The 115755-nt window shown below is 45.0% G+C and overlaps 1 protein-coding gene and 1 pseudogene across 34 annotated transcripts; one reads left to right on the top strand and one right to left on the bottom strand.

The window, feature by feature from the left end:
• Window positions 1-5052: 5052 nt before the first annotated feature.
• On the bottom strand, window positions 5053-68619 carry LOC103635819 (DNA mismatch repair protein MSH5). Of its 34 annotated transcripts, XM_035961763.1 has the most exons (46): window positions 68549-68619; window positions 68139-68233; window positions 67874-68026; window positions 64957-67805; window positions 57215-57352; window positions 51254-51387; window positions 51144-51171; window positions 50732-50763; window positions 50597-50654; window positions 50423-50509; window positions 49877-49933; window positions 47813-47914; window positions 47655-47699; window positions 43409-43440; window positions 42999-43093; window positions 42734-42814; window positions 42593-42665; window positions 39814-39877; window positions 31867-32004; window positions 25894-26027; window positions 25784-25811; window positions 25372-25403; window positions 25237-25294; window positions 25063-25149; window positions 24517-24573; window positions 23715-23816; window positions 23557-23601; window positions 15614-15691; window positions 9895-9945; window positions 9724-9805; window positions 9062-9135; window positions 8899-8995; window positions 8415-8511; window positions 8233-8322; window positions 8061-8125; window positions 7914-7972; window positions 7754-7830; window positions 7513-7599; window positions 7377-7438; window positions 7219-7280; window positions 6375-6428; window positions 6179-6261; window positions 6054-6085; window positions 5957-5980; window positions 5555-5670; window positions 5053-5436 (listed from the first exon to the last, which is right to left on the bottom strand). In XM_035961763.1, exons 4-46 carry the CDS (start codon window positions 64993-64995, stop codon window positions 5350-5352), a joined length of 3123 nt encoding a protein of 1040 aa, XP_035817656.1. In that variant the 5' UTR covers window positions 64996-67805; window positions 67874-68026; window positions 68139-68233; window positions 68549-68619; the 3' UTR covers window positions 5053-5349. The 34 variants fall into 34 exon arrangements, with proteins under 34 accessions (XP_035817656.1, XP_035817654.1, XP_035817653.1 ...); XM_035961761.1 differs by lacking the exons at window positions 67874-68026; window positions 68139-68233; window positions 68549-68619 and having other exon boundaries at window positions 51254-51355; window positions 57201-57352; window positions 64957-65020; window positions 65177-67432; XM_035961760.1 differs by lacking the exons at window positions 67874-68026; window positions 68139-68233; window positions 68549-68619 and having other exon boundaries at window positions 25894-25995; window positions 31853-32004; window positions 64957-65020; window positions 65177-67432.
• LOC109941552 (uncharacterized) lies at window positions 48311-49080 on the top strand (annotated as a pseudogene).
• Window positions 68620-115755: the final 47136 nt, after the last annotated feature.

The following is a 115755-nucleotide window of genomic DNA, read 5'->3' as shown; positions in this document are numbered from 1 at the left end:
CAACGCTGTCTTCCCAGATTTCTAACACAAAAAGTTGGCGTGTATCTGAATCATAGTATGCCACTCCAACTCTGAATCGCAATAAGTAAAAAAAACAATAATTTAACTAAGCGATTCACAAAACAAACTTTAGCACTGAATATTGTGGTGCAATATAAATGATGGTGTTTGTTTAACAATATTCACAGGACTATTTAGATTGATGTCTAGTATTCACGTTCTTGAGGAAGTCTATGAAGCAGGATCTTGTAACGAAATTAAAATAGAATAGCAAGAAAACATTCAACTGAGATGGTGTACATTAAGTAAAGAAACATGTCTTATAAAAATAGTGAAAAGAACGATAGCTGATGGAAAATGAAATTAAAGCATGCATCTAGATTTACCTACGCCCTTGCATTACACAGGCCATATGAACCTGAAATGTAATCAGAAAGCCATTCAGTGAGTACAGAATAAAAAAAAAGTCAGCTAGAACATAAATTGACAGCCCCACAGAAAACAAATTTCGGGTTACAGTCTGACATATGAAACAACTAGCATTTACATATAAAAAAAGAGTCAGCTACAACAACAAAAATTGACCCAAAATGTATGGGTGTTACTAAGGAGTGCGTTGTTTCTGGGTCTTTTTAGACACTTGTTTCTCTCTTATTAATATATATCTGAAACGCAGTTCTGCGTTTTTCGAGAAAAAAACAAAGAAAAATGACATTGCGAATGTTGTTGGTATGCAAAATATCACTTATACTATAAAGTCATAATGTAGTTATGTTCTTGAAAGTGCAGGTTTAAGCTGAAACTGAAAGACAGGGGCGGGCCCAGTAAAGGACATGGGTGTACATATGTACACCCGAATTTTATTTTATTTTATTTTATTGCAAAATAAATCGAAGTTAGTAGGCATAATTCATGTATACACTTGCAATTAGATCACATCCGTTGTCCGATTACAAATAGCCAGGTAGCTTAGGTCAGGCTTCGAGTGCTGCTCGGTTTCGCACAACAGGAAGGGAAGAGAAGGTAGGTTAGACTTCGAGTGATGTTCGGTTTCGCACAGAAGGGCAGGCATACCTGTTGGGTGCTCATTTCCGGGGAAAGGTCCGGCGAAGACATGGGCATCTGGCGACTGGCGTAGAGCGGCGACCGGCGGTGGTAGCCTACTCCTCGCCCTGATACGGAGAAAGAGAGGTGTTGTGTGGTGTTAAAAGAGAAGGGTTTTTTTTTCTTTCCTAGTCCCTCTGCATTACTACTCGCTAAAATACGTCACAATAGCGTGTTTAGTTGGAGGAAGCTTATCTTTCCGCTCCTTAATTTTTTGTTTGGTTTATAGAATAGAATAAATTAATTCATTATTATTTTATTTCTTATAAACTAATACTAATCGGTTGCTCATGTGTTACGACGGCTTACAACAATATTCACGTAAACTATTCAAAAAAAATCAAGATTTTTTATTGATTGTCTCCACTCTCCGTATAATATTTTTTTATTTGGTTAATTGATGTTATTGTTTACTTCATCCAATATGTCTTGGTACAACACGACCAATGAAGTGAGCGATTAAAAGAGAGTTCACAACGACTGACTGAACAAACAAAGATTATAGAATAACATAATTCTACCATAAAAAGACCAAATAAGAGAAGTTTGTGAGCTTAAGTTTTTAAAATAAGCCATATGAACTCAAACTTATAAAAAGATAGATCAAAATATAGAGTGATTGCTAAAGTCAGGCATCAATAAAAACTGGATGTGCTCCATATAAATTATGCTACTTCGTAGTAATTACTAACGTTTAAAACCAACAAATAACATTTCATTTTACTGTTAGTGTGACAAATCATTGTTGCTCCATCCAATTCAGCAACCTCAAACACCATGAAGTCCATTGCGCAAATGTGATATCAGAAATGACCTAATGCTTGCAAGAACCAAGAACGTCGTGTCGTGCTTGGGCTATATCCTCGGCCCGTAGTGCTGGTCCGGCCCGACACAATTAGATTTTTTATTTTACAAAAAACATATATATATATATATACAATTTATATTCAATATTAAAAACATCTGAGCATGATGTTATACTGGTTAGATAGCTTTTTTAACATTTTACGCTGATTTAATCAAAAAGGCCGACGGGCTAACGGGCCAGGTTGGCACAGCCAGCAGTCCGGCATGACGTGCCTAGGCCAGAGCTGTGGCCCGCGGACGTCTGACCCGTGCCGGACCGCCGTTTGGCATCTATAGGCGTGCACCATGTTAATTTGAAATAGTTGTGAGGAGTCTATGGATACTAAGCTAAATTTCAGCTCAGCTTGTCATCCACAAACAGATGGACAAATGGAAAGAACAAATCAAGTGTTAGAAGATATGTTAAGAGCTTGTGCTTTAGAGCATGGTAGAAGTTGGGATAAGAGTTTGCCTTATGCAGAATTCTTGTATAACAATAGTTAGCAGGCAAGTCTAAAGATGGTACCATTTGAAGCACTCTATGGACGGAAATGTAGAACACCACTATATTGGAATCAAACTGGAGAAAGTCAAGTATTTGGTCCAGAAATTCTCCAAGAAGCACAAAAGCATGTGCGGATTGTTAGAGAGAATTTGAAAACAGCAGAGTCAAGGCAGAAAAGTTGTGCTGACAATATAAGAAGAGAATTGACCTTTGAAGTTGGAGACTTTGTATATCTTAAAGTTTCTCCAATGAGAGGAATGAAAAGATTTAAGGCTAAAGGTAAATTATCTCCCCGTTATATTGGTCCGTTCAAAATTTTGTAAAGAAAAGGAGAAGTAGCATATCATTTGGAGCTACCCGACAGTTTATCGAACGTGCATGATGTATTTTATGTTTCACAACTTAAGAAATGTTTAAGAGTACCGGAGGAACAGTTACCCATGGAAGAACTCAACGTTAATGAGGATTTGACTTATTCGGAGTATCTTATTAGAATTTTGGAAACATCTCGCATAATTACTCGGTGTATAGTTATCAACATGTGCAAAATTCAGTGTAGTCATCATTCGGAAGATGAGGCCACTTGGGAAAGAGAAGATGAACTTAGAGTAGAATTCCCTTAGCTATTTTCAGAAGTTCCTTAATCTTCAGGACGAGATTCTTTTTAGGGGGTTGGTTTGTAACACCTTAAAACCATCAACTAAAAATAATGTATTTAAATTATAGTAGTGAGTATAATAAGGATTTTTTAAAAATCAAGTGTTTGGTCTTATTTATCTTTAGAATAATTTTTGTTTGCTCATAATTGATTGATGATTTTTTATAAAATTCCTTATATATGAAAATCCAATTAATTAATATGAGAATTGGTCCAAAAATAAATACTTTAATGGTAATATTTTTGGTATAATTATTATGAATTTTTAGAAATATTTAAAAATATATTTATTTATATTTTGGGAAATAAGGATAAAAGATATATATTATAACGAAACCCTAATCGGTCGGCTGGCCATTTCGGTCCAGTCAGGCCCATCAGGGCGGCCTTCCGCACCCCGCCTCATGCTGCTAGGTGGGCCCCACTTGCGCCTCCTCCCCTTCTAGCCGCCGCTCGGGCGCCGGCATGCACAGGCACGCGCGAGCGCGCTGCTCAACGCTGTCGTTCGTTGTTGTATGTGGACTGTCCGTCGCAGTATGTGGATGGTCCGACTAGGTGGTTTTGGGTTTGCACAGTATGCGGCGGCTCGAGTGCATCTCTCGGTCTTGGTAATTCATTTCGAAAAATAGGACGGGTCATCGCTGGTCCGGATGGTCCGCACTCACGTGCGGACGGTCCGGACATGCGCCGATTGGCGGTTTTACCGCCGATGTGCGTAGGAGGCTGTGGTTGTCGAGGGTACGTGTCTATCGGCATCCCATACAGTGGTTGTGACTGGTCATGACAACTCGTAGCCGATGAATCATGTGTGTTTTCCCCCAATTCAACCTCATGCGAAGAAAAATTTGCGATAGTAGATTTATCAAAAACACGCACTAGCCTTCTATAATCATTTTGTATACCCCTACGATATGTTGCATATGTTCTCGCTGCTCATCTATGTAAGCCTTAAGAGATTGGAGTTCGTTTGCGTCGCTTACCTTCGGGTAGCTGTAATGGCTCGGAGCGAGGCCAGATCGATCGCCCGTTGTCGAACGTCCTTATTAGTCCTGTCCACTTTGCAGTTGGCCAGGAATTTTGCTTTTGCTTTCTGGATCAGCTGCTCCTTGTGCTCCTCGAATTGAAGTTGTTCTTCAGCCGATAAGGTTTCCTAAGTCGGCTCTATGATACTGCTGGTGGAAACGTCATAGCTATCTTTTAAATCGGCCACTGAAGGCCGATTTGATAGGTCTATATGCAAATTGCTCAGAGGAGTCGCCAAAAAAGTGTGTTGGTGCCAATCCGGATGCCAATCACTGCGGTGAGAACCGGCAGCGATGCTCTCTGCGGAGGCACGAACGGTCCACGGCCAAGGGCCGAACGGTCCGCAACGTGACGTAGGGCTCAAGTTCCTGCCTAACGAGCTGGACGGTCCGCACCTGGTGACCGAATGGTCCATGCGTGCACAGGGACGGCAGAGTTCACCGGCAGAGCCTGAATCTCGCTCCCAGGAGGGACCTCGTCAAGGAGAGACCCTAGACTTTGTCCTAGGATCAACGAGCCGCCCAAAACGCCTCTAGTCGACGTAGAACCGAAGAGAGATAAATATTTGAGGTAGAGAAAGGCTAAACTAGAACCACTCCTAATACATAAGGTAAAAATAAAATGTAATGGATTATTGACTCAAATTCTACAAGAAACTCGAAACTCTAACTGATTCTACGCGCGTGGACCGTCTGACCTAACAAATACTACAAGAAACTTGAAACCCTAATTGATTCTACGCGCACGGACCGTGCACGCGGAACGTCTGGCCTCACGCGGACCGTCTGTTTTGGTGCCCAACAGCAAGTTGCGTGCATTGCATTTCTGTGACATCCGCGAGTCATCAAATTAACTGGGATCCACGCATAGTTGAACCTGTAGTCCAAGGCAACCTGTAGTCCTATACTGTACATGGTGAAGGAAGAAGGTATTGAAACGTTATACTGTAACCTCGGCATCTCGCTCCATTGTGTCATACGTAAATCCAAGCGGCAAGCCACGAGAGTTCAGATACATCAATACGGAGTATGCGCTAAAACTACAAACCGATCTGACCGTTCCATTCACGCGATAGCTTGACAGGATGGGCATCCGAACAACACTGAAACAAGCACGATAAGTAGACATGTAAAGCTGCTAACGGCGCTACATGGAATTCACTCTTTTTCCTCTACTAGGTTCCAGTGCTGGCGACAAGTCTTGATTTCCAGAGCTACAAGTCGACGGGAAATAGTTCCTGGAAGAAGCTGTTCAGGTCACCTTTCTGTGTATCGAAGGCCATCAGTTTAGTCACTGCATCCTGAAATTCAACAAATATTATCACATTCGGTTAAAACATCTTTTCACCCCCAGTTTATATGTAACAGCAGAATAGATGTTCTTTGTCGTAAAATGTCATTGTGCACCAAGTCATGCACCTGGTACTGCTTGTCTGTTGCTGTTAATTTCTCACTGGTCACGCGCCTCGTAGGTTTCTTGGAATGCATGTCCTCCAAAACAATGCCAGCTCTCTGGACGACTTCATTTGGAACACCTGATAACAGGCAAACAGGAGGACCATATTTAAATCGCAGTTTAGAGTAACATGATATCCTGTTTCCTTGTACCATCTCTGGAGACCATCCACGTGACAGTGCGACTTGTAGGTAAATTTTAGATCGCATGCCAAATTAACATGTCAATCACTTCAATACGAATCACAACTTTTAATTGAAGCAAAACAATGATTGGCAACACCAATCTGAACAAAATAGTACAGTAGTTTATAGTTTTACTGAAAAAGTAGCCGTGGTGATTAGAAGTTCGTCCAAAGTACGTACCAGCAAGCTGTGCACAATGCAGACCTGCAAGGCAAATAAAAAAATTGTTACCTTGTAACTGATCCAAAAGGATCCATAGAAAAGTATGTAAGCTTACCAAAGCTTAAGAGAGCTTGCCCAGGTACCAGTCTTCATCATGTGCATTACAAATTAAAAAAATAATACATAAGGAAAACAAAACAGGAACAAGAATAAAGCATCGCTGGTTTCTTGTGTAGTTACCGATAAAGGAATGTGATATCTTCATTGCTCGTCTGTCCATCAGGATTCAGAACACTCATGGCATAACATTTGATATGTTCACACTGCAAATGTCTCAGATTTCTTCATGTTATGACTTATGAACAGGACTAGACAAGACTGACTGAAAAAGAAAACAATTGTTTCTAAGCATCACAAATGGACATTGACTATTAACCTGTGGTAGGTAATTCTCGGTGAAGATCTCTGTCAGATGTGTTGACAAAAGGACCTGCAGTAATTAGACAATAACACAACATACTGAACTGGTAAATTTTGATGCTAGGCTAGCTAGTTTTAACCATCATCGAATATATTGGCCATCCATGTATGGGTAAACCATTTACGAGATCTACAAGAGTCAATCAGCAATTCACCAATTTATTTTGTCCCCATTCAGCATGGCAAACGACATAGAAAACAAGTTATTATATAGTTAATATGTTACAGGATGTAGGGCCAGAGGTGTGACACAAAACCACATAATTCCTTCCATAATACAGAAGATATTCAAGGCGTCAAGGAGCCAACAATGTCTAATTGATGTATTTTTTACTCATTGATCAAATTAATGTCACATTTACTATGGCAAGCATTTGCATGTGCAAGGGCAATAATTTTACTCATGCCTGAGAAATGTAATATGCTTTTTTGTGTAAAAGCATCGTGAATGAAATGAACATGAAGGAATGCGGAGAAATGATATGATTTCAGAAACTGGCCTGATAACTTTTTCCTATTCATACACATTACAGTCAATCTGCCTTTCTAGTCTAAGCTGTTTTTTTACATTCGCAGCTCAATTCTCCACTTAAGCAGAAAAACAACATCGATTTACTAAATGAACTGAAACGAATCAGGAGGAAAATATAAGAAAATTAGACTGCTGAAACTTTGAGCTAAGCATATCCTGCAATGAAGTTCACAAATTCAAAGTGATTGAAAGGAAGCCCACAAGACCAGACTGGCAAACCTATCAGATTGAATTTCTAAAACAACATTTCCCAAGATAGCTATCTAACCTTTGGGGGGGAACCATAGTTTGCAAAATGACTGATAGTACCTCCAAGCAGACCAATGCCATCTACAAATAATCAGGAAAAAAAAAACATGAATGTTATCTTGAGCCATGTTGAGGATGAAGAGAAAGGAGTTAGATTTCCTGTGGTCCTACTCTCACCTTCCGTTAGGGTGCCCTTACCGAATTCATCCAACAAACAAAGTGACCTCGATGTTGCATGTCTGAAAAACAAATTAAGCATCAAACCTACAACTGAAAGATGAGATCATAAGCTTCAGGGTCACTACCACGATACCTGAGCATTGTTCCAACTTGATGTAAATCAATCATAAAAGTTGACTGTTCGGTTGTCATGGATTTGCTTCCCATTGCACAGAATATCCTGCAAAAGATTACTGAGTGTGTCAAGATTCGGTCCAAACCCATGTGTGTACATACTACATACATACATATGCTTTTTGGTCTACAATAATAATACATAATCTTTTATAACATATAAACCATGTGACATACAAGTGCTTATATGTTAGACCAACCTATCTGTCAATCCAACAATAGCAGAATCAGCAGGAACAAAGCTTCCGATATGAGCAAGAAAGACTATCAAGGCCACCTGAAAGGAGATATCCAATGCAACTTGATCTTTCCTATAATTTGTTTTTTTATAAGAGAGGAAGTATTATAAAAGTCAATTACCTGCTTAATGTAAATGCTTTTTCCTGAGTAGTTGGGCCCAGTTATTATGTTTATTCTTCCTAAACAAAATATCTTATATCAGAAGTTTTGCAATAATTATAGGTGCCACAAGAATGAAGGTTCGTAAATCTCGCAGGCACTATTCACCTGCATCACGAATTTTGGTATCATTTGGAATAAAGGTATCAACAGTCATTTCCTGCAAAGCATGTCTAAATGCTACTGGAGTAAGTTTAGGTTGTATACATTGTATGATTGTAAAACTAAAGACCACAGCTAACTATCATGCAATTTGTAAGTCAACAAAATAAATACTAACCTGCCATTATGTATCTCGAGTATTGAATCTTCAGTTAAGATGGGCCTCACATAATTGTTTTGGTGGGCAACAGTTGCTAATGATAAAATACTGATGTAACAGTATCAAGAAGAGCACATTAACCGATTTACTGTCCGTAAGATGTTCTACACTATATGTATTCCCAGTAAAAACATACATACCAATCAAGTTCTGCGGCAAAGTTCACTGCTTTTGTCAGTTGAGGTATAAATTGAAGGACGCGACACACTAAATCCCTTATGATAGCTCTCTCCATGTCTGTATGAAATATGAACAGCTATGAGACAATATGTTTGTGAGTTTTCAGTACATTTTCAAAAGCATAAAAAGGCCCACCATGCATGGGCCCAAACAAGATTAATAGTCCAGAAAGCAGAAAATAGAAATAAACTTGACTTCGACAAAGAAAATGGATCAAATTGAAATAAACTTAAATTATACAAACTCCAGCTATTTTTGTTTTACGTCTAGCCCTAAATCGTGCAGATAACCTTACATGCATACATATATGACTTGTACAGAGACTATAGATTCCAGGACTTTTACTTGAATAAAATAAACTGCAATCATGTGTGGAATTTCTTGAAGAAATTACAATAGTATGACAAGATTAAAAAAAAGAAGTAAAAGGAGCGCAGAAGCTACCAAGAATTTTATGATAAATATCTCCAAGAAGGTTGTCCAGTTCTCTAGTCTTTTGAGTATGATAGTAGAACCTTCTCTCCTCACCTTCCTCTGAAAACTGATGCACACAAATTTATTGCCTAGCAACAAATTAAACTAGAAAAGGGATAAAGACACTGCATACCGCAAATTCGTAATCTGGAAGTCCTGCCAACAAGGCATCACTAATCTTCTCGTCGAAAAAGCACATTAGGTATCCTGGAAGTAGCAAATGTGATGACATAGAAATCATGACACACAAATTATACCAGGATTAAGTAATAACTATGTTAATTGTTTAAAATTTGAATTTCTCCGCAGAAGAAACCAAGCCATTGTCTCCTTAAAGCAAAAAATGACATCAAATATTTGAACATAATACGGATGCTAGTATAAAACATCATCAGCTTAACCATGACCCCAACCTATCACAAAGATATATAAACATCCCTCAAATCAAGGTCAGAAGATATGTACATTGATCTTAAGTATAGAACTATAGAACAAGCTTAATTTAAGTAATGTCTCATGCATCAAAAATAAAAATCAACAACTAGAGCATTATTCAAGTTCTTAATATAGATAGACATTTTGGAAATAGGGTTTAGTCGAAGTTCAAGGGATTTAGTTAGAATCCCTGTTATACACATAGATGAAAAAGAATACTTCTATAAGAAATAAAAACGAATCAGGCGAAGTTTGATCACATAGTAGTAATTCAAAACAATTCACATAACAGAAGGCTAGGTAATAGGAAATCAAAGAAAAAAAGGAGTACACTCTAATTAAAAATAAAGGAAGCCCTACCTATTTGGTGTACATAGACTATTAGTGGAGGTATTCTGCATCCAAATGAGAAAGGTAAAGAAGCGTTTTCATTATCTGACACCTAGACGCAATTGAACTGTCAGAAATTACTGAATAAATACTTAAAGACTTGATGTTTCCAACTCAATCTGAGTTTGAAAGACCTGTCACCTGCTCCAGAAAGTCAGGTAAACCTTCATACACCATCCTCAGCTCATCCAGCTGTTCCATATAAAGAGACGGTATTGAATTATACAAGTGTGTCCATAACTTCAATAACAACTACATGACAGCCTAGAAATGCATGTTTTGTGATACATGTAGAAAAAGCAAATGAATAGGTCAGACCCACTGCCGGAGGATCCCACATGAGTGGGGTCTGAGAAAGGAATAAACCGAGGCAAGCCTTCCCTCCACAAATGCGGGGAGGCCACTACAAATACGTGACCTGTTGACTGAGTGAGACAGCTCTTACCATTGATATAAAAACAAATGAATAACAACATATAAATATTTCAAGCAAATAGTGCTCCTTTAGCAGTTCAGATTCAAAAATACAAAGCCTTGGCCATTGAAGAGCCATAAAATTTCATCCTTCATTTGACACTTAGATCTAACATGGCATGTGGAGCAAACAGCCAGCATGGCATGAAATATGCAATTAGCCCCTCCTCCCTCTCTTCTTGCTCTGTTCCCTTAGTGGCAGCATGTAGCGCGTGTCCCATGAGTTATTTCTTTCATCTTTCTTTCCCCAAATCAACATAGGCATATGGCGGGGAGGAGCAGGATTCAGCAAAGGGAGCCTTCGTCAACAACAATGGATGGGAGTGCGAGCTTCACCCGTTCACCCGGGTACCCAAAGGTGGTTTTAAGTTGCCCGATGGAGGCTAGCAGCGGGTCGGTCATGAGTGTGCATGTCCAGCGGTCAACGGCAGGCAGAAGGTAGAAGACAACATGGTATCAAGCCTAAAATCATGTCTCCTTCCTGTTAGAGAGATATGCCACGAAATTGAATGATTGATTGATATGCAGGAGGGGTTACATATATAGAGGACACAACCCCATTCACAAGGAAAGGGAGAACCCTAGCAACCCTAACCGCCAGAGGAGGCTGCTGCAGCCCCTAGGGAGGACGCAAGCCCCTAGGAGCCAGGTGGCCTTAAGGCCCAAACCAGTCCATTCTAACACCCCCTCGCACTCGCAGTCGAACTCTAGTCGCAACAGATGTTGAGACTGAACCGAAACTCCGAAAACACCGTGGAGGGGAGGCCCTTCGTGAAGATGTCATCGAACTACGACGTTGTCGCACCGTGGAGGACGCGGACGTGTCCGATGTCAACCTTTTCGCGGACGAAATGGAGATCAATCTCAATATGCTTCGTTTACTGATGCTGAATTGGGTTGTTGGAGAGGTAGACAACGTCGATGTTGTTGCAGTAGACAATGGTGCTCAGTGTGATAGCTGTGTGAAGCTCCTGGAGAAGCTAGCGCAACCAGCAGGCCTCGCCCATGCCATTTGCAACAGCGCGATACTCTGCTTCGACACTCGAGCGAGAGACCGTGTTCTGATGCTTGGATGGCCATGAGACCAGACTATCACCGAGGAACACTGCATAGCCTGAAGTAGAGCGACGAATGTCAGGACAGCCAGCCCAGTCGGCATCAGTGTAGATGACGAGCTCTGCGATGATCGGCAAAGAAGACCATGACATTGAGTGCCCTGAAGATAGCGCAAGACCCACTTGAGAGGCGTCAAGTGGGGCTCCCGGAGATCATGCATATGAAGGTAGAACTGTTGAATGACATAAGCAATGCCAGGTCTAGTGAAGGTCAGGTAATGCAGAACACCAGCGAGGCTCCCGAAGTGAGTAGCACCGTCCACCGGAGGGTAGGTGATGGAATAAGTCTTGAGCATTGTGGGTCTATTGTGGAGGACTGCAGTTCTTGTTGCAGCTCCTTTTTTACTGCGAGGACAACGTGCATCTCAGGGACAGCAGCAACAACATCTCCTTTAGCATCTACAGGACAGAAGGAGCTTTTTGACTGTCCTCCTTTAGCATCTAGAGGACAGCAGGGACAACAGCATCTCTTTTAGCATCTAGAGGATAGCAAGGACAACATCATCTCTAGTGTTGCAGACTAGAGAACAACACCTTTTGTGTAGTGTGTAGTATAGTGCAGCCCCTAGGGCTATAAATATGTCCCCAACCCTTAGATGGGTATGGCATTTGAGTAGTGTATGAGAAATAAACGAAAAATTACACCAACTCGTAGTGTCATCCTCTCGATGAGAGTAAGAGTCTTGTTGCTTCCAGTCGGAGTCAACCGCGAGCTTGGCCTGGAGATCGACAGGCGTATCACGCAGCTTACAACCTGCCATGCCGGCGCGCTCAATAATATCAGTCGTGTATGTGCGCTGGTGGAGAAAAAGGTCGCCCTAGCGTCGCTCGACGGAGATCCCTAAGAAGTGGTGTAACGGTCCAGGATCCTCCATGGCAAAACTCGTGCTAAAGAGCCACGATCGTTTGCTGAAGAAGCGATGTACTGGAGGTGGTTAGGACGATGTTGTCCATGTAGAGCAGCAAGTAGATGGTCCCTGTCTGATGGTGAAGGATGAACGGCGACGTGTCGGACTTGGCCTCAGTGAACCCCATTGAGAGGAGGTACGAGGCGAACCAACTGTATCAGGCACGTGGTGCCCGCTTAAGTCCTTAGAGGGACTTCTTCGGGCAACATACCATATCAGGGTGCTCCATGTCGACAAAACCAGCCGGCTGACTACAGTAGACTGTCTCGCTGAGAGTGCCATGGAGGAAGGCATTATTCACGTCTAGCTGATGAATGGGCCACTCGCGAGAGAGCACCAGAGATAGCATTGTGTGGACCGTCGCCAGCTTGACAACCGAGCTGAAGGTCTCATCGTAGTTGATGACAGGATGTTGAGTGAAGCCGCAAAGGACCTAGCGAGCCTTGTAGCGTTCCAATGTCCCATCGTCCTAAAACTTGTGTTTGAAGATCCACTTTCCAGTGACGACGTTGGAACCAGGTGGACAAGGAACTAGGTCCTAAGTGCCATTGGCGTGGAGGGCCACGTACTCCTCTTCCAAGACACGGCGTTAGTGTGGATCGGCGAGCGCACGATGAACCAAGGGCGAAACTAGAGATAGTGTAGAGGAAGCTATGAAGGCGACGTTGTGCTCGATGGGCTTGATGGTCCCGGAGGTGTGTTGGGTGACCATCGAATGAGTGTGGCCAGCCGCTTGGGGAACCTCTATCGGGTTCTCGAACGAGCTAGGCCCCCTGCCATCGGGGTGGGGGCGTAGAGGACACAGGAGGAACCTTCGGACGATGCTGGTAGTCCCAAATGGGCTTAGCGAAGCGGTAGGGCGTCATCGTGGCTGCATGTGGCACAGGTGGCGTCGTCGGGGTCGTAGATGGCATAGATGTTAGGGTGGAGGCAGGCGTCGTCAGGGTCGCGCATGGTGTAGGTGGTGACGTCGGAGTCACGCGTGGCGCGGATGGCGCAGGTGGCGTCATTGAAGTCGTGTGTGGCACGGATGGCGCAAGCGGCGTTGTCAGGGCAGCCCGAGGATAGAAAGCCCAGGGGGACGCGAGGCACCGGGAGGGGTGCCAGAGACGGAACACAGCTATCATGTAGCATACCAGGTGAACCTGCAGGGGAGAGAGGGGTCCAAATGGACGAGACCGTGGAACCCATCTCAAATAAGAAATCGGTATTAGTTAGACCGTGTGAAGCAGCGAAGGGGAAGGCTACCTCATCGAAAACCACATGCTGGGAGATGATGATGCGGTTGGATGAGCGATCTAAGCAGCAGTAACCCTTGTGATCCGAGGAGTAACCAAGGAAAACATGAGTACTGTGAGGGGCAAGCTTGTGAGCGGTGGCAGCGGTTAGGATAACAGGCGCAAACAAAGACACGCGGATGAGTATTGGAAGGTGGCTTGCCAAAAAGGGTTGTGTGAGGACTAGAGGCAGAAAGTGCCTTGCTTGGAAGACGATTGATGAGGTAGGTGGCAGTGTGGAGACCTTCAACCTAGTTGTGAGCGGGAATTGAGGCCTAAAAACAGAAAGGAGCAAATGACATTATTAATGGACCGAATGATGCGTTCAGCCTTACCATTCTGTGGAGAAGTTTATGGGCACGGCATTCGCAGGAGTGCGCCATGACAGAGGAGGAAGGGCCATCTGGAGGCATTGTTGAATTAGTGTCCATTGTCGCACTGAGCGCCTTTGGTTGAGTGACCGAACTGAGTGGTGACGTAAGCGAAGAAGGATAAAGTAGCGAGAGCGTTAGATTTCAACCGAAGTGGGAAGGTCCAAATGTAATGGGTAAAATCATCAAGAATGACAAGATAATATTTGAAACCTGAGAAGCTATCAATAGGGGATGTCGAAAGATCACAATGAACTAACTCAAACAGCGTAGATGACCGACTCAAAGAACTAGCAAAAAGTAGCCTAGAATGTTTACCCAACTGGCAGACATGACAAAAATCATGAAGACTCTTGTTACATCGGATAATTGCAGCGCGGGATAGGCTAGATAAGACATCGGTGCTGGGATGACCAAGACGACGATGCCAGGTGGAAGTGGCAATGACTGACAGGGCGCATGGCTCAGCAGCGCCCAAGGGAGACGACTCAGGAATGCGTGGAGTGTAGAGAGGACCCGAGCTATTGGACCAGATGATCACGTTCCTGGTAGCCAGATCCTTCATAAAGAGGCCAAAAGGGCCAAATTCCATAGAAACAGAGTTGCCAGTTGTAAAGCGACGAACAGAGAGGAGATTTCTGAATAATGGAAGGAGTATGCAAAATATCATTAAGATAGAAGGGTCCGAGAAGAACTGTGTCCCCTACTGAGGTGACTGGGATAGTGGAACCATTACCGACGAGAACAGTAGATGGTGTGGTTGCAAAGCGAGGATGAGGTCAGGAGATGTTACCGGCGTATTTCGTAGTGTGGTTGGAAGCATCGGAGTCTGCAACCCAGTTAGTGATTGAGGCAGGAGGTGGAGGGTCGTCGTGCTAAAGAAAATAGCAAAAGATTGCTGGTCCCAACTGCCGGACAAGGGTGACCAATTGCTGGTAGGTGCCGCGCCGAAGGCAGGTGCCTGGGGCGACGTAGGAAGGTGCCTGGCAGCTCCTACTTGGTCTCCCTCGGCTTCATCGAGCCAAGTTGGCCACATCCCTATTCATCCTTCGACGTGGCGATGACACCGTCTACCTCCTCTACATCGACAACATCATGCTCACGGCGTCCAGTGTCATTCTCCTCCAGCACACGATCGCCGCCCTACAGCGCAAGTTCACGATGAAAGACTTGGGCTCTCTCCACACTTTCTCAGGGTCATCATAGAGCGCCACCCCTGAGGCCTCTTCACCAGGCCATTACATCATCAACGTTCTAGAGAGGGCTTGCATATCCGATTGCAAGCCTTACTCCATATCTATTGACACTTAGGCGAAGGTCTCCGACGACGATGGCGGCCCAGTCGATGACGTGACGGTCTCGATGAATCACTTAAAAAGTTTCAGATTCAAATTTTAGAGTTGATGGACCTAATCAAAACACCTGCATAAGTTAATGGACCAATGATGCATTTAACTCTTTAATAAAATAGCAAAATACAACATAAACCTACACCATCCGATAAGGATGGAGACAAAAATCTTGTATTTATGCAACTTCACACACATTCTAGTTATGCACTGCCATTGAAAGAAGAGGCAGGGATTTTCCACACTTCTTTTCAAGTGAAGACTTTATACAATAGATTTTTTTCCAAACATGCATGAGTGTTGTGTATCATTTCATTAAGAAGAAACAATAGAATACAACTCAATAATAGAAAAGACAAGTCTGACCTCATCACATAACCCTTCTTTCACCATGGTTTCATAGCCTTTCTCCTTACCCCGTTGAACATCAATCACACCAACTACCTATCATAATAGAAGGATATGATTACCAATTAACAATGTGTGAGAAAGTAAAAACAGATCCATAAAAGCTCTAAGTATTCATTAGTAGAGCCACGTCTTCGAGAAGAAAAAAAATCATTAGTAGAGCCATTTCCAGCAATTGTAACAACAGCCGGAACCAAAATATTTGGCAAAAGCCAGAGAGCTATCATTGGTCACCCAAACATCTAAAATGAAATTGTACACAACAAATGTTACAGAGACAAAAAGAAAAAACAAAAGAATGATTGTTACATATTTTTCCTCCTATTTTTCAATTACTTCATGAGAGTAGATTTGGCGCCCTCCTTATCTGGAGCATCCATCTTAACTGAAACAGACCAAAGAAAACAGGTTGTCTTCCTCACCACTTGGCTTCCTCGCAGACAACAACTTGCACGCCAGCCATGGCCCCGCTTCCCCATGACTTCCTCTGCTCCCCCCTGTCTCCTGGCTGCAGCTACCAAATCAAGGATGAAGGATCAACTGGCGGCTTCTCACACCATCCCTTGACCTCAAGCATGGGCGCACTCTCAGTCATAGACACGGTGCTCATGGGGAGGCAGCTCTCACGAGGAGGTAGGGATGGGGGCAGAGGAACATGAGGCGAGGAAGGTGGAGGAACTAAGGAAGAAACACGTCACAGCCTGTTGGCCAAACAAATTTTAGCAATCTCAGGCAACGACCTAGATACTGAAGGTGCCATATATTTTTCATTACTTTATATTCTAACACTCTCCGTCACGTCGAGTCTCTCTCAGGCCTCAGACATGGATATGAGTGAGCAACAATTATTTTATTTAATTGTGCTAACCAGGATTCGAACTCGAGACCCTTGACTTTAATATCATATTGAATTGCATGCACCGACCTGTTAGACTACCCGTCTAGGATTCTAGGGTTTGAGGTGTTCCCCATGTAATTACCGTCTCACCCCTCTCTGTAATGGGCCTGGCCCAGTTACCAAGTCTATTAATACTACTCCCCATCCCTGGTTAGGGGCATGGGTTCGTATTCCAACATGGTATCAAATTAGGTTTAGGTTTAGGTCTTATCAACTACAGCCGCCAGGGGCTTCTCCCTGCCCAGCCGCCGCCGGCCCCCTGCCCCCAGCCGCCGCCAGGGGCTTCTCCCTGCCCAGCCGCCGGAGCTCCCCTGCGCCGGCCTCTCCTCCCCCTCCCTCCCTGCTGCGCCCCCCATCTCCGGCGTGCACCACCCGCCGGCTCCGTGCGCGCCCGCCCCTGCGCAGCCGCCGGTCCTCTCTGCTTCCCCATCTCCCCGGCCGCGCCCCCCCATCTCCGGCGTGCACCAGCCTGCGCGCCCTCCTCCCCCTTCGCCAGATCCGCGTGCGCCCGCCTCTCCTCCCCTGCCGGTCGCGCTACAGCCTGCGCGCCCTCCTCCCCCTTCGCCGCCGCCGCCTGCAGCCCCCTGCTGCCCGCCGCCGCGCTCTCTGCCCATGGCGGACCTCCCCCCGGACGCGCCCACCGCCGGCCTGGCGCACGGCCTGGCGCACCCGCCCCTGGCCGCCGGCGTCGCCTCCCTGGGCCTCCCTGCTGCCGGCCAGACCCACCCCATGGGCCCCAGCCGCTCCGTGGCAGATGCCGAGGCTCCCTACATCGTCGGCCTCCGGCCCCTCCGCGACGTCTCTTCCCCGACCCACCGTCGAGGCTCTCCACCGGGGTTTCCTGCCCTCGCGGCACCCCCCGGTACCGACTCCACACTCGGCGACACCCTCGCTACGATCCAGGCTGCTGTGATGGCCTCGCGGGAGCGTGAGCGCGCCGCCTCCCTCGCCCTAGAGCGTGAGCGTGCCCTGGGTGCCGCACTGACCACCCAGATGGCCACCACGCAGCGCCTCATCGACCGCCCGCCGGTCGCCTCTGTGGAACCCCCGGAGGGCCCCCTCGCCTCTGACCTCGACGCCGACCTCATCGCTGCTCTCCACGCTCAAGCCGCTGGTCTGCACAACATACGGGCTCTCGTGTCCGTGGTGTTGGATCCGGCGTCTCCCCACTACCCCCGTTGGCGAGGACAGGTCCTTCTCACGCTGCGGAGGTTCGTCCTCGACAACCACGTCCTCATCGACCACGACGCTCCGCCGCCTCGCTCCTGGTGCCTCATGGACAGCGTTGTCCTCTCGTGGCTCCACGGCTAGGGATGGATTCGGATATTTATTCGGATGTCATTTTTTTGGTCTTCTTTCTTCGATTGTGAACAACTAACATATAAAATTTGCTATGTAAATTTATATTCTTGTTTTTAGCATTGAGACTATTAATCTTCACAAAAAATAAACATTAAATTCATTCTATATCTTTTTAAATAATTCATATAAAATTCGGATGTCTATTCGAATACGGATTCGGATGTTTTTTCACCTTTTTTGTTGTAGTGAGAAAATAATGTACACAAAAAATTATACAAAAATTTATTTAAATACTTCATAATATTCTTAATAACATTGCCGAAAATTAACTTTAAATTTTATGTATATCTATGCTAAAATATTAGATTTGTGATACAATTCGGATGTTTTAGGAACATCCCTATCCACGGCACCATCACCGTGGAGCTCCAGGACATCATCCGCGACCAGGCGGACACTGCGCGCCAGGTGTGGCTCGCTCTCGAGGATCAGTTCCTCGGGAATCGTGATGCGCGGGCGCTCCACCTCGACGCCCAGTTCCACCTGTTCTCTCAGGGGGACCTCTCCGTGGGCGAATACTGCCGCCAGATGAAGGGCCTGGCTGACTCTCTCCGCGATCTCGGCGAGCCCGTTGCCGATCGTACCCTGGTGCTGAACCTCCTGCGTGGCCTCAGCCCTCGCTACGGCCACCTGAAGGCTCTCATCAAGCGGAGTGTGCCCTTCCCCACCTTCCACGCCGTGCGGAACGAGCTTCTCCTTGAGGAGCTCACCATGGCGAATGAGACACCCACTCCTGCCTCGGCTCTCTATAGTACTCCGACCAGCGGTCTGCCACCTTCAGGGGGCCAGGCCACTCGTCCTCCGTCGACCGGGGCTCCCACCCGCCCTCCACCCGCCGTCCCGGCGGCCCCTCGTCCGACTTCCACGACCGACGGGGGTCGTCGCTCCCGCAAGGGCGGCCGTGGGAGCGGCGGCTCCTCTCGTGGTGGTCCCTCCGGCCGGGGTGGCGGCCACGCGTGGCCGTCATTCTACAACCCCTGGACCAGGACCATCGCCATGTGGCCGGGCCAGGCACCGAGTACCTCCCGTCCTCCGGCGTCGGCCCTCCTGACTGCACCTCACTACGGCGCGCCTCCTTACGGTGTCCCCGTCGTGCCCCAGGCTCCGCCCGCGCTCCTGCCCCCGGGGACCCACACCTCGACGCCTTGGTCCCCGCCGGCCGGTGGTTGGGACAGCGCCTCCCTCGCTGCTGCCTTCAGCACCATGGCGATGACCCCACCCCCCTCCGACTATGTGATCGACTCCGGTGCCTCGTACCACACCACTCCCACAGCAGGCACGCTCTCTCGCTCTCATCCCCCCCTCCCCTCTCACCCATCCTCGATCGTCGTTGGAAACGGTTCCACTCTGCCAGTCACCTCAGTAGGTGCATCGGTTCTCCCTGGGCCGTTTTACCTCAACGATGTTCTCGTAGCTCCCCACATCACTCACAACCTTCTTTCTGTTCGTCGATTCACCACTGACAACTCCTGTTCCATTGAGTTTGACCCCTCTGGTTTTTCTGTGAAGGATCTGGCCATCAGGACCCTTCTCGCCCGCTGTGACAGCTCGGGGCCACTCTACACGCTCCAGCCCTCCACCGCCGGCGTGTCTCCACCCCCTGTCCTGGTCTCCACCACCTCCTCCACCACATGGCATCGACGTCTCGGCCATCCTGGACCCGACGTCATGACCAAGATTACCAGTAGTCTAGATCCTTCATGTAGTAGGGGACATTCTGAGGGTCTCTGTCATGCTTGTCAGTTAGGCCGACATACTCGTCTCCCATTTACTACTTCTTCTCGGGCTGAGCAGGCTTTTGACCTGGTTCACTGTGATCTTTGGACCTCCCCTGTACTCAGTCTTTCTGGCTATAAATACTATTTGGTGATTTTGGATGATTTTTCCCATTTTCTCTGGACCTTCCCGCTTCGGTTGAAGTCGGACACATTCACCACCCTCACACACTTCTTCACCTGGGTATACACTTAGTTTCGTCGCCCGGTCCGTGCTCTGCAGTGTGACAATGGCCGCGAGTTCGATAACAACGCCTCTCGCTCTTTCTTCCTCACTCATGGCGTCCAGTTGCGTCTCTCGTGCCCCTACACCTCTGCACAGAACGGCCGAGCCGAACGCATGATCCGCACCACCACTAATATGCTCCGCTGCCTCCTCTTCCAGGCGTCTCTCCCTGCCAGCTACTGGGCAGAGGCCCTGCACACTGCCACCCACCTCCTGAACCGTCTTCCCTCGAAGGCGGTACGCCACCCTACCCCTCACTTCGCCCTATACGGCACAGCCCCTTCCTATGACCACCTTCGCGTGTTCGGCTGTGCCTGCTACCCTAACACTTCCGCTACCGCTCCACATAAGCTTTCTCCTCGCTCCACCCGCTGTCTATTCCTTGGCTACTCCCCTGACCACAAGGGGTACCGGTGTCTGGACCTCACCTCCCACCGCATCATCATCTCTCGTCATGTCATCTTTGACGAAGCTGTGTTTCCCCTTGCTGGCTCCACCCCACCCACCGATCTTGACTCCCTCCTCGAGTCTGATCCGATTCCTCCCCCACCTTCGGCTCCCCGTCTTGCGCCGTTACCTGCTCCTCGTGCGGCCACTACGACCTCTTCCGCGCCACGCGCGGCCCCGTCGACCCCGCCTGCGCCACGCGCAGCCCCGTCGATCCTGCCTGCGCCACGCGCGGCCCCGTCGACCCCGCCTGCGCCACGCGCGGCCCCGTCGACCCCGCCTGCGCCACGCGCGGCCCCGTCGATCCTGCCTGCGCCACGCGCGGCCCCGTCGACCCCGCCTGCGCCACGCGCGGCCCCGTCGACTCCGGCTCGTTTCGCCAACCCCGCACTCGTCTACCATCGCCGCGGCCACGCCACTACCTCGGCGCCCCCCGACTCGGACTCGTCGACGAGCGCGGCCCGATTCGCCGACCCCGCCGTCGTCTATCACCGCCGCGAGCCGGCCCCACCAGCCGCTCCCGACGTTCCGGCGGTTCACTCCGAGTCGTCCGTTTACCACCCGGTCGCCATCCACCGCGACCCTGGGCACGTCCACCCGATGGTGACTCGGCGCGCTGCTGGCGTTCTCCGCCCCGTCGACCGGCTAATCCTGGCAGCTGCTACGACTAGCACTCCACCCGACGCTTCCCCGGTGCCCTCCTCCGTTCGCACTGCCCTCGCCGACCCACATTGGCGCCGTGCTATGGAGGAGGAGTACGCGGCCCTCTTGGCCAACCACACCTGGGACCTGGTGCCGCGTCCACCAGGCACCAACGTGGTCACCGGCAAGTGGCTATTTCGCCACAAGCTGACCTCGGACGGCTCCCTCGACCGCTACAAGGCCCGTTGGGTCCTTCGGGGCTTCACCCAGCGCCCCGGAGTGGACTACGACGAGACCTTCAGCCCTGTCGTCAAGTTCGCCACTGTTCGCGCCGTCCTCTCCCTCGCCCTCTCCCGCGACTGGGCGATCCATCAACTCGATGTCAAGAATGCCTTCCTCCATGGCACTCTGACGGAGACTGTCTACTGCAGCCAGCCCACCAGCTTCGTCGACGCTGACCGTCCGGATCTGGTTTGCCGGCTGAACAAGTCCTTGTACGCCCTGTACGGCCTCAAGCAGGCGCCACGGGCTTGGTACAGTCGCTTCGCCTCCTACCTGGCCTCCATCGGCTTCGTCGAGGCCAAGTCGGACACGTCCCTGTTCATCTACCGGCGCGGCGACGACACCGTCTACCTCCTGCTCTACGTCGACGACATTGTGCTCACGGCATCCACCGCCGACCTTCTACACCGCACGATCGTCGCCCTTCAGCGGGAGTTCGCGATGAAGGACCTGTGGCCCCTCCACCACTTCCTCGGCATCACCGCCGAACGTCGGCCTCAGGGTCTCTTCCTCCACCAGCGCCAGTACGCCATCGACATCCTGGAGCGGGCTGGCATGTCTGACTGCAAGCCCTGCTCCACGCCTGTCGACACTCAGGCGAAGCTCTCTGAGGACGACGGGCCTCCGGTCGCCGACGCGACGTCATACCGGAGCCTCACCGGCGCGCTCCAGTACCTCACGTTCTCCAGGCCCAACATCGCTTACGCCGTCCAGCAGGTGTGCCTGCATATGCACACTCCGCGGGAGCCCCATCTCACTGCGCTCAAGCGGATTCTACGCTACCTCCGCGGCTCCCTCGACTACGGCCTCCTACTCCGCCCATCCCCGACGTCGGAGCTCGTGGTCTACACCGACGCTGACTGGGCTGGCTGTCCCGACACGCGCCGGTCCACCTCCGGCTACGTCGTGTTCCTGAGCGCCAACCTCGTCTCTTGGGCCGCCAAGAGGCAGCCCGTCGTCTCTCGCTCCAGCGCTGAGGCCGAGTACCGTGTCGTGGCCAACGGTGTGGCAGAGGCCTCCTGGCTCCGCCAGCTCCTCCACGAGCTCCACAGTCCTCTTCAGCGCGCCACACTCGTCTACTGCGACAACGTCAGTGCGGTCTACCTCTCCACCAACCCCGTGCAGCATCAGCGCACGAAGCACGTGGAGATCGACCTACACTTCGTCCGCGAGCGTGTCGCTGCCGGTGACGTTCGGGTTCTCAGCGTCCCCACCACGCTGCAGTTCGCCGACATCTTCACCAAGGGACTACCGTCGAGTGTATTTTTAGACTTTCGATCCAGTCTCAACATCTGTACAGGATAGAGTTGTGACCGCGGGGGGTGTTAGACAACCCGTCTAGGATTCTAGGGTTTGAGGTGTTCCCCATGTAATTACCGTCTCACCCCTCTCTGTAATGGGCCTGGCCCAGTTACCAAGTCTATTAATACTACTCCCCATCCCTGGTTAGGGGCATGGGTTCGTATTCCAACACGACCAATTCTACCCAAGAGATTAAGATAATGGATACAGATGGACATTTCACTTGTATTCTAACATGCGGTGGACTAGGCCTAATAAAAATCGGCCGGGGAGGGAAAGACTACCCTCATAGTATTATATTCAGGAGAGACTGAAACATGGTCCCGGCCGAGAAAATCTACGAACCCTGGCCCCCCATCACTAGCGGGCTCCCCCCATCACTAGCGGGTTGTCACCGCCCACTCTGCAACGACCCAGCCGGAGGGTGGCGCGTAGAACGTAACCCGGCAGCAGTGGGACACAACGCGGGGATTTTTTTTAACCAAGCCCGAAATTCGTTCCCAAGGGAGATCGAACTCGGGACCTGGAGGTGCCACTCGGAAGCCTTAACCATTACACTAAAGGCCCTTTCGCCGGACTGGGACTGGGCCTGATAGAAGAATGTGTCGAAGTGTGTAATGTTTGTTCAGTCTTAAATCCTGAAGCAACAAGTTTCACAAATAATTATCTTATGAACTTTTTAACAGTACCCAAAAATCACACTACATGTATAGTGTGTAATGATATTTGTATCAGTGGCAGTCTGGCACAAAACAAGATAAGATATGACATAGATCTCTAGAGAGAGCGGGAGAAGACTAGATCATTACACCACCTGATAAAAAAACAAGTGTTGCTCAAGAAGTTTTGCAGTCAACCCATTTATTGTGCCCATCAGTACTTTTGTGCATATTTTTCTATCAAACATACAAATAAAGATCGCAATATTTCCGAACCAAAATGGAACCTGACAAAGTTTTAAACTGACCAGGTCTGACATGTAATCCAGCTCTGCTGTAATAGAAGAATTTGCCTGAAAACATAAAGGATGCACAATGAGGAAAAGGATACAATAAACACATAAAACTTGTCCAGATTTTAATATTGGATTGGTGGAACTGATGGTTCTCCCTTGGAGACTGGTACCTTTCCAATCAAATCAATGTTCATATGTTGCAACTTAATTGCCAGATGCTCTGATATTCCTACTTCAAAAATCTTGTTTATATGCAGCAGAGAGCAAATACACTGAAAAAAGGGGGAAACATATATACAACAATAAGTAAATGGGGAAAAGGCAGATTTTTTTTTTACGATGACACAAATGTGCATACTGAATATACAACACTTCAGTCATAGTTTATTCAAAAAAGTAAACTTGCTAGGAAGGAGAACCATGGTATAAGTCTCCCGCTTTAAGGAAGAGGCTATTAAGGACATCCATGACCATAACAAACATCATTGGCGAAAGGGGTCCTTGACAAAGAAGGATGCGAGCTCAGGCAGTGCCAAGCAAATTAGAGACCATGTTGCACCAAATGGGAAAAAATCCTAGATGTCTTAAATCTTCTAGCAAGAATTGCCAAAGACCGAGTCAAAAGTTGTGGAGATGTCCAGTTTTAAAATACTAGGAGCCTTTTTATTATGAAGGTGTTTGATGGTTTGTCGGACCATGAGATGATTGTCATGAATGCAGCACCCCTTTATAGATGCATTCTGGTTGGCTGCCACCAATGTGTCCAAATGAGGAGCCAACCTATTTGCTAAGATCTTCATCACCAACATCACAAAGCTATGGATTAAACTGATTGGGTAAATTTCTATAACAAACATGGTACAAGCACTGCACAAGCATGCAAGGCATAAAAGTACTATTGAACTAGAAGACATCTGTCTTCTATCTTTCAGGTTAAAATGTAGGCATTTCGAATCAAGATTTTTGGGGTACCTTAAGAAATGTGTTCCAATCACTGCTTGTACAGAAGGAATTTGGAGAGTTGAACTTCTACAGAAAAAACAAATATCAGGCATGAGTATTAAGAGCTCTAAACCTGAATCAACATGCTTGGAGACACTCATAAGAATAAGCACAATATCAGGTTTTAATTTTACAATCTATAAACCAAAACAATGTCTTCATTCACTATTCATTATGAGAAACAAAATGTGTACTATTTATGCTAAATTCACAATATTATAGCAAGAAAAGGGTGGGCAAAGAAAATCAGACCACGGAAAAATTTGGAAGCAAGTGTAGGGTGAAACTACCACAAGACCCAAAAAAACTCAGAAGCAGAATTTGAGGCCAATTTTTCATAAAGAGAGCATAATTAAAGCTATAAGATCAATATTCAGTTTATCTTTGAAAAGGGTCTTTCTATGACATATTGACATAGTAAAGGCCTAAAAGGGTTATGATTGTATTATAAGTTCACAACCAAAGAAGGTACAAATAACACCACATTAAAATTTGTATGTGTTGCCAGCTTACAACCTGAAGCATGCGGGGAACATCTCTGACAGACTTTAAAGTCTCACGCAATGCAGACATTACTTCTTCACAGCAAAGAAAGAATGTTATCTGCCATTTCTAGGAAAACAGTACAGAAAACTAATGGTGCCTAGTGGGCAATTGGGCATCAAGAATTGAGAAAGTGAATAAGGATACTGTGTTGAGGCGATTATTTATGGCATCAATATCAATTATAGGACGTAGGAACCATGCCCTGACACCAAAAATGGAATAGTTATACAAACTTGATTTACCATTATTGCAATCATTATTATCAGAGGTAAGAGATACCTCAAGAGGCGTCTTCCCATTGGCGTGACACACTAAATTCAAAATACAGTCAGTGCTTTTCAGAAAAGAAGTAAACAAAGAAGGGCTTGTTTGGTAATAATGTTTCTCAAAACCATGGTTTTATAATACTATACTTTGCAATTGTTATGACAATACCATAGTCTTGGCTAGCTCCCCTATTGTTTGGATACAACATTGTAAATTATGGTATTTAGACAAAAGCTAGCCATATTATGAAAACTTTGGGTTAGAGTGTAGCTTCCAATACTCCAAAATTACCATGGTATCATGGTTTTGAAAAACGCAACCAAACACCTCATAGTATAAAATACTACAGCATTCCTTTAGCCATGGTATTGCCTAGAAACTATGAAAATAATTTACTTCCAAACAAACATGAAAGAGATTTTACCTTGTTGAGCATGCCAAAAACTGAGAACCTGTGGTGCGTCAATATTATTAAAAATTGGATGCCAGCCAAAAGCTAGCACAAAAAAACTTGAATCCATGAAAAATTCTTACCCTTCTTTAGCCCTTCCAATTCCCATGTAACTAGGGTGTTTATCTACTTGAAAAATCTGTAGTGCTTCATGAGCAGTTGCATCAAGTTTAAGGAACTTGTCTCTGTGAGTATAAGTCAAGGCATTCAATGCTAGCTAAAAATAGGTAGGAGAAAGTCAACCTGTTAAAAATGTGTTCAATGCATATTTCCATAATATTATAATATATATATATATATATATATCCATAATTATTTATCATTTTGAGTATGTCCATATATTTATTTTAAGATACTTTAAATTCTACCGTGTGATTTTTTTGCGCAAGAGTCCATATTTTTAATATGTTATCATAACATTGTTACAGTAATATATAAAATAAGTAGTGCCATGTTATGACCGGCAGCCCAACAGCCCTAATAAAATCAGCTAGTTTGTTTAGATGGATAAGCATCAGTTAGTTTGTTTAGATGGATAAGTATCAATTAGTTTGTTTAAATGGATAAGCCTTAGTTTAGAAGGCCTAGATAGAGTTGGTTAGTTTGTTAGGGGCTGCTATCACAATCTATATATTGTACCCCTTTGGTTAAAGAAATAAGCAAGCAAGTATCTTGCCCATGCTTGCCCCCAACTGGCCAACTCATCTACGCGTCTACCGGTGTCGGTGTTTTGACCCGAGGGTCCTAACCAACTAGTACATTTGTGTTGTGTGCTCTTGTCCCGGATGGTTAATGCAAGAAGACACGCAAGGTTTATTCTAGTTCGGGCAAGAGAAGGCCCTACATCCAACGGGGGAGGGAGACTTGTATTATCTTGCACCTAAGTGCCCGTAGTAGGGGATACAAGCAAGTCGAGAGGAGTGAGTCCCAAGTCTCTAAGTATGATTGAGGCGAGTGCCAATATCAGGAGTGAGGTGAGTCGTGTGCCGTGAAGTCCTACCATATAAGGCCTCGGGCTCCTCCTTTTACAGTCGCAAGGAGGCCCAGGAGTACAGTGGTGATCATGATGTTGTTGTGGTCAGAGGAGATGTGTCCAAGCCCTGTAGCGGCATGGCCGGCGGGATGGCTCCTGTCCTTGTGTCAGATCCCTGTAGCGAGATGGCCCTCGTCCTTGTGTCGTCTTTTGGTCAGAAGAAGGACGCCCGATCCCTATAGCATGTTCCTTTGACTCGGTAGAGAACCGAGGATGGGTTCGAGAGCATGGGCATGCGTCCAAGCCCTAGCCTGTACAGGGTTCGGATGAGACGTTTTCCCAAGTGTGTCGAGTCTGAGTGGTTGAAACAGTGCTTGGCATGGTCTTCTACGAGGTTCGCGGGAGAGTAGGTGGCATTCAATGCACGTGCTCCCCTGCTGGGGCAATTGGCTGAGGCTGGGCTCGAGCGAGCTGGAGATTTCTCCTAAGACCGATGTCGGGATTAGATGTTACATGTAGTCAGGGTGGTTGAAACATTGGTCGATGTGGGGGAATAGTGCCCCGTATTTGCGCCCTAACCATCGTCGTGGGCGGTAAAGGTAGATTAGACCGTAGTCGTGTCGTCCTTTGTTGACTTTGGTACCCTCGGCGGGGCAGGTGAACGTACAGACGCACGTTCTGGGATCGAAGTGGTTGGCCGAGGCAGGTAGCTCCCTGAGCGTCGCACGAGACGCCCTCGCGCGAGTCGAAAATGCACTGCTCATCTGGGGTTGGCCTCGGGCGAGCCGTGACTGCATCTCCCGCCCAAGGTTGGCCTTGGGTGAGCCATGACTGTGTCTCCCGCCCAAGGTTGGCCTCAGGTGAGTCGTGACTGTGTCTCCCGCCCGGGGTTGGCCTCGGGAGAGTCGTGACTGCAGCTTCCGCCTAGGGTTGGCCTCGGGCGAGCCGTGAATGTCTCCCGCCCAAGGTTGGCCTCGGGCGAGGCGTGACTGCGGCACTCGCCCAGGGTTGGCCTCGCGCGAGTTGCGACTTAGGTCCCTCGGACCTTTGTAAGGTTGGGAGCGTGTTTGCTTATGACCCCTTCTTACTCAAGCGTCTAGGCACTTTAGGATTGTGATCTGGGTACCCCTAATTATGGTACCCGACAACTGGCTACGCCATCCCCTACGCGGGCACCGTCGGCCGGGCCAGCGGCTGCTACCTTCACCCCGGCAGCTAGGGATGGCAATGGACACAGATTACTCGCGTGCCCACGGGCACAAACCCTATAGGGTGCGGTTACAGTCCACTCATAACGTATGTATCATCTGACGTTCGGGAAGGATTGATCGCGTGGAGGAAGAGCTTCGTCGTGCGCTGATCGTCACGGTTGTTGGGGAGGAGGGCCATGGTTGCGCCATGGAGATTATGGATGCGCTGGCCTTGAAATTTGATCTTCAGGCAGATACGCTCCATCTCTGTCGTGCTGCGCCAAACTCCTTCCTCATCTTCTTCCCTTCGGTGGAATTGGCGGAGCGAGTTGTTGAAAATGGATAGTCGATTCTCGTGCCCCCTTTCCGTTTACATGTTAGAAGATGGTCGCATCATGCGTTTGCTTCTGGTGGAGGTGCCTTGCCCGTGCTTGTCGACATCGAAGTCCAGGGGATTCCTGCTCTCTGGGAGTTGGAGACTGCAGAAGCTTTGCTTAGTGCTCACTGCTTGGTTCAGGGATTGCTCTTGGGTTCTTCAGATAACACAGATATGTTTGCTTTCAGATTGAGGGTTTGGTGCTTCTCGTCGGAATCACTGCCTGATGTTTTGTATCTCCATGCCGTTGAACCAAGGGTCAGTGTTGAAGATGGGTCTTGGTTTCCACGTTCAATGGTGTTCAAGGTTGCAGTGAAGATTCTTAGTTCTGGGGGCGTTTCGGGTGAAGACCAGTCACCCCCCTTTCTACCTGATTTTGGTGAAGATGATCGTGATCGCCGTAGGCGGAGGCCACACCTGCAAGATCCCCCAACTTCATCTGCTAGGGTCTCTGCGCTCTCTCGGCTAGGTCCGCGCATTACTTCGGCGAAGGCGGGTGGCGGACCAGTCGATGCCATTTCCCCTCTGACGACCTCGGTGGAGAGGGTGGCACATGTGCCCCCCTGCTGGGAGTGCCCTCTACCTCGGTGGTATCTGTTCCTGGCCTGGATTTGGACCCAGTTGATGTCCATTCTCTCCCGATGACATCGGTTGAAGAGATGGAGGCTCCTGGATCTCCTGTCTCCATTGATCTGGACGTGGTTCGGGATCCAGTTGATGCCCATACTCTCCCGTTGGTCTCGGTTGCAGAGGTGGAGGCTCCTGGGTCTCCAGTTTCCAATGTTCCTATTCCTTTGGCCGCTTCGGATGATGTGTTGGTGCCTGTTGATCAGCTAGGTTCTGGTGTTTTAAATGGGTCACGTGAGGGATCGACTGTTTATTTGGCGCCTTCTTCTCCCCTGAGGAATAATCTGAATCCTATTGCTGATTCTTCAGTTGCACTGCCTGTTCCTGGGAATCATGAGGTTGGGGCTCATCCTGTCAGTGTGAATGTTTTTACTCAGGTTGGGGTTTCTGTACAGTGCAATGTTTGGACAGAAGAATCTCTGAGCAGATTGTCTTCGGTTTTATTCAACCAGTTGGAACGTGCTTGGAAGGATAATCCTCCCTGCCTCAAGGTTTATACCAGGAGAAAGAAAATTAGTTTGAAGCCGGTTCAGGATGATGCGGGTGAGCTTTCATCGCCGTTGCAAGAGTTCAAGAGTGTTGTCACTAAACCGATTAATGGATTGCTGCCCCCCCCCTCGGATCACCAGTAGGAGGAAGAAGATCGTGCCAAGTAACTTCATACCCAGGCACAGCAGGAGAGTGGCTAAGTTTCCTTCAGAGTTGGGTTCTAGTTCTGTTACCCAGGTCTGCAGACATCTGGGTTTCTGTGATGAAAATGAGAATCTCTCTCAAAGATGCCAGTGGTTATGCAAAGCTCTTCGAGAATGGGCTCTCAAGTAACCATATTGTTGTTGTGGCAACGCTTTTTGGCTGGGAAGTGCCTCTAGTTGGGCAATGCTAGGCCTTTTTGATGTTTGGAGTTGGATCGCTGCTTTTTGATTTGGAATGTGAGAGGCCTTAATGACCGGGCTAAAAGAGATTCTATTAAATCAGTGGTGGTTGACCTTAGGCCTTCCATTATTTGTTTACAGGAAACCAAATTAAGTGCCATATCAGATTTTGATATTCTCTCCATCCCTGGGTCTGGTTTCAGTAACTTTGTCTCCAAACCAGCTCAGGGATCCAGGGGGGTTGTTGATTGCTTGGCGTGATGGTTCCTTTTCTTCAGTTGCGTCTGTTATAAAAAAATTATTCAATTTCAATGCAATTTCAGGATGAGTCTGGTGCTTCTTGGTGGTTCACAGGTGTGTATGGGCCTCATCAGGACAGTCTCAAGTTATCCTTCCTACAGGAATTACGGGAGATCAGGGATGTTTGTGTTGGGCCATGGTTATTGTGTGGTGATTTTAATCTGATCTTTAAGCCAAAGGATAAGGATAATACCAATATCAATAGGACTTTGATGGGTAATTTCAGGAGCCTAATTAACTCCATGGAGCTGAAGGAAATTCCTTTGATTGGTAGGAAATTTACTTGGTCGAATCAGAGATAGGAACCCACCCTAGTGAAGCTTGATCATGTTTTCTGCACTGCTAGTTGGGAGGAATTTTTTCCTGATTGTTTGTTGTATAGCAACGCCACTGAATGCTCTGATCATTGCCCTTTAACCCTCAAATTCAGAGAGGATTGTAGGGGGAAGCGCAGATTTCACTTTGAAGGTTTCTGGCCCAAACTTCCTGGATTTATGGAGGTGGTGGCTGATTCCTGGAATCAGCCAATTCTGGCATCCTGCCCCCTTTGGTGAGGCTGTCCCAAAAGCTTAAAAGGCTCGCTAAACATTTGCAGTCGTGGGGGCATAAAGAGGTGGGTAATGTGAGAAACCAGTTGGACCTTGCTCGGGAGGTGATGCATAGGCTGGAAACAGCGCAGGACAACAGAGTTTTATCAGAAGATGAACTTTGGCTGCTAAGAAAGCTGAAGCAACATTGTTTTGTTTATGCTTCTATAGAAAGAACAATTACACGTTTGAGGTCCAGAATCAAGTATCTAAAAGAGGGTGATGCAAATACTAAATTCTTCCATATGCAGGCTCGATTTAGGAAGAAAAGAAATTTCATTTCAAAACTAGAGGAAGAGGGAAGAGTGGTTGCTAATCAAAACTAGAAGGATAGAATTTTTTTTCTGTTTGTTTTCCTGTGTTTTTTGTGCCTTGTTCTGGCATTGTACTGTGGTCCACTTCGGACCTTTCTCTCTCTCAATATAATGATGCGTTGTTCTCCTGCGTGTTCGAGAAAAAAAATAGTTTGGAACTCCTAGATAGAGTTAGTTAGTTTGTTAGGGGCTGCTATCACAGCCTATATATTATACCCCTTTGGTTAAAGAAAGAAGCAAACAGGCAAGTATCTTGCCCATGCTCCCCCCCCCAACTCATCTACTATTCATCGGCGTTACTGTTCACGCGTAGACAATACCGCGGCTTCTCCGCCAATAGCCCGACGGCGCCCAAGCGTCGGGGTCCTAGCCCTAGACCCCAAACCTACCACTCGTATGACCTCCGTAACCCTAATCCCAACATGCCATATGCTCTATGTATACTTGCATATTTGACATACATACTGCTATAGATGGTCTAGTATGATCATATACTCCGTCTATATACACTTCGTCGGACCATATACACCATAAATCTAGAGATACACACGTGAGAGTAACTATATCCTTGAAAGTAGGAAATAAATTATGTATATAATTTTGTTGATTACAAACTAGACTGCCACTGAAAGTTGTCATGGGCAATCTGTTGGGTACGGGCGGCCGGCCAGGGCAGCAGCAGTATATAAGGTCGGATCTGATCTGGCATACTGCCATCTGGGGCCATAAGCCCAGCCCATGACAGAAGATATAATTAAATCTCAACACATCAGTGTGTTCAATTTATCTCCATCAGAGGATAAAATGAGATCTGTACCACAGAATCGATCGCAATGGATGCTCCACCTTCCATCTGCTCAATGGTGTCAAGAAGTCTCTCATTGTCTAATATTGCTAGGAGACCTCCAGCAGCACGAACTTGAACATCGCTTCCAAGATCCATCATGGAATTAAGCTGCAAGTAAACCAAAAGATATTCCCATCTCATAAGAAATGGCTAACAAGATTTGGGCGTATAAAAATGAATGATAAAAAAGATGATAAACAATCAGTGGTTATCAGAGACTGAAGTTAGAATGGAAAGAGAAAAGTGGTAGGATAATATCAGTTCAGAATGGAATGAGAAAAGCAGCAGGATAGCAGTCCTTGTTTGTTTGTTTTTTTAGGGAAATAGCAATCCTTGTTGCAGTGCTTGATAACATATTCACATATTATTGGTTCAACGATGGTGTTGCTTGGCTTGAGATCGCAGTGAACGATTGGTGGCCCAAATGGTTTCTCCACCCCCCTCCCCCCCCACCATGTTCCACTTCCGGCCATCTCCAACCCCTTCACCTCCCAATTCTCAACCGTAGCCAAGGCTTCTCGCTGACCTCCACTCCGGACTCGGCGACCACCCCCAACAACCTCCCTGCGTACCTCTCAAGGCGAAGGACCTTTCAGCTACCGAGCTCGACAAGGTGGGCGTTCAAAGACACAACGTTGGAGTGACGCTGATCATGACTCCTCGTCTGGTGGTTCTTCCCGGGCGCCTTGCTCCTTTAAAGATGCCCTCGTGTCTGGCTCTAGGCGCCTCCTTACCCCAATCCAGGCTCCTCATACCGCGACAAGCTCAAGAGCTCCAGAGGCTGTGAAGGAGAAGGAGAAGGTCGGTGTGTCCTCGGTGGTGCAGAGTCAGCCTGTGGCACTGCATCGGGACGAGTTTGGTTGGCAAGTGGTTGAGCGCAGGAAGAAGATCCAGAATGTGCACCTTCCTCGTCGAGGGTCCCTTGTGGATCTCCGAGGCAGGTGCTTCAACTGTTTCTCCTCCTCCCACCTTGCTGCAGTGTGTCGTCGTCCTACTCGATGCTTTCGATGCTTTGAGTTCGGGCATCAGGTGAGCTCTTGCCCTACGAGACATGTGGCTCGTATGAAGCGGTTTGGCGGACTGAAGCACGAAAAGAAGGTAGACAGAATTCCTATCTGACAGCGTCTGACAAGGATGGAGGGGGATGCTCCTTTAAGGAACGATGGTTCGGGCTCATGGCAGAGGAAGTCGGTCTGGAAAAGGATCTCCCCACCGCAGGAGGCTAGGATGACAGAATTTGCACCTGCTGAAGGTCCTAGTGGTGGAGGCCATGAAGGCTTACGATCCACGCGGAAGCGGAACCGTTCCAAGCGCGGAAGGGGAAAGATGACGACGGATGATCACCCTCGGCAAATATCTCTGGTTCCTGTTGATGGAGCGGTAGTCCCGGCTCCATCCTTGTTGTTTGTCAACAATTCTAAGGAGATTGACTTCGCACTCAACTCCTCCTGCGTTTTGGACTTCTCGGATGATCTGGCGAGGGAGGAAATTGCTCTCCGACGTGCTCTGTTTGTCTCTATGGCCGGAACACAGCCAGAGGTCCTTGGCTCAGAAGTTGTGGAAGAAGTTGTGCGCCAGTTTGATATGCAGTGAAGGACATGACGATTCATCAGACAATGCCTGAAGACTTCCTTTTGTTACTGCCTAATGAAGATGCTGCATCTAAGGTTTTCAATGATGGAAAGGCACTGCGGGGGCCTCGTTTCACTTTGTTGTTCAAGAAATGGTCGAGATTTGCTCATGCTTCTGCCTCTTCTCTGTCCAAATTAGTGGATATTGAGATTAGAGGCATCCTAGAGCATGCATGGTTTCGTTCTACGGCGGAGCATATTCTGAGAAACTCATGTTGGATAACAGAAGTACATCACAATACAGTGTGTGGGAGAGATTTTGCATCCTTTTGGGTGCGTGCATGGTGTTTAAACCTTGAAAGGTTGTGCAGAAAATTGGATTTACATATCATTGAGCCTAGGGATGCTATTCATGAGAAGAGATGCTTAACATATAAGATTGCTATCTCCTGTCGCCCGGTCGACCTCCATACGGCGACCTCTGTTACTCCTCCACCTCCACCTCCGGCGCCCTTCTGGGGATCGGATGATGATCAGGATCACAACGATCTGGATCCCCATCTTCGTCGTCACGGTGATGCTGGGGATTCGCGGCGACCTATCCAGTTTCACCTAGGCCCACGGCTCCCCTTGGGCCGTGCGCACGACGTGCATGTGTCTAGGGTGGAGGACCCCCTGCCGCTTCGCGTTTCGGGAGATGATAGAGATGACGAGACGGCTGAGGGGCACGAGGCGCTACCGCTTCGCGTTTCAGGAAAAGACGGAGACGAGGAGACAGCTGAGGGGCACGAGACGCAGTCATTGCGTTGGATGGGAAACGAGGAAGGCATGGCGGCGGACAGGCGAGAGATGCCTATTCCCGATGTTGTCGACCAGAGGTCGGTGGAGAAGCTAAAGAGTCCCTCCAATGTTCGCCCTGGTGGGCCGCGGGGCTGGATCGCTCGATGGACGCCTCAGCTGGATGTGTCTGCTGGGCCGTTGAATACCTTTGGATCTAGCTCGCCCCACCAGGCCCCTAGTGACGTGGATTTTCCTCTTGCCGAGTCGTTGGGCTCTATTAGGCCACCTTTGCCCCAACAAATCTCTTTGGCTGGGCTGCAGAAGGAAACCGTTTTGAGCTCGCCTCGTAAGTTTCTTCTGGCTACCGACGTTTTGGTGAATGGGACATTGGGCCTGGGTAGGCTTTCTTCACCCCAGCAGGATATGCCTAATGGGTTGCTGGAGAGGCCTGGACCTGGCTCGCCCCTGCCTGGTGCAATGGTTCTGTCGGCTGCAATTCCTTCTCTCCCCCCAGCTCCGAGGAGCCCCCCCACCCCCCGTCTTCTATCATGGCTCAGGTATCTGCTCCTTTGAAAGTCTACTTCAGGAAGAGTTCGAAGCATCAACAGCAGCACGATCAGGAAGCGGATCAGTTTTTTGAAGAAGAAAATTGTGAGGAAGACGGTGATGTAACTGGGGTACCTGCTCTGTTGGCGCCCTCTAGATTGGCTCAGAATGTTGAAGATGAAGGGCTCGCAGGGAGATCACGCAGGGAGGATTTTGTCAACAACATTTGCAGAAGGCCTTTAGGTATCTTGCCGGTTCCAGACAACATCACACAACGACATCAGCCACCTCCCTCCCCATTTGTTTCTGCTCCGAGAAGAAGTCGTCGGGTGGCTGGTATTGGGGTGGAATTTCAGATGCAGGACCTGGGGGGCAGATCAACAAAGAGAGCTATGAGGACTTTACAAATCATCACAGAATCTAAAGGAATTAGCCAAGAAGCAATCGAAGGGTATAAAAAACTCTTCACTCATCCTCTGTCTCAATGTCATATTGAAGCCCTTTCAGCCTTGTTTGGCTGGAGCACTCCACCTGATCTGGTGTTCTGTTAAGGTCTGATATTTTGGTGGCTTGTTGTTTTTTTAATGTATTTAATGGATCCTTCAAAAAAAATTGTATGGAATGTTAGAGGTCTAAATTATTATGTGCGCCAAGACTCCGTGAGAGAACTTGTTGATTCCTCAAGGGTAGAGGTGGTCTATTTGCAGGAAACCAAAATGCAAGTTATTTCAAGTCGATTGATTCTTTCCATGCTTGGGACGAACTTTAGTGACTTCATTTACCTTCCTTCTGTTGGGGCACCTGGGGGCATTCTAGTGGCTTGGAGGCAGCATTTGGGTTTCACTGGTCAAAAAAGACTAGATAATCATAGTATATCAGTTCAGTTCTGTAATGAAAGGGGGAATGAATGGTGGCTGACCTGTGTTTATGGTCCTCAAGGAGACAATGAGAAGATTATGTTCCTACAAGAAATCAGGGATATTAGGGTTGAATGTCTTGGACCGTGGATGTTGGCTGGCGACTTCAACCTCATTTATAAAGACTCAGATAAGAACAATAATAATTTCAACAGAGCAATGACGGGTAGATTTCGAAGATTAATTGAGGATATGGCCCTGAAAGAAATTCCCTTGCATGGCAGACAGTACCAACAAAATGTGTCGGTTCTGGTCAAGCTAGATAGAGTGTTTTGCTCAGTGGATTAGGAGTTGCTCTTCCCCAATGTTCTTCAGAGTACTGCCTCACAGGATTCGGATCATTGTCCTCTAATTCTGGGGCTTAGGGATAATAATTCTGGAAGAAGGCGTTTCCACTTTGAATCCTTCTGGACCAAGCTCGAGGGGTTCCAGGATATTGTTCTTGCCGCATGGAATTCTTTTGAGTCGGCTACATGTCCTTTTAAAACCCTGGAAATGAAGTTACAAGGAACAGCAAAAAGTTTGCAGGCCTGGAGCGAAAAGCAGGTTGGGCATGTGAGATCCCAACTTGCTCTTGCCAAAGAAATCTTACATATGCTGGAAATAGCCCAGGATGGTAGAGTGCTCAGCCCTGCTGAACTCTGGCTCAAATTCAGACTCAAGAAACAGGCATTATTATTATCCTCTTTCAAGCGAACTATAGCAAGGCTGAGAGCAAGAATTTCATGGCTCAAAGATGGGGATGCTAATACAAAGCTATTCCACCTTCATGCTCGTCACCATAATAGAAAAAAATGTGGCAAGGCTGGTTGATGAGGAACAAGTCCTAACCAGTCATGAGGAGAAAGCTGCCTGTGTGGACCAATTCTACATCGATCTGTTGGGGAACAGTATGGATAGGGAACGGGCGATTGAGTTGGAGGCTCTTGGAATGCCTAGTTATGATCTAGCCGATCTGGAAGCCCCCTTTTCAAAACAAGAAGTCTGGGATGCCATCAAATGCCTTCCTTCAGATAAGGCTCCAGGCCCTGATGGTAACACCCTGATGGTAACACAGGAAGGTTCTACAAGGTTTGCTGGACAATTATTAAGCCTGATATTATGGCTGCCATCTCTGCTGTTTGGGGCAGGAAATTTGCCAATTTTGGGCTCCTTAATACAGCCTATATCACCTTGATCCCCAAAAAAATGGAGATGATAGTATTAAAGATTTCAGGCCTGTCAGTTTGGTGCATAGTTTTGCCAAGTTGGTCACCGGAATGCTTGCTAATAGATTGGCCAGCAAGCTCAATGTGATGGTGTCACCTAATCAGAGTGCATTAATAAAAGGGAGATTCATTCAAGACAATTTCATGCTGGTCCAACAAACCTCCAGGCTGCTTCATCAACAAAACAAGGCCAGCTTGCTGCTGAAATTAGATATTACAAAAGCTTTTGATTCTGTTTCTTGGCCTTTTCTGATTGAGGTTATAAAGAAGCTAGGTTTTGGGCAGATTTGGAGGGATTTGATATGTGGCCTACTGGCTACCTCCTCTACTTAGATTCTATTGAATGGATTTCCATGTTGCCATATTAAGCATTGAAGGGGACTCCGTCAGGGAGACCCCCTCTCACCCATGCTATTCATTTTAGTTATGGATGTTCTTGTCTACATGTTTTCAAAGGCAGAAAATGATGGTTTGCTTGAGCAGCTTTCTAGTAGAAAAAAGCTCCATCGAGTCTCCATGTATGCTGATGATGTGGTCCTTTTCTTATGCCCAACACATGCAGATATAGACCTTACTCTTAACATTCTTCAATTGTTTGGAGATGCCTCTAGGCTACATAATAATGTGCAAAAGTCAAATGTGTATCTGTTATGACTGGAAAAGTATATTGGCGCCGGCCTAAGCAGCCAGGGGAAGATAAGCTAGACTGAGCAGATAAGTACTCAAATAAGATAGCTAGAGTTGTTTAGATTTTCCTTAAATAAAGGTAGTTTGTTTAGATCCCCTTAAAAGGAGGAAGTCTTGTTAGGCCAGGGCAATATATAAGCCCTCTATGCCTTTAGTCTGTAATCAGGAAAGACCAATCAAAGAAAGAGATTGAGTCTTGCCTCCCTGCTGTTCTCAACTCCATTGTTGCGCTTGAACCCTAGGTCAGGCGTCACCACGGCAATCTCTCACACTTCTTCCTCCAACCCTCCAACCATTAGCCACTCATACAACCTCCGTAGCCAGGGTAACTATATCAGTATCCAGTGTTCTTAAGGCGCCTAGGCGAGCAAGTGGATCAGACAAGCGCCTTAGCGCCTAGGCGGCGCCTAGGCGACGCCTAGGCGGGAATGGCGAGCAAGGCGACCAGTTCTGCCCGGGCGCCTGGACGCCTAGGCGTCGCCTAGGCGACGCCTAGGCGACGCCATAAGAACACTGTCAGTATCCTATCAGATGCTCTGATGAGGTGCTCGAAGTTCAAACCTTGATGCCATGTGGAATTTCAACCTTTCCTTGTCGTTATTTGGGGCTCCCTTTATCCTTACACAAGTTGACTAGGCAACAGTTCCAACCATTTGTTGATAAGATAGATGATCAGCTCCCTAATTGGAAGGCTGACCTAATGACAAGGGCCGGAAGAAGAGTGCAAGTTCAACATGTTCTTACAATACAAGAATGACTGTTTATTTAGCGATGGCAGTGGATATCCCATAGTGGGGTTTGGATGCTATTGATAAAATTAGAAGAGGTTTTCTGTGGAGAGGCCGCAAAGAAGCTAGAGGTGGCCATTGTCTTGTTGCCTGGGGAAAAGTCTGCCGCCCCCTAGACCTTGGAGGGCTTGGTATTTCTAGTTTCCAGAATTATGTTGGGCACTTCGACTTAGATGGCTTTGGCTAGAAAAGACTGATCACTCCCGCCCCTGGTCTGGTCTTCAAATACAAGTTCCTAAAAAGGCTAGAGCTTTCTTTTCTAAAGTAGTGACCACTGAAGTAGGGGATGGAACCAATACCAAATTTTGGAAGGATAAATGGCTGAATGGAAAAAGAATTGCAGATCTATTCCCAAGGCTGTACAGCGCAATTCCGAAGCGGGTAATCAATTGTAGGACAGTTCAGGAAGCAATTGTTAGCGCCAAATGGATTTCTGGTATCAGAGGAGTTTTGTCAGTGGGGGTTTTGACAGATTACCTTCAGCTTTGGGATTTGATTTCTGGCATCGAGCAGCAGACCAAGGTTGAGGATAAGCATATCTTCAGTATTGCCCCGAATAGTGTCTACTCAGCCAAATCAGCATATGAAGGTCTGTTCCTGGGATCTGTGACATTCGAACCCTATAAAAGAACTTGGATGTCTTGGGCCTTGCCAAAATGTCGTTTTTTTTCATATGGTTGGTTGCCCATAAGAGGTGTTGGACAGCTGATAGGTTGGCAAAGCGAGGCCTAAATCAACCGGAGAAGTGCCTTTTATGTGATCAAGAGGAAGAAACTTTGGACCACCTCCTTGTGCAATGTTCCTTCTCAAGAGAATTCTGGTACCTTTTACTCAGGAAATTTGGTCTTCATTCACTTGCACCACAGCCGGCTGCAAACTCCTTCCTGGGATGGTGGGAAGTGGCGGGGGGAGCAGTACATGGTCTTACAAAAAAAGGACTTGACTCTCTCATCATTTTGCGAGCTTGGACTTTATGGAATCATCGGAATAAATGCATTTTTGATGGCTGTAATCCAAGTATATCTTTAAGTCTCAGAGCTGCTGGTGAGGAAAGAAGATGGGAAATAGCCGGTGCAAAAGGCCTCGCTCATTTGGTTGCACCCTTGGCAGAGCCTTAGGAAGAATTGAGTAGTATGTTTTTTTATCCCCTATTGGATCTATATTTGTATGCCTGTTTCTGGCCTCCGTAAGGAGGGTCTTCTGTAGACCTTTTTTTTCCTTTTTTCTGCTTAATATATAATGGGGCGCAGTTCTCCTGCGCGTTCGAAAAAAAATTGGTTCAACGATATGTTTTTTATCTTAGAGATGCAATGAACAGGTACTTCCAATAAAATTAATATTTCTGAAGAAAACTCAGGAGACGAATTGAAACATGTAGGTAGCAATTAGTTTGGCAATATTCTCATTCAAGATCACTTACAAAGCATATCCTTTCTTTTGCACTTAGTCCATCATCCATAGCTGCAACTTTCAAGTAGATCAATCTGCAGTTTAGATATGCATACAGAGTACTACATCATCAAGTTATCAGCTTAAATATGTCATTGAGAGATATAGCAAAAATACTATGAGGCTTGGTCGTTACTAATTATGGTGAACTTTACAAGAAATTGTGCTTGTTATTTTGTTTCTTCACTTACAAGTTCCCAGAATAGAGATATACACAAAGAGAAAATTGATAGTCATAGCATAGGTCATCACATAGCTTCTTGTCCCTTTTTTCCAAATGGGCCAGACTAAGCATGTTTGGTTGTAGATGTTCAGCTAATGGAGTGTTCTGAATTCTGATTACAACAACAACAACAAAGCCTTTTTGTCCCAAGCACGTTGGGGTAGGCTAGAGATGAAACCCCATATGAAAACCTCAGAGCTCAACCCCCAAAGAAAAGAAAAGGGAGACAAAGGCAAAGGAGAACCGAAAAACGACGAAACGGGGAAACACATAAAAAGAGATAAAACCCACAAGAACCAGCAAGATCTAAAGGGGCACAAGAAAAGGTCAAACGATTGAGGAAAAGCGAAACTACAAATCAGGGTTCTGGCACGTGAATTGCACACTTCCACCCCTTCCTATCCACGGCGAGCTCTTTATCAATATTCCACTCCTTCAGGTCCCTCTTCACAGCCTCTGTCCACGTCAAGGTTGGTCGACCTCTACCTCTCTTCACATTCTCGGGACGCCTAATTATTCCGATATGCACTGGTGCCTCTTCAGGTCTTCGTTGGATATATCCAAACCATCTCAAACGATGTTGCATAAGCTTCTCCTCAATTGGCGTCACTCCTACTCTCTCTCGTATATCATCATTCCGGACTCGATCTCTCCTTGTGTGGCCACATATCCAGCGCAACATACGCATCTCTGCCACACTTAGTTGTTGGACATGTCGTCTTTTAGTGGGCCAACATTCTGCTCCATACAACATAGCCGGCCGGATTGCTGTCCTGTAGAATTTGCCTTTTAGTTTGTGTGGCATCCGGGGGTCACATAAGACACATGCAGCTTCCCGCTTCTTCAACCATCCAGCTTTAATTCTATGACTGACATCATCATCGATGTCTCCCTCCTTCTGAAGCATTGATCCTAAGTAACGAAAAGTGTCTTTCTTGGGTACCACTTGCCCATCAAGACTAACATCGCCATCCTCATACCCCATGGCACTGAAATCACACTTCATATACTCTGTTTTAGACCTACTAAGCCTAAAACCTTTTGCTTCCAGCGTCTGCCTCCACAATTCCAACTTTTGCGAAAAACCACTCCTAATCTCCTCAATAAGTACCACATCATCGGCAAAAAGCATACACCACGGTATATCTCCTTGTATGTCCCTTGTGACCTCATCTATCACCAAAGCGAAAAGATAAGGGCTCAAAGCCAACCCTTGATGTAGTCCTATGTTAATTGGAAAGTCATCGGTGTCTCCATCACTTGTTCGGACACTTGTCACAACATTAGTGTACATATCTTTAATAAGATTAATGTACTTTGTTGATGCTTTGTGTTTTTCCAAGGCCCACCACATTACACTAATTAATAAGATTAATTAGTACAACTTTGAACATCTCCTTTGTTCTTGAAGATTGGTACTAACGTACTCCACCACCACTCGTCGGGCATTCTGTTTGTCCGAAAGATGGTGTTGAAAAGCTTAGTCACCCATACTATCGCTATGTCTCCAAGGCATCTCCATACCTCGATAGGGATACCATCAGGGCCCATCGCCTTTCCTACCTTCATCCTTTTTAGCGCCTCCTTAACTTCATATTCTTGTATCCTTCGTACAAAACCCCTGTTGTTGTCATCGAATGGTTCGTCCAATTCTATTGTGGAACTCTCATTCCCTCCATTGAACAATTTGTTGAAGTACTCCTTCCATCTGTTCTTCATCTCCTCATTCTTCACTAATAGTTGGTTTGCTTCATCCTTGATGCATTTGACTTGGTTGACATCCCTTGTCTTCCTTTCACGTATCTTGGCCATCCTATAGATATCCTTTTCTCCCTGCTTTGTGTTCAACCGTTGATAAAGGTCGTCATAGGCTTGACCCCGAGCTCTACTAACCGCTCGCTTTGCAGACTTCTTCGCTATCCTGTACTTCTCTATTTTGTCTGCACACTTGTCATGATGTAAGCGTTTGTAGCAATCTATCTTCTCCTTGATAGCCTTTTGGACATCTTCGTTCCACCACCAAGTGTCTTTAACTTTCCTTCTGTTTCCTTGACTCAACCCAAACTCTTCTGAAGCTATCTTTCGGATGCATGTCGCCATCTTCCTCCACATGATGTTTGTGTCTCCCTCTTCTGCCCAAGGGCCCTCCTCGATATCTCTCTCCTTGAAAGTTTGAGCCACATCCCCTTTAAGCTTCCACCACTTTGTTCTAGTGACCTTGTTATGCTTATTCTGTTGCAAATTAATAATGTCAAAACCTCATCATCGTATACATACTACTAAAGTGAAGCAATTTTGCACCAAAGCATAACGGATTTGGTCGCTACATGTTCAAGAAGGAATACAAGAGCAATCCAAAAGCATGTCGAACAATTTAGTGTATTTGTAAATTTTGCACTATGCAGATCAAGACAATATTTGACGATCTTATATACTGATGTAAGGAATATTGTAAGCTACAGAAATAACACTTCTTACTATATTTAAGAAGTGCCAGGTTTTGTGAACAGTATATAAAGCAGCTAACCTGTGCCAGGCTTGCTCATAGCTGAATGTTGAGCTTTTCGTGAGCTTCACAACAGGAGCCTCACCGTTACCATCTGCATGATTTCATGCAAAACCATCAAAACAGAGCGATATCAGTTTGAAGAAGTGGTTGTGGCCATACCATTCCTTTGTAAAGCCGACAAAAGTGCTTCTTCTGTTTTTGTGCTTGTGTATATTGTGCTCGCTTTTGACTGAAATTTCACTGATGTAAAACCAGGATCACAAAGTGTCAGCTATATGGTTTCATTTTCCACGAATCCCAAAGGTTCATTTTCTGAATATATTGGAAAACATACATAAGTGTCTTGTTTACCATAGCAACCCCTCCGTCTATATTCCAAACAAATAGAAAGGAAACCTGATTTCTGTTTATGTGAGGAACATACCAAGATCAATCAGAGGAAATTCCCCAACGCTGTCTTCCCAGATTTCTAACACAAAAAGTTGGCGTGTATCTGAATCATAGTATGCCACTCCAACTCTGAATCGCAATAAGTAAAAAAAACAATAATTTAACTAAGCGATTCACAAAACAAACTTTAGCACTGAATATTGTGGTGCAATATAAATGATGGTGTTTGTTTAACAATATTCACAGGACTATTTAGATTGATGTCTAGTATTCACGTTCTTGAGGAAGTCTATGAAGCAGGATCTTGTAACGAAATTAAAATAGAATAGCAAGAAAACATTCAACTGAGATGGTGTACATTAAGTAAAGAAACATGTCTTATAAAAATAGTGAAAAGAACGATAGCTGATGGAAAATGAAATTAAAGCATGCATCTAGATTTACCTACGCCCTTGCATTACACAGGCCATATGAACCTGAAATGTAATCAGAAAGCCATTCAGTGAGTACAGAATAAAAAAAAAAAGTCAGCTAGAACATAAATTGACAGCCCCACAGAAAACAAATTTCGGGTTACAGTCTGACATATGAAACAACTAGCATTTACATATAAAAAAAGAGTCAGCTACAACAACAAAAATTGACCCAAAATGTATGGGTGTTACTAAGGAGTGCGTTGTTTCTGGGTCTTTTTAGACACTTGTTTCTCTCTTATTAATATATATCTGAAACGCAGTTCTGCGTTTTTCGAGAAAAAAACAAAGAAAAATGACATTGCGAATGTTGTTGGTATGCAAAATATCACTTATACTATGAAGTCATAATGTAGTTATGTTCTTGAAAGTGCAGGTTTAAGCTGAAACTGAAAGACAGGGGCGGGCCCAGTAAAGGACATGGGTGTACACATGTACACCCGAATTTTATTTTATTTTATTTTATTGCAAAATAAATCGAAGTTAGTAGGCATAATTCATGTATACACTTGCAATTAGATCACATCCGTTGTCCGATTACAAATAGCCAGGTAGCTTAGGTCAGGCTTCGAGTGCTGCTCGGTTTCGCACAACAGGAAGGGAAGAGAAGGTAGGTTAGACTTCGAGTGATGTTCGGTTTCGCACAGAAGGGCATCTGGCGACTGGCGTAGAGCGGCGACCGGCGGTGGTAGCCTACTCCTCGCCCTGATACGGAGAAAGAGAAAGCATGCGGGGAGAAATGAATAGCCGAGGTGCTGTGTGGTGTTAAAAGAGAAGGGTTTTTTTTTCTTTCCTAGTCCCTCTGCATTACTACTCGCTAAAATACGTCACAATAGCGTGTTTAGTTGGAGGAAGCTTATCTTTCCGCTCCTTAATTTTTTGTTTGGTTTATAGAATAGAATAAATTAATTCATTATTATTTTATTTCTTAAACTAATACTAATCGGTTGCTCATGTGTTACGACGGCTTACAACAATATTCACGTAAACTATTCAAAAAAAATCAAGATTTTTTATTGATTGTCTCCGCTCTCCGTATAATATTTTTTTATTTGGTTAATTGATGTTATTGTTTACTTCATTCAATATGTCTTGGTACAACACGACCAATGAAGTGAGCGATTAAAAGAGAGTTCACAACGACTGACTGAACAAACAAAGATTATAGAATAACATAATTCTACCATAAAAAGACCAAATAAGAGAAGTTTGTGAGCTTAAGTTTTTAAAATAAGCCATATGAACTCAAACTTATAAAAAGATAGATCAAAATATAGAGTGATTGCTAAAGTCAGGCATCAATAAAAACTGGATGTGCTCCATATAAATTATGCTACTTCGTAGTAATTACTAACGTTTAAAACCAACAAATAACATTTCATTTTACTGTTAGTGTGACAAATCATTGTTGCTCCATCCAATTCAGCAACCTCAAACACCATGAAGTCCATTGCGCAAATGTGATATCAGAAATGACCTAATGCTTGCAAGAACCAAGAACGTCGTGTCGTGCTTGGGCTATATCCTCGGCCCGTAGTGCTGGTCCGGCCCGACACAATTAGATTTTTTATTTTACAAAAAAAACATATATATATATATATATACAATTTATATTCAATATTAAAAACATCTGAGCATGATGTTATACTGGTTAGATAGCTTTTTTAACATTTTACGCTGATTTAATCAAAAAGGCCGACGGGCTAACGGGCCAGGTTGGCACAGCCAGCAGTCCGGCATGACGTGCCTAGGCCAGAGCTGTGGCCCGCGGACGTCTGACCCGTGCCGGACCGCCGTTTGGCATCTATAGGCGTGCACCATGTTAATTTGAAATAGTTGTGAGGAGTTTATTTGTAAACAAATGACACGAGACAATCGTTGAAACTGATGCTTTAAGTATAGTAGAGAATTAGTAATAATATGATAAATGAGTTTATTCCACTAAATTTATGGAATAGACTTAATCCATTCTAAATAAGGTGATGCATTATAAGTCTATTCCATAAATTTAGTGGAATAAACTCATTTATCATATTATTACTAATTCTCTACTATACTTAAAGCATCAGTTTCAACGATCGTCTCGTGTCATTTGTTTACAAATAAACTCCTCACAACTATTTCAAATTAACATGGTGCACGCCTATAGATGCCAAACGGCGGTCCGGCACGGGTCAGACGTCCGCGGGCCACAGCTCTGGCCTAGGCACGTCATGCCGGACTGCTGGCTGTGCCAACCTGGCCCGTTAGCCCGTCGGCCTTTTTGATTAAATCAGCGTAAAATGTTAAAAAAGCTATCTAACCAGTATAACATCATGCTCAGATGTTTTTAATATTGAATATAAATTGTATATATATATATATATGTTTTTTTGTAAAATAAAAAATCTAATTGTGTCGGGCCGGACCAGCACTACGGGCCGAGGATATAGCCCAAGCACGACACGACGTTCTTGGTTCTTGCAAGCATTAGGTCATTTCTGATATCACATTTGCGCAATGGACTTCATGGTGTTTGAGGTTGCTGAATTGGATGGAGCAACAATGATTTGTCACACTAACAGTAAAATGAAATGTTATTTGTTGGTTTTAAACGTTAGTAATTACTACGAAGTAGCATAATTTATATGGAGCACATCCAGTTTTTATTGATGCCTGACTTTAGCAATCACTCTATATTTTGATCTATCTTTTTATAAGTTTGAGTTCATATGGCTTATTTTAAAAACTTAAGCTCACAAACTTCTCTTATTTGGTCTTTTTATGGTAGAATTATGTTATTCTATAATCTTTGTTTGTTCAGTCAGTCGTTGTGAACTCTCTTTTAATCGCTCACTTCATTGGTCGTGTTGTACCAAGACATATTGGATGAAGTAAACAATAACATCAATTAACCAAATAAAAAAATATTATACGGAGAGCGGAGACAATCAATAAAAAATCTTGATTTTTTTTGAATAGTTTACGTGAATATTGTTGTAAGCCGTCGTAACACATGAGCAACCGATTAGTATTAGTTTATAAGAAATAAAATAATAATGAATTAATTTATTCTATTCTATAAACCAAACAAAAAATTAAGGAGCGGAAAGATAAGCTTCCTCCAACTAAACACGCTATTGTGACGTATTTTAGCGAGTAGTAATGCAGAGGGACTAGGAAAGAAAAAAAAACCCTTCTCTTTTAACACCACACAGCACCTCGGCTATTCATTTCTCCCCGCGTGCTTTCTCTTTCTCCGTATCAGGGCGAGGAGTAGGCTACCACCGCCGGTCGCCGCTCTACGCCAGTCGCCAGATGCCCATGTCTTCGCCGGACCTTTCCCCGGAAATGAGCACCCAACAGGTATGCCTGCCCAGTTACCAAGTCTATTAATACTACTCCCCATCCCTGGTTAGGGGCATGGGTTCGTATTCCAACACGACCAATTCTATCCAAGAGATTAAGATAATGGATACAGATGGACATTTCACTTGTATTCTAACATGCGGTGGACTAGGCCTAATAAAAATCGGCCGGGGAGGGAAAGACTACCCTCATAGTATTATATTAAGAAGAGACTGAAACATGGTCCCGGCCGAGAAAATCTACGAACCCTGGCCCCCCATCACTAGCGGGCTCCCCCCATCACTAGCGGGTTGTCACCGCCCACTCTGCAACGACCCAGCCGGAGGGTGGCGCGTAGAACGTAACCCGGCAGCGGTGGGACACAACGCGGGGATTTTTTTTAACCAAGCCCGAAATTCGTTCCCAAGGGAGATCGAACTCGGGACCTGGAGGTGCCACTCGGAAGCCTTAACCATTACACTAAAGGCCCTTTCGCCGGACTGGGACTGGGCCTGATAGAAGAATGTGTCGAAGTGTGTAATGTTTGTTCAGTCTTAAATCCTGAAGCAACAAGTTTCACAAATAATTATCTTATGAACTTTTTAACAGTACCCAAAAATCACACTACATGTATAGTGTGTAATGATATTTGTATCAGTGGCAGTCTGGCACAAAACAAGATAAGATATGACATAGATCTCTAGAGAGAGCGGGAGAAGACTAGATCATTACACCACCTGATAAAAAAACAAGTGTTGCTCAAGAAGTTTTGCAGTCAACCCATTTATTGTGCCCATCAGTACTTTTGTGCATATTTTTCTATCAAACATACAAATAAAGATCGCAATATTTCCGAACCAAAATGGAACCTGACAAAGTTTTAAACTGACCAGGTCTGACATGTAATCCAGCTCTGCTGTAATAGAAGAATTTGCCTGAAAACATAAAGGATGCACAATGAGGAAAAGGATACAATAAACACATAAAACTTGTCCAGATTTTAATATTGGATTGGTGGAACTGATGGTTCTCCCTTGGAGACTGGTACCTTTCCAATCAAATCAATGTTCATATGTTGCAACTTAATTGCCAGATGCTCTGATATTCCTACTTCAAAAATCTTGTTTATATGCAGCAGAGAGCAAATACACTGAAAAAAGGGGGAAACATATATACCATGGTTATTAAAACGGTAAAACGTTAAAACGTTATGAACCAACTTTTCAACGTTTAAACGTTTAAGCGAACGTTGAAACGTCTTTTCAGACTTGACATAGAATTTTAAATATAGAATAAGTTCATACATAAGTTGAGTTCACAAACCAAATAGCATTAGCATAAGTTCAACCACACAACACAAGTTACAACTTTCATGTATGATTAGTAACCATCATCGAACTCATCAAGATTAAGACCATGAGCATTTCCAAGGTCATCTCTCTTCACAACAGCAACATCTAATTCCATTTCCATGACCGCATTGAAAATGTAACACTTAACAGGGAACCAACAGAGTATTGTCCATTCCCCATTTACCAAACAAACCACCAGCGCTGCAGATATAAAAAATTATACACTAAGTAACTTTTATCTCCATGTCTCAAACTCTCAATAGTCAATACAAGTATACAACCAGAAAAATAATGAGGACAAACATAAGTCAGCTAGAAAGAATGGAAAAATGACCAACTATCCCAATGAAATATCAACACTAAACCCTTGCAGGGCAAGTAGGAAGTGCAGAACTCCAAACTCTCAACCAAAATTCGCTATAGAATCAGAAGAGGATGCGAGTGGGGACCTTGGGGAGAGGCAGTAGCTGGCGGCCTGCTCGTACAACCTTGGATGCGAGTGGGGACCTTGGGGAGAGGCAGTAGGAAGAGGCAGAACTCCAAACTCGAAACCCTACGGCCTGCTCGTACGACGGCGGCGGCGGTACGGGAGAGGCAGTAGCTGGCGGCAGCGGCGGCTTTGGGGGTGGCGGCGGAGGGAGGAGGGAGGAGGGGGCCGGCGACGTACCTGGAGGGCGGTGGAGGACGGCCGACGACGTCTAGCTCTGGCGGCTCCTGGGCGCGCGCGATGGCGGCTGGCAGCTCCTGGGCGCGCGCGACGGCGGCTGGCAGCTCAGACGTCTGGGCGGCTGGGCGCGATGGCGTCTGGCAGTGATGGATCAGCGGCTGCGCGCGTTGGATCAGCGGCTGTGTAAAGGCCCATTAGGCCATTAAGGCCCACAAACGCTATGAGCATAGAACGTCCATATAGCGCATAGAACGTCCAGAACGTGCGTTCCGACGTGTAAACGTCGTTTAAACGTCCAGAACGGACGTTCTACGCAGTTTTGGTAAAACGTGTGGACGTTTTATCTACTAATCGCGTTTTAGCGTTTAAACGACGCTTAATCGTCGTTTAAACGACGTTTTAATAACCATGATATATACAACAATAAGTAAATGGGGAAAAGGCAGATTTTTTTTTTACGATGACACAAATGTGCATACTGAATATACAACACTTCAGTCATAGTTTATTCAAAAAAGTAAACTTGCTAGGAAGGAGAACCATGGTATAAGTCTCCCGCTTTAAGGAAGAGGCTATTAAGGACATCCATGACCATAACAAACATCATTGGCGAAGGGGGTCCTTGACAAAGAAGGATGCGAGCTCAGGCAGTGCCAAGCAAATTAGAGACCATGTTGCACCAAATGGGAAAAAATCCTAGATGTCTTAAATCTTCTAGCAAGAATTGCCAAAGACCGAGTCAAAAGTTGTGGAGATGTCCAGTTTTAAAATACTAGGAGCCTTTTTATTATGAAGGTGTTTGATGGTTTGTCGGACCATGAGATGATTGTCATGAATGCAGCACCCCTTTATAGATGCATTCTGGTTGGCTGCCACCAATGTGTCCAAATGAGGAGCCAACCTATTTGCTAAGATCTTCATCACCAACATCACAAAGCTATGGATTAAACTGATTGGGTAAATTTCTATAACAAACATGGTACAAGCACTGCACAAGCATGCAAGGCATAAAAGTACTATTGAACTAGAAGACATCTGTCTTCTATCTTTCAGGTTAAAATGTAGGCATTTCGAATCAAGATTTTTGGGGTACCTTAAGAAATGTGTTCCAATCACTGCTTGTACAGAAGGAATTTGGAGAGTTGAACTTATACAGAAAAAACAAATATCAGGCATGAGTATTAAGAGCTCTAAACCTGAATCAACATGCTTGGAGACACTCATAAGAATAAGCACAATATCAGGTTTTAATTTTACAATCTATAAACCAAAACAATGTCTTCATTCACTATTCATTATGAGAAACAAAATGTGTACTATTTATGCTAAATTCACAATATTATAGCAAGAAAAGGGTGGGCAAAGAAAATCAGACCACGGAAAAATTTGGAAGCAAGTGTAGGGTGAAACTACCACAAGACCCAAAAAAACTCAGAAGCAGAATTTGAGGCCAATTTTTCATAAAGAGAGCATAATTAAAGCTATAAGATCAATATTCAGTTTATCTTTGAAAAGGGTCTTTCTATGACATATTGACATAGTAAAGGCCTAAAAGGGTTATGATTGTATTATAAGTTCACAACCAAAGAAGGTACAAATAACACCACATTAAAATTTGTATGTGTTGCCAGCTTACAACCTGAAGCATGCGGGGAACATCTCTGACAGACTTTAAAGTCTCACGCAATGCAGACATTACTTCTTCACAGCAAAGAAAGAATGTTATCTGCCATTTCTAGGAAAACAGTACAGAAAACTAATGGTGCCTAGTGGGCAATTGGGCATCAAGAATTGAGAAAGTGAATAAGGATACTGTGTTGAGGCGATTATTTATGGCATCAATATCAATTATAGGACGTAGGAACCATGCCCTGACACCAAAAATGGAATAGTTATACAAACTTGATTTACCATTATTGCAATCATTATTATCAGAGGTAAGAGATACCTCAAGAGGCGTCTTCCCATTGGCGTGACACACTAAATTCAAAATACAGTCAGTGCTTTTCAGAAAAGAAGTAAACAAAGAAGGGCTTGTTTGGTAATAATGTTTCTCAAAACCATGGTTTTATAATACTATACTTTGCAATTGTTATGACAATACCATAGTCTTGGCTAGCTCCCCTATTGTTTGGATACAACATTGTAAATTATGGTATTTAGACAAAAGCTAGCCATATTATGAAAACTTTGGGTTAGAGTGTAGCTTCCAATACTCCAAAATTACCATGGTATCATGGTTTTGAAAAACGCAACCAAACACCTCATAGTATAAAATACTACAGCATTCCTTTAGCCATGGTATTGCCTAGAAACTATGAAAATAATTTACTTCCAAACAAACATGAAAGAGATTTTACCTTGTTGAGCATGCCAAAAACTGAGAACCTGTGGTGCGTCAATATTATTAAAAATTGGATGCCAGCCAAAAGCTAGCACAAAAAAACTTGAATCCATGAAAAATTCTTACCCTTCTTTAGCCCTTCCAATTCCCATGTAACTAGGGTGTTTATCTACTTGAAAAATATGTAGTGCTTCATGAGCAGTTGCATCAAGTTTAAGGAACTTGTCTCTGTGAGTATAAGTCAAGGCATTCAATGCTAGCTAAAAATAGGTAGGAGAAAGTCAACCTGTTAAAAATGTGTTCAATGCATATTTCCATAATATTATAATATATATATATCCATAATTATTTATCATTTTGAGTATGTCCATATATTTATTTTAAGATACTTTAAATTCTACCGTGTGATTTTTTTGCGCAAGAGTCCATATTTTTAATATGTTATCATAACATTGTTACAGTAATATATAAAATAAGTAGTGCCATGTTATGACCGGCAGCCCAACAGCCCTAATAAAATCAGCTAGTTTGTTTAGATGGATAAGCATCAGTTAGTTTGTTTAGATGGATAAGTATCAATTAGTTTGTTTAAATGGATAAGCCTTAGTTTAGAAGGCCTAGATAGAGTTGGTTAGTTTGTTAGGGGCTGTTATCACAATCTATATATTGTACCCCTTTGGTTAAAGAAATAAGCAAGCAAGTATCTTGCCCATGCTTGCCCCCAACTGGCCAACTCATCTACGCGTCTACCGGTGTCGGTGTTTTGACCCGAGGGTCCTAACCAACTAGTACATTTGTGTTGTGTGCTCTTGTCCCGGATGGTTAATGCAAGAAGACACGCAAGGTTTATTCTGGTTCGGGCAAGAGAAGGCCCTACATCCAACGGGGGAGGGAGACTTGTATTATCTTGCACCTAAGTGCCCGTAGTAGGGGATACAAGCAAGTCGAGAGGAGTGAGTCCCAAGTCTCTAAGTATGATTGAGGCGAGTGCCAATATCAGGAGTGAGGTGAGTCGTGTGCCGTGAAGTCCTACCATATAAGGCCTCGGGCTCCTCCTTTTACAGTCGCAAGGAGGCCCAGGAGTACAGTGGTGATCATGATGTTGTTGTGGTCAGAGGAGATGTGTCCAAGCCCTGTAGCGGCATGGCCGGCGGGATGGCTCCTGTCCTTGTGTCAGATCCCTGTAGCGAGATGGCCCTCGTCCTTGTGTCGTCTTTTGGTCAGAAGAAGGACACCCGATCCCTATAGCATGTCCCTTTGACTCGGTAGAGAACCGAGGATGGGTTCGAGAGCATGGGCATGCGTCCAAGCCCTAGCCTGTACAGGGTTCGGATGAGACGTTTTCCCAAGTGTGTCGAGTCTGAGTGGTTGAAACAGTGCTTGGCATGGTCTTCTACGAGGTTCGCGGGAGAGTAGGTGGCATTCAATGCACGTGCTCCCCTGCTGGGGCAATTGGCTGAGGCTGGGCTCGAGCGAGCTGGAGATTTCTCCTAAGACCGATGTCGGGATTAGATGTTACATGTAGTCAGGGTGGTTGAAACATTGGTCGATGTGGGGGAATAGTGCCCCGTATTTGCGCCCTAACCATCGTCGTGGGCGGTAAAGGTAGATTAGACCGTAGTCGTGTCATCCTTTGTTGACTTTGGTACCCTCGGCGGGGCAGGTGAACGTACAGACGCACGTTCTGGGATCGAAGTGGTTGGCCGAGGCAGGTAGCTCCCTGAGCGTCGCACGAGACGCCCTCGCGCGAGTCAAAAATGCACTGCTCATCTGGGGTTGGCCTCGGGCGAGCCGTGACTGCATCTCCCGCCCAAGGTTGGCCTTGGGTGAGCCATGACTGTGTCTCCCGCCCAAGGTTGGCCTCAGGTGAGTCGTGACTGTGTCTCCCGCCCGGGGTTGGCCTCGGGAGAGTCGTGACTGCAGCTTCCGCCTAGGGTTGGCCTCGGGCGAGCCGTGAATGTCTCCCGCCCAAGGTTGGCCTCGGGCGAGGCGTGACTGCGGCACTCGCCCAGGGTTGGCCTCGCGCGAGTTGCGACTTAGGTCCCTCGGACCTTTGTAAGGTTGGGAGCGTGTTTGCTTATGACCCCTTCTTACTCAAGCGTCTAGGCACTTTAGGATTGTGATCTGGGTACCCCTAATTATGGTACCCGACAACTGGCTACGCCATCCCCTACGCGGGCACCGTCGGCTGGGCCAGCGGCTGCTACCTTCACCCCGGCAGCTAGGGATGGCAATGGACACAGATTACTCGCGTGCCCACGGGCACAAACCCTATAGGGTGCGGTTACAGTCCACTCATAACGTATGTATCATCTGACGTTCGGGAAGGATTGATCGCGTGGAGGAAGAGCTTCGTCGTGCGCTGATCGTCACGGTTGTTGGGGAGGAGGGCCATGGTTGCGCCATGGAGATTATGGATGCGCTGGCCTTGAAATTTGATCTTCAGGCAGATACGCTCCATCTCTGTCGTGCTGCGCCAAACTCCTTCCTCATCTTCTTCCCTTCGGTGGAATTGGCGGAGCGAGTTGTTGAAAATGGATAGTCGATTCTCGTGCCCCCTTTCCGTTTACATGTTAGAAGATGGTCGCATCATGCGTTTGCTTCTGGTGGAGGTGCCTTGCCCGTGCTTGTCGACATCGAACTCCAGGGGATTCCTGCTCTCTGGGAGTTGGAGACTGCAGAAGCTTTGCTTAGTGCTCACTGCTTGGTTCAGGGATTGCTCTTGGGTTCTTCAGATAACACAGATATGTTTGCTTTCAGATTGAGGGTTTGGTGCTTCTCGTCGGAATCACTGCCTGATGTTTTGTATCTCCATGCCGTTGAACCAAGGGTCAGTGTTGAAGATGGGTCTTGGTTTCCACGTTCAATGGTGTTCAAGGTTGCAGTGAAGATTCTTAGTTCTGGGGGCGTTTCGGGTGAAGACCAGTCACCCCCCTTTCTACCTGATTTTGGTGAAGATGATCGTGATCGCCGTAGGCGGAGGCCACACCTGCAAGATCCCCCAACTTCATCTGCTAGGGTCTCTGCGCTCTCTCGGCTAGGTCCGCGCATTACTTCGGCGAAGGCGGGTGGCGGACCAGTCGATGCCATTTCCCCTCTGACGACCTCGGTGGAGAGGGTGGCACATGTGCCCCCCTGCTGGGAGTGCCCTCTACCTCGGTGGTATCTGTTCCTGGCCTGGATTTGGACCCAGTTGATGTCCATTCTCTCCCGATGACATCGGTTGAAGAGATGGAGGCTCCTGGATCTCCTGTCTCCATTGATCCGGACGTGGTTCGGGATCCAGTTGATGCCCATACTCTCCCGTTGGTCTCGGTTGCAGAGGTGGAGGCTCCTGGGTCTCCAGTTTCCAATGTTCCTATTCCTTTGGCCGCTTCGGATGATGTGTTGGTGCCTATTGATCAGCTAGGTTCTGGTGTTTTAAATGGGTCACGTGAGGGATCGACTGTTTATTTGGCGCCTTCTTCTCCCCTGAGGAATAATCTGAATCCTATTGCTGATTCTTCAGTTGCACTGCTTGTTCCTGGGAATCATGAGGTTGGGGCTCATCCTGTCAGTGTGAATGTTTTTACTCAGGTTGGGGTTTCTGTATAGTGCAATGTTTGGACAGAAGAATCTCTGAGCAGATTGTCTTCGGTTTTATTCAACCAGTTGGAACGTGCTTGGAAGGATAATCCTCCCTGCCTCAAGGTTTATACCAGGAGAAAGAAAATTAGTTTGAAGCCGGTTCAGGATGATGCGGGTGAGCTTTCATCGCCGTTGCAAGAGTTCAAGAGTGTTGTCACTAAACCGATTAATGGATTGCTGCCCCCCCCTCGGATCACCAGTAGGAGGAAGAGGACCATGCCAAGTAACTTCATACCCAGGCACAGCAGGAGAGTGGCTAAGTTTCCTTCAGAGTTGGGTTCTAGTTCTGCTACCCAGGTCTGCAGACATCTGGGTTTCTGTGATGAAAATGAGAATCTCTCTCAAAGATGCCAGTGGTTATGCAAAGCTCTTCGAGAATGGGCTCTCAAGTAACCATATTGTTGTTGTGGCAACGCTTTTTGGCTGGGAAGTGCCTCTAGTTGGGCAATGCTAGGCCTTTTTGATGTTTGGAGTTGGATCGCTGCTTTTTGATTTGGAATGTGAGAGGCCTTAATGACCGGGCTAAAAGAGATTCTATTAAATCAGTGTTGGTTGACCTTAGGCCTTCCATTATTTGTTTACAGGAAACCAAATTAAGTGCCATATCAGATTTTGATATTCTCTCCATCCCTGGGTCTGGTTTCAGTAACTTTGTCTCCAAACCAGCTCAGGGATCCAGGGGGGTTGTTGATTGCTTGGCGTGATGGTTCCTTTTCTTCAGTTGCGTCTGTTATAAAAAAATTATTCAATTTCAATGCAATTTCAGGATGAGTCTGGTGCTTCTTGGTGGTTCACAGGTGTGTATGGGCCTCATCAGGACAGTCTCAAGTTATCCTTCCTACAGGAATTACGGGAGATCAGGGATGTTTGTGTTGGGCCATGGTTATTGTGTGGTGATTTTAATCTGATCTTTAAGCCAAAGGATAAGGATAATACCAATATCAATAGGACTTTGATGGGTAATTTCAGGAGCCTAATTAACTCCATGGAGCTGAAGGAAATTCCTTTGACTGGTAGGAAATTTACTTGGTCGAATCAGAGATAGGAACCCACCCTAGTGAAGGTTGATCATGTTTTCTGCACTGCTAGTTGGGAGGAATTTTTTCCTGATTGTTTGTTGTATAGCAACGCCACTGAATGCTCTGATCATTGCCCTTTAACCCTCAAATTCAGAGAGGATTGTAGGGGGAAGCGCAGATTTCACTTTGAAGGTTTCTGGCCCAAACTTCCTGGATTTATGGAGGTGGTGGCTGATTCCTGGAATCAGCCAATTCTGGCATCCTGCCCCCTTTGGTGAGGCTGTCCCAAAAGCTTAAAAGGCTCGCTAAACATTTGCAGTCGTGGGGGCATAAAGAGGTGGGTAATGTGAGAAACCAGTTGGACCTTGCTCGGGAGGTGATGCATAGGCTGGAAACAGCGCAGGACAACAGAGTTTTATCAGAAGATGAACTTTGGCTGCTAAGAAAGCTGAAGCAACAATGTTTTGTTTATGCTTCTATAGAAAGAACAATTACACGTTTGAGGTCCAGAATCAAGTATCTAAAAGAGGGTGATGCAAATACTAAATTCTTCCATATGCAGGCTCGATTTAGGAAGAAAAGAAATTTCATTTCAAAACTAGAGGAAGAGGGAAGAGTGGTTGCTAATCAAAACTAGAAGGATAGAATTTTTTTCTGTTTGTTTTCCTGTGTTTTTTGTACCTTGTTCTGGCATTGTACTGTGGTCCACTTCGGACCTTTCTCTCTCTCAATATAATGATGCGTTGTTCTCCTGCGCGTTCGAGAAAAAAAATAGTTTGGAACTCCTAGATAGAGTTAGTTAGTTTGTTAGGGGCTGCTATCACAGCCTATATATTATACCCCTTTGGTTAAAGAAAGAAGCAAACAGGCAAGTATCTTGCCCATGCTCCCCCCCCCAACTCATCTACTATTCATCGGCGTTACTGTTCACGCGTAGACAATACCGCGGCTTCTCCGCCAATAGCCCGACGGCGCCCAAGCGTCGGGGTCCTAGCCCTAGACCCCAAACCTACCACTCGTATGACCTCCGTAACCCTAATCCCAACATGCCATATGCTCTATGTATACTTGCATATTTGACATACATACTGCTATAGATGGTCTAGTATGATCATATACTCCGTCTATATACACTTCGTCGGACCATATACACCATAAATCTAGAGATACACACGTGAGAGTAACTATATCCTTGAAAGTAGGAAATAAATTATGTATATAATTTTGTTGATTACAAACTAGACTGCCACTGAAAGTTGTCATGGGCAATCTGTTGGGTACGGGCGGCCGGCCAGGGCAGCAGCAGTATATAAGGTCGGATCTGATCTGGCATACTGCCATCTGGGGCCATAAGCCCAGCCCATGACAGAAGATATAATTAAATCTCAACACATCAGTGTGTTCAATTTATCTCCATCAGAGGATAAAATGAGATCTGTACCACAGAATCGATCGCAATGGATGCTCCACCTTCCATCTGCTCAATGGTGTCAAGAAGTCTCTCATTGTCTAATATTGCTAGGAGACCTCCAGCAGCACGAACTTGAACATCGCTTCCAAGATCCATCATGGAATTAAGCTGCAAGTAAACCAAAAGATATTCCCATCTCATAAGAAATGGCTAACAAGATTTGGGCGTATAAAAATGAATGATAAAAAAGATGATAAACAATCAGTGGTTATCAGAGACTGAAGTTAGAATGGAAAGAGAAAAGTGGTAGGATAATATCAGTTCAGAATGGAATGAGAAAAGCAGCAGGATAGCAGTCCTTGTTTGTTTGTTTTTTAGGGAAATAGCAATCCTTGTTGCAGTGCTTGATAACATATTCACATATTATTGGTTCAACGATGGTGTTGCTTGGCTTGAGATCGCAGTGAACGATTGGTGGCCCAAATGGTTTCTCCACCCCCCTCCCCCCCACCATGTTCCACTTCCGGCCATCTCCAACCCCTCACCTCCCAATTCTCAACCGTAGCCAAGGCTTCTTGCTGACCTCCACTCCGGACTCGGCGACCACCCCCAACAACCTCCCTGCGTACCTCTCAAGGCGAAGGACCTTTCAGCTACCGAGCTCGACAAGGTGGGCGTTCAAAGACACAACGTTGGAGTGACGCTGATCATGACTCCTCGTCTGGTGGTTCTTCCCGGGCGCCTTGCTCCTTTAAAGATGCCCTCGTGTCTGGCTCTAGGCGCCTCCTTACCCCAATCCAGGCTCCTTCTCATACCGCGACAAGCTCAAGAGCTCCAGAGGCTGTGAAGGAGAAGGAGAAGGTCGGTGTGTCCTCGGTGGTGCAGAGTCAGCCTGTGGCACTGCATCGGGACGAGTTTGGTTGGCAAGTGGTTGAGCGCAGGAAGAAGATCCAGAATGTGCACCTTCCTCGTCGAGGGTCCCTTGTGGATCTCCGAGGCAGGTGCTTCAACTGTTTCTCCTCCTCCCACCTTGCTGCAGCGTGTCGTCGTCCTACTCGATGCTTTCGATGCTTTGAGTTCGGGCATCAGGTGAGCTCTTGCCCTACGAGACATGTGGCTCGTATGAAGCGGTTTGGCGGACTGAAGCACGAAAAGAAGGTAGACAGAATTCCTATCTGACAGCGTCTGACAAGGATGGAGGGGGATGCTCCTTTAAGGAACGATGGTTCGGGCTCATGGCAGAGGAAGTCGGTCTGGAAAAGGATCTCCCCACCGCAGGAGGCTAGGATGACAGAATTTGCACCTGCTGAAGGTCCTAGTGGTGGAGGCCATGAAGGCTTACGATCCACGCGGAAGCGGAACCGTTCCAAGCGCGGAAGGGGAAAGATGACGACGGATGATCACCCTCGGCACATATCTCTGGTTCCTGTTGATGGAGCGGTAGTCCCGGCTCCATCCTTGTTGTTTGTCAACAATTCTAAGGAGATTGACTTCGCACTCAACTCCTCCTGCGTTTTGGACTTCTCGGATGATCTGGCGAGGGAGGAAATTGCTCTCCGACGTGCTCTGTTTGTCTCTATGGCCGGAACACAGCCAGAGGTCCTTGGCTCAGAAGTTGTGGAAGAAGTTGCGCGCCAGTTTGATATGCAGTGAAGGACATGACGATTCATCAGACAATGCCTGAAGACTTCCTTTTGTTACTGCCTAATGAAGATGCTGCATCTAAGGTTTTCAATGATGGAAAGGCACTGCGGGGGCCTCGTTTCACTTTGTTGTTCAAGAAATGGTCGAGATTTGCTCATGCTTCTGCCTCTTCTCTGTCCAAATTAGTGGATATTGAGATTAGAGGCATCCTAGAGCATGCATGGTTTCGTTCTACGGCGGAGCATATTCTGAGAAACTCATGTTGGATAACAGAAGTACATCACAATACAGTGTGTGGGAGAGATTTTGCATCCTTTTGGGTGCGTGCATGGTGTTTAAACCCTGAAAGGTTGTGCAGAAAATTGGATTTACATATCATTGAGCCTAGGGATGCTATTCATGAGAAGAGATGCTTAACATATAAGATTGCTATCTCCTGTCGCCCGGTCGACCTCCATACGGCGACCTCTGTTACTCCTCCACCTCCACCTCCGGCGCCCTTCTGGGGATCGGATGATGATCAGGATCACAACGATCTGGATCCCCATCTTTGTCGTCACGGTGATGCTGGGGATTCGCGGTGACCTATCCAGTTTCACCTAGGCCCACGGCTCCCCTTGGGCCGTGCGCACGACGTGCATGTGTCTAGGGTGGAGGACCCCCTGCCGCTTCGCGTTTCGGGAGATGATAGAGATGACAAGACGGCTGAGGGGCACGAGGCGCTACCGCTTCGCGTTTCAGGAAAAGACGGAGACGAGGAGACAGCTGAGGGGCACGAGACGCAGTCATTGCGTTGGATGGGAAACGAGGAAGGCATGGCGGCGGACAGGCGAGAGATGCCTATTCCCGATGTTGTCGACCAGAGGTCGGTGGAGAAGCTAAAGAGTCCCTCCAATGTTCGCCCTGGTGGGCCGCGGGGCTGGATCGCTTGTCTGCTGGGCCGTTGAATACCTTTGGATCTAGCTCGCCCCACCAGGCCCCTAGTGACGTGGATTTTCCTCTTGCCGAGTCGTTGGGCTCTATTAGGCCACCTTTGCCCCAACAAATCTCTTTGGCTGGGCTGCAGAAGGAAACCGTTTTGAGCTCGCCTCGTAAGTTTCTTCTGGCTACCGACGTTTTGGTGAATGGGACGTTGGGCCTGGGTAGGCTTTCTTCACCCCAACAGGATATGCCTAATGGGTTGCTGGAGAGGCCTGGACCTGGCTCGCCCCTGCCTGGTGCAATGGTTCTGTCGGCTGCAATTCCTTCTCTCCCCCCAGCTCCGAGGAGCCCCCCACCCCCCGTCTTCTATCATGGCTCAGGTATCTGCTCCTTTGAAAGTCTACTTCAGGAAGAGTTCGAAGCATCAACAGCAGCACGATCAGGAAGCAGATCAGTTTTTTGAAGAAGAAAATTGTGAGGAAGACGGTGATGTAACTGGGGTACCTGCTCTGTTGGCGCCCTCTAGATTGGCTCAGAATGTTGAAGATGAAGGGCTCGCAGGGAGATCACGCAGGGAGGATTTTGTCAACAACATTTGCAGAAGGCCTTTAGGTATCTTGCCGGTTCCAGACAACATCACACAACGACATCAGCCACCTCCCTCCCCATTTGTTTCTGCTCCGAGAAGAAGTCGTCGGGTGGCTGGTATTGGGGTGGAATTTCAGATGCAGGACCTGGGGGGCAGATCAACAAAGAGAGCTATGAGGACTTTACAAATCATCACAGAATCTAAAGGAATTAGCCAAGAAGCAATCGAAGGGTATAAAAAACTCTTCACTCATCCTCTGTCTCAATGTCATATTGAAGCCCTTTCAGCCTTGTTTGGCTGGAGCACTCCACCTGATCTGGTGTTCTGTTAAGGTCTGATATTTTGGTGGCTTGTTGTTTTTTTAATGTATTTAATGGATCCTTCAAAAAAAATTGTATGGAATGTTAGAGGTCTAAATTATTATGTGCGCCAAGACTCCGTGAGAGAACTTGTTGATTCCTCAAGGGTAGAGGTGGTCTATTTGCAGGAAACCAAAATGCAAGTTATTTCAAGTCGATTGATTCTTTCCATGCTTGGGACGAACTTTAGTGACTTCATTTACCTTCCTTCTGTTGGGGCACCTGGGGGCATTCTAGTGGCTTGGAGGCAGCATTTGGGTTTCACTGGTCAAAAAAGACTAGATAATCATAGTATATCAGTTCAGTTCTGTAATGAAAGGGGGAATGAATGGTGGCTGACCTGTGTTTATGGTCCTCAAGGAGACAATGAGAAGATTATGTTCCTACAAGAAATCAGGGATATTAGGGTTGAATGTCTTGGACCGTGGATGTTGGCTGGCGACTTCAACCTCATTTATAAAGACTCAGATAAGAACAATAATAATTTCAACAGAGCAATGACGGGTAGATTTCGAAGATTAATTGAGGATATGGCACTGAAAGAAATTCCCTTGCATGGCAGACAGTACCAACAAAATGTGTCGGTTCTGGTCAAGCTAGATAGAGTGTTTTGCTCAGTGGATTAGGAGTTGCTCTTCCCCAATGTTCTTCAGAGTACTGCCTCACAGGATTCGGATCATTGTCCTCTAATTCTGGGGCTTAGGGATAATAATTCTGGAAGAAGGCGTTTCCACTTTGAATCCTTCTGGACCAAGCTCGAGGGGTTCCAGGATATTGTTCTTGCCGCATGGAATTCTTTTGAGTCGGCTACATGTCCTTTTAAAACCCTGGAAATGAAGTTACAAGGAACAACAAAAAGTTTGCAGGCCTGGAGCGAAAAGCAGGTTGGGCATGTGAGATCCCAACTTGCTCTTGCCAAAGAAATCTTACATATGCTGGAAATAGCCCAGGATGGTAGAGTGCTCAGCCCTGCTGAACTCTGGCTCAAATTCAGACTCAAGAAACAGGCATTATTATTATCCTCTTTCAAGCGAACTATAGCAAGGCTGAGAGCAAGAATTTCATGGCTCAAAGATGGGGATGCTAATACAAAGCTATTCCACCTTCATGCCCGTCACCATAATAGAAAAAAATGTGGCAAGGCTGGTTGATGAGGAACAAGTCCTAACCAGTCATGAGGAGAAAGCTGCCTGTGTGGACCAATTCTACATCGATCTGTTGGGGAACAGTATGGATAGGGAACGGGCGATTGAGTTGGAGGCTCTTGGAATGCCTAGTTATGATCTAGCCGATCTGGAAGCCCCCTTTTCAAAACAAGAAGTCTGGGATGCCATCAAATGCCTTCCTTCAGATAAGGCTCCAGGCCCTGATGGTAACACCCTGATGGTAACACATGAAGGTTCTACAAGGTTTGCTGGACAATTATTAAGCCTGATATTATGGCTGCCATCTCTGCTGTTTGGGGCAGGAAATTTGCCAATTTTGGGCTCCTTAATACAGCCTATATCACCTTGATCCCCAAAAAAATGGAGATGATAGTATTAAAGATTTCAGGCCTGTCAGTTTGGTGCATAGTTTTGCCAAGTTGGTCACCGGAATGCTTGCTAATAGATTGGCCAGCAAGCTCAATGTGATGGTGTCACCTAATCAGAGTGCATTAATAAAAGGGAGATTCATTCAAGACAATTTCATGCTGGTCCAACAAACCTCCAGGCTGCTTCATCAACAAAACAAGGCCAGCTTGCTGCTGAAATTAGATATTACAAAAGCTTTTGATTCTGTTTCTTGGCCTTTTCTGATTGAGGTTATAAAGAAGCTAGGTTTTGGGCAGATTTGGAGGGATTTGATATGTGGCCTACTGGCTACCTCCTCTACTTAGATTCTATTGAATGGATTTCCATGTTGCCATATTAAGCATTGAAGGGGACTCCGTCAGGGAGACCCCCTCTCACCCATGCTATTCATTTTAGTTATGGATGTTCTTGTCTACATGTTTTCAAAGGCAGAAAATGATGGTTTGCTTGAGCAACTTTCTAGTAGAAAAAAGCTCCATCGAGTCTCCATGTATGCTGATGATGTGGTCCTTTTCTTATGCCCAACACATGCAGATATAGACCTTACTCTTAACATTCTTCAATTGTTTGGAGATGCCTCTAGGCTACATAATAATGTGCAAAAGTCAAATGTGTATCTGTTATGACTGGAAAAGTATATTGGCGCCGGCCTAAGCAGCCAGGGGAAGATAAGCTAGATTGAGCAGATAAGTACTCAAATAAGATAGCTAGAGTTGTTTAGATTTTCCTTAAATAAAGGTAGTTTGTTTAGATCCCCTTAAAAGGAGGAAGTCTTGTTAGGCCAGGGCAATATATAAGCCCTCTATGCCTTTAGTCTGTAATCAGGAAAGACCAATCAAAGAAAGAGATTGAGTCTTGCCTCCCTGCTGTTCTCAACTCCATTGTTGCGCTTGAACCCTAGGTCAGGCGTCACCACGGCAATCTCTCACACTTCTTCCTCCAACCCTCCAACCATTAGCCACTCATACAACCTCCGTAGCCAGGGTAACTATATCAGTATCCTATCAGATGCTCTGATGAGGTGCTCGAAGTTCAAACCTTGATGCCATGTGGAATTTCAACCTTTCCTTGTCGTTATTTGGGGCTCCCTTTATCCTTACACAAGTTGACTAGGCAACAGTTCCAACCATTTGTTGATAAGATAGATGATCAGCTCCCTAATTGGAAGGCTGACCTAATGACAAGGGCCGGAAGAAGAGTGCAAGTTCAACATGTTCTTACAATACAAGAATGACTGTTTATTTAGCGATGGCAGTGGATATCCCATAGTGGGGTTTGGATGCTATTGATAAAATTAGAAGAGGTTTTCTGTGGAGAGGCCGCAAAGAAGCTAGAGGTGGCCATTGTCTTGTTGCCTGGGGAAAAGTCTGCCGCCCCCTAGACCTTGGAGGGCTTGGTATTTCTAGTTTCCAGAATTATGTTGGGCACTTCGACTTAGATGGCTTTGGCTAGAAAAGACTGATCACTCCCGCCCCTGGTCTGGTCTTCAAATACAAGTTCCTAAAAAGGCTAGAGCTTTCTTTTCTAAAGTAGTGACCACTGAAGTAGGGGATGGAACCAATACCAAATTTTGGAAGGATAAATGGCTGAATGGAAAAAGAATTGCAGATCTATTCCCAAGGCTGTACAGCGCAATTCCGAAGCGGGTAATCAATTGTAGGACAGTTCAGGAAGCAATTGTTAGCGCCAAATGGATTTCTGGTATCAGAGGAGTTTTGTCAGTGGGGGTTTTGACAGATTACCTTCAGCTTTGGGATTTGATTTCTGGCATCGAGCAGCAGACCAAGGTTGAGGATAAGCATATCTTCAGTATTGCCCCGAATAGTGTCTACTCAGCCAAATCAGCATATGAAGGTCTGTTCCTGGGATCTGTGACATTCGAACCCTATAAAAGAACTTGGATGTCTTGGGCCTTGCCAAAATGTCGTTTTTTTTCATATGGTTGGTTGCCCATAAGAGGTGTTGGACAGCTGATAGGTTGGCAAAGCGAGGCCTAAATCAACCGGAGAAGTGCCTTTTATGTGATCAAGAGGAAGAAACTTTGGACCACCTCCTTGTGCAATGTTCCTTCTCAAGAGAATTCTGGTACCTTTTACTCAGGAAATTTGGTCTTCATTCACTTGCACCACAGCCGGCTGCAAACTCCTTCCTGGGATGGTGGGAAGTGGCGGGGGGAGCAGTACATGGTCTTACAAAAAAAGGACTTGACTCTCTCATCATTTTGCGAGCTTGGACTTTATGGAATCATCGGAATAAATGCATTTTTGATGGCTGTAATCCAAGTATATCTTTAAGTCTCAGAGCTGCTGGTGAGGAAAGAAGATGGGAAATAGCCGGTGCAAAAGGCCTCGCTCATTTGGTTGCACCCTTGGCAGAGCCTTAGGAAGAATTGAGTAGTATGTTTTTTTATCCCCTATTGGATCTATATTTGTATGCCTGTTTCTGGCCTCCGTAAGGAGGGTCTTCTGTAGACCTTTTTTTTCCTTTTTTCTGCTTAATATATAATGGGGCGCAGTTCTCCTGCGCGTTCGAAAAAAAATTGGTTCAACGATATGTTTTTTATCTTAGAGATGCAATGAACAGGTACTTCCAATAAAATTAATATTTCTGAAGAAAACTCAGGAGACGAATTGAAACATGTAGGTAGCAATTAGTTTGGCAATATTCTCATTCAAGATCACTTACAAAGCATATCCTTTCTTTTGCACTTAGTCCATCATCCATAGCTGCAACTTTCAAGTAGATCAATCTGCAGTTTAGATATGCATACAGAGTACTACATCATCAAGTTATCAGCTTAAATATGTCATTGAGAGATATAGCAAAAATACTATGAGGCTTGGTCGTTACTAATTATGGTGAACTTTACAAGAAATTGTGCTTGTTATTTTGTTTCTTCACTTACAAGTTCCCAGAATAGAGATATACACAAAGAGAAAATTGATAGTCATAGCATAGGTCATCACATAGCTTCTTGTCCCTTTTTTCCAAATGGGCCAGACTAAGCATGTTTGGTTGTAGATGTTCAGCTAATGGAGTGTTCTGAATTCTGATTACAACAACAACAAAGCCTTTTTGTCCCAAGCACGTTGGGGTAGGCTAGAGATGAAACCCCATATGAAAACCTCAGAGCTCAACCCCCAAAGAAAAGAAAAGGGAGACAAAGGCAAAGGAGAACCGAAAAACGACGAAACGGGGAAACACATAAAAAGAGATAAAACCCACAAGAACCAGCAAGATCTAAAGGGGCACAAGAAAAGGTCAAACGATTGAGGAAAAGCGAAACTACAAATCAGGGTTCTGGCACGTGAATTGCACACTTCCACCCCTTCCTATCCACGGCGAGCTCTTTATCAATATTCCACTCCTTCAGGTCCCTCTTCACAGCCTCTGTCCACGTCAAGGTTGGTCGACCTCTACCTCTCTTCACATTCTCGGGACGCCTAATTATTCCGATATGCACTGGTGCCTCTTCAGGTCTTCGTTGGATATATCCAAACCATCTCAAACGATGTTGCATAAGCTTCTCCTCAATTGGCGTCACTCCTACTCTCTCTCGTATATCATCATTCCGGACTCGATCTCTCCTTGTGTGGCCACATATCCAGCGCAACATACGCATCTCTGCCACACTTAGTTGTTGGACATGTCGTCTTTTAGTGGGCCAACATTCTGCTCCATACAACATAGCCGGCCGGATTGCTGTCCTGTAGAATTTGCCTTTTAGTTTGTGTGGCACCCGGGGGTCACATAAGACACATGCAGCTTCCCGCTTCTTCAACCATCCAGCTTTAATTCTATGACTGACATCATCATCGATGTCTCCCTCCTTCTGAAGCATTGATCCTAAGTAACGAAAAGTGTCTTTCTTGGGTACCACTTGCCCATCAAGACTAACATCGCCATCCTCATACCCCATGGCACTAAAATCACACTTCATATACTCTGTTTTAGACCTACTAAGCCTAAAACCTTTTGCTTCCAGCGTCTGCCTCCACAATTCCAACTTTTGCGAAACACCACTCCTAATCTCCTCAATAAGTACCACATCATCGGCAAAAAGCATACACCACGGTATATCTCCTTGTATGTCCCTTGTGACCACATCTATCACCAAAGCGAAAAGATAAGGGCTCAAAGCCGACCCTTGATGTAGTCCTATGTTAATTGGAAAGTCATCGGTGTCTCCATCACTTGTTCGGACACTTGTCACAACATTAGTGTACATATCTTTAATAAGATTAATGTACTTTGTTGATGCTTTGTGTTTTTCCAAGGCCCACCACATTACACTAATTAATAAGATTAATTAGTACAACTTTGAACATCTCCTTTGTTCTTGAAGATTGGTACTAACGTACTCCACCACCACTCGTCGGGCATTCTGTTTGTCCGAAAGATGGTGTTGAAAAGCTTAGTCACCCATACTATCGCTATGTCTCCAAGGCATCTCCATACCTCGATAGGGATACCATCAGGGCCCATCGCCTTTCCTACCTTCATCCTTTTTAGCGCCTCCTTAACTTCATATTCTTGTATCCTTCGTACAAAACCCCTGTTGTTGTCATCGAATGGTTCGTCCAATTCTATTGTGGAACTCTCATTCCCTCCATTGAACAATTTGTTGAAGTACTCCTTCCATCTGTTCTTCATCTCCTCATTCTTCACTAATAGTTGGTTTGCTTCATCCTTGATGCATTTGACTTGGTTGACATCCCTTGTCTTCCTTTCACGTATCTTGGCCATCCTATAGATATCCTTTTCTCCCTGCTTTGTGTTCAACCGTTGATAAAGGTCGTCATAGGCTTGACCCCGAGCTCTACTAACCGCTCGCTTTGCAGACTTCTTCGCTATCCTGTACTTCTCTATTTTGTCTGCACACTTGTCATGATGTAAGCGTTTGTAGCAATCTATCTTCTCCTTGATAGCCTTTTGGACATCTTCGTTCCACCACCAAGTGTCTTTAACTTTCCTTCTGTTTCCTTGACTCAACCCAAACTCTTCTGAAGCTATCTTTTGGATGCATGTCGCCATCTTCCTCCACATGATGTTTGTGTCTCCCTCTTCTGCCCAAGGGCCCTCCTCGATATCTCTCTCCTTGAAAGTTTGAGCCACATCCCCTTTAAGCTTCCACCACTTTGTTCTAGTGACCTTGTTATGCTTATTCCGTTGCAAATTAATAATGTCAAAACCTCATCATCGTATACATACTACTAAAGTGAAGCAATTTTGCACCAAAGCATAACGGATTTGGTCGCTACATGTTCAAGAAGGAATACAAGAGCAATCCAAAAGCATGTCGAACAATTTAGTGTATTTGTAAATTTTGCACTATGCAGATCAAGACAATATTTGACGATCTTATATACTGATGTAAGGAATATTGTAAGCTACAGAAATAACACTTCTTACTATATTTAAGAAGTGCCAGGTTTTGTGAACAGTATATAAAGCAGCTAACATGTGCCAGGCTTGCTCATAGCTGAATGTTGAGCTTTTCGTGAGCTTCACAACAGGAGCCTCACCGTTACCATCTGCATGATTTCATGCAAAACCATCAAAACAGAGCGATATCAGTTTGAAGAAGTGGTTGTGGCCATACCATTCCTTTGTAAAGCCGACAAAAGTGCTTCTTCTGTTTTTGTGCTTGTGTATATTGTGCTCGCTTTTGACTGAAATTTCACTGATGTAAAACCAGGATCACAAAGTGTCAGCTATATGGTTTCATTTTCCACGAATCCCAAAGGTTCATTTTCTGAATATATTGGAAAACATACATAAGTGTCTTGTTTACCATAGCAACCCCTCCGTCTATATTCCAAACAAATAGAAAGGAAACCTGATTTCTGTTTATGTGAGGAACATACCAAGATCAATCAGAGGAAATTCCCCAACGCTGTCTTCCCAGATTTCTAACACAAAAAGTTGGCGTGTATCTGAATCATAGTATGCCACTCCAACTCTGAATCGCAATAAGTAAAAAAAACAATAATTTAACTAAGCGATTCACAAAACAAACTTTAGCACTGAATATTGTGGTGCAATATAAATGATGGTGTTTGTTTAACAATATTCACAGGACTATTTAGATTGATGTCTAGTATTCACGTTCTTGAGGAAGTCTATGAAGCAGGATCTTGTAACGAAATTAAAATAGAATAGCAAGAAAACATTCAACTGAGATGGTGTACATTAAGTAAAGAAACATGTCTTATAAAAATAGTGAAAAGAACGATAGCTGATGGAAAATGAAATTAAAGCATGCATCTAGATTTACCTACGCCCTTGCATTACACAGGCCATATGAACCTGAAATGTAATCAGAAAGCCATTCAGTGAGTACAGAATAAAAAAAAAGTCAGCTAGAACATAAATTGACAGCCCCACAGAAAACAAATTTCGGGTTACAGTCTGACATATGAAACAACTAGCATTTACATATAAAAAAAGAGTCAGCTACAACAACAAAAATTGACCCAAAATGTATGGGTGTTACTAAGGAGTGTGTTGTTTCTGGGTCTTTTTAGACACTTGTTTCTCTCTTATTAATATATATCTGAAACGCAGTTCTGCGTTTTTCGAGAAAAAAACAAAGAAAAATGACATTGCGAATGTTGTTGGTATGCAAAATATCACTTATACTATGAAGTCATAATGTAGTTATGTTCTTGAAAGTGCAGGTTTAAGCTGAAACTGAAAGACAGGGGCGGGCCCAGTAAAGGACATGGGTGTACACATGTACACCCGAATTTTATTTTATTTTATTTTATTGCAAAATAAATCGAAGTTAGTAGGCATAATTCATGTATACACTTGCAATTAGATCACATCCGTTGTCCGATTACAAATAGCCAGGTAGCTTAGGTCAGGCTTCGAGTGCTGCTCGGTTTCGCACAACAGGAAGGGAAGAGAAGGTAGGTTAGACTTCGAGTGATGTTCGGTTTCGCACAGAAGGGCAGGCATACCTGTTGGGTGCTCATTTCCGGGGAAAGGTCCGGCGAAGACATGGGCATCTGGCGACTGGCGTAGAGCGGCGACCGGCGGTGGTAGCCTACTCCTCGCCCTGATACGGAGAAAGAGAAAGCACACGGGGAGAAATGAATAGCCGATGTGCTGTGTGGTGTTAAAAGAGAAGGGTTTTTTTCTTTCCTAGTCCCTCTGCATTACTACTCGCTAAAATACGTCACAATAGCGTGTTTAGTTGGAGGAAGCTTATCTTTCCGCTCCTTAATTTTTTGTTTGGTTTATAGAATAGAATAAATTAATTCATTATTATTTTATTTCTTATAAACTAATACTAATCGGTTGCTCATGTGTTACGACGACTTACAACAATATTCACGTAAACTATTCAAAAAAAATCAAGATTTTTTATTGATTGTCTCCGCTCTCCGTATAATATTTTTTTATTTGGTTAATTGATGTTATTGTTTACTTCATCCAATATGTCTTGGTACAACACGACCAATGAAGTGAGCGATTAAAAGAGAGTTCACAACGACTGACTGAACAAACAAAGATTATAGAATAACATAATTCTACCATAAAAAGACCAAATAAGAGAAGTTTGTGAGCTTAAGTTTTTAAAATAAGCCATATGAACTCAAACTTATAAAAAGATAGATCAAAATATAGAGTGATTGCTAAAGTCAGGCATCAATAAAAACTGGATGTGCTCCATATAAATTATGCTACTTCGTAGTAATTACTAACGTTTAAAACCAACAAATAACATTTCATTTTACTATTAGTGTGACAAATCATTGTTGCTCCATCCAATTCAGCAACCTCAAACACCATGAAGTCCATTGCGCAAATGTGATATCAGAAATGACCTAATGCTTGCAAGAACCAAGAACGTCGTGTCGTGCTTGGGCTATATCCTCGGCCCGTAGTGCTGGTCCGGCCCGACACAATTAGATTTTTTATTTTACAAAAAAACATATATATATATATATATATATACAATTTATATTCAATATTAAAAACATCTGAGCATGATGTTATACTGGTTAGATAGCTTTTTTAACATTTTACGCTGATTTAATCAAAAAGGCCGACGGGCTAACGGGCCAGGTTGGCACAGCCAGCAGTCCGGCATGACGTGCCTAGGCCATAGCTGTGGCCCGCGGACGTCTGACCCGTGCCGGACCGCCGTTTGGCATCTATAGGCGTGCACCATGTTAATTTGAAATAGTTGTGAGGAGTTTATTTGTAAACAAATGACACGAGACGATGTTGAAACTGATGCTTTAAGTATAGTAGAGAATTAGTAATAATATGATAAATGAGTTTATTCCACTAAATTTATGGAATAGACTTATAATGCATCACCTTATTTAGAATGGATTGATTATTCGAACCAAACACTTCATAAGAGAATGACTCTATTTATATTATTGTCATAACATAAATACAACAAGTTCATGATATAGTTTCCACTCGGGCACACAGGCACAAGATGTCCGTAATTTGCCGAGACTTCTTTGCCGAAATTCACACTCGTAAAAGAGTTTACCGAGTGTTTTCCAGGCTTTGCCGAGTGGCTGAAGCACTCGGCACAACAGTTTTGTTTGGTAGTGTAAGAATACCAAAATATTAAGCTAGAGAGATGATTGGTTGGTGTAGCACTTCCTCCTTATTTATAAGGGTTACTTTTTACATTCCTAACATGCCCCCTATATATTTATAAGGGGTATTTTCACATATGTCATGTTAACAATCTATTCAGTAATACTCTTCAGGGAGCTAGAACATGCTATGACAAACCACAATACAAGAAAAACAACATGGCATCATCATGTATTGAAAAGTAGACATACCAAAGGTGGATGGAAGCTAGACGTTGAGATCAGACATGAAACTTGGTTGTTGAAGTTTGATCAGCGTCGAGCTGATCATGCTTTCATTTGTTAAACTTCTGCAGGAGCTGCCAAAATCATATTATCAATCTCATGCTACACAAGCCGAGACATTTGAGAAGGTAAAAGAAACTAGCATGCTCGGTCAAACATACCCCAGGGTTCCAAAATCACTCATATATAACAGCTGAATAATAGATCTAGAAACATGCTAGACAAAAATCAAGAATTCCTCAATTCCCACCCCAGGTCTTCTAATTTCTCAAACGAATCGAAGGCTGAATATTACAAACACGCCTACTTCCCATCTAAAATAGGAAGAGTGCCTACGAATCGGGTCGATCCGACAGAGTTACCGCAAGGCATAAAATTCCCCTACCCCACCCGAAAACCCAGTTGCTCCCCATAACGAACAGATCTGATCAATTCATGGACCGCCCCGTAGCCCACACGAAGTGAATAATCGTCCCTCTAAGAATCATAAGACGAAAATGACCGCACCGCAAAACTCAGGACCTTCTAAAGACTGCGACTCAAGATCTGTTGGTTATACCAGAGCCGATTCGCGGCGAGAAGCAATCGACCCCCTCTAGATCCCCAAATCCTGGGGCTAAGGACGAAACAATGAATTGAATTCGAGGTAGGGAAAAGGGGGATGTGCTCACCTCTCGCTTTCCTGGAGGAGGCGTGGAGCGCACGCGGTTGGAGACGAAAGGCGTCGAGCGCACTCTCTCCCATTTTCCCATTTTCACATATATATACACATGTTAATATTTTATGTACCAAAAATAGTCCAAGCACCATATAAGTCACAAAATAATGATGCTTAGAAACTCGACACACTTTATTAGCCAACAATGTTTGATGTATTGTTTATTACCTGTTTTTGCAAGGCGAAGAGGGGTCTGACCCTCCGAAAAACGTAGCTCCGGAAGAAGGGCAGAAGCCCAACCTCCTGGAAATAGAGATTTCGTGCCAAGAGAGCTTCAACGAAGGCAAGTCCATTCTACCCTTGATGCATAAATTACCTACTCTTTCTACCACTACCTAAACCGGGATATGGGTTGGGTTCTATGCATTGTGAGCCGAGTGAAAGCCTGCTGAAAAGGAAATAGGCTTACACATTTTCCTAAATGATTTTGGTGGTTGAATTGCCCAACACAAATAATTGAACTAACTAGTTTGCTCTAGATTATAAGTTTTACAGGTGCCAAAGGTTCAACACAAACCAATAAAAAGTTTAAGAAAGGGTTCAAACAAAGAGAGCAAAAGACAACCCAAAGGCAGCCCTGGTCTGGCGCATCGGACTGTCAGGTGCACCACCGGACAGTGTTCGGTGCACCAGGGAGTTCAACTCTGAACTTGCCACCTTCGGGAATTCGGGAGGCCGCTCCGCTATAATTCACCGGATTGTCCGGTGTAGCACCGGACTGTCCGGTGCACCAAGCGGAGCAACGGCTCCAAACGCCAACGGTCGCCTGCAACGCTACAGTGAAACGCTACAGTGCGCGCCTGCGCGCGTAGAAGTTAGAGCAGGCGCCAGAGGCGCACCGGACAGTGAACAGGACCTGTCCGGTGCACCACCAGACTATCTAGTGGCCCCGCTGTCAGAAGCTCCAACGGTCGGAACCCAACGGCCTGGTGATGTGGCTGGCGCACCGGACAGTGTCCGGTGGCGCACCGGACTGTCCGGTGCGCCATACGACAACAGCCTCCACCAACGGTCATTTTGGTGGTTAGGGCTATAAATACCCCCCAACCACCACACTTCAATGCATCCAAGTTTTCAGCCATCAAACCTCATACAAGAGCTCTAGACTTCATTCAAAGACAAAATCAAAGAGATCAAATCCTCTCCCAAGTCCGGAATCACTCCAAACAAATTAGTGACAAGAGAGAGAGACATTTGTGTTCATTTGAGCTCTTGCGCTTGGATTGCTTTTCTTCTTCCTTCTTTCTTGGTTCCAACTCAATTGTAATCAAGGCAAGAGACACCAATTGTGTGGTGGTCCTTGTGGGGACTTAGTGTCCCGTTTGATTGAGAAGATAAGCTCACTCGGTCTAAGTGACCGTTTGAGAGAGGGAAAGGGTTGAAAGAGACCCGGTCTTTGTGACCACCTCAACGGGGAGTAGGTTTGCAAGAACCGAACCTCGGTAAAACAAATCACCGTGTCGTCCGTTCTTATTTGCTCGTGATTCGTTTTCGCCCTCTCTTTTGGACTCGTTTATATTTCTAACGCTAACCCCGGCTTGTAGTTGTGCTTAAACTTTATAAATTTCAGATTTGCCTATTCACCCCCCCTCTAGGCGACTTTCAATTGGTATCAAAGTCGGTACTTCATTAGAGCCTAACCGCTCGAAGTGATGTCGGGAGCATCCACCATGAGGGAGATCGGGACCGGCGACAAGTCCGCAAGTTCGGGGAGAACTCACTCAAGAGAGTCCGCCCACAAGCACAAGGAGGAATCCTCTTCCTCCATCAAGTCCCAATGGAAGGGTGACAAGAAGAAGATGAAGAAGGTGGTCAACTACGAGACCGACTCTTCATCACCCTCCACCTCCGGCTCGGAATCGGCATCCGCCACTTCTAAACGCCATGAGCGCAAGAAGTATAGTAAGATGCCCCTTCGCTATCCTCGCATTTCAAAACGCACTCCATTACTTTTCGTCCCATTAGGCAAACCACTTATGTTTGAAGGTGAAGATTATTCAATGTGGAGTGATAAAATGAGGCATCACCTAACCTCACTCAACAAAAACATATGGGATATTGTTGAGTATGGAGCGCAGGTACCGAAGAAGGGGGACAAGGATTATGATTCGGAGGAGGTCGAACAAATCCAACACTTCAACTCCCAAGCCACAACTATACTCCTCGCCTCTCTAAGTCGAGAGGAGTATAATAAGGTGCAAGGGTTGAAGAGTGCAAAGGAGATTTGGGACGTGCTCAAGACCGCGCACGAAGGAGATGAGGTGACCAAGATCACCAAGAGAGAAACGATCGAGGGGGAGCTCGGTCGCTTCATGCTTCACCAAGGAGAGGAGCCACAAGCCATTACAATCGGCTCAAGACCTTGGTGAACCAAGTGTGCAACCTCGGGAGCACCAAATGGGATGACCATGAAATGGTCAAGGTTATTCTTAGATCACTTGTTTTTCTTAATCTTACTCAAGTACAATTAATTCGTGGTGATCCAAGATATAAACTAATGTCTCCCGAGGAAGTGATAGGAAAGTTTGTGAGCTTTAAACTAATGATCAAAGGCTCCAAACAAATCATCGAGCGAGGCGCCACCTCCACACCCGAGGTGCAACCCGTCGCCTTCAAAGCGACGGAGGAGAAGAAGGAAGAGTCTACACCAAGCAGGCTTCCCATCGACGCCTCCAAGCTCGACAACGAAATCATCAAAAGCTTTCGTCAAATCCTCAAGCAAAGGAAGGGGAAAGATTACAAGCCCCGTTCCAAGAAGGTTTGCTACAAGTGTGGTAAGCCCGGTCATTTTATTGCAAAATGTCCATTATCAAGTGATAGTGACAGGGGCGACGACAAGAAGGGAAAGAGAAGAGAAAAGAAGAGGTACTACAAGAAGAAGGGTGACGATGCCCATGTTTGCCGGGAGTGGGACTCCGACGAGAGCTCCACCGACTCCTTCTTCGACGAGGACGCCGCAAACATCGCCGTCACCAAAGGGCTTCTCTTCCCCAACGTCGGACACAAGTGCCTCATGGTAAAGGACGGCAAGAAGAAGGTAAAATCAAGATCCTCCACTAAGTATGCAACTTCTAGTGATGAGGATAATTCTAGTGATGATGAGGACAACTTGCTCACCCTTTTTGCCAACTTAAACATGCAACAAAAGAAAAAACTAAATGAATTGATTAGTGCCATTCACGAGAAGGATGAACTCTTGGATAGCCAAGAGGACTTCCTTATTAAAGAAAATAAAAAGCATGTTAAAGTTAAAAATGCTTATGCTCTAGAGGTAAAAAAATGTGAGAAATTAACTAGTGAGCTAAGCACTTGCCATGATACTATTGCTGAAAGGGAAATGTACCCTTGGGATATTTCTATAAGATTTTGGTGATTAAGTGTTCCACACAAATGCTTTGAGTAATATTTGTGCCAAAGACTTAAGAAGTGCAAATCAAGAGTAAAGGTATGTTTCTAAGACTTAGTACATTGTTTTGGAGACTAATGTATTGTGTCTAAGTGCTAGAAACAGGAAAATACCAATTTGGAAAAGACTTGGCTGAGCAGCCAAGACTCTGCGCAGTCTGGGTGCACCGGACTGTCCGGTGGTGCACCAGACAGTGTTCGGTGCGCCAGGCTGGCTCTGGCGAACTGGCTGCTCTCGGGTTTCGTCGGCGGCGTACGACTATAAATCACCGGACTGTCCGGTGGTGCACCGGACTGTCCGGTGAGCCAACAGTCGGCCGCGTAATCCGCGCGCGACGCGTGGCAGAGCCAACGGTCAGAAGGGGCCACTGGACTGTCCGGTGTGCACCGGACAGTGTCCGATGCGCCAACGGCTCTGGATCTTCAACGGTTGGCTGCGCCAAAATAGGAAAGAAATCCGCACCGGACAGTGTCCGGTGGTGCACCGGACTGTCCGGTGCGCCAGGCGACAGAAGGCAAGAATTGCCTTCCTGGAATGCTCTCAACGGCTCCTAGCTGCCTTGGGGCTATAAAAGAGACCTCTATGTGCATGGAGGAGCACACCAAGCATTCTCTAAGCATTCCTAAGCACCAAGACTCCAATTCCGCGCATTCGATTCTTTGTGATAGCAACTAGAGCTCCATTTGAGTAGAGAACTCTTTGGGTTGTGTTGTGAGCTCGAGTTGTGACTTGTGTGCGTGTTTGTGCTCTGATTTTGTGTCTTATGTGTGTTGCTCATCCCAGCCTTACTTCCGTGCTTCTTTGTGAACATCAAATTGTAAGGGCGAGAGGCTCCAAGTTGTGGAGATTCCACGCAAGCGGGATATAGTAAAACAAAGCAAAACATCATGGTATTCAAGTGGGTCTTTGGACCGATTGAGAGGGGTTGATTGCAACCCTCGTCCGTTGAGATGCCACAACGTGGAGTAGGCAAGTGTTGGACTTGGCCGAACCACGGTATAAACCATTGTGCCTATCTGTGTTGATCTTCTTGTGGTTATCGTGTCTTGCAAGAACTCCTCTCTAGCCACTTGGCTTTATTGTGCTAACTCCTAATCAGGTTTTGTGGCATTAAGTTTTAAGTTTTACAGGATCACCTATTCACCCCCCCTCTAGGTGCTCTCAATTGGTATCAGAGTCGTTCTCTTCAAGAAAGGGACTAATCGCCCGAAGGGATGGATCCTAAGGGAAAGGGGATGGTGGTCAACGACAAGGAGAAGGAGACCATCTTCAACGAGCCGAGGGACGACAAAGCAAATGACTCCAGCTCGAGTCAAAAGAAGAAGGAAGGGAAGAAGAAGAGGCGGATCAAGAAGATCGTCTACTACGACGACAGCGATGAGTCCTCTTCTTCCCAAAAGGACGACGACGACTACGAGAAAAAGAAAACGGTCAATTCAAACTTTTCTTTTGATTATTCTCGTATTCCGCAAAGTACAAATGCTCATTTGCTCTCCATTCCACTTGGTAAACCTCCTCACTTTGATGGAGAGGACTACGGATTTTGGAGTCACAAAATGCGTAGTCACTTGTTCTCTCTCCATCCAAGCATATGGGAGATAGTAGAGAGTGGAATGCAATTTGATAGTACTGATAGTCCCATATTTATCAATGAGCAAATTCATAAAAATGCACAAGCTACTACTGTTCTTCTAGCATCATTGTGCAGGGATGAATACCATAAGGTGAGCGGCTTGGATAACGCCAAGCAGATCTGGGACACCCTCAAGATCTCGCATGAGGGGAACGACGTCACCATGCTCACCAAGATGGAGTTGGTGGAGGGCGAACTTGGGAGATTCGCAATGATCAGGGGCGAGGAGCCAACCCAAACGTACAACCGGCTCAAGACCCTCGTCAACAAAATAAGGAGCTATGAAAGCACATGATGGACGGACCACGACGTCGTCCGCCTAATGCTAAGGTCTTTCACTGTCCTTGATCCACATCTTGTAAACAGTATTCGTGAGAATCCTAGGTACACCAAGATGACGCCCGAGGAAATACTTGGGAAGTTTGTAAGCGGGCGGATGATGATCAAGGAAGCAAGATACGTTGATGATGCGTTGAATGGCCCAATCCACGAGCCTCAAACCGTTGCTCTCAAAGCAACGAGGAGCAAGGAAGTGCTACCTAGCAAGGTGGCACAAGTTGAGGCGGCAGGGCTCAATGAGGAAGAGATGGCCCTCATCATCAAGCGTTTCAAGACGACGCTAAGGGGTCGCAAGGAGCATCCCAACAAGAACAAGACAAAGGGGAAGTGCTCATGCTTCAAATGTGGTAAGATTGGTCATTTTATCGCTAATTGTCCCGATAATGATAATGACCAGGAACAAGAGAAGAAGATGGAAAAGAAGAAGGCTTACAAGAAGGCTAAGGGCGAGGCACACCTTGGAAAGGAGTGGGACTCGGATTGTTCGTCATCCGACTCCGACAACGAAGGACTCGCCGCCTCGGCCTTCAACAAATCGTCTCTCTTCCCCAACGAGCATCACACTTGCCTCATGGCAAAGGAGAAGAAGGTAAACACTCGAAAGACTACTTATGCTTCTTCTAGTGATGATGAATCTAGCGATGATGAAATAGATTATGCTAGTTTGTTCAAGGGCTTAGAAAGAACTAAGATTGATAAGATTAATGAATTAATCGATGCCTTGAATGACAAGAATAGATTGTTAGAAAAGCAAGAGGATCTGTTGTATGAAGAACATGATAAAGTTGTAGAGGCACAAAAATCTCTTGCTTTAGAAGTCAAAAGGAATGAAATGCTTTCTTGTGAACTATCTACTTACCATGAGACCATTTCTAGTTTAAAAAGTGTTAATGATGATTTAAATGCTAAACTAGAAGTACCAAATAGATCTAACTCTTGTGTAGAACATGTTATAATTTGTAATAGGTGTAAAGATTTTGATGTTGATGCTTGTAGTGAACACCTAGTTTTTATTGCAAAGTTAAATTATGAAGTGGCTAGTCTTAATGCCCAACTTAAGACTAGCAAAAATGAATTTGATAAATTAAAATTTGCAAGGGATGCGTACACGATTGGTAGACACCCCTCAATTAAGGATGGGTTTGGCTTCAAGAGGGAAGCCAAGAACTTAACAAGTCATAAGGCTCCCATCTCCGCCAAGGAGAAAGGGAAGGCTCCTATGACTAATAGTAGTCAAAAGAATCATACTTTCATTTATGGTGATAAGAGATATTCTAGAAATGTTCATTATGATAGGAGTTGTAATGCTTATGATTCAAATGCCATGTTTGCTTCAAATTCTTCTATTATGCATGATAGAAGTGTGACTAGGAAAATGTCATTAATCATGTTCCTAGGAAAATTAATGAACCTTCTACTATTTATCATGCTTGCAATGCTTCCTTTGCTATTTGTAGAAAGGATAAGAAGGTGATCGCTAGGAAATTAGGGGCAAAATGCAAGGGAGATAAAACTTGCATTTGGGTCCCTAAGGATATTGTCACTAACCTTGTAGGACCCAACAAGAGTTGGGTACCTAAGACCCAAGCCTAAATTTGCCTTGCAGGTTTATGCATCCGGGGGATCAAGCTGGATTATCGACAGCGGATGCACAAACCACATGACGGGGGAGAAGATGTTCACCTCCTACGTCAAAAACAAAGATTCCCAAGACTCAATCATATTCGATGACGGGAATCAAGGCAAGGTTAAAGGACTAGGGAAGATTGCCATTTCATCCGAGCACTCTATCTCTAATGTGTTTTTAGTTGAGTCGCTTGGATATAACTTATTGTCCGTGAGTCAGCTTTGTAATATGGGATATAATTGCTTATTCACAAATGTAGATGTGTCTGTCTTTAGAAGGAGTGATAGTTCATTAGCTTTTAAGGGTGTATTAGACGACAAACTCTACTTAGTTGATTTTGCAAAAGAGGAGGCCAGTCTAGATGCATGCTTAATTGCTAAGACTAGCATGGGCTGGCTGTGGCATCGCCGCTTAGCACATGTGGGGATGAAGAACCTTCACAAACTTCTAAAGGGAGAACACGTGATAGGTCTAACAAACGTAACCTTCGAAAAAGATAGACCTTGTGCAGCTTGTCAAGCAGGTAAACAGGTGGGAAGCTCTCATCATACCAAAAATGTGATGACCACATCAAGACCTTTGGAGTTGCTTCATATGGACCTCTTCGGACCCGTCGCTTATCTAAGCATAGGAGGAAGTAAGTATGGTCTTGTTATAGTTGATGATTTTTCCCGCTTCACTTGGGTATTCTTTTTGCAGGATAAATCTGAAACCCAAGGGACCCTCAAGCGCTTCCTAAGGAGAGCTCAAAATGAGTTTGAGCTCAAGGTGAAGAAGATAAGGAGCGACAACGTGTCCGAGTTCAAGAACCTTCAAGTAGAGGAGTACCTTGAGGAGGAAGGAATCAAGCACGAGTTCTCTGCTCCCTACACACCACAACAAAACGGTGTGGTAGAGAGGAAGAACAGGACGCTCATAGACATGGCGAGGACAATGCTTGGAGAATTCAAGACACCCGAGCGGTTTTGGTCGAAAGCCGTGAACACGGCTTGCCACGCCATAAACCGGGTGTACCTTCATCGGCTCCTCAAGAAGACTTCGTATGAGCTTCTAACCGGTAACAAACCCAATGTTTCGTACTTTCGTGTATTTGGGAGCAAATGTTATATTCTAGTAAAGAAAGGTAGAAATTCTAAGTTTGCTCCCAAAGCTGTAGAAGGGTTTTTGTTAGGTTATGACTCAAATACAAAGGCGTATAGGGTCTTCAACAAATCATCGGGTTTGGTTGAAGTCTCTAGCGACGTTGTATTTGATGAGACTAATGGCTCTCCAAGAGAGCAAGTTGTTGATCTTGATGATGTAGATGAAGAAGACGTTCCAACGGCCGCAATACACACCATGGCGATTGGAGATGTGCGGCCACAGGAACAAAAGGAGCAAGATCAACCTTCTTCCTCAACAATGGTGCATCCCCCAACTCAAGACGATGAACAGGTTCATCAAGAGGAGGCGTGTGATCAAGGGGGAGCACAAGATGATCATGTAATGGAAGAGGAAGCACAACCGGCACCTCCAACTCAAGTTCGAGCGACGATTCAAAGGAATCATCTCGTCGACCAAATTTTGGGTGATATTAGCAAGGGAGTAACTACTCGCTCTAGATTAGTTAATTTTTGTGAGCATTACTCTTTTGTCTCTTCTATTGAGCCTTTCAGGGTAGAAGAGGCCTTGCTAGATCCGGACTGGGTGTTGGCCATGCAGGAAGAGCTCAACAACTTCAAGAGAAATGAAGTTTGGACACTGGTGCCTCGTCCCAAGCAAAACGTTGTGGGAACCAAGTGGGTGTTCCGCAACAAACAAGATGAGCACAGGGTGGTGACAAGGAACAAGGAATGACTTGTGGCAAAAGGTTATGCCCAAGTCGCAGGTTTGGACTTTGAGGAGACTTTTGCTCCTGTGGCTAGGCTAGAGTCAATTCGCATATTGTTAGCCTATGCTGCTCACCATTCTTTCAGGTTGTTCCAAATGGATGTGAAGAGCGCTTTCCTCAACGGACCAATCAAGGAGGAGGTGTACGTAGAGCAACCCCTGGATTTGAGGATGAACGGTACCCCGACCACGTATGTAAGCTCTCTAAGGCGCTCTATGGACTTAAGCAAGCCCCAAGAGCATGGTATGAATGCCTTAGAGACTTTCTAATTGCTAATGCTTTCAAGGTTGGGAAAGTCGATCCAACTTTATTCACTAAGACATGTGATGGCGATTTATTTGTGTGCCAAATCTATGTCGATGACATAATATTTGGTTCTACTAACCAAAAGTCTTGTGAAGAGTTTAGCAGGGTGATGACTCAGAAGTTTGAAATGTCGATGATGGGTGAGTTGAACTACTTCCTTGGGTTCCAAGTGAAGCAACTCAAGGACGACACCTTCATCTCCTAAACGAAGTACACGCAGGACTTGCTCAAGAGGTTTGGGATGAAGGACGCCAAGCCCGCAAAGACTCCAATGGGAACTGACGGACACGTCGACCTCAACAAAGGAGGTAAGTCCGTTGATCAAAAGGCATACCGGTCTATGATAGGGTCTTTACTTTATTTATGTGCTAGTAGACCGGATATTATGCTTAGCGTATGCATGTGTGCTAGATTTCAATCCGATCCAAGGGAGTGTCACTTAGTGGCCGTGAAGCGAATTCTTAGATATTTAGTCGCTACGCCTTGCTTCGGGATCTGGTATCCAAAGTGTTCTACCTTTGACTTGATTGGATATTCAGACTCCGATTATGCTGGATGTAAGATTGATAGGAAAAGTACATCGGGGACGTGCCAATTCTTAGGAAGGTCCCTAGTGTCATGGAGCTCTAAGAAACAAACTTCTGTTGCCCTATCCACCGCTGAGGCCGAGTAGGTTGCCGCAGGACAGTGTTGCGCGCAACTACTTTAGATGAGGCAAACCCTCAGGGACTTTGGCTACAATCTGAGCAAAGTCCCACTCCTATGTGATAATGAGAGTGCTATCCGCATGGCGGATAATCCTGTTGAACACAGCCGCACTAAGCACATAGACATCCGGCATCACTTTTTGAGAGACCTCCAGCAAAAGGGAGATATCGAAGTGTTTTATGTTAGCACCGAGAACCAGCTAGCCGATATCTTTACCAAGCCTCTAGATGAGTCGACCTTTTGCAGGCTGCGTAGTGAGCTAAATGTCTTAGATTCGCGGAACCTGGATTGATTTATAGCATACATGTGTTTTATGCCTTTGATCATGGTTCTTATGCATTTTGTTGTTTATGTATGGTGCTCAAGTTGCACAAGCACTCCCCGGACCTCATAAGTCCATTTGCAAGTGATGCACATATTTAGGGGGAGTTGTGCTACAACTTGATCCTTTGAGACTAACCATGTGCTTGAGTGTTCTTAATTTAGTCTCAAAGGTGGATTGAAAGGGAATGTTGGACTTGGACCATGAAAGACTTCCACTGCACTTCGATGAAAGAGTAACTAACTCCAAGTTCATCTTCATGCTCTTATTGCCTTTTTACTCTTAATTGAAGATTTTGGTGAGGCAATGGGGTTTAAGGGCCAAGATTGATCACGTTTTGGTGCTTGATGCCAAAGGGGGAGAAAATAAGGCCAAAGCAACAAATGGATCAGCTACCACTTGAGAATTTTGAAAATAGTAGAATAGAGCTTTTGGTTTGTCAGAAATCTCTTATTGTCTCTTTTGTCAAAAGTTGGCCTCTTGTGGGGAGAATGGTTGATTATGGGCAAAGGGGGAGTTTTTGAAATCCTTGATCAATTTCTCTTGGGACAACTCTCTTTATGTCTCAACAAGTGTGTTTGACTTAGAGATAGGAAATTGAAGTTGATTTGCAAAAACAAAACCAAGTGGTGGCAAAGAATGATTCAAATATGCCAAATTTAAATCAAAACAAATTTGTGTTCTCATTTGCATTGATGTTGCACTTCTTTTAGTTGCTTTTTGTTGTGTTGGCATTAATCACCAAAAAGGGGGAGATTGAAAGGGAAATGTACCCTTGGGACATTTCTATAAGATTTTGGTGATTAAGTGTTCCACACAAATGCTTTGAGTAATATTTGTGCCAAAGACTTAAGAAGTGCAAATCAAGAGTAAAGGTATGTTTCTAAGACTTAGTACAATGTTTTGGAGACTAATGTATTGTGTCTAAGTGCTAGAAACAGGAAAAGACCAATTTGGAAAAGACTTGGCTGAGCAGCCAAGACTCTGCGCAGTCTGGGTGCACCGGACTGTCCGGTGGTGCACCGGACAGTGTTCGATGCGCCAGGCTGGCTCTGGCGAACTGGCTGCTCTCGGGTTTCGTTGGCGGCATACGGCTATATATCACCGGACTGTCCGGTGGTGCACCGGACTGTCCGGTGGTGCAATAGTTGGCCGGGCCAACGGTCGGCCGCGTAATCCACGCGCGACACATGGCAGAGCCAACAGTCAGAAGGGGGCACTGGACTGTCCGATGTGCACCGGACAGTGTCCGATGCGCCAACGGCTCTGGATCTTCAACGGTCGGCTGCGCCAAAATAGGAAAGAAATCCGCACCGGACAGTGTCCGGTGGTGCACCGGACTGTCCGGTGCGCCAGGCGACAGAAGGCAAGAATTGCCTTCCTGGAATGCTCTCAACGGCTCCTAGCTGCCTTGGGGCTATAAAAGAGACCCTATGTGCATGGAGGAGCACACCAAGCATTCTCTAAGCATTCCTAAGCACCAAGACTCCAATTCCGCGCATTCGATTCTTTGTGATAGCAACTAGAGCTCCATTTGAGTAGAGAACTCTTTGGGTTGTGTTGTGAGCTCGAGTTGTGACTTGTGTGCGTGTTTGTGCTCTGATTTTGTGTCTTGTGTGCGTTGCTCATCCCAGCCTTACTTCCGTGCTTCTTTGTGAACATCAAATTGTAAGGGCGAGAGGCTCCAAGTTGTGGAGATTCCTCGCAAGCGGGATATAGTAAAACAAAGCAAAACACCGTGGTATTCAAGTGGGTCTTTGGACCGCTTGAGAGGGGTTGATTGCAACCCTCGTCCGTTGGGACGCCACAACGTGGAGTAGGCAAGTGTTGGACTTGGCCGAACCACGGGATAAACCACTATGCCTATCTGTGTTGATCTTCTTGTGGTTATCGTGTCTTGCAAGAACTCCTCTCTAGCCACTTGGCTTTATTGTGCTAACTTCTAATCAGGTTTTGTGGCATTAAGTTTTATGTTTTACAGGATCACCTATTCACCCCCCTCTAGGTGCTCTCAATTGCCAACCTTAGGAATGAGAATGCTAAATTAATTACTAAGGTTGAAAGTTCAAATGTTTGTGATGATTCAATTGTTAATCTTAAAAATGATAATGCTAAATTGATTGCTAAGATTGACAAGTTGAATGCATCACTCTCTAGCCTTAAAATTGAAAATGAAAAATTAATTGCTAAGGCTAAAGATCTAAATGTTTGCAATGTTTCTATTTTCAATCTTAAGAATGAAAATGCTATTTTACATGCTAAGATTGATGAATTAAATGCATGCAAACCCTCTACGTCTACCGTTGAGCATGTTACTATTTGTACTAGATGTAGAGATATTAATGTTGATGCTATTCATGATCACCTATCCTTAATTAAACAACAAAATGATCACATAGCTCAACTTAGTGCCAAAATTAATGAGCATGACTTAGAAAATGAAAAATTTAAATTTGCTAGAAGCATGCTCTATAGTGGGAGATGCCCAGGCATTAAGGATGTCATTGGCTTCCAACAGGGAGACAATTTCAAGCTTAATGCCCCTAAAAGATTGTCTAATTTTGTTAAGGGCAAGGCTCCCATGGTTTAGGATAACGAGGGTTACATTTTATACCCTGCCGGTTATCCCGAACACAAAATTAGGAGAATTCACTCTAGGAAGTCTCACTCTGGCTCTCATCATGCTTTTATGTATAAGAATGAGGCATCTAGTTCTAGGCAATCCACTCATGCTAAATTGCCTAAAAAGAAATCTCCTATTGCATCAAATGATCATAATATTTCATTTAAAACTTTTGATGCTTCTTATGTTTTAACTAACAAATTAGGCAAAATAGTTACCAAATATGTTGGGGGCAAACACAAGGGGTCAAAGACTTGTGTTTGGATACCCAAGGTGCTTGTTTCTAATGTGAAAGGACCCAAGACCGTTTGGGTACCTAAGAACAAGGCCTAAAATTGTTTTGTAGGTTTATGCATCCGGGGGCTCAAGTTGGATTATTGATAGCGGATGCACCACATGACTGGGGAGAAAAGGATGTTCTCCTCCTACAAGAAAAACCATGATCCCCAAAGAGCTATCACATTCGGGGATGGAAATCAAGGTTTGGTCAAAGGACTTGGTAAAATTGCTATATCACCTGACCATTCTATTTCCAATGTTTTTCTTGTAGATTCTTTATATTACAATTTGCTTTCCGTTTCTCAATTATGTAAAATGGGCTACAACTGTCTTTTTACGGATATAGCTGTTACTTTCTTTAGAAGAAGTGATGATTCAGTAGCATTTAAGGGAGTGTTAGAGGGTCAGCTATACTTAGTTGATTTTAATAGAGCTGAACTCGACACTTGCTTAATTGCTAAGACTAACATGGGTTGGCTCTAGCACCGCCGACTAGCCCATGTTGGGATGAAGAATCTTCATAAGCTTCTAAAGGGAGAACACATTTTGGGACTAACCAATGTTCATTTTGAGAAAGACAGGGTTTGTAGCGCATGTCAAGCAGGGAAGCAAGTTGGTGTTCATCATCCACACAAGAACATCATGACGACTGATAGGCCGCTTGAGCTACTCCACATGGACCTATTCGGCTCGATAGCTTACATAAGCGTCGGTGAGAGTAAGTACTGTCTAGTTATTATGGATGATTATTCTCGCTTCACTTGGGTATTCTTTTTTGCAGGATAAATCTCAAACCCAAGAGACCTTAAAGGGATTCTTGAGACGGGCTCAAAACGAGTTTGGTTTAAGGATCAAAAAGATTAGAAGCGACAACGGGACGGAGTTCAAGAACTCACAAATAGAAGGCTTCCTTGAGGACGAGGGCATCAAGCATGAGTTCTCTTCTCCCTACACGCCACAACAAAATGGTGTAGTGGAGAGGAAGAATAGAACTCTACTTGACATGGCGAGGACCATGCTTGATGAGTACAAGACTTCAGACCGGTTTTGGGCAGAAGCAATCAACACCGCTTGCTATGCCATCAACCGTCTCTACCTTCACCGAATCCTCAAGAAGACATCTTATGAACTCCTAATCGGTAAAAAGCCCAATGTTTCATATTTTAGAGTCTTTGGTAGCAAATGCTTTATTCTTATTAAAAGAGGTAGAAAATCTAAATTTGCTCCTAAGGCTGTAGAAGGCTTTTTACTTGGTTATGATTCAAACACAAGGGCATATAGAGTCTTTAACAAGTCCACTGGACTAGTTGAAGTTTCTTGTGACATTGTGTTTGATGAGACTAACGGCTCTCAAGTAGAGCAAGTTGATCTTGATGTGAAGAGGCTCCGTGCGTCGCGCTAAGGAACATGTCCATTGGGGATGTGTGTCCTAAGGAATCCAAAGAGCCTCCACAAGCACAAGATCAACCATCTTCCTCAATGCAATCATCTCCACCAACTCAAGATGAGGATCAAGCTCAAGAGGATGAAAATGAAGATCAAGAAGATGAGCCACCTCATGAGGAGGACAATGATCAAGGGGAATATGCTCATGATCAAGACAAGGAAGATGATGAGGGTCCAAGGCCACCACACCCAAGAGTCCACCAAGCAATACAACGAGATCACCCCGTGAACTCCATCCTCGGTGATATTCATAAGGGGGTAACCACTCGATCTCGTGTTGCTCATTTTTGTGAACATTACTCCTTTGTGTCTTCTATTGAGCCATACAAGGTAGAAGATGCATTAAGGGATTCGGATTGGGTGTTGGCAATGCAAGAGGAACTCAACAACTTCACGAGGAATGAGGTATGGCATCTTGTTCCACGTCCTAACCAAAATGTTGTAGGAACCAAGTGGGTCTTCCGCAACAAACAAGATGAGCATGGTGTGGTGACAAGGAACAAAGTCCGACTTGTGGCCAAGGGATATTCACAAGTTGAAGGTTTGGATTTCGGTGAAACCTATGCAACCATAGCTAGGCTTGAGTCAATTCGTATATTACTTGCCTATGCTACTTACCATGGCTTTAAGCTCTATCAAATGGACGTGAAAACTGCCTTCCTCAATGGACCAATCAAGGAGGAGGTCTATGTTGAGCAACCTCTTGGCTTTGAAGATAGTGAGTACCCTAACCATGTATATAAACTCTCTAAGGCGCTTTATGGGCTCAAGCAAGCCCCAAGAGCATGGTATGAATGCCTAAGAGACTTTCTTATCGCTAATGGCTTCAAAGTCGGAAAAGCCGATCCTACTCTCTTTACTAAAACAATTGCAAATGATTTGTTTGTATGCCAAATTTACGTTGATGATATCATATTTGGTTCTACTAACAAATCTACATGTGAAGAGTTTAGTAAGATAATGATTCAAAAATTCGAGATGTCTATGATGGGGGAGTTGAAGTACTTCTTAGGATTTCAAGTCAAGCAACTCCAAGAGGGCACCTTCATCAGCCAAACAAAGTACATTTAAGACATACTCACCAAGTTTGGGATGAAGGATGCCAAGCCTTCAAGACACCCATGGGAACTAATGGGCATCTCTGTAACACCCTGAATTTGGGGTATAAAATTTCTTTTCTAATATCCACCAAATTCAGGTGTTACTCTCTTCTTTACCTGCTTTTATTCTCTTTTTTCTAAATAATGGAGAGTTATTTTATTATATATAAGTTTTAAGCATAGTAAAATAAAATCCTAGAGAAGCTTCGATTGTTGCATTCATGTTGTCGCATAGTGTTTATGAGTGCAAATGTTTTCAAACTATATCGAATTATCTTGTTTATGTTTCCGGAAATTTTTGGAAACCTTCGGAACGTGTTTTTATTAAATATGAATTTAAGATTTTTTTCCCGATATTATTTTAATCCCTAAAATTTAATATACGAAAACTGAAATATTCTGCAAAATTCGATAATATGTATATGTGTGTAAATATATCTTTATCTCGTCGACCTATTCTTATCTCGTGCCCTTTTTCATGAGATTACCGAACTATATCTCCGCGCAAACGGCATGCTGCTCGTGTCTACCCCATCAACCCACCTCGCCTTTCTTCGCTGCGCGACCCGTGCTTCTCCGACCACGCGCGCTCCTCACCGCTGCATGTCTCACTAGCTCGAGCTCTGTTTTAGCTTCGTCTAGCCAAACCATTGTCCGTTTCGTATGTGCATGTGGCACGGACACAGTCGTAACCACCTCGATTCGCCTCGCCTCCTCGCGCAACGTCTCGCACGTCGAGCGCGCAACCGCCTCACCACATCCTTCATCTATATATATACAGACGTTCCGTCACCTATCTCTCTATCGTTAAAACTGCCTCTCCTATGCGGACATCCATTTCCTCTCTCCCAGATCCAAATCACAAAATAGCACATGCGGTTCCATGTGCTCCTCGCCTCCATCTCTAGCGGTGTGCAGCAGCCCCCGGCCGGCGTCCTGGCGGTCCCAAAGGCCCCCTGCCCAGGTACGAAGCCCCCTCCACTCCCGCGATCCGTCCCCAGGCGAAGCCCATTCGGTCTGACTTCCCAGTCGCGCCCGCCAACGAGCAACCACCTCGGCACGCGTCGCCTTCCCTGCAAGCGCACTCGCTGAGCCCCATGGCGCGACCTGCGTGGTGGCGCGCCCCCTGGGCACTGCAATGCAGCGGCTAGCCAGCCGCGGCCGCGCATCTAGCCCCTGCCTCGCTCCCTTCCGCGAGCACGCAGGCCCCTCCCATGGCCGTTTGGCCACGGCTGCAGTGGGCAGCTCGCCCTGCGCAGGGCATTGCCCCTCGGTCTGGCACCGGCCAGCCTAGGGCGCGACTCCGTCTAGCCCCTTGGCCGATAGGGTCTCCATGGCCGAACAGCCCATGGCCACGCCCCCTCCTTTCCCCTCCCCTTGCTGCTATTTTTTCCATGGAGAGAGATGGTCCAAGGAAGAAGAGAGAGAGAGAGAGAGGTAGAAGAAACCGTCGCGAGGACCACGCGCATGCAAGTTCCTACTCCCCCTGCGTTTCCCTCGCATGCAGGTGCGCATGAATTTGTTGGAAACCATATGCGGGCCCCTCCTCACATGCACGCACACCTAATTTGCTGGCCGCATGTGAGAACAGCCCAACACCAGATCCTCTGCGGCTGCACGTCCCGTGATACTTCGTGTGGCTTCAATTCGACCAACCAGATTGTACCACATCACCTATAATCCGCGAAATATTATTTATTCAGTATATGTTGCATTATAAATATGTTTCGTACCGTTCTAGTTACGCTTATAAACATTCATGTTAATAACGTTAATTCGTCAGGTCACATATTTTAGATAATTAACATATGTTTGCTCGACTAATATTAATTAGATTAATATTCCAATTAGATTAAATGTGCAGTATTCAACTTTCGCTTTATAAGAAACATTAACATGGCTAATATAAACTTAACTACTTGTTATTTATTTAATATTTGTTTAGTATAAACGTGTCACCTATTTAGTGTTTCTCGCCTATCGCGCATGCTGTTCCGCGCGTGGTGGCATGCTGGTTCTCATGCTGGCCGCGTGCACTGTTTCGTGTGTCGTCAGTGTGCTATGTCGCGCGAGTCCGCGCGTTGGTTGCACGCTGTCGTGTTGTTTCGCGTGTCGCGGGTTGCTTGTGTGTGTCACGCGCTGTCCGCACGCGATATTAAACCGTTCGATTATAATCACTCATGTCAATTAATTAACTATTCCTTTAATCGTCCACTATTAAATTAGTAAGTTAGTCAAAGCTAAGTAGTAGTTTTAATTTATATTTGATATGATAATGTCAATTCATGTAATTATAATTATGTTGAACTAATATTCTAATTAATACTCGTTAAGTGTAAACGTTATAACTTCTCGACCGTAGCTTCAACCGACGTGTTTCTTATTCTCGCGTAACCGTAGAGACGCTCTCTATTTTATATTGCTCGCTTTTATAACATTTTATCTTGTATGGTGTAATGTTCTTATGCATATGTATATGTTTGTTTGCTTGTGCCTGTCCGTCCTCGCTTCGCGTTGCGATTAGATCGCGACTCATTTCTAAGCTTCGAGGAATTGACGGTCAAGCTTCGGCGACCAAATGATCCAGTTCTTCGAGTTCTACAAGGCTGAAGACCCTGAGCATCTGTTTGGTGAAGGCAAGTGTCCTTTGACCCATTATGTCCTATCTATTTATAATTCACCGTCCCGCACTACTTAATTGAAACCTAAGGATTGACTAGCTTTCTATTTACCTTATCCTTGTTTACCTTTCGGGTTACTATGGTTAGCTTCATGCTAGCGCTTTACTTTAATCAATGAAGATGATGAGATACAATGATGATATTATGGTTTTATTCTGGATATGATGATATACTTGTGGCATTTAAGGGGACTCGGGCTGTTTCCCGTGTACCTCTCCGTAAGGACCTGTTCGTTGAGAGACCACCCGGGATAACAGTGCAACCATGAGGGTGGAATGGGACGCCCTTAGCTAATTAATTAGAGGAACTAGAGGTGTAGTTGCTTCGCCGTCGTGCCGTCAATGGGGTCCAGGCACAGTGCTTGCTCTGCCGAGGCTGGGTGCCGAGGTTCTTTCGTTTTGCTTTTGTTAGTCACCCCCCTGCGGGGAGTGGTACTGTGTTTATCAAACTGGAGAAACCTAACGGGCGACTATGACCTCTAGGGAATCTTTGTAAAGGCTTCGTAGTGAATCCCTGGCCATTCACCTTGGGAGTGGATAAGGGTCTTGCAAGCCCGGGCTAGAGAGGGAATCACGTCTTGTGGGTAAAGTGCGCAACCTCTGCAGAGTGTTATGAAACTGATATATCAGCCGTGCTCACGGTTATGAGCGGCCTTGGGATCCTCTTTGATTAGAGATGTAGATGATCCGAGATACAGATGGTTCGAGATACAATGAGTATATTGATGGTTTTGGTTCGATGATGATGATGATGTTCCTCGATGAGGAAAGGATTCACGGGTTGGTTATTGCTAAAACTTGGCTCCCACTAATAATAAATACTTGACCAACTAAAAGCAATTGCTTTATCCTTAACTCCACATAAAGCTAGTCCACCTTAGCCAAACGGGACATTTGCTGAGTACGTTGATGTGTACTCACCCTTGCTTTCACAAAACACCAGGTTGCCTTTGGTGCAATCTATGCTCAGGTAAAGAAGAAGGCGTCGAGGCGGATCTCCAGGAGTTCCAGGACTTCGACAAGTTCGAGGATTAGGCTAGCGACCTCCCCCAGTCAGCTGCCTGTGGTGGGTTGTTTACGTTAGCTACGTTTCAATTCTGTGTACTTTGATTTATATTATGTAAATGGCTCTAGTCTGTAATATTATTACTTACTATTTATTGTAATTCGAAGCATTGTGCTATGATGAGTCATTTATGTAATCGCTGTGTACGTGAATTACTGATCCTGGCACGTACATGGTTCGCATTCGGTTTACCTTCAAAACCGGGTGTGACAATCTCGGCCTCGACACGGGAGGGCCTAAGGTGTTGGCTTAGCCGGGTTAGGTGTGAGCATGAAGAATTGTCCCCTCATATAAGGATCGGTTTGTCATCCTTCACTACCTGTACTCATGACAAGTACAACCACTCAAGACTGTATGAGCAGTCACTCAATCTGAACTTGCATGGTTCGAACCCTAGGGCTATGACGGCTGGGGAGCACCGGGAGGATAAGGAAGGGGAATGTTTTGTCCAGTTTGGGCATGGTGGTGGCCTTGTTCCTTCCGGTATAATCGTTAAGGTAAGGACATGCAAGGAAGGAAAGAGCTTCGGTGTCGGATCTCATGGCAGTGAGATCACAGAGCCGGACTAGTGGGTAAAGTGTACCCCTCTGCGCAGAGTTTGAAACCTATTCGAATAGTCCGTGTCCACTGGTATGGATGAGTCTAGTGTGGTATGACAATTAGTGTTTTTGTCTTCATAAAAAGGGAAGGTGTGTGTGGGTGTTTTTGGAAATAAAAGCAATGCCATGGGAGCGTGGTTGAGTGTGAAAATGTGCTACTCCTCTCTTTTGGGTATAACTTCAAAGAATCGCCTTTCTCTGAAAAAGAAAAGAGTGACTTCAACTCCACCATATCATGCATGTACCGTATAGGTCTCTCCCTCTTTACGGGTGGGATGGACTTGCGGAATACGTATAGTATTCACCCAGATTTATTCATGTTTTTCATCTACCAGAGACTTCCTTTCTGCTATGTTCGACTAGAAGGGGGCTGTGTATGCACCCAGTCTGCCTATGGCATGGGCTAGATGTTCTTCCACTATGTTATGTTTCTAGGTTCGCTAGGGCTTGCATTTTGGTATTGTAATAACTATTATTCGAGACTCTGTACTATTTGAAGAAATGAATGTGTTTACTAGCCTCCTGTGATTAGTAATTATATCACATTTGAGTCCCAAAGGATCGGGACACTTCAGTTGATGTCGAAGGAGTTTGAGATGTCAATAATTGGTGAGCTAATGAAATATGACAACTTCCTCTCACAAGAGAAGTACAACAAAGACTTGTTGAAAAGATTCAAAATGGAGAAGTACAAACCAATCAAGACACCCATGCCTACTAATGGACATCTCGACCTAGATGAGGGAGGTAACCCGGTTGATCAAACTCTCTAACGTTCCATGGTTGTAGTTTATTGTATCTTACCTCATCTAGGCCCGATACCATGTTTAGTGTATGTATGTGTGCTCAATTTCAAGCAAATCCTAAGAAAGCTCATAGCACACCCCAAGCATTGGCCTTTGCTATCCCAAATGAGCTACTTTTGAATTAATTGGCTATTCCGATTCGGATTACACCGGGTGCACAATTGATAGGAAAAGTATATCCAGAGGATGCCATTTGCTTGGAAGATCACTAGTTCATGGACTTCTACAAAGCGAAACAGTGTTGCCTTGTCATTTGTCAACCACCAAAGCAGAATACATTGTCGCGGGTGCCTGTTTCACACAAATTCTTTATATGAAACAAACTATTCTAGATTATGGTGTATTTCTAGAATAGGTACCTTTGTTCTATGATAATGAGGGTGCTGTTAAAATTACTAATAATCGTGTACAACACTCTCGCACCAAGCACATTGATATACGTCATCACTTTCCTTAGAGATCATGTTGCTAAATGAGATATAATATTAGAAGGAGTGAGATCGGAAGATCAATTAGCGGATATTTTCATAAATCCTTTAGACAAAACCCGCTTATGCATGTGGAGGAATGTGTGGGGGACAGATATCCCCCAGGTCCACTAGAAGGCTGGAAGGCCTCGCGAAAGACTCTGGGCCCATTATTTCGCAGGGCCACCCCTTCGTGGGCCAGGGGAGGAATCACTGGCAGAATGGATCGATGCAAGATTGGATCAACTCGAGCCCAGGCGGCTCAATGGATTTAAATGTTATCCGCAGCATTGATCCGATTCTCCCGCATAGCGCCCTCAGACGTCGGAACTGAACGAGGATAAGTCAGTAGGATAATAGGGAGATAAGTTTAGTCGGTTCACTATTACTTAGGAGCACATAGTTATCGTATCCGCATGTAACGCCCCATGGTCGAGTATATAAGGCCTAGGGGGCACCCAATCAAAAGACAGGTCACTCATTAAACCAATCTACTCGATTCTCTAGCATCCTTCATACTAGAGAATCCCCCTGTAACCCACCACATAAAGATCCACACCAGGAAGTAGGGTATTACGCCTCTCTAAGCGGCCCGAACCTGTAGAAAATTGTCTACTGTCTCTCGTGCGCTCAGCACGAACCATCGAGCTACAGTTGGTTACACCGTCCTACCCAAAAGCACCTCGAGGGGTAACCCCAGGTGCGCGGTCGGGTCCCAAACACCGACAACTGGCGTGCCAGGTAGGGGGTGTGTCACTGATCCAAGCTAGTTCAATGCCCATCACTTTCCTGCACAAGATCGCTCTCCGCCCTGGATCCGTGTTCCGCTTCGGAACCATCTCGTCCGTGGCAGACGAAGAAGGGACTCTACATCGTATAGCGGATCCACCGGAGAAAAAGCCTTCCTTGAAGATCTCCGAGAAGGCAGGAACGAAGCAGGAGATAGTGCAACCTCCGGCTCTCCAGGCGAAAACTACCTCCTGCAAGTCGGGAGCAGAGAATTCGTTTACCCGGAGGAACCCGTTGTCCACCTCATCCACGGAAAAATGGACAAAGATTACAAGGAAAAAAGAAACAAAGACCCGTCAAGCTGCCCTTCTGGTACCTCCGCCCTCAAAGGAGAACAGAAAGAAGCTTGTCGTCACGACAACTCCATTCTACCCTGATGTCCTCTTCATGGGGGGAGAGTGGAATCGTCCCCCATCTCTGATGATGAACCGACCGTGCCTAGGGAAGAACCTCCTCAGCGGGAAGCTCGCCGACGGAGGAACCGACGCTGTAACGCCCGACGACATCATGGAGCCGGAGAACGAGATCCGGCGCAACCTGTATCACGAGACGAGATCTCGAAGGTGGGAGAAACTCCAGATGAACGAGTCTTCAGGGAAAGGAGGAACTCCCGCCGACGTGATCGTCGACAAGCTCAAGAGCAAGTCGAGCAGGAAGCGAGACAGCGTCGAGAGAACCCTCTCTTCAGACGAAACCTGAACCCTGACTTCGCCCGAGCCATGAACACACCAAGGGAGGTCGGTGGAGTATTGGCTCGGATAGCCGATGGCCTCCCCCGGACTCCAGACGTCGAGGGCTATCAGTGGCTGCTCACTCGGGCAGCTAATCATCTCCTGCCTCTCGCTCATCCTCCGAGCGATCTACGACACGCCATCAATAGTCGACAGGACGCGCGGAGCTCCATCAATGCTTCGTGCGAACGTCGACACGAGAACAAGATTCGGTGCCGAGAAGAGTATGATCGGGATCACGACATCCCTGCACGAAGCCAGGCCACCAGGGTTGAGTCAGCAACAGCTTCAACTAGCGGAATGACCCGGGGACGGTCGAGGCAACACATCAGCAACTCCCCTCCCCGGGACCGACACCACAATCGTCGACAAGAGGACACATGTGGATTATCAGCACTCACTCCGCGTCTCAGGGCCATTCAGTGGCCCCCTAACTTCAAAGTCTCCAACGTCGACAAGTACGAGCCTAAGCAGGACCCGGGAGGCTGGTTGGCTGTCTATACCACCACTGCCCGGGCTGCTGGGGCAACTGAAGATGTGATGGCTGCGTACTTGCCCATTGTCCTCGGGCAAGATGCGCTGCAATGGCTACGACACCTACCCCGACACTGCATCGATGACTGGAGTGACTTCAGTCGGCGTTTTATCGCCAACTTACAATCTCTCTCCGACAAGCCGACACAGCCATGGGACCTCAAATCCATTAGGCGCCGATAAGATGAGACTCTTCGGCCGTACCTCAAAAGATTTCAGACCATGAGAAATCGTATTCCTGAAGTTGCAGAAGCTGCAGTGATCGAGGACTTCTACCGAGGATCTAATGACTCAACCTTTGTCCGAGCCATACTACAAAAAGCGCCGACCACCTCTGAACAGCTGTTCAGGGAGGCGGACCTCTACATCACCGCCGATAAACGTGCCCAGGACCTCATCAGAGGAACGAAGCCGGCTCTATCCGTGCCACGGTGCGACACGAACCAGCAAACCAACAAGCGCTGGGAGAAGAGGCCTCGCGAAGAAGTTCATGCCGCTGGACCACCCGTCTCTCGTGCCCGAGGGGCACCCCACGGAGGCGAACGAACATTGGACGACATCTTCGACGCTCAGTGCCTGTACCACAAGGACATGCGTCATACTCTTCAGAACTGCAGAGATTTCAAGCACTCCGTCGGGAATGGTCGACCCTTCCAACCTCTACCACCTCCCCACCACGAGGAGGACCCGGAGAACCTCGACAACCTCCGCAGCAGGAGGGGGAGGAGGTGGAGCGTTCCCGCATGTCGATGGAGAGGTCAACGTCATCTTCGGCGGACATGGGTCGCAAGAAAGCAAGAGGCAGCAGAAGCTCAACGATCGCCATATACTGTTGGCGGCCACCAGTGCTCCCGCCCCGTATCGATGGTCCGAACACCCGATCACCTTCACTCGGGCGAATCAATGGCTCAACTTCGATCATTTAGGCAAGTACCCGCTCCTCGTCGACCCGGTGATCCGAGAGAGCAGGGTGAAGAAGGTGTTAGTGGACGGGGGAAGCATCATCAACGTCACCTTCCCCCGAACACTCTTAGGCTTGGGAGTCGCACTCAAAGAGCTCCACGAGTCAGACACTCCTTTCTTTGGCATTGTGCCGACTGAAGGAGAATACCCACTCGAACATATCTACATGTCGGTTACCTTTGGAACTTTGGAAAACTACAGAACCGAATTCCTAAGGTTCGAGGTAGCAAGCTTCGACTGCGGATACAACACCATCATCGGCAGACCGGGATTGGCAAAATTCATGGCCATTCCGCACTATTCATACATTATATTGAAGATGCCGGTACCACAAGGAATCATCACTGTGCGCGCTGACTTCCAAGGCGCCGCGGAATGCTTCCGAGTGGCCATTTAGGCGGCCCTCACCACCAAACCACCAATGACTTCCTCCGCACAGGCAAACTCAAAGCCTGAGGAAGACCTCGCGATACCCGCGAACGAAGCTCAAGCTGTGACCTCTATGCGGCCGACTGAGGAAACGAAGAGAATCAACCTCGGGTTCGCTGACGAACGCAAGACTGTCATCATCAGCTCCAGCTTGGATGACAAATAGGAAGGCATGCTCGTCCAGTTTCTGCAAGATAACCGAGACGTATTCGCATGGCAGCCTGCGGATATGCCGGGAGTCCCGAGAGAACTGGCCGAGCACAAACTGAAGGTCTATCCCTAGGCGAGGCCGATCCGAAAAAAATTGCGTCGTTTCACGCCCGACAAGGGAGAAGCTATTCATGCCGAGCTAGCTCGATTAGTCGCGGCTGGTTTCATTAGAGAAGTACTGCATCATGAGTGGTTAGCAAATCCTGTTCTTGTACTCAAAAAGAATAAAGTGGATTGGCACATGTGCGTCGACTATATAGATCTCAACAAACACTGTCCAAAGGATCCCTTCGGACTTCCTAGAATAGATCAGGTGGTAGATTCGACCGCCGGATGCTCTATGTTGTCATTCCTGGATTGCTACTCTGGATACCATCAAATCAGCCTGGCAAAAAAAGACGAGGAAAAAAACTGCATTCATTACCCCGTTTGGAGCTTTCTCTATACCTCCATACCGTTTGGCCTCAAGAACGCTGGAGCAACTTATCAGAGAGCCATTCAAACATGCTTAGCCGATCACTAGGGCAAGCGGGTAGAAGCCTATGTCGATGATGTGGTGATTAAAACAGAAAGCTCGGAAAACTTCATTGAGGATCTGCAGCTGGTCTTCAACAGCCTGATGAGGTATCGGTGGAAGCTCAATCCGGAAAAATGTGTCTTTGGAGTGCTAGCCGGGAAGTTGCTCGGGTTCATTATCAGCCACCAAGGAATCGAAGCTAATTCAGAAAAAAATCGAAGCTATCATGAGAATGGAAGCACCATGATCACAAAAGAAAGTGCAGAGGCTTACTGGATGCATGGCAGCTTTAAGCAGGTTCATATCAAGGTTAGGAGAAAAAGGCCTACCATTCTACAAACTGCTCAAGAAGGTGGACAAGTTTCAGTGGACCTTAGAGGCTCAGGAAGCTCTTGATGCACTGAAGAAGTTCTTGACCACACCGCCAGTGCTAAAGCCGCCACACCGAGCCATGCCAAACCATCCGGCAGAAGATCTGTTGTTGTACATCTCCTGCACGACTCACGTGGTGAGCACCGCGTTAGTAGTCGAGCGGGCAGAGAAAGGACACGCATATCCAGTACAACACCCCGTTTATTTCAACAGTGAAGTTCTGGGACCCTCTAAAAAGAAGTATCCTCAAGTTCAAAAACTATTATATGCAGTACTTCTAACTGCTCGCAAGCTCCGTCACTACTTTGACGACCACAAAGTCATAGTAGTCACCGGATTTCCAATAGGGGATATTCTCCACAACAAAGAAGCCATTGGAAGAATAGCCAAGTGGGCCTGCGAGTTGGGAGCTCATGCCATTGAGTTTCGGCCTCGCACTGCGATAAAGACTCAAGCGCTAGTTGACTTCGTATCAGAGTGGACCGAGCAACAAGTACCAGACAACCCGGAGGCTGCAGAAGTGTGGCGGATGTACTTCGATGGTTCACTGAAACTGCAGGGAGCAGGCGCAGGGATCCTCTTCATTGCCCCTGGAGGTGAACAACTCAAATATGCTCTTCAGTTTTTATTTTCAGCATCCAACAATGCAGCATAATATGAAGCTCTGATCCACGGATTGAACATTGCCATATCACTGGCATTAAGAGGTTGATGGTATACAGAGATTCACTGGTGGTCATAAGTCAGATAAATAAAGAATGGGATTGCTCAAATGATTCTATGGGCAGGTATTATACAGCCGTCCGAAATCTGGAAGACAAATTTGAAGGGCTGGAATTTTATCATGTGGAAAGAGATCGCAACACAACAGTAGACGTGTTGTCGAAACTAGGATCCAGTCGAACTCAGGTCTCACCTGGAGTTTTTGTCCAGGAGGTGCCACGCCCGAGCATTTCCTCAGATCAAGCAGAAGAGTGCAATGTTTTGAGCCAGCCAGAGTCAGACTCTAATGACTGGAGGGAGCCTATCATCAGGTATATAAAGAACAAAGAGGAACCGGATGATAAAGCCGCAGCGGAACGCATCGCAAGACAGTCAGCCCACTACACCCTCATAGGGGACGCACTGTACAGAAGGGGTGCAACAGGAGTCCACATGAAGTGCATTCCTTCGGTTACTGGGAAGCAACTGCTAGATGAGGTTCACGCCGGACAGTGCAGGATACACGCAGCATCCAGAACTCTGGTTGGGAAGGTCTTTAGGTCTGGTTTCTACTGGCCGATGGCAAAGAGTGATGCAACCGAGTTAGTCCAGAGATGTGAAGCTTGCCAATTTTTATCAAAGCAACAGTGTTGGGGGTCTGCTTCGTAGCCGAAGGTCCTGTAAGAAGAAACACCTTCGGAAGATCAGCACAGAAATAACGCCGAAGCTACCTTCCAAGGAACTTCGGCATGACAACATGCCTTGAGACGAAGGGTTGCACCGACTTAAAGATGAAAAGACAGATTGACCCATGATAGTTTGTGTCATGGTTGTAATCGATTGTAAATGGTATAAATGTAATTTCACACAGGTTGCGCCCTGTGCCTATAAATAGATGAACAGTACCCCCATACTGTTCACGCTGACTTGTACTTGCTCGTGCGTCACACTTGTACTTTCTCCTTCTGTCAAGCCGAAGGTACAAATGTAATTCTATATTATTTCTGTTTATCCATGATAATATAATAAAGTTGAATTAATAATGTTATTCACGTTGTCTCTTATATTTCACATGCTTCTTCTTTCATTAACGTATACTGCGATGATGAAGGTACGTCCTTCATGACCTTCGTCTGAAGATCATTATATCCTAAAGGAAATAATGCTTCGGAGGACAAAGGGCATTAACCTTTAACATTTTGTGTTGCCTTGTTCTTAATTCATAGCATTTGAGAACAAGTCCCCAACATTGGCGCCCACCTCCGGTGAACTCACTTCCACTTTTGAGCTGATGGCTTCGTTCAACAACCAAGCCGAAGCATCTTTGGCTATGAAGCTGGTGTTTCCGATAACAGGCGGCTTAGGTTCAGAGCCGGCTAACAAAAAGCAGAAGAAGGAAGCACAAAGAAGGGTGCAGCATGTTGGGGTGCAGGGACCCTTCACCAAGTCAAAATGGTCCCACATCCCAATCACCTTCTCCAAGGAGGACCTTTAGCTCAAAGATTACCCTCATAATGATGCTATGGTCATATCTTGTGTCATTAAGGGATTTGTGGTCCATAATGTTCTGGTTGATACAGGTAGTGGAGCGGATATCATATTTGCTAAGGCCTTCAGACAGATGCAAGAACCAGAGGATAAGATCCATGATGCTACACATCCTCTATGTGGCTTCGGAGGAAGGCAGATTGTAGGACTCGACAAAATCACAATGCCAGTGACCTTCGGCTTTGTTCATAACACAAGGACTGAACATGTTGTCTTTGACATTGTTTACATGGAGTATCCCTATAATGCAATCATTGGTCGTGGGACATTTAATGCTTTCGAACCGATACTTCATCCAGCATATCTATGCATGAAGATACCTTCGGAGCAAGGGCCAATTATTGTTCATGGGAGTCAAGAAGCTGCTAGGAAGGCCGAAGGAAACTGGACAGATTCAAAGGCAATCCATAACATAGATGGAGCCGAAGCCTATGAGCAGCGTCGATACAAAAGAGAGAAGGCTGCTTCAGCGGATCAGTCGAAGCCTATGCTTCTATGTGAAGATATAGCAGAACAAAAGGTACCGCTGGGGTCTCAGTTATCTGAAGAGCAGGAAAAGTATTTGCTAAGATTTCTATTCAACAACAAAGATGTATTTGCTTGGTCAGCCAATGATCTTTGCGGTGTCAACAAAGATGTCATTGAGCATTCACTCAATGTGGATCCATCTTTCAGGCCAAGAAAACAAAGGCTTCGGAAAATGTCCGATGACAAAGCTGAAGGTGCTCGGAACGAAGTGAAGAGGCTTCTAAGCGATGGCGTTATCAGAGAAGTCAAATACCCAGAGTGGCTAGCTAACACTGTTATGGTGAAGAAGGCCAATGGTAAATGGAGAATGTGCATTGATTTTACAGATCTTAACAAGGCTTGTCCAAAGGATGAGTTCCCATTGCCAAGAATAGATTCTCTAGTAGATGCAGCAGCTTCGTCAGAGCTCATGAGTCTACTAGATTGTTACTCAGGCTACCACCAAATCAAGATGAAGAAGGAAGATGAGCCGAAGACTAGCTTCATAACCCCCAGTGGCACATATTGCTATCTTTGGATGCCTGAGGGGCTTAAAAATGCTGGAGGAAGCTTCAGCAGAATGACAGCCAGAGTCCTTCATTCTCAAATAGGCAGGAATGTGCTGACCTATGTTGATGATATTATAGTTAAAAGCACAAAGCAAGAAAATCACATTGCTGATTTGCAAGAGACATTTTCCAACTTCAGGCAAGCTGGTTTGAAGTTAAATCCAGAAAAATGTGTTTTGGGGTAAAGAAGGGTAAGTTTCTTGGTTGTCTAGTATCAACGAAGGGAATTAAAGCTAACCCAAGCAAGATTGAAGCTATCCTTCGGATGGAACCGCCAAGCACAAAGAAAGGAGCTCAACGACTAGTAGGTAGATTAGCATAATTAAACAGATTCATATCCAGATCAGCAGAAAGAAATCTCCCATTCTTTGAACTACTGAAGTCAATCGAAGTCTTTCAATGGGGCCCAGCTCAGCAAAAAGCCTTCGAAGAGTTGAAGCAGTATTTGATTGATTTAACAACATTAACTCCACCTTCGCTAGGGGCTCCATTGCTCTTATATGTCGCAGCTTCGCATTCTGCAGTGAGTGTGGCACTAGTACAAGAGAAGCTAGATGGCCAAGTCAAAAAGCAAGCTCCAGTGTACTTTGTCTCCGAAGTTTTAAGCCTGTCAAAGAAAAATTATATAGAATTGGAGAAGGTGCTATATGCTGTGTTAATGGCTTCCAGAAAGCTTCGACATTACTTTCAAGCATATCGCATAATTGTTCCTTCATCACAGCCTCTGAAGGACATTATGAGGAATAGAGAAGCTACAGGAAGGATTGGGAAATGGACTGCAGAACTTAATGAATTCACCATTGACTATGTGCATAGATCCTCAATTCAGTCCTAGGCATTGGCAGATTTCATCGCTGATTGGACGTCAGGGGCTCAGGAAGAAGAAATAAACAAAGACGCCAAATCTTGGACGGTGTTCTATGATGGATCCTGGGGAACCTTCGGTGCAGGAGCGGCTGCTGTCCTAGTGGCACCTTCAAAAGTTAGAACATGTTATGCGGCCAAGCTTGACTTCAATTGCACAAATAATATTGCTGAGTACGAAGCACTTCTATTGGGGCTTCGGAAGTTAAGGGCAATGGGAATAAGAAGGGCCATCCTGAAAACTGATTCTCAAGACATTTCTGGCCATGTAGATAAAAGTAGCAAGGCAAGAGATCCGAAGCTTGAAAAATATCTGGATACAGTTAGAAGGTTGGAGGCTTCTTTCGAAGGTTTTTCTGTCAAGAATATTCCAAGAGGTACAAATGAGCATGCAGATTTGCTAGCCAAATCGGCGGCTCAGGGGCTCCCTCTACCTTCGGAAGTATTTTTTGAAACAATAAAGGCACCTTCGGTTGAACTCATGGAGAGAGCAGTACTTACTATTTCTTCAGTATATAGTGAAGATTGGAGGATTGGAATTATATCTTTCCTCCAAGGTAATTGTCTTTCAGATGACGAAGCTTATAATAAGAGAATAGAGGCAAGGATAAGAGCATGCATATGTGATAATAGAAGGGGAATTGTATAAACATGGAGTCCGTTCTCCACTTCTCAAGTGTTTATCAAGAGCTGAAGGTATTGAATTAATGAAAGAGATACATGCAGGTCTGTGTGGATCTCACATTGGGTCTAGGCCCTTGCTGGGAAAAGTGTTTCGACAAGGATTTTACTAGCCGAAGGCAGCTTAGGATGTAGCAGAGCTAGTCCAAAAATGTGAAAATTGTCAAAAATGTGCAAGAGACCAGAAACAACCTTCATCTCTCACTCAGCTAATACAACCCACCTGGCCGTTGCAAAGATGGGGCCTCGATTTGCTAGGCCCACTTCCACCAGCACAAGGCAATTTAAGATATGTTGTGGTGGCTGTAGAATATTTTTCTAAGTGGATTGAAGCGAAGCCTTTGGTCACAATAACTTCGGTCACAGTCCAGAAATTCTTATGGCAAAACATTGTTTGTCGCTTCGGCGTGCCGAAGGCTATAACTGTGGATAATGGAACACAATTTGATGCCGAAATTTCCAAGGAATTCTGTGATCAAATTGGCACGGAGATTGATTTTGCATCAGTCAGGCATCCGGAGTCAAACGGACTTGTCGAAAGAGCAAATGACATTATAATGACGGGAATAATGAAGCTAATCTTCAATCATCCTAGAGGAAAGTGGCCAGATGAGTTGATTAAAGTGGTGTGGAGCCACAATACAACCATATCAAGATCAACAGGTTTTACGCCGTTCAAGTTATTATTTGGTGACAAAGCTATAACCCCAGAAGAAGCTAAAGCGGGGTCAATAAGAACAGCAGCTTCGGCAGAAGACGAAGCTGATTATCACGTGGCAAAAGATACTATAGAAGGGACCAGACTTCAGGCTGTGGAGAATATCAATAAATATCAAGCTGAAACAATAAAATGGCGCGATAGAAAAGTTCGGCTGAAAAATATTAAATTAGGGCATTTGGTGCTTCGGAGAGTGGCTAATCCGGACACAGTAGGCAAACTACAACTGAAGTGGGAAGGACCTTTTCTGGTGGTATCTTCGTCAAGGCCCGGTTCTTACAGATTGAAGGATATAGACGGCAACGACATTCCTAGATCTTGGAATGTGGATGAGCTTCGACGATATTATGTATAATTTGATGTAATCTTTTTACATTTTTTCTTATGGCACCCTTTTCCTTTCCAAAGGGGGAGAAAGGTTTTTAATGGGGCCATAGCTTGTATTTTTTCTTTTCTTATTCAGCTCTACGAGAGCAAAATCCCCCAAAAGAATGTAAAATGTTACATCTGAGCACACACCATTGAGTGAAGAGAAAAGGAAAAAAACCAGGGAGAAGCTCAAAAGTCATCCCTAAGGGGATGGAGAGCACGATGAAGCTACAAAAAGTCGTTCCTAAAGGAGCGCAGCGTAAGTTTTCTACTCAAAAGTCGTTCCTAAGGGAATGCAGAGCCAAATACCGCCGAAATATAAGGCGAACAAGTTCAAAAGACGTTTCTAAGGGGATGCAGAACTTATACTGCCGAAATAGAAGGCGAAGAAGTTCAAAAGACGTTCATAAGGGGATGCAGAACTTACACCGAAAAATAAGCGGTGAAGCCAAAAAATAAACGACAAAGAGATTTCAGTCGTTCCTAAGGGAATGCAGAGTCCGGATGTGGCTTCGTAAGCGTGTGTATGGACATTCATTTGCACAATACATCACATCATTCATTGCATTCATATACATTCACTAGGACAGTGCCCGTGCGTTGCAACAGGGACATATAATATCTCGATAAATTATATATGCACATATGTGTTATATAGTTATGAGATAGAGGATGACATATGCGAGCTGTCCGAGATAACATCGAAGAGAAACTCGGGCCTGTGATGCACGGGCACTCACCTAGTGTATTATATAAGATAGGTCAGTGTCCGTGCATTGCATCTGGAACATATAATATCTCGATAACTTATATATACAAATATGTGTTATACAATTATGAGATAAATGACAACATCCGCAAGCCATCCGGAATGATATCAAAGAGAAACTCAGGCCTGTAACGCACGGACACTCACCTAATAGTGTATTATATAAAATTTAACAAGAAGATTTAATGGCAAAAAATCAAAATCAATAAATATAAAATAAACATAAGCATAACTATCTATTTCATCTAGTTTTTTTCCATACGATCAAGGTACTCTTGTATATTTCCAGGACTGTTAAATCGATGTGTTCCTCTCGTATGTCAATAGATCAATAAATAAATTCCTACGCAGAGTCGCACCATCATGTAAAGAAATGTTATAAGTAATATTATCCTTAACTACAAATTACATATATGCTATTATTCTCACCATACTAAGTTGCGCTTTTAAACCACTGTCCCACCACTCCATAATGTGCAGAGCAAAATGACCAGTATTAAGACTGAAAAAGTTACCAACTTTGTTATATTATGAAATTATAAACATAACATCTATATATATATATGACATAATAATTTTAAGTAATTGCCCTTTTAAGTCGATTGGAGCATCAGGTCGAATTGAATGTCGCCACATATAAATGTCATGTGACCATCCAATATATTTGACACCGTTTGCAACCTTATATTTCTTCGAAATAAGAAGAATAGCTTCCCAAAATCTGTTTAGTGGTATATCTTTGCACCATTTTGGAGTAGGTGTGAAATTAAACATAGACACAAATTTGTTTGCATGATTAATAACGAAAAGTACATAGCCTGTAGAGTATCTCCATGGCATAAGAACCTGCAAACCATGAGACATTAGAATTATATGTTTGCATATTTTATTTAATTATATAGATCAAAGGAATTCTGACTTACAAATTTGCAAAGTGTGATGTAATAATTCATTTGAGGTCAATTATTTTATGTTGTTACCAACTCTATCGCGCTATGATCCTTATATGACTTCGCTTCTTCGTCAAAACCACACATTTCCTAGAGAAAACATAATAATATAATAGAGAAGTGCCTGTGCGTTGCAACGGAACATATAATACCATGATAACATATAATAACACGATAACTCATGTACAAATATGTGTTATACCATTAAAGAAAATGTTTCATAATCCATTTGTGATCCTAGTCATACATAAATTTTGTTATTTTAATCTAGTTATTTCACCACTATATTGCAATATCATACAAACTTCTATATATGACAGTACAATACTAGTGTGTTGCAACAACATACAAATATTGGATGAAATGTTAGTACACAACGATAAATAAACAATACATATACTATCATCAACCTCAATGTGTGTAAGTGTGTTATATGCAAAGGGAGCATTGCTCAATCCAGGCCCAAAGAAATGTTGGAAGGTCTGATTTTATTTTTGGATAACAATAAACCTATAATTTCAGATGATATGTGATTATATTTTATAATAAACCTATCTTATGTCTCCTTTTTTAGATGAATTAGATCCTTTATTCTTTATTTTTCTTTTTATTAGGCTTTGGTAACGAGAGTCATATACTCATATCGATGCCTTTATTGATTGATCCACAGATACACAAAAGATGGAAATAAGAAAAATAAAAGTACTCATGTAATCAAGCCACAAAATTGCATGAAGACTCCATCCGATGGGGTACAACATATTGCAAAAAAAGTGCAAGAGTGCGGGGCTGCACCAACAAAACAACAACTGTGTGAAAGAGGAGCCACCTAAAGATAAATCTTGTACAAGAAATATGAGAATTCAATCATAGACCAACTAATAGAATAATCATATAAAAATAACTTTGGCCAGCAAGCAATGTTCTTAATTAAATATCCTGATGTTTGCAGCCATATCATTTGACACCATGACCAGATAAGAAGTGACTCAGTACCAGCAGTGGTGAGGTCACACGTTTCTCAATGGCGAGAACAACACCATCCTTTGTCTTCAACCCAATTGCAATGGATCCCAACTGTATTAGCAAAAGAAACAGCAACATAAGCATCACTTCGTCACGAAACCCCACATGAATCCTGCAACTAAAAGGTCCTAGCATTTTAATACAAGTACTTGTCCTTGAGCTATTCTCTACTCAATGCCAGTGGCACACAACAACCTGACTGACAAGGGATAAAAACTAAAAAAGCTTGGCATTACATCTCAAATGACATAGTACCAAACTAACGAGACACACAACCACAAAACATTGCAAATCACAAACTTAAATTAGTAAGAACAAGTGAGACATCTCCAGAGTCCAGACTTCATCATACAACACCATCCATTCATAAATCACAATAATTTGTTAATCATAAGAAACTCACCTACTCCCTTTCAGGTTTTGCACTCACACAACTGCCAAACCCCCAATTCTGGCCCGTTCAGCCACAAAAACACATAACTTCTGCTAACACACAACAAACCCACACACTGCCAGTCGACATCCTGACATCCTCGTTGCTCAGATTCAATCGAGCGCCTCGCCCTCTAGCTACGACCAATGTTCACCTAAACAACAAACAACGGAAACCTATTCAGTTTAGGCCAATAGGCCATAAATGGCCCTGCAAACAGTCGACGCAGACCATGTGGACAACGCACTGGGCAGTGTAACCAGCGATCTAGAAATGGAGTGTTTTAGAGTCCTTGGAAATTTAATCACAAACCAAAGCAACAAGCGAGGAGGCGAAAGGGCGCGTTGAAGGGATACCAGCTTGGTCGTCTCGGGTAGCACGAGCCAGTGTGAATACAACACATCAGCGATGGAGTTCTCACAAAGCACGCCCGGGGCAAGCTCCACCAGCTGCAGCAGCTCCGGGTCCAGTGCTATCGCGTCCCTCTTCGTCGGTCCCTGAAAAGGGGTGGAGGACATCAGACAACACGACGACGGCCTCATGCGCACGGGAGGATGCTAGCGGCGGTGGAGGCTCGACCACATCAAAAAAATATTTCACATAAGAGTAGGCCTAGAAACATCATTCATTCAATCGGTCAAATGGAGAGCAGCGGTTGTTTTACAATGTACAAATAACGCGAGACATCAGGCTCCACTACAGCTAGCTACACATCACCATCCCTTGTAATCTTAGCAAACAAACGAACAAATCAACCAGCGTATCGGATTACCACTACTAATCAAACTCTAGCTAACGTGCTAGATTTACTAATCAAGTAGCATACAAATTCACATGGTATTTAAGTCAAGGAAAGATTCTACAAGGTGATCAGTTTTTGTAACCCCTTGATATGATAATATTAGGAAAACATTATACAAAGTCTGATAGATTTAGTTTCTCAACAGTGGCATGTGCATTTGCTTAAGACAAAGAATAGTCTCATATATGTTCCTCAGTTTAAATGCTGACCTGCTAAATAAGACAGAGTCACATACTTTAAGCCGTTTCGCACCCACAAAAAGACTCCATCCAATTGTTAGAAGATGTCAGCTTGGCTTGCCTACAAGGAACATCATGGCAATAAAAATTTAGACAATATGTTTAACTATTTGGTTATATTGATTTTTACAAAATACTATTCAGTAAATGGTGAGCACCTTGTTCATCATATTCCAATGCCCAACTCTAGGCAAGCAGTCATTCTCTCTGCCAGTTTTATTATACTTGAGCTTCATCATAAGTAAAATATAAAAGACTAAATATGTTGCAAGAAAATACGACTGTTGTTAGTTATCAAACCCACAAAGAGTTGCCCTAGTTTATAAAACAGGAGTTCATCCCAAAACAGGAGTATATTAACTATGACAAAGAAGGGTAATATGAACAATAAAAATGCTTTAAAAGCCACTGCTGCAATAAGAGCGGAGCAACATTGGACCTCTTACCCTTTTTATTGTTCTTTTCTCTATAATTTATCTTCATACTCGATAGGATTTTCCCCCACTGTTTTCGCTAAAAGAAACATGAGTGGGTTTCAACCTACCCGAGGAGCAAGTAAAATTCTTGCCTAGATTGAAGCCAAACGCTCACTGATATTAATGCTAAACTCTTTAGAATATGGATCTTCATGGTAAGAGTTGTGATTCACCATTTGTGGGCACAAAAAAGGTTGTCATTTGCATAAGCATAATGAAGTCACAAAGGAAAGGAGAACCCAAATAGAACTGAAACATATGACCTGAATAATGTCACCTGAATAATGTCACACTCCCAATCATGTGGGCGCTAGCATGTCTCCTCTAAAAGAGATCTTATCTGACTCTGGTTTAATCTCTTTACCTATGTCCCTTCACTATTTTGCAGGCCTAAGTAAACTCAGATTTTTAAGCACGCATTAGAAACATATGTTCTGCTATCAAATATTATACATGGATAAGTCATAGTGTGGAGCTTTGCTAGAAAAGAGCAAGGGTAACAGTTATAGCCACTAAGGTTACCTCCATTGGAAGGTAACCAAGTTTCAGTGGATGCCACAACCCACTGATTTTATACTGAGATGGTAGTGAGACAAGTAATAGACAAGTAGTAGAGGCTTCGTCGTCGCTGTGCGGTTTCTTTGGAGTCGTTGTTGTGCGCGTGAGAGTCAAAAGGAGACTTGGGAGAGAAACAACGTTCGGCTATAAAACAAATAAACGACCACATGTAACACAAAACAACCGTAGTTGGGTTGGTTAAGCGTGGGCTCCTCTAGCGAATCGGTCACAGTTCAATTCCTGCTTGCCACATATTTTTGCCGCGCGGGAGGGAGGCAGTGGCAGAACGGCAGGCTACCCTTACAGCCTTAATAAGTAGTAGAGATATCAAAGGTTATACATGGATAAGTCATAGTGTGGAGCTTTGCTAGAAAAGAGCAAGGGTAACAGTTATAGCCACTAAGGTTACCTCCATTGGAAGGTAACCAAGTTTCAGTGGATGCCACAGCCCACTGATTTTATACTGATATGGTAGTGAGACAAGTAATAGACAAGTAGTAGAGGCTTCGTCGTCGCTGTGCGGTTTCTTTGGAATCGTTGTTGTGCGCGTGAGAGTCAAAAGGAGACTTGGGAGAGAAACGACATTCGGCTATAAAACAAATAAACGACCACATGTAACGCAAAACAACCGTAGTTGGGTTGGTTAAGTGTGGGCTCCTCTAGCGAGTTGGTCACAGTTCGATTCCTGCTTGCCACATATTTTTGCCGCGCGGGAGGGAGGTAGTGGCAGAACGGCAGGCTACCCTTACAGCCTTAATAAGTAGTAGAGATTTAGACATTCGTATGATCATCATCATCATGTCATAGAAGTACAGACAATTGCTTCGGCTCTAATGACAAGGCTGCGAGAGCAAAAAGAAGCAAATTTATGCTTCGTTGTGTACGAAAAGAAGGGAAGGTGTTTTTCGCCTTCGGCTCAAAAATACAAGTTTTGTCCACATCAAAGCAGTTCATACATGGATGGAAAGGTAAAAATATATTACAAGGTATGGGAAAATTTACAGAGTAGTATCTGATTCCTAAATTACAATATTTTTTACAAGGTTAATTCAAGAATTTTTCTAGAGCTTTTTTTATAGCAGTGTCTTCAGCTTCATCACTTCATCATTATCCACCAAGCTTCGGATCATTGCTCTTCGGCTTCGTCATCCTGTACATAACAAAGCGTTATAAGGTAAACTCAAGTTTCAAGGAGAAGGTAAGCACCAGGTATGAGTTTATGACCGGTTTGAGGTGACTTTGAGCTTCGTCACCAGCTAAGCTTCGGTGGCTTCGTCCAGATTTGTGTTATGAATCTATTTCCTATGCTTCGGGCCAGGCTAGGGATATTAGTTAAATCTGCTGGTGATAAGCTGAAGTTAGGTCTATTGACGATCTTCCCATGCGTGCAACCAGTTTTCATGAAAGCAACAGCTGTGCCCCGAGAAGCTAGAAGAGCACAGAAGTCACCATGCCCAGCTATAACTTCGTCAAGTGCATCAACTTCGCCCTCAATATGTTCGAAGTTGCCTGGTAGGTCTTCAACTGAAGGCTCAAATTTCTCAAAATCGGCTCCAACTGAGTTGAAGACCTGCTTCAGCCGTTGCACACACCGGTTGCCGAAGTCTAAACATTTATTCTGAAGCTCCTTCAATGATTTCTGCAAATTTGAACTCTTTTCTACTTCGGCTTTAAGCTTCGTATCGAGATTCCTCTTTTCTTGCTCAAAATTCTCTGATTTCAGGAGGAGTTCACTGTTTAATCTGGCGATCTCGGCTTGGGCTTCTGTCAGTGAACCCTCCATCGTCTGAAGAACAAAATCTTTCTTCTCAAGAGCGGCTTCATGATCTTTATTTTTTTTCCAAGCCTTCAATTATAACCTCAGTTTTCTTATCCTCGAGGTCTTGTTGCATCCTCAAGGCTTTACTTAATAGCATACTCTGTGCAAAATAACTTTCATCAGCAATTACCTTCATCGTAAAATAATGAAAAGCCGAAAAAAATTTACCTTGAAATTAGAATAGAACAAACTACCGACGATATGCTGTCGTCTGTAGCGGCTGATGTCGGCCTCAAGCTTCGGGAAACCAATACTCTTCGACAGAGTACTGATAACCTTCGCTCCAGTTTGGTCTCGGAGGCATCCTAAGCTTTCGTCGTCAATACCACCGAAGAGCAACGCTCCTGGTTTGTAACCACAGGATATAGCATAATCTCTCAGCTCTTCTTTCTCAGCCTTAGATAACTCTTGACCAATTATGTTTTGAAAATTGAAGTCATTTTCCTCCGAAGTATCTTCGGCGATCTCCTTCCCTTTTCCAGGCACTGTGGCCAGGGTCTCTTCGGCGGCTGCAACAACTTCTTCCGCAGCCATATTCAAAAGCATTTTATCAATATTAGAAAATGTGCTCTCCATATTTGTATCTTCGACAGTTGCAGCTTCGGTGGGAGCAACTTCGGTAGCTGTAGAAACTTCGGCAGCATGTGTTATCTTCGACGCTGAGGCCGACAGTGGTGTTTCTTCAATAGCTTCAATTACAGTAATAATCCTCCGCCTTTTTGGTCCAGCAGACTTCTTCGCTGCCGAAGGCTCCTTCTTCTGTAAAAGCTTCGTTAGATGTGGCCCCAGTGGACTTAGCTTGATAGGCAAGGATTCAGTCATTACCTTTAGAATTTCTTCTACGTCAGCAGCAGAAGGTGTTGAAGTAGTCTCTTCCTCTATCTCAATTTTCTTTGGCTTCGGAGCCGCAACCATCCTCTTCTTCGGAGCAGCCACCTTCGGCTCAGGGCTGGATTTTCTCTTTTTCAGAATTTTTTCATCTTCTTTCACCATTCTAGCAGCTTGTCTGCTTAGAACACTAACAATCCTCTTTCTCTTTTGGCCTTCGACACCTTTGTTCAGTCGCTCATAGTCAGGATATTCAAAATTCAATGCTTCCATCACCCGATTCAATCTTCGCTTCGGTCGGGTGCCGAAGGTCACAGTCATTAGTTGATCTTCTTTTTTAGTGTAATTACCCAAAATTTCGTTGCACATGGTTTCTATCATTTCTAACCATTCTTGGCATGGCCCTTTAAACTGTTTCTCAAATTTGAACCGATAATGCAGTCACACAAGTTCATTCTTCTCCTTTGTCCCCTTTAGCTTCAGCATGTTCCATTCACTCAGTGTCGGGAACACCTTATAGGCCAGATATTCTTGGACTAGATCTCTGGTGCTGATCTGCTCGGCTACCACCCGAAATTCTGCCACAGCTTCTTGGCACGGTGACCCCATTGACATGCAGCACAGGGGCCTAGTCAACCCGAAGCTTAAGCTTAGCAGGCTCAATACTAGCGTCTTGAGCTTCTCCCTCTTCTTCTCATCGGCCTTAACATAAAACCACTCATTTTTCCAACCGGTTGGCCACTTGGTGCGATAGCTAACCACCAGAGTCTTCATATCTTTACGGTAAGCGAAGTTGTAACAACCAAAATTATCATGAAGACCATCTTCTCTGGCCTTCGTCTGATAGTGAAGCTCGTGCACTCGGCAAAAAGCTTCGGCATTCGGGTCTATTCCTTGGCTTCGGAGTGCCCAGATGAAGACGCTGAGCCTAACGATAGTGTTAGGAGTCAGCTGATGAAGATAGATTTCGTAATTTTCAAAAACTTCCCCAATCATTTCATTCAAAGGAAACCTCAATCCCGCTCTGAAGAAACTCTTGAAAACTACCACCTCATCATTTTCCGGTGTCAGAGTGGTTTCTTCTCCCCCAAAACGAATCAGCTTCTTCTCAGTTTCTCCGAAGTAGCCTAGCTTTATCATCATAGGCATATCAGCCTCAGAAACACTAGATTTTCCAAAGTCCAAGTGGCTCGGTTTGACTAGCATGAGATTGTTATAATCTTCCTCTTCTTCATCAGCAACATCTTCTTCGATGTTAGCATATTCAGCTTCGGCAGCAGATGCACCTTCGTCAGCAGCTCCCTCTGTCACAACCAGACCCGATTGTTTCATCACTTCATAGATTGGAGCAGTCTCTGTGGCTTCGGCCTCCTCTCCGTCACGGGTCACCCTAGCAGTGGAACGTACTCTGGCCATCAGGTGTTGAATTCCTTGCAGTTCTTACGAATGTTGATGATTTTTATAGTTTTGATGAAGCTCCCTCTTATGACGAAGCTAGATCAAAAATGATGCTTGGCTTGAGAATGCGATGAGAAAGCTTCGGCTATGGTTAAATTTTTCAGTAACACAACAGTGCAATGGCAATGAATGCTGTGGTAACTTCACACCTACCCGTCTGTTTATATAGTGCTACAGGTGTGAAGGTGAATCGTCAAGTCGCCCGCACCCGCTCAATAGTTACCCACACCCACTGAACGGTGGACCATAGTGCGTGGGAGATGAATCGCCAGATCGCGCGTACCCGTTGCATGGTGGGGCCACCTCGCGCTCGGATTATTTTAATCGTTTCTCGACAACAAGCTCAAGGAAGGTGTTTTTTGGACCTTCGACATCCTGAAGCCTAAGACAATTTTTCATGGATCAAGCTCATTACGAAAAACGATCTAGCACCGCGAAGGGGCTACTGTTGGGGGTCTGCTTTGTAGCCGAAGGTCCTGTAAGAAGAAACACCTTCGGAAGATCAGCACAGAAATAACGCCGAAGCTACCTTCCAGGGAACTTCGGCATGACAACATGCCTTGAGACGAAGGGTTGCACCGACTTAAAGATGAAAAGACAGATTGACCCATAATAGTTTGTGTCATGGTTGTAATCGATTATAAAGGGTATAAATGTAATTTCACACAGGCTGCGTCCTGTGCCTATAAATAGATGAACAGTACCCCCATACTGTTCACGCTGACTTGTACTTGCTCGTGCGTCACGCTTGTACTTTCTCCTTCTGTTAAGCCAAAGGTACAAATGTAATCCTTTATTATTTCTGTTTATCCATGATAATATAATAAAGTTGAATTAATAATGTTATTCACGATGTCTCTTATATTTCACATGCTTCTTCTTTCATTAACGTATACTGCAATGATGAAGGTACGTCCTTCATGACCTTCGTTTGAAGATCATTATATCCTAAAGGAAATAATGCTTCGGAGGACGAAGGGCATTAACCTTTAACATTTTGTGTTGCCTTGTTCTTAATTCATAGCATTTGAGAACAAGTCCCCAACAAGCAGCATTTGCCAGCACAGCAACTGCAGACCATACCCGTAACATGGCCATTTGCGTGCTGGGGACTGGACATGATTGGACCGTTCAAGAAAGCTCAGGGAGGCTACACTCACGTGTTGGTCGCCATTGACAAATTCACCAAATGGATAGAATACAAACCCATTGCTTCTCTAACTTCAGCCAAGGCAGTGGAATTCATACAAGATATAATATTCAGGTTTGGGATACCGAATAGCATCATAACCGACCTGGGATCCAATTTCACTAGCTCTAAATTCTTTGATTTCTTCGAACAACAGAGCATTCAGATCAAATATGCGTCAGTAGCACATCCAAGAGCCAACGGTCAGGTGGAAAGGGCTAATGGAATGATACTGGATGCACTCAGGAAGAAAGTCTTCGACAAGAATGAAAAGTTCGCAGGGAAGTGGATCAGAGAATTACCTTAGGGCTTGTTCGCTTACCCCAATCCAGAAGGGGATTGGAGGAGATTAAATCCCCTCCTAGTCAAAAATGACTAGGAGGGGATTTAATCCCCTCCAATCCCTTTCTGGATTGAGTAACCGAACATGCCCTTATGTGGTTTGGAGCCTAAGAACTCAACCCAGTCGAGCTCTGCATGGAAACACTCCCTTCTTTATGGTCTATGGTTGGAAGGCAGTGCTACCTGCCGACCTCAGGTTTGGGGCACCAAGGCTGGTCTTCGAAAACATAGCTGAAGCAGAAGCTACCAGGCTAGAAGATATTGACGTACTGGAAGAAGAGCGGTTGAATATAGTAATTCAGTCAGCTAGATACCAGTAGACCCTGAGGCGCTATCATGATAAGACTATACGACATCGATGCTTCATAGTGGGAGACTTGGTCCTTCGCCGAATTCTAACGGGAGAAGGACGACACAAATTATCGCCGTTATGGGAAGGGCCGTTCATGGTGTTAGAGGTCACTCGGCCAGGATCATATCGGCTTACTCAAATGGATGGCACGGAAGTAGGGAATTCATGGAATATAGAGCACCTCAGGAAGTTTTACCCTTAGCAAGAACTATTGGATCAATGTTGTATTCTGTAATTGGAAAAGACGTCTTCAATAAAATATTTCACTCTCAAAAGCATTCAAACTATTGGTTATCCATCGACTTCGACTTGATTAAACTTGGAATCAAAAAACTTACTCTACATAGGGTGACCACTATACCCTACTAATGGAGCAATCGGCTTAAGTCGGCAACGACTTAAGACGGTGCGACATGCTCGCGCTTACTCGACATAGGGTGACCACTATACCCTACTAACGGAGCAATCATCTTAAGTCGGCGACGACTTAAGACGGTGCAACATGCTCGCGCTTACTCGACATAGGGTGACCACTATACCCTACTAACGGAGCAATTGGCTTAAGTCGGCAACGACTTAAGACGGTGCGACATGCTCGCGCTTACTCGACATAGGGTGACCACTATACCCTACTAACGGAGCAATCGGCTTAAGTCGGCGACGACTTAAGACGGTGCAACATGCTCGCGCTTACTCGACATAGGGTGACCACTATACCCTACTAACGGAGCAATCGGCTTAAGTCCGTGACGACTTAAGACGGTGCAACATGCTCGCGCTTACTCGACAAAGGGTGACCACTATACCCTACTAACAGAGCAATCGACTTAAGTCAGCAATGACTTAAGACGGTGCAACATGCTCGCGCTTACTCGACATAGGGTGACCAC

The sequence above is a fragment of the Zea mays genome, chromosome 8 (assembly GCF_902167145.1).
Source record: "Zea mays cultivar B73 chromosome 8, Zm-B73-REFERENCE-NAM-5.0, whole genome shotgun sequence".
NCBI classification, from domain to species: Eukaryota; Viridiplantae; Streptophyta; class Magnoliopsida; order Poales; family Poaceae; genus Zea; species Zea mays.
The sequence above is the reverse complement of the archived record's forward strand: the minus strand, read 5'-3'. Positions and strand labels throughout refer to the sequence as shown.

What these genes read in the sequence shown, in the direction of transcription:
- LOC103635819 (XM_035961758.1), bottom strand. Translation starts at nt 65,280, where the DNA reads ATGCTTAGTCTGGCCCATTTGGAAAAAAGGGACAAGAAGCTATGTGAT. An exon ending in ATGTTCCCCGCATGCTTCAG is followed by an intron (nt 49,934 to 50,422) that starts GTTGTAAGCTGG and finishes TTTTTTCTGTAT; the next exon opens with AAGTTCAACTCTCCAAATTC. An exon ending in TAAATAATCGCCTCAACACA is followed by an intron (nt 25,150 to 25,236) that starts GTATCCTTATTC and finishes TAGAAATGGCAG; the next exon opens with ATAACATTCTTTCTTTGCTG.